At 38.2% G+C, this 144,179-nt stretch overlaps 1 protein-coding gene across 1 annotated transcript; it reads right to left on the reverse strand.

Annotated features, from left to right (window-relative positions):
- Positions 1-3,317: 3,317 nt before the first annotated feature.
- Positions 3,318-108,538, reverse strand: LOC134537327 (kinesin-like protein Klp61F). Its single transcript, XM_063377644.1, has 27 exons — positions 108,362-108,538; positions 103,859-104,000; positions 103,263-103,415; positions 97,285-97,442; positions 94,028-94,150; positions 91,603-91,797; positions 91,403-91,548; positions 91,073-91,297; positions 90,921-90,974; positions 90,500-90,822; positions 90,282-90,423; positions 90,123-90,176; positions 89,806-90,024; positions 89,500-89,700; positions 89,378-89,453; positions 84,492-84,684; positions 80,256-80,438; positions 60,765-60,994; positions 56,626-56,765; positions 56,427-56,542; positions 54,855-55,034; positions 51,738-51,905; positions 49,635-49,883; positions 43,078-43,477; positions 39,272-39,411; positions 37,733-37,879; positions 3,318-5,483 (listed from the first exon to the last, which is right to left on the reverse strand). Exons 1-27 carry the CDS (start codon positions 108,436-108,438, stop codon positions 5,367-5,369), a joined length of 4,551 nt encoding a protein of 1,516 aa, XP_063233714.1. The 5' UTR covers positions 108,439-108,538; the 3' UTR covers positions 3,318-5,366.
- Positions 108,539-144,179: the final 35,641 nt, after the last annotated feature.

Genomic DNA, 144,179 nt, shown 5'->3' on the forward strand with positions numbered 1-144,179 from the left:
TGCTCAAACCAAACTTGTATAACCTCATAAAGAAGCACAAACCTTCGCAAGTGCAGTACTCGGCAGACAGACTATTGGTAAATAGTGGCCACACATTACTTCGTCTGCCCCCTTATTATCCGGATTTGAATCAGATAGAAAGCATATGGGCTAAAGTTAAAGGAGAAGTCGCTTCAAGAAATGTTACTTGCAATTTGGCAAATGTAAAAAAACTTTGCGAGGAGATATTCAACCGAATGGGTCCAGAAGATTGGATACCGATTTGCAATCATGTCAAGACACTCGAGAACGAATACTGGGATAAGGATGTGCGTTTCGACATTGAAATTGATAAAGTGATTGTTCAGTTATGTGATGCAAACAGTGACAGCAGTGACGTTTACACATCAGACTCTTCGGATGGAACAGTCAGTGGCGTTGAAGAACTGAGATAGTTCTTGGAACGTCAGTGGTAAGTGGTCAATGTTTTCTGCTTTTATCTACCTGCTGTGCAAGGTCGCCGTATCTGCTTATCCCCCTCCTCATCCACCCGACCCCCCCACACATGTTGCAGTCAACACTCCTCACGTGTGACGTAGCTCAAGCTCGGAGTTATATTGCGCCTAGTGTACATAACTCAATAGTGTTCTGCCAATTATGTTTTCATTTTCATTTAAATTTATTCTTTAAATCGCTCCTGAAGTAGTCCAGCAGTGATCAATGGAAATTGTCAATATTAAACTGTAATTTTGACGATGAAATTTTTTTTTCTTACTTTTATAGGTGCAGAAACCTATTCGTACACTCGTTTCTTGAACTATACTTAAGTTTAACATTTTTTTTTTTTTTTAAATAATTCTGGCTTGGAATAAAAATAAATGCATTTAAAATGACATAACTCAGTAAAAAAAGTTTATTAAAAATATTAGGGATGGGTTGAGTACACATTTTTATCGATTCCGATACCAGTACCGATTCCTAAATTTCGATTCTCGATTCCGAGTCATTCCAGTTTTCGATTCCTGGTAATTCTGGTCACATAATTAAAACTACTTAAGAATTGAATGCATTACATAATGATAATAACATGTATAAAGGATAATTATAGACTTAGGATTAAATGTTGAGGTTTTTTTTTTTTTTTTTTTTTTTCAATTACCAGTGAAGAAGCATTTTCACATAAAGTTTGTCTGCTAATAAGTACTAGGCTGTGCACAAAGTAGTTCAACATTTAGACAAGGTTCTTTAACAGGCGATAACGCCGATAACATAACATCTTTGTTCAAAATGGGTTCAAAGGTAGCACTACTTTTTTCTGTGGTACCTTTTGACTTAGTTGGTGACAGTGCTGTAAACAAAAGTTTGTTTTTCTTCAAAGACTATTTTTTCTGGTAGTAATGTGTGCCGGGATTTCAAATGCTTCATTAAATTGGTTGTAGATTTATAAGTACCGCTCCGTGAAATTTGCGCACTACCATTATTACAAATTGCATATTTGTCATTTTCACTATTGATGCGAAAATGTTCCCAAACTTTAGACATGTTAATACAATATCAGAACATTCGCATCGTAATTTGAAACGACAGTCGGCGAACATTTTTTTACTAACAAACTAGCAAAACACTTGAAAATAGTTTTAGCAAAACAATATTTGTGCCAAATAAATAGCATAAATGCGAAACAATTCACAGTAACCTCAATAGCACGACGGTGAATTACGGCGTAATTCACCGTCGTGCTATTGAGGTTACTGTGAATTGTTTCGCATTTATGCTATTTATTTGGCACAAATATTGTTTTGCTAAAACTATTTTCAAGTGTTTTTCTAGTAATTATTACAATTTTCCTTTGCAAGAAATAAACACGAGCCTCTGTTGGCGGTATGGCCAGAGAATTCTTTATTATCGATTGTTGCTTTCATTATACAATTTGTCCCGTACGCAACGAATCGATACGTTTCGACTTGACTTTATATTTTATGGCCACCAGAGATTTTGTGGAGGCCATCATCCTTGAATGGCTCACAACTAAACTGGTGACGACACGTGATGTGATCTCGTTTCATAACCGTCACTTTCTTCACAAAAAACAATGGACTTTTCTTAACTGCAAATAAAATTAATAACTCTTTTTACAATTTATTTACGTCTAATACATGAGTGAGGAATAATGTTCTTCGATCGTGGAGTTTTAATTAGAGGTTAAACATGCCTGGTAACATTGTTTTTATTTATTTTTATTCGTATAAAATTAATATTTAATAATAATGAGCATTATTAGGAATTTTATGCGCATACGGCAGGTAAGATATATTAAAATAAGTAAGTAAAGTTCAGACGAAAATATATTACTACTGTATTTTCTTAACTTAACCGATTCCTAACCTACCTTGCCCTTTTTTAGTACCCGATACTGAGTACCCAAATTTTTTAATAATCGGTGGTATCGAGGAATCGGAGAATCGAATCGACCCATCCCTAAAAAATATCCTAGGTATATTATGTCTTAAAAAGAAGCTTAAAAAATAAATATGTACAGTTAAATTAGTTTTGTCGTAATATTTTCCATGCACAAATCGCCTTAATAACACTGAAAACAATAAATTGTTTGTATTGTTCTGTCCTCAAAGTTTTTTATTGTATGCTAACTTAGAAATGCATTGGCTTAATGTTTTTTAGTCTTTAAAGAGGCTATCAAAGCAAATTAAAAGGTTTAGTATAGTTTTCAAGCTACAGTAAACACACCAACCTATTAAAAATGTAATATTATTAAGAAAAAAATAAATTCAAAATAATAGAGAACACTTAATAAAACTAAAATTTACTATATTAATCTAGTAATTACTTCAAGAAATCTACATACACCCTCTTTTAAAACAAAGGAATAAAAAAAAAAGTTACAATAATGGAAATAAATAAAATAATGGTGAACTTTCAAAGAATTAAAATATTAAATTGTCCATCAAACTTATTGCCTAAATTGAATTCAGTTTGTTTGCACAGTCAACAGTAAATTACTGCTACACTTCTGATGCCATTTTTTACACCATTTGCTCTATTTGGCCAGAATAATTATACTTTACAAGTGTCAACAAGCATTTAGTTTGACCAGCCAATAGTAAAATACATCTACACATCCATACACCACTAATAATAATAATAATAAAAGGATTCCCCTTCAAATAATCCAGTTTACCTAAAAGAGAAAGTTACTAGTCATTATGCTAGATGGCTTCAGATGCAGTGAACTTACACTCCAAAGCACTGCACAAAAAAATGCACAATATTTTATAATGCCAAAAATTATTACGGAAAATGTTAAATCAATCATACAAATATTCTGTGGAATTTTCACTTTTAATTGTTCTTTATACACCAGTCACCCTTACGTGTGAACAACTCAATTAACTGCAATTTTTAAAAACAAATTGAAACAAACATGGCGTCTTTCTGTTCTCACATCTCTGCTGAGGCACGTTATAGAGTTGCACACATCTATGAACTACATACATCTATGGCACCTTCGACCGTTATGTTTTGATTGTAAAACGTACTTTGTTCACAGATGTGACGAGAACATTAAATATTTTCACGTGTAATTTATTTTATAGTTAGAGATGAATATTATTCCCAGAAGTCCAAAAAAATAATATATATGTGGATTGGACGTGAGTTGAGCCATTTCATGCTGCAGTTAAGTTGTAGTGAAGGACTATTTTCGTAAAGGGTTTTGCTGTACTGCCGGTACTGGTACCGACATTTTAGCTGCGGTTCTCGGCGCCGGTTAAAATGCTGAGAACCGTAGGAACCGAAAACTGGTACCGACCCATCCCTATAAAAAACCAAATTTTTTTAAATACTAAAAAAAAATCAGCATAAAATCTGAGACTCATATGCAGGTAAATACAGTAAGGCTTCAATGAAACAGTCCTAAGAGTGTTCAATGCAAGCTCGTAGAAGAATTTCCCTGTTCATAGATCTAAATTTCGAAGTATCTTGAGAAACTTCTTAACAGGGATTTATTCTAGAATGTTTTAAAAATCTATGGTCGAGTTTTGACCAATCAAGGACAAAGAACTTCATTTTTGAGTAGAGTCAAGCCTTAACTACTTGCTTCACTTGGCTAAAGATTTCTAGTCTTGGCCCACCTCTAACATGCACAAGTAGTGGGGTAAAAAATAAAGAAAGTTCTACGACCATGAACTACAACAGAAAAAATGGGTATGCTTTGGTATGGACATTAAAAAAGTGAAAATGATAGATAAAATGGAATACAAATTGATAGCCACTTCTAATCCATGAAAAAATGCTGTGACTAGAAAAACAAACATAAATAAAGTTCCTGATTTAAGCACAAATTCTACATGCTATGTGCGAATGAAATTCAGTTTTGGTGGGAACCATTAAAAACGAACATGGATCAATAACTTGAGGTTTAATATGTAAATATGAAGTAATTTCATTACTATTTTGCAAATAAAGATGTTTTGGAAAAAAAAAAAAAATTATTTATATTTTGTGAAAGGGATTAGAACTTTCTGCTATTTCACAGCTCATTACAATTTCCTGCTCCTAAAAATACAATCACATAAATCATTAACATACTTATTTTTGTCTGAGTAAATAACTGTGGTTCTTCATTTTACAAAATCCTAGGAATCAAATAAAAAATTGGAGAATCAAATCTTAAAATATGATAAATATATAATCAATTGTACAATATATATGATTTTTTACAATCCACTTTGCCCTCCTCACATTTTTTATGAACTTCATTTAATTTAACAAATAAAAAACAAAATTCAGTTATCTAAAAAGTTTTGTTTAAATGATGTTTAGTTTAATAAATAACAGGAATTTCACCCTGTAATTTCTATGGTAACAAAGGAAGACAGACAAAATTATCATAAATAACCACCGACATTGAATTTGTGACATAAATGGATAGTGAATAATAATAAAAAAACAGAAATATGAAAACAAATCAAACATTTGAAAATTTTTACTCGTATTGGGAAATGGTCGTGAAGCTGAAGATACATCACAATAAGACAATTCTTGAAGAGGTGACACTCCAACTCAGGAAAAAAAGCTTCTTGCTTGGAATGTGGGTTGCACATACGGTAAAGTTGTGGATAGTTGAAATAAAACTGCAATACTGCTCTAAATCCACAGGCTTCCTACGATAACAAGAGTTTTTTTTTGTGAAAATAATATTTACAGTATAAAATTAAAATTTGCTGCTTCTAAAATACCTAATCACAATAATAATAAAAATGGTAAATGAAATAATAATTTTGCGATGTTAATTTCTCCCTCAGTAGCGAAGTGAAACTCCAGTGGTGACAGGCAGTATAGTTGTCACAATGACTCTGCTCAAGTGAGTTTCAGTTCCTCGGGAACAGCACCTTCTTGCAGGGATCAGCGTTCCCGGAGGCCATCTTCACAGGCAACTTGGACACACACTGCGCTGCAGACCAGACAGCATTCTCCTTGTCCTCCGCCTGCAATACACACATCCACACACACACAGATCACAAATAGATAGTGATGGGATTTTCGATACTTAGATACCTCGATACCTTTGATACTTGACGGTATCGCAAAGTATCGAATATCGAAACTGTAAGTTCGATACATTTTTTCAATACCGGAATGCTTGTTCATTTGTATTGAATTAAGTTTTGAGTCGCCATCGTACAAAATACAACTACAGTAGAACCTCGATGATACGTTCCCGTTTCATACATTTTCCCGTGTCATACGCCAATTAATTTTGGTCCCGCCGAAAGTACTATATTTACAATGGTTTACTTTCCCGGAACATACACTTATAAAATCATTAATTTCCCATTTCATACGTTTTTACAAAGCGGAAAAGTCCTAAAATTCACAAATTTTTTGTTATATATATATTCATCCTGATAAACTACGTTTCAATTAATGATTTTATTTTGAAAAACGTTCATTGTTTACCTTTGCAAACGTAAGAAAATAACTTTATTGCACCATAGATATGGATAGTATCATTCGCTAGTAGCATCTATGGCCAGCACCATGCGAGACTAGTGGCGCAAACTAGCAATGATTATGAAAATGGTGCACGCGCTTTACCAAGCATGGATCTCATGTTTTGTGCATTCATTAATCTTTGAACAGTATATACCCGTTTGTTATTGTTTTCTTACGATCGGATTATTTTAATTTTACATGTCTCAAGTTAAAATTTTATTGAAAATTGTTCTGTTGCATAAAGTTGTTTGTAAAATGAAACAAACAAGCATAAATTTCTGATTTTCTTTTTACAATAGCCTAATTTTTTTATTTCTAATTTAGGCTTGGTGACTTTTCCCCCCCTTCAAGAAAGGACTTCAAACATTTTGTAAGGCCACTGTTTCTCATGTCAGCTTTACTTGATTATGGGCTGTAATTTACATTTCTGGTGGTTTTATTATATGTATGTATAATGATGAATTCATATTTTTCATTAATATAATGCAATTATTTACACATTATGTATTTAAGTTTAATCTGACATTGTGCTGGTATGATAGATTGAATTTATATATTTTAAAACTAATTTATGTTATTTGTAATAATTGTTACTTAATGGGAAAATATTTTTCCCTGGAGTATCGAAAGTATCGAACTGAAAAAACAATACAGAATCGAGTATAGAAAGTGTGGTATCGTCCCACCTCTACAAATAGATAACATTAACATTAAATAGTGTACATTAAAGCAGGTACATAATAGGCATCCTTAAAACTTACACTTAAATATCTTAGTAATTTTTAGCTAACTTTATCTATTTATTTATGTCTATCTAATTTCCCAGAACTCACTACACTTCACGTTTACTTTTTCTTTCAATATGTATTATATCTGAAAAAATATTTTAAGTGGGAATCTAATTCTTACTATACAAATTCAATTTCGTATTCGAGAATAATTTGATACGGTGGAAAATCTTTGTATCATCACTCGATTGAACGACAAACTCCTTAAAATGTCGAAATTGCTTGACTGGTTGGTTTACCTTGTTTTCTATACAATAATACACTCTATATAGCGTCACGCTTACTCTATTAAGCGACAACAATACGGCATCATAAATCATAAAGCAGTACTTCCTAAGTTACCGAAGTTGATAAGAACTGCAGCTGTGTACGTTGTTTGCTGTTTTGTTGCTGTATTCAGGGTGTCTACTAGATATAGTAAATGAAATTCCCTGATTTTTCCAGGTTTTCCAGGTCTAAAACTGAATTTTTCCAGGTTTTCTTTAACACAATTACGACATTCCACGAAACTGAAAAAACTGCATAACAATACATTGATGAGTTTCAAAGTATTTCAACTTACTTAAATTAGTAAAAATATTACCTTCTTCTAGACGTGGTCAAAGTGACTCAATTGATGGCAAATAAAACATGCTGCTACAAATATTTCACAAATTTACTTTTGCAAAAAACATTAGTAAAAGGAAGCTCCCGTCAAATTCGCAGTGACTCAACTTTTGCGTCTATAGCTAGAGCCAAGATTTTATGGTGTTATGAAAAAGGACTTTTCGTCATTAAGAATTGTGGATTTCGTCTTTATCGTCATAAAAAATTAAAACACATGTAATAACATGTACACACCTAGCAGAGCTGCCTTGATCAAATGCTTCAATAATTTGTGGTTAGAGACTTAAAATATGCACATTAAACAATACTATGTTGAGAGTACATAAAAAATTAACAACTAAAATATTCAGTATTCTTATGCAGGTAAGTACTGTTCCTGAGTTCAGGAGAGAGTCTAAATTAACTAAATTAGAAACTACAGTTAAACTTTTGTTCTATAAATGCAATATAATTAAGCTCAGGAAAAAGCCACCATTGTCAGCAGTTCAGCATTCTCTGGTTTTAGAGATCTTCTTCTGTCACTTACAACTACAGAATACTTAGAAAAAGATCTTTCTGAGTCCACATTCGTTGCAGGTATCCATATTAACTTTAAAGCAGCAGCTGCAAATTCAGGATAATCCGCTTTCATTTTACATAGTATGTCCACCATGTCTATGTAGTTCACATGCGGTTTCATCTGCTCTTGGGAAACCAGGTTTTGGAGTATTATGTAGCCTGTCGCTACAGAGGTCTTCTGCACCTTGCAAAGGAAAGGTAGGTTCCCAATATGTTTCTGGAATTCTTTTTCCTCCACACGAATGTTTCCTACATTTTGAGGATTCATTAGAGCGCTGATTCCCAGAAATAGTTGACGAGATGGATCAGTGTTCACCAGATCAATCAGTTTTATAAGACTGAGTTTAGCTGTGTTCTTGAACTGCTCTTTAAGGGCTGCAGAGTTGACAGTTTTCATTTCAGCCAAAATGTCTTCAGTAGTAGGGGGACCATAAGGATACTGGACCAATGTAAACATAGAAATGTAAACACCGGCCCCAGTACCCCCATGGGCGCCGCCATCTTGTCACGTGGGCGCCGCCATTGTTGTTGACATTGGCTACCAGGGCGCGCCATCGTCTGCTGGAGGCCGCCATCGTAGTTCAGCCTTTAGTTACCGGAGCGCGCCACCGTCGCTCCGAAGATGGGAATTGAATACAAAAAAATCCTGGGCACTGGGTGGATTCGATCCCGGGGACGCACCAACATCGTGGTTAGGAGACGGACGCCTTGACCACTAGACCACCGGACCAGATGAAGTATGAGGAATTAAATAACGAAGATATGCTTTAAAGAAGCTATGTCTTTAAAATTCGAAAAAAAAAAAACATACGTCTATAACCCCAAGTATGCCTAACCGCCATTATGCCAAACCGTCATGTCTTAAAAAATGCAACCATACTAGCTATGCCTATAGACCCCACCACTCCACAATCGCCGCCATGTCTAAATTCCGAAAAATAAATATGTATATAAACCCACACCCACCCCCACCCCCAAGTATGTCTAAAAGAAACCCCCGCCATACTAGCTATGCCTAAACCGCTATGCTTAAAATACCTGCCATATTGTATGCTTAAACCGCCATGTTTAAATGTCAAAAGCCCCGCCACTCCACAACCGCCGCCATGTTGTATGCTTAAATCAATTGACGCCATGATGTATGCTTAAAGCAAACCCCCCACCATTATACTTAACCGCCATGTCTTAAAAAAATATGTCTATAAACCCCCCACCACTCCACAACCGTCATATCTAAATATGCTTAACCCGCCATGTTGCATTCGAAAATAAACGTCTACAACCCCCCACTCCGAGTATGCTTAATCGCCATATCTAAATTTCGAAAAGAAATAAAATATCACTATGCTTAAATTAAAAAAAAATACAATCATACTAGCTATGCCTAAACGGGTAACTTTCGAAAATAACCACCATGTTTAAAAGCCCCGCAATACCAGCTATGACTAAAACAAACATAACCTCAAAATCCCGCGCAGAGAGAGCGAGATGTTGCCTGCTGGAGCGTCACTCGTAAACTGCGCAATTATAATCCCCACATCATATTATAAGCGTAATAATGTCTTTAAAAACAACAGTGTGTGTGCAACACGCCAAGTAATAAGCATAGTTACTATTACGTCGAGTAAAATAAGCATAGTTAAAATATATAATATTGCGTAATCATATTTAAATTATTAATAATATTTTTACAGGCCAATGAGTTAGCACCTTAGCGTTAAGTAATAAACATATTTAAAATTAATAATATTAATAAAATTATTACAAACATTGTGTAGTAACTGGCTCTCGGCCAATGTGTTAAACATTAAAAACACCGTGCTGGAAGCGTGCGCTGGCGACCAGGAATGTGTTTACCACAGAGGAGCAAGGTCAAGTCATCGCTGCGTACAGGAAAGGAGCAAGCACAAGGAATATACAGAGGTGGAAATAAAATCCCCACGTCATATTATAAGCATAATATAGGCGCCATGTTGTATGCTTAAAAACCCGCCATACCTATGCCGCCATGATGTAAGCTTAAAACACACACACACCCAAGTATGCCTAAAAGAAACCCCAGCCATAAGAGCTATGCCTAAACCGCCAAAATTAAATTTCCAATAGTCATATTTAAATTTGGAAAATAACCCGCCATGTGTAAATATCGAAAAGCAAATACCGCAACCCCACCACCTAGCGTATGTTTAAAACAAACACCACCATAAAAGCTATGACGAAATACCTGAGAGAATCATAACCCCAAAAAAGCGCCATACTAGCTATGTCTACCCCACCCCCACCACCACCAGTATGCTTAAAACAAACACCACCATAATAGCTATGACTAAATACCTGGGAGCAACATAACCTCAAAAAAGGCACCATAACAGCTATGTCTACCACACCCCCACCACCAGTATGCTTAAAACAAACACCACCATACCAGCTATGACTAAAGAAACATAACCTCAAAAATCCCGCGCAGAGAGAGCAAGAAGTTGTCCGCTGGAGCGTCACTCATAAACTGCGCAATTATAACCCCACACACAATAGTATAAGCATAATAATGTCTTTAAAAAAATGCTTTAAGTAATAAGCATAATTAAAATATATAATATTAGGATAGCATAGTTAGGACCCCTGCAGTGAACACGTAGCGTTAAGTAAGTAAAAATAAAATATAGCTGCGGCAATATCGTCAGAAACAAATTACGTATGTTACCGAGGTAATAAAAAAAAATAGCAAATAAGCATACATAAAATAAAAACTCACCGGAACGCACCCCACCCACCCCGGCGATATGTAACAAATAAAAACGCAGACGAAAAGATATACTAAAAAATAGTAACACCTATGTGCGCCGTGTAGAGTGCAATCCACACACCGCCATCTTTAATGTCACAGAGGAGAGCGAGAAACGTAACGTAAAAAACGCGTGAAGTAATAAGCATATTTAAATTTTATAATATTTTTACAGGCCAATGTGTTAAGCATTATAAACGCCGTGCTGGAAGCGTGCGCCGGCGACCAGGAATGTATTAAGAAACCCCTGCAGTTAACACGAAGCGTTAAGTAATTAAAAATAAAATGTAGCTGCGGCACGATCGATAAAAACAAACTACGTATGTCACCGAGGTAATAAAAAAAATAGCAAATAAGCATACATAAAAAAAACTCACCGGTACGCATCCCGCCCACCCCGGCGACTTGTAACAAATAAATATAAATAAACGTCGAACAAACGACCGTGTAGCCTGTTCGCGCACCGCAAATAAGCATACATAAAGGAAAAACTCACCGGAATGCACCCACTCCAACACGGCGACGTGTAATTAAAAATAAAAACGCAGACGAAAAGATATATTAAAAATAGTAACACCTATATACGCCGTGTAGACAACCGACAGCGAATAACGATAAGTAAATTTATAAAATATATTACAAAGCGGGAGCGCACGTCTGTACTCCGTAGACGCACTCGGAAAACTGTTTTCAAATTCCCGGTGCGACGAAAAGAAAGTTTTGTTTGTCGACCCTGGCCCGCCGCGTGCTATAGTAGCTTGCAGGAGAGCCTAAGCGTGGAACACAATAAAAAAACGTACAGCCCAGTAATACATGAAACTGCCGAATGCATGTGACAAAAAAATTACCATAAATAACAAAAAAAAAAACATTTAAAACATAACAAAAACAATCAAAATACACTCACAAACGCAATACAGCGCAATGCAGTGAAAACTCCCATGAAATAATAAAATCGCTTATTGAGACAGCATGATGCAAAGAGTAAAAATCCCTATACGTAAAATAAAACAAACGCGAAACTTTAAAAAAATCTATCTACGAGAACAATATTATAAAACTACCACACTCTCCAACACACCAAATGACATGGCCCGATAAATGACAACACAAATAAATATCAATAACCATAAATACCTACATAATCAAAATATATTATTAAGCAACCGAAAAATACACCACAGCCCACATAAGGCCTCGCGAACGAACGGCACAACACCAGAGACAAAACATGCTATTCCCATTTGTTAAAAAGACGCACATACGAGTCTTTAGTGCTAGCCCAGCTAGTATGCATTCATTAATAAATAAAATCGGTTATAGTATTATGTGTAGGCAATAAATAGGAAGTACAAAGCGATATAGCCACAAGACGTTATTAAAAATATAGTAATAAAGTGTATGTATAGCCAGTAAATAATATATATGTAAGTAAAACGTGTTATACCCTAAACTAAATACCTGCAGGTTTATACAGTCAAACTTTGTAGGAATATAAACATAAGTCGTTTTAACGGTCTGTGTAATACAAATGCTTATCATCAGCTCTGAGTAATTTGTCCTTCATATAAGTAAACTTAGCATGTTATTCTAATAAATTATGTATCATTATAAAATAGTTATACCATCGTTACAAAATAATCATACAAACAAACATTAACAGCTATCCATCCTTCCCTTTCACTCATGACATAGTGTGTGGTGTTCTAAATAAGGAGTGAAAGAATATCATATGAGTCATGTTGTAAATGCTTATAAGATTATTGTTAACTTTCCATCAAGGCTAGATAAAAAACAATCTCTATATATGGTAGATGAATAAACAGAGACCAACTATAGACTTCATACTAGTAAATAATAATTAAGGACATATCGGGGCAAATAAAACAAAATAACCTATATAAATACACCCAATAAGCATAGGAAGCTCTGGCGTTAATAACAAAACGTTAAATAAAAGGTTACTGGTTCAGGTAAGAATATATATTCTACTACTATGCATTCCATTAAGCATAAGAAGCACTATAATCCCATCCCGACGAAACCAGAATAGAACACACCAGTAATGTTTGTGAAAGAACACACGATGATATTCATATTAATAACCACTTAGCCAAAATCGTTTGCAGAATAACAGACATAGCAATTCCATGTCTCAAACACCACATCGCTTCGGCGATAGTCCAGAAAACACAAAAATTATATCTGCCTTCCCCAAGAGACCGCCACAGTCGCCTCGGCGAACCTCGTGAGGTCACCAGTAAGTAACTATCACTTGCCGGAGGGCAGACGGTAATAACACACACGCAGCCGCCCCCGAAAACAAGCCTCCAACAAGAAAAAAATAATATATCAAAATATCTAAAACAACAAGGATGCCTTGCAAACTATTAATTACACCACCCATGCCTTTAAACTAAGTAACGTGAACGACGAAGCCCGACAACGACTTTCAAGTGACAAGGAGTAAAGAAGGAAATAATAATTAAATGTGGTGTACGAATACTCATTGCCCACCAACTATATACTACCTACTAGTGCTAATCCATGTATTGCCAGACATAATATATCTTTACATTAAAATAAACATAGTGTCAGGATAATACTAATAATAAGTATTGAAGTAACTGAAGCGTGTACACAAACAAAACTGTATAATTCTCATCATAAACGTTCCTTGAAATTCTACCATCACATATATAATCCTTTAATATTATCATAATATAGTTACCAAAAATAACAAGTCAACTCGAAAAAACCAAAACAACCCCTACAGGCATATTGCAACCTACATCGAAACGATCATAAGACTCAAACCCAGACACTTCATAAACCCACAGAGATGGTCAGGAGAAATTACATTTCATATACTACAGATGCTGTACTAAAAAGACACATGTATGCCAATAAGAACAGGTGTAACCGCCATAACTGAAAGTATTATATAAAAGAAACAATACAATAAATATCACAGCCTCAAAAAAACATAAGACAGGAGAATGAACCAAAAGAGAAATTTCAAAAGTCTAAACTGAACAGAAAATTAGGTAAATATTGACGTATACACATGAGAGTACAATTAAGTATAAATATATATTTAAAAAAATACACTACCTAGAGTTAAAAAAAAAAACGCATTCAGAAAGATCAGACATCGCTTCCCCAACACAAAATGTTCGATGGTAATAGTCACAATCCCTAATAACATACATGTGAAATAGAAAGAGTTAAAGACACAGACTTTAAAAAGAGAATCACTCGTTAAAGACGTGTAAAAGTTAAAGTACTAAGCTAAATGAATATAATGAAGCGTGCGACAAAACACGTTTCCTATACTAAATGTCACATCCCAAATAAATTAAATTCATTATTTAAAAGAAAAAGGTTATTTTTTTGTTCACCTAACCGAAATCTAAGTTTAAAAACCCATATAGAAGAGAGATTCCGCATTATAATTAAGTATATTGAAAGGAATTGCAAACTCTTGTTCGCACAAATCATTTGAATTATGTATGTTCGCACACAAGTTGAGAAAAAATGGATTAGTGTAAGAAATTTGATGTTTGCTCAAGTGCTATGTAGTGACAAGAAACGATAAATACGGAATTATGTATATTTAGATACCAACCATACAATTATAACAATTTAAATACGAAACATATAAAAAAATCCTCGGGTATGTCGTATATCCAGAACCATACTGTCACCACTAGTTGCCTGTACACATAATGAAGTAATAATAATAAAACATCCAGTGGTTACAAACATAAATATTACAAAAATATGCACTTAACAATGACTTAGGTTATCCAGAAGCATATAGATATAAATATACAATTAAAAAGCAAACCAAATTACCAATAAAATGGAATCACTTCAAAAAAGTAAACAAAGTTAAGACATTTCAAACACAGAAAGGTGAAAAAAACGCAAATAGATCAGTAAGATGAAGCTTCAAAGACCAATTCCCTCGCGGATGAAGGATGATAATCATTGCAGTAGCACACATTGTCCCACATATGTATCGAAACACAAGGTTAGATCGTAACACACACACACACACACACACGACTTCCAGGATGTTTCCACCATCATGTTTGGAACCTTTATACTTATTTTAAATCTAAATTTACATTGATTAACAACGAGAACTGTAATATATAAACAACAGCACCGATAGTAGCTAAACACAACACACTTAATAGAATATTCTCCATCACTTTCACAAACCCATATAAAGACCTTAAACTCTGCCGGCCACCGCAGCCCAGCACGAGTTGCCAGACGTGTCCTTCACAGACAGAAGGGGTTGCCATTGCGCAACCAATATGTAATTATTGTAAAAGACGCATCTAAAAAAAAATCAAACATGTACGTTAAACCAGGCTAGCAATCTCATAGTTTAAGTGAAAACAGGCCGGAAGACAACATAGTAACATAACATTAGCTATTCCTAAACCTTAAATACATACAATGTAAGAAATCGCACTAGCCAACTTAACACTCATATTCCACAAAACATAAGTTCACCGAGATACAATGACACACGAATATATGCATGAATGATAGATAAATACTATACAAGACACAAAGTTCAAAACATATTTATCAAAGTACCCTTTCAATACTAACCCAATGAAGCAGAAAATTCCATTGCATACCAAGCATTGTATATGAAAGTAAGCACATATCACAATTGAACTAGAAAAAATAAATATAAAAAAAAGCTAGCGAACACACAGACAAATATTCATCATAGCACCATTGGGTGGAAAGAAGATAGTACCATCAATTTCATCTCTACAGCCACATGCATTAAGAAAATATATATATTTATTAACCTCACAGGAATCTTTTAGTGTATAATCGTTGTGTAGCAAAATTAGGAGGGTAAAATTACAATGTATTTAAAAAATAAATCTAATTACAACTATTAAAAAGTATGTGCGCTAACTCACAATTGTAAAACCATTAATGAAAAACCTACAAAACCTCTCTCTTCATATCTCTCCCTCTTTCTCTCTCTCTCTCTTTCTCTCTCTCTCTCTCTTTATCTCTCTCTCTTTATCTCTCTTATTCGCTCTATATACTGGTTGCGAAATTCCACGATTGATACAATTAACTTAGAGATAACCCCCACACCGATGCATTGTAACGTCAACTACATTCCGCTTTTGAGAGGGAAACGAGAGCAACTCGAGAACACTCGCAGGCTCACAGCAACGTCCGCCACATTTACACACAGAACTAACCACTCGTACCCACCGGATGGGATACGAACCCCGAGCAAAAGGCAAATACCTCCGCTTAAACACAATAACAAGTGATCTAAATATAGAACGATAGTGCTAACGCGAGCAAACACATTGGTTAAAAACTTTTTAGAGTAATGGAAGCAATACGCTCTTCAATTCTGTGTGTTAACTCTGGAAAATCATTACGTAGCGGCGGCAATATTTTACAACATCTTTTATAAAGAACCCTAAAGGAAAAAAAATCTCAAAGTAAACGATGAAAACAAAAAAAAAACGTAGTATTTGTCGGTCGATGGTAGTGAAATAATGTGAGATAAACCATTAAAATAATGTTAAATAAATATATTAATATTTACTATAAAATGAATCCACGTATAACCATAAGTTTTTGATAATAAATCAACAAATCAACATAGATTTAAATTAATTAAAAAGTTTTAATAATAAATTCTTAAATAAATTTATTTCCTTTAACAAATTAACATATAGGTTGCGGCCGCAAAATTTTTTTTAAGAATATTGTTATGAATTAATTTTTTTAATAATTAAATTTATGTTTATTTATACATTTATGTTTATTTGTTGAAAATTATCAAAAACTAATGGTTAAAAGCAGAGTCCTTTTATAATAAAAAAATGAATATATTTTAAAATTTATTATTAAACTATTTTTTTTAATTAATTGAACCCAATATGTTAATTTTTTAAAGGAAATAAATTTGTTTTAAGAATTTATTATTACAACTACTTTGTAGATAATTGCTTCCTGATGATGGCGACTGCAATGTCGACCGAAACGTTGGTGAAATTCACATTAAACTATTTTTTTTTAATTAATTGAAACCTATATGTTAATTTGTTAAAGGAAATAAATTTATTTAAGAATTTATTATTAAAACTTTTTAATTAATTTAAATCTATGTTGATTTGTTGATTTATTATCAAAAACTTATGGTTATACGTGGATTCATTTTATAGTAAATATTAATATATTTATTTAACATTATTTTAATGGTTTATCTCACATTATTTCACTACCATCGACCGACAAATACTACGTTTTTTTTTTGTTTTCATCGTTTACTTTGAGATTTTTTTCCCTTTAGGGTTCTTTATAAAAGATGTTGTAAAATATTGCCGCCGCTACGTAATGATTTTCCAGAGTTAACACACAGAATTGAAGAGCGTATTGCTTCCATTACTCTAAAAAGTTTTTAACCAATGTGTTTGCTCGCGTTAGCACTATCGTTCTATATTTAGATCACTTGTTATTGTGTTTAAGCGGAGGTATTTGCCTTTTGCTCGGGGTTCGTATCCCATCCGGTGGGTACGAGTGGTTAGTTCTGTGTGTAAATGTGGCGGACGTTGCTGTGAGCCTGCGAGTGTTCTCGAGTTGCTCTCGTTTCCCTCTCAAAAGCGGAATGTAGTTGACGTTACAATGCATCGGTGTGGGGGTTATCTCTAAGTTAATTGTATCAATCGTGGAATTTCGCAACCAGTATATAGAGCGAATAAGAGAGATAAAGAGAGAGAGATAAAGAGAGAGAGAGAGAGAAAGAGAGAGAGAGAGAAAGAGGGAGAGATATGAAGAGAGAGGTTTTGTAGGTTTTTCATTAATGGTTTTACAATTGTGAGTTAGCGCACATACTTTTTAATAGTTGTAATTAGATTTATTTTTTAAATACATTGTAATTTTACCCTCCTAATTTTGCTACACAACGATTATACACTAAAAGATTCCTGTGAGGTTAATAAATATATATATTTTCTTAATGCATGTGGCTGTAGAGATGAAATTGATGGTACTATCTTCTTTCCACCCAATGGTGCTATGATGAATATTTGTCTGTGTGTTCGCTAGCTTTTTTTTATATTTATTTTTTCTAGTTCAATTGTGATATGTGCTTACTTTCATATACAATGCTTGGTATGCAATGGAATTTTCTGCTTCATTGGGTTAGTATTGAAAGGGTACTTTGATAAATATGTTTTGAACTTTGTGTCTTGTATAGTATTTATCTATCATTCATGCATATATTCGTGTGTCATTGTATCTCGGTGAACTTATGTTTTGTGGAATATGAGTGTTAAGTTGGCTAGTGCGATTTCTTACATTGTATGTATTTAAGGTTTAGGAATAGCTAATGTTATGTTACTATGTTGTCTTCCGGCCTGTTTTCACTTAAACTATGAGATTGCTAGCCTGGTTTAACGTACATGTTTGATTTTTTTTTAGATGCGTCTTTTACAATAATTACATATTGGTTGCGCAATGGCAACCCATTCTGTCTGTGAAGGACACGTCTGGCAACTCGTGCTGGGCTGCGGTGGCCGGCAGAGTTTAAGGTCTTTATATGGGTTTGTGAAAGTGATGGAGAATATTCTATTAAGTGTGTTGTGTTTAGCTACTATCGGTGCTGTTGTTTATATATTACAGTTCTCGTTGTTAATCAATGTAAATTTAGATTTAAAATAAGTATAAAGGTTCCAAACATGATGGTGGAAACATCCTGGAAGTCGTGTGTGTGTGTGTGTGTGTGTTACGATCTAACCTTGTGTTTCGATACATATGTGGGACAATGTGTGCTACTGCAATGATTATCATCCTTCATCCGCGAGGGAATTGGTCTTTGAAGCTTCATCTTACTGATCTATTTGCGTTTTTTTCACCTTTCTGTGTTTGAAATGTCTGAACTTTGTTTACTTTTTTGAAGTGATTCCATTTTATTGGTAATTTGGTTTGCTTTTTAATTGTATATTTATATCTATATGCTTCTGGATAACCTAAGTCATTGTTAAGTGCATATTTTTGTAATATTTATGTTTGTAACCACTGGATGTTTTATTATTATTACTTCATTATGTGTACAGGCAACTAGTGGTGACAGTATGGTTCTGGATATACGACATACCCGAGGATTTTTTTATATGTTTCGTATTTAAATTGTTATAATTGTATGGTTGGTATCTAAATATACATAATTCCGTATTTATCGTTTCTTGTCACTACATAGCACTTGAGCAAACATCAAATTTCTTACACTAATCCATTTTTTCTCAACTTGTGTGCGAACATACATAATTCAAATGATTTGTGCGAACAAGAGTTTGCAATTCCTTTCAATATACTTAATTATAATGCGGAATCTCTCTTCTATATGGGTTTTTAAACTTAGATTTCGGTTAGGTGAACAAAAAAATAACCTTTTTCTTTTAAATAATGAATTTAATTTATTTGGGATGTGACATTTAGTATAGGAAACGTGTTTTGTCGCACGCTTCATTATATTCATTTAGCTTAGTACTTTAACTTTTACACGTCTTTAACGAGTGATTCTCTTTTTAAAGTCTGTGTCTTTAACTCTTTCTATTTCACATGTATGTTATTAGGGATTGTGACTATTACCATCGAACATTTTGTGTTGGGGAAGCGATGTCTGATCTTTCTGAATGCGTTTTTTTTTAAATATATATTTATACTTAATTGTACTCTCATGTGTATACGTCAATATTTACCTAATTTTCTGTTCAGTTTAGACTTTTGAAATTTCTCTTTTGGTTCATTCTCCTGTCTTATGTTTTTTTGAGGCTGTGATATTTATTGTATTGTTTCTTTTATATAATACTTTCAGTTATGGCGGTTACACCTGTTCTTATTGGCATACATGTGTCTTTTTAGTACAGCATCTGTAGTATATGAAATGTAATTTCTCCTGACCATCTCTGTGGGTTTATGAAGTGTCTGGGTTTGAGTCTTATGATTGTTTCGATGTAGGTTGCAATATGCCTGTAGGGGTTGTTTTGGTTTTTTCGAGTTGACTTGTTATTTTTGGTAACTATATTATGATAATATTAAAGGATTATATATGTGATGGTAGAATTTCAAGGAACGTTTATGATGAGAATTATACAGTTTTGTTTGTGTACACGCTTCAGTTACTTCAATACTTATTATTAGTATTATCCTGACACTATGTTTATTTTAATGTAAAGATATATTATGTCTGGCAATACATGGATTAGCACTAGTAGGTAGTATATAGTTGGTGGGCAATGAGTATTCGTACACCACATTTAATTATTATTTCCTTCTTTACTCCTTGTCACTTGAAAGTCGTTGTCGGGCTTCGTCGTTCACGTTACTTAGTTTAAAGGCATGGGTGGTGTAATTAATAGTTTGCAAGGCATCCTTGTTGTTTTAGATATTTTGATATATTATTTTTTTCTTGTTGGAGGCTTGTTTTCGGGGGCGGCTGCGTGTGTGTTATTACCGTCTGCCCTCCGGCAAGTGATAGTTACTTACTGGTGACCTCACGAGGTTCGCCGAGGCGACTGTGGCGGTCTCTTGGGGAAGGCAGATATAATTTTTGTGTTTTCTGGACTATCGCCGAAGCGATGTGGTGTTTGAGACATGGAATTGCTATGTCTGTTATTCTGCAAACGATTTTGGCTAAGTGGTTATTAATATGAATATCATCGTGTGTTCTTTCACAAACATTACTGGTGTGTTCTATTCTGGTTTCGTCGGGATGGGATTATAGTGCTTCTTATGCTTAATGGAATGCATAGTAGTAGAATATATATTCTTACCTGAACCAGTAACCTTTTATTTAACGTTTTGTTATTAACGCCAGAGCTTCCTATGCTTATTGGGTGTATTTATATAGGTTATTTTGTTTTATTTGCCCCGATATGTCCTTAATTATTATTTACTAGTATGAAGTCTATAGTTGGTCTCTGTTTATTCATCTACCATATATAGAGATTGTTTTTTATCTAGCCTTGATGGAAAGTTAACAATAATCTTATAAGCATTTACAACATGACTCATATGATATTCTTTCACTCCTTATTTAGAACACCACACACTATGTCATGAGTGAAAGGGAAGGATGGATAGCTGTTAATGTTTGTTTGTATGATTATTTTGTAACGATGGTATAACTATTTTATAATGATACATAATTTATTAGAATAACATGCTAAGTTTACTTATATGAAGGACAAATTACTCAGAGCTGATGATAAGCATTTGTATTACACAGACCGTTAAAACGACTTATGTTTATATTCCTACAAAGTTTGACTGTATAAACCTGCAGGTATTTAGTTTAGGGTATAACACGTTTTACTTACATATATATTATTTACTGGCTATACATACACTTTATTACTATATTTTTAATAACGTCTTGTGGCTATATCGCTTTGTACTTCCTATTTATTGCCTACACATAATACTATAACCGATTTTATTTATTAATGAATGCATACTAGCTGGGCTAGCACTAAAGACTCGTATGTGCGTCTTTTTAACAAATGGGAATAGCATGTTTTGTCTCTGGTGTTGTGCCGTTCGTTCGCGAGGCCTTATGTGGGCTGTGGTGTATTTTTCGGTTGCTTAATAATATATTTTGATTATGTAGGTATTTATGGTTATTGATATTTATTTGTGTTGTCATTTATCGGGCCATGTCATTTGGTGTGTTGGAGAGTGTGGTAGTTTTATAATATTGTTCTCGTAGATAGATTTTTTTAAAGTTTCGCGTTTGTTTTATTTTACGTATAGGGATTTTTACTCTTTGCATCATGCTGTCTCAATAAGCGATTTTATTATTTCATGGGAGTTTTCACTGCATTGCGCTGTATTGCGTTTGTGAGTGTATTTTGATTGTTTTTGTTATGTTTTAAATGTTTTTTTTTGTTATTTATGGTAATTTTTTTGTCACATGCATTCGGCAGTTTCATGTATTACTGGGCTGTACGTTTTTTTATTGTGTTCCACGCTTAGGCTCTCCTGCAAGCTACTATAGCACGCGGCGGGCCAGGGTCGACAAACAAAACTTTCTTTTCGTCGCACCGGGAATTTGAAAACAGTTTTCCGAGTGCGTCTACGGAGTACAGACGTGCGCTCCCGCTTTGTAATATATTTTATAAATTTACTTATCGTTATTCGCTGTCGGTTGTCTACACGGCGTATATAGGTGTTACTATTTTTAATATATCTTTTCGTCTGCGTTTTTATTTTTAATTACACGTCGCCGTGTTGGAGTGGGTGCATTCCGGTGAGTTTTTCCTTTATGTATGCTTATTTGCGGTGCGCGAACAGGCTACACGGTCGTTTGTTCGACGTTTATTTATATTTATTTGTTACAAGTCGCCGGGGTGGGCGGGATGCGTACCGGTGAGTTTTTTTTATGTATGCTTATTTGCTATTTTTTTTATTACCTCGGTGACATACGTAGTTTGTTTTTATCGATCGTGCCGCAGCTACATTTTATTTTTAATTACTTAACGCTTCGTGTTAACTGCAGGGGTTTCTTAATACATTCCTGGTCGCCGGCGCACGCTTCCAGCACGGCGTTTATAATGCTTAACACATTGGCCTGTAAAAATATTATAAAATTTAAATATGCTTATTACTTCACGCGTTTTTTACGTTACGTTTCTCGCTCTCCTCTGTGACATTAAAGATGGCGGTGTGTGGATTGCACTCTACACGGCGTACATAGGTGTTACTATTTTTTAGTATATCTTTTCGTCTGCGTTTTTATTTGTTACATATCGCCGGGGTGGGTGGGGTGCGTTCCGGTGAGTTTTTATTTTATGTATGCTTATTTGCTATTTTTTTTTATTACCTCGGTAACATACGTAATTTGTTTCTGACGATATTGCCGCAGCTATATTTTATTTTTACTTACTTAACGCTACGTGTTCACTGCAGGGGTCCTAACTATGCTATCCTAATATTATATATTTTAATTATGCTTATTACTTAAAGCATTTTTTTAAAGACATTATTATGCTTATACTATTGTGTGTGGGGTTATAATTGCGCAGTTTATGAGTGACGCTCCAGCGGACAACTTCTTGCTCTCTCTGCGCGGGATTTTTGAGGTTATGTTTCTTTAGTCATAGCTGGTATGGTGGTGTTTGTTTTAAGCATACTGGTGGTGGGGGTGTGGTAGACATAGCTGTTATGGTGCCTTTTTTGAGGTTATGTTGCTCCCAGGTATTTAGTCATAGCTATTATGGTGGTGTTTGTTTTAAGCATACTGGTGGTGGTGGGGGTGGGGTAGACATAGCTAGTATGGCGCTTTTTTGGGGTTATGATTCTCTCAGGTATTTCGTCATAGCTTTTATGGTGGTGTTTGTTTTAAACATACGCTAGGTGGTGGGGTTGCGGTATTTGCTTTTCGATATTTACACATGGCGGGTTATTTTCCAAATTTAAATATGACTATTGGAAATTTAATTTTGGCGGTTTAGGCATAGCTCTTATGGCTGGGGTTTCTTTTAGGCATACTTGGGTGTGTGTGTGTTTTAAGCTTACATCATGGCGGCATAGGTATGGCGGGTTTTTAAGCATACAACATGGCGCCTATATTATGCTTATAATATGACGTGGGGATTTTATTTCCACCTCTGTATATTCCTTGTGCTTGCTCCTTTCCTGTACGCAGCGATGACTTGACCTTGCTCCTCTGTGGTAAACACATTCCTGGTCGCCAGCGCACGCTTCCAGCACGGTGTTTTTAATGTTTAACACATTGGCCGAGAGCCAGTTACTACACAATGTTTGTAATAATTTTATTAATATTATTAATTTTAAATATGTTTATTACTTAACGCTAAGGTGCTAACTCATTGGCCTGTAAAAATATTATTAATAATTTAAATATGATTACGCAATATTATATATTTTAACTATGCTTATTTTACTCGACGTAATATAACTATGCTTATTACTTGGCGTGTTGCACACACACTGTTGTTTTTAAAGACATTATTATGCTTATAATATGATGTGGGGATTATAATTGCGCAGTTTACGAGTGACGCTCCAGCAGGCAACATCTCGCTCTCTCTGCGCGGGATTTTGAGGTTATGTTTGTTTTAGTCATAGCTGGTATTGCGGGGCTTTTAAACATGGTGGTTATTTTCGAAAGTTACCCGTTTAGGCATAGCTAGTATGATTGTATTTTTTTTTAATTTAAGCATAGTGATATTTTATTTCTTTTCGAAATTTAGATATGGCGATTAAGCATACTCGGAGTGGGGGGTTGTAGACGTTTATTTTCGAATGCAACATGGCGGGTTAAGCATATTTAGATATGACGGTTGTGGAGTGGTGGGGGGTTTATAGACATATTTTTTTAAGACATGGCGGTTAAGTATAATGGTGGGGGGTTTGCTTTAAGCATACATCATGGCGTCAATTGTTTTAAGCATACAACATGGCGGCGGTTGTGGAGTGGCGGGGCTTTTGACATTTAAACATGGCGGTTTAAGCATACAATATGGCAGGTATTTTAAGCATAGCGGTTTAGGCATAGCTAGTATGGCGGGGGTTTCTTTTAGACATACTTGGGGGTGGGGGTGGGTGTGGGTTTATATACATATTTATTTTTCGGAATTTAGACATGGCGGCGATTGTGGAGTGGTGGGGTTTATAGGCATAGCTAGTATGGTTGCATTTTTTAAGACATGACGGTTTGGCATAATGGCGGTTAGGCATACTTGGGGTTATAGACGTATGTTTTTTTTTTCGAATTTTAAAGACATAGCTTCTTTTAGGCATAGCTTCTTTAAAGCATATCTTCGTTATTTAATTCCTCATACTTCATCTGGTCCCGTGGTCTAGTGGTCAAGGCGTCCGTCTCCTAACCACGACGTTGGTGCGTCCCCGGGATCGAATCCACCCAGTGCCCAGGATTTTTTTGTATTCAATTCCCGCCTTCGGAGCGACGGTGGCGCGCTCCGGTAACTAAAGGCTGAACTACGATGGCAGCCTCCAGCAGACGATGGCGCGCCCTGGTAGCCAATGTCAACAACAATGGCGGCGCCCACGTGACAAGATGGCGGCGCCCATGGGGGTACTGGGGCCGGTGTTTACATTTCTATGTTTACATTGGTCCAGTATCCTTATGGTCCCCCTACTGTCTTCAACATTTTCAGGAAATATTCCCTTAGCCAAGACATCAAGAGTAGTTTGCAGTTTACTCAATTTTGTGCACAACTGATGAGCAGTAGGATACTTTGTTCCTTCAAGAAAATTAATTAGCTCTACAAATGTGTTACAGTTTTGAGCCACAAATGTAAGCGTGGCCTCAAGACATTGTAACTCTTCCTTCTGGAGTCCCTTGATATATTTAACACCAGAGTTATCTTCGCTAAGCTGCTCAAAGAATTTCACAATGTCGTGCAGATGGAGTGCGAGGTATGATACAGATTCAAACCATGTGTTCCAACGTGTAACAACTGGCATGGGGAATAACTTGACCAGAGCCTTGTTTTCTCCATGTTTCTGGAGAAGAAATTGAAGGTATGCATGCCTCCTCTTTCTGGTGTTAAGAAAGGCCATCTTTACCTTACAAACGAAGAGGTTCAGTTCTTCCAAGTTGTTTTGCCAGATCTGCCCAACAATGTTTACTTTATGGGCCCAACATTGTATGTGGTACATGTGGTCACCAAATACACCTTCAAGGGTGCCAGCAGATTTTGTCATGTACCTGGCACTATCTGTAACATACGCAATTATGTTTTCTTCCTTGACTTCATATTTGGAGCATACATCAATCACTGCCCGAGAACAACAAACAGCATTTGCTGCATCAAGGACACAAGAAGCCCCTAAGATAACATCTTGTTCAGCACCTGGTTTCAGAATTTTAAACAAGATGTTGAAAACACAATTATTACTCTTGTCAGTGGTTTCATCTGCGAGTATGACCACATCTTGCCCCAAGAGCTGCTGCTTGATTTCCACTTCTTTTTTCTCTCTAAGTAGGGGAATGTACTTTTTCCTCATCCAATCCGCTGTTGGAAGATCACCAGCACCACTTACATGCTTCTGCATCCATGCAGTCAGCTTGCTGTTGTCAAGTTTCTCAAGAGGAATACCTGCAGCTACAAAGGCTTCAACAGTTTCGAGAACAAAATCTTCCTTTTGTTTTTTTGCGCATATTTGCGCCACTCCTGCTTCTGGGATAGACAGCTGTCGTTTCAAAGTGCATGGGGATCGTTTACCTTTTACATGTTTGTCGCTAATTATGTGCTTGTTTACCGTGTCCTTACGTTCATGCTCCAAACGGCAATTACAATATTTACAGAAAAGTATTTTTCCGTCACTGACATATAATCCCTCATTCTTAAACTCGTCAGCACGTGATGCTGCAGTAGCTTTATTTTTCGGCATGATTAAGAAATTTAGCTTTCATTTATGCACGTAATTTGTAAACAAAGCCCGGAGGTACCAAAAACTAGTATTTACTGAAGTTGTAGCGAAAAAATAAACCGCGGGAAGCCTACTTTTTACAGGCGAGAGAGCCATATACTCAACCCGAAGTAAAAGGTTAGGTTATGTCAGGTCAGTGAAATAAATGTTTTTATTTATTTTCCGGGAGGGTTGGGTAGGTAAGCGTTATTTAAAATATTTAATGACCGTAAAATAAATAAATCCTTGCAATATGGTACTTTTTCATTAGCGATCGGAAAACTTCGATTATGTTACGATTTTGGCTCTCTCGCCTGTGAAGTGTGAAATGAAAATGAAGGCTTCACGGTAAACTGCTTATTCAACAAGCACACAAAATTGTGTTACAGTGAAATTTCATAAAATATCAAGTGATCATTAAATATCAATGTTCGCTTTTATTTTATTTTCATACGCATTTATTTAAAAAATGCAGTTTTTGTTCACGTGTATTTTTCAAAGGATACAGCAAACAAGGCGCTGAGATTTTTCACGTTGTTGTGTTTGTTAACTTGTTAATTTTAGTTTACGATCGTTAGTTGTAAATATTGCGTGATCTCTAGTGGCTAGATGCGTTTAAAAACCCTAACCTAACTCCGATAACGATCTTTTTTTTGTTCGTGATATCGTCAATTTTTGTGATATCTTGTAATTTTTTTAAGATGAATAATTAACGCATTAAATAACCACCACACTGCAGTTGGATGACGACCATTTCTTCTACAAACAGATACGGAATTTTTGTCAATCAACCAATAGTCGGTAGTTAACGATTTAAATCAATATTGAGGTGTTTATTTGTGGTTAGAAAACATTTCGCATTTTTCGCGGTTTGGGATGAATTTCGCGTAAAAATTCGCGATTTCGCATAAAACCATATAATCTTGGCTCTATCTATAGCACTTGCTTCAGAACAAGCCAAATCCAACATTCGAGCCTTCTTAAACTGCAATGCCTTGATCTCCTCTTCAACTCTCCTTTTTTTCTGCCTTCTTCTTGTCTGTAGTTTCCTTTTCTTTTTGTTTTGTTTGCAGGGCTTCCTTACGCCTACAACTAGCATTTCTTATATACTGTAACATGGACTTGATGATATCAACATGCTCTACACCTCCAGAACGTTGAACAAAGACATACACTTGTCTTTGTGCAATCAATGTTTCTTCCTGCAAGTTTTCAGTCAGCAGATTAGAATTCACTGAAAATCCTCTTTCCAATGATGCATTTCCATCATCATCATCACAAACTTTAGAAGGCCTGTTTTGGCAACTACTGTATGTGCCTTAAGAATGAGCATCCACAAGTGATCAAGGCGAGAAAAAGACGAGAGCAGTGCTTCAGAATCTTGCGAGGAACATACCAACTGATATGATCACTCAATATTATCAGCTTCTTGTCCTGATAGCCACCTGTTTCGAAGACAACATTATAAACTGTACTTCACACGCTGTTTCCTCACACCCGAATTTAAAGCCATAGACGGACATAAGCAGGAAATTCATTTGGTAAGTTTGTACTTTAGGGGACTTTTGTCTTGAAGTTCTTTTACCATAACCTTTGGACAAGTCCTAACATCATTTTTCAGTAACAGGACAGACTTTTCTGGTACTTTCTCTTTCTTGATGGCATGGCGTACTGCATAACCCAACTCGATATTGTTAGCAGTCAATAGATTTTCCTGGTTATCTACATCCAATCAAGATACATTGCATTTTTCCCTAAAGCTCTTCAGTACCTCTGGTTTCACAAACTTTCATGCCAAAGCTAATAAAATGTCTAACAGTGAATCATTCAGAAAAGGTGCCATGGGTGCTTCACTTTGGAACATTGTAAGAAACAATTCCAGCTCTGATGCCAAAGAGTGGAAGAATGTAAATTTTACTTCTAGAAGATTATCTTCAAGAGCACTTTTCACTACATTGAAAGACAGATGAAATATAAACTTCACTAACAAATTTCTTTGGAACATTGTAAGAAACAATTCCAGCTCTGATGCCAAAGAGTGGAAAAATGTAAATTTTACTTCTAGAAGATTATCTTCAAGAGCACTTTCCACTACCTACATTGAAAGACATTGAAATAGAAACTTCACTAACAAATTTCTTTAGGTGGGGTAACGTTTTCATGGCACGCTCAGCAACTGCAGTAGTTTCTAACCATCTGATTGCACAAAATTTCTTGGGAAAAAGCTCTGATCTAGTTATTCTAATGTAATCTGTCCTCCTTGCAGGTACATGCTTAAACAAATAGTAACTGTGCCTCAAAAAACTAACAACGTCCCATTGTGTAGCAGAAATTCCAGTTTTGAAAGCACCATGGACCGTATGAAGCCCACAGCTACCAATTTCTAGCAAAGATGGCGAATCTTCACCAAAAGTGTCTGTGATATGTATTTTCAAAGCTAACAATAATGCCCAGTTTACGTCGAAGGCATCCATAGATACTTAAAATTAAATGCACCTGTCGGTATAATCCGAACGTGGGAAGTACATGCTGCAGTACATCACGTCAGCAGAACAACAGACCATCTTGAACCAGTTTGTATCACGTGATTTGAAGCCACTTCCGAATCCGATGGAAAATAAAAGAAAATGGACGTGGGAACTGTTTGTTATTTGCCATTCAAAAATAAAAATGGGAGGGGATACACATGATGCTACGTCAATGCAAGCTGATCAATAAACAAAAAACGTATTGCCAACTACAACCTACCAAACAAAAATTCCCTGATTTTTGAAAAAATTCCCTGATTTTTCCCTGATTACAATTTTCCCTGATTTTTCCAGGTTTTCCAGGGTCAGTAGACACCCTGTGTATTATCTAGCACGTGTTTACTTCGACTGACGTACCGGAGGATCTAAGAAATTTTGTATTTTGTTTTTGTATGATGAAATCGCAAATGTTTACCTCGGCCACTAGACTTTTGTGAAGTTGATACACGTTATCATTATCGCAGTTGCTTACAGACTTTCTAACTGTAAACATGGTTAGTAAAGGAAAATCTTTGCGTATTGACGAAAAAGTTTTATTAATACGCTCAGTAGAGGTGGGAGAAAAGATCGGTGATGTTGGAAGATGCTTTGGACTTAGCCGCTCTGCCGTGTCTACAATATGGAAAAACAAAGAAAAAATTCTGCAAGCAGAGGAGGATGGAAAATCTGCTAAGAAATTAAAGAAACCTCAATACGAAGATCTGGATCAAGTGACGCTATCATAGTTGTAAAATGTGTACTATATTAGTAAATATGTACATATTATTATAGAATAGTAAAATGATATTAGGGATGGGGCGACCGAATCCAATATCCGCCGAATCCGCCGAATCCTAGGGATTCGAAGATTCGGCGGGTCTGATATAGGATTCGTCAAAGGATTCGGTTTTTTACTATTTACAGGGAAAAAAATATAGTAAAACTCGCTTACAAGGTCCCGCATGGTAGGTTTTTCCGTATAAAGCGTTTAAATTGCCTGAGGTCTCATCATTTACGCCGTTAAATGTGTGATATAAAGTCCGTTAAATTTTTTTCTGAAACTTCCTTTCTCAAATAATGGCGCACGTAAATATGAAGAAAAGACAAATGAACAACAACATACGAAGAAATATGGATGATGTACCATAACTACAGTACAAACCCAATAGTTATTTTAAGATAATTACCATAATAAGAACTAAAGATTCTTTGTAGAATACCATAATTACTACAGAAGCATGATAGCTACCATATTTGCACTATAGTTACCGTAACAACCGAGATGTATATTTACCGTGATAGTAATGTATTATTTATTTATGACATATTAAATTAAAGAACATTGTTGGAAAAAAAAAAAAAAAAAAAAAAGGATGTTAAACTTTGATATGTACGGTTGGCACATGTTGCTAAGAAATAATGCGATCTGAAAGAATGCAGTACTACTACGAAAAGTGAAAATGGTACTCGTGGATTTTTAGGTTATGGCAGTCTCTTTCGTTTTTCAGTAATATCGGCCGAAAATTAACAAGCGTACTGTATCGGAAGTCGGCAGAAATGCCGATTCAACTAAATATTGGCAAAATCGGCTTCTTCAATACAGCTCTACATTTAATGACATGAGTAAACATATTTCAGACTTCAGGATATTGAAAAAGACTAATTTCCATGTAGGTTTATGTGTGTATGTTTTTTTTTTGCAAGTGTAAATTTAATGAAGTAAAATGCTTTTATTTTTATTACTTTCAATTGATTAAACTTTAATGACCAGTTACAGATATTTATGACACTAATTTTGAGGTTAAGCAATTTTACTAAAGCATTCCAGCCAAGCAGGTTGCCAGCGAGAGACGCTTCTCTTCTGCTGGAAACACTATCTCCAATCGTAGAGCTAATTTAACTCCTGAACGTGCAGAACAAATTATTGTTCTGCATGATAGATTAAAGAACAGAATTTAATAAGACTCTGTGGCAATCTCTCTCAGAATTATTGTGCTGAAAAGTGGAAATGTTGAAACAATGTGAATGTACTTTTCAAACAACATGATTTTTGGTGTTAGGTTTGTTGAAGCTCAGTAAGGTCTCCAGAAAAATTGACAAGGATGAAATTTTCCCAAAGATATGTTACACTTACACAAACATATACTTGGTTATGTTAGTTGGATGATATCAGTTACTAATGAACCAATGGAAACAGGTAAGATTCAATGGAAAAAAATGTTATTTTTTTCTAGCAGTGCAAAATGTAAACACACTGTAAATAGTTACACAAAATTAATAAGCCCACTTCATTTTAATACTTTATTCAAACATTATACTAAGTTTAAGATAAAAATAATTTCCCAAAAGTGTAACTGTACCACAAAAGCTCGAGCTCGGCTCGAAGTAAAATTCTTAGGCTCGCAGACCTCTAGCTTATTTGTAGAAAAAATCCTAACCGCTAATCTGTACTAAAACTGAAATTTCTCAAGAAAAATTTTTTGTCTTTATATACACTTAGGCTATACCAGAAATGTACCAAACTACAAGGGACTTATAGTGCAAGCAGAATACATCTCACTTACATTAGATATGTGGACATCATCTGTTAAAAGATTCGGGTTTGGGTTCGAGATTCGGCAATTCCAGTCGAGGATTTGAGTTAGGATTCGGATTCGAGGAAATCAGGATTCGCCCCATCCCTAAATGATATCTTTTATCTCTCTCCATTTGACGACCACTCTCTATAACGCCGAAAAATGCTCAGTCCGTTAAGTGTCATTATATAGAGTTTACATTGTATTTGTATTCAATTCAAACCAAACAAATTGATATTCGCAGACTACATGATATATGCTCTTATATAGATTTATCATCTAGGAAATTGGACGGTAAAAATCATTTAAAACCAGAAGAACTTTATTAAAATTACTATCAATATTTTCTCATTATTTAAATCACTAAACCATGTAGCATTGCACAATGAGGATTCGTTATATACATATATATTTTTTTTTGGGTTATAAGAATATTGATTAAGAATAACATTGATATGAAGGATAATAATTATTTAATATATAGATAAGTAGGGACCCTAGAAAATGGGAAATAAAACTGAATCATATTGGTGTAAAAATTTGGTGAGATACATTAAATTAAAATTGAAATTGGCAAACAAGGATTGTTTTGCTTCAAATTTTTTTAAATTTTAATATTAAACTTAAAATGCACTCAGTTGGCAAACACTAAAAAGTTTTTAGTGTTTCTAGTTTTCTTCTTGGTCTTATCTCCTTTACAGCAACCCTGTGTTCCCCTAGCCTGTTCTATTCCATCTGTTTCTAACCAAATGTTGGTTTTTTTTAAAAATTGTGTTGTAATATTACTATGTTTGCAATAAAAATACTGAACCACAGTACCTTGAACATATTTATTTAACCAGGTCCTCATGTTTGGGTCATCTGCTTTTTCCAAAGGTATGTTTGCCCCCACCATCATTTCAACAAAGTCAATTATAAATTGTTGTTTGTTTACAACTATGTTTTTAGAAGTTTGCAAAGCAGCTTCTATAGACGTCTGTTTTGCAGTACCGGTAGTCGACGTTGATGCAGCACATAATTTTTTTTTATGAGTTGCATTAGAAACGTGTTTTAGGCATGTGTCTCGACGCATCCAGTCCACACGAACGTTGCAAAACTTACACATTATTATCTTATCCTTAACATCAAATGTATAAAATCCTTCCTGCTTCATCTCTCGTTCTCGATTGAAAACCGTAACTATTTTCGGCATCTTAACACAAAAATAAGCACTACTAACTAGATGCTTGGAAATTAATACCGAGTAACCGAGACGTTATAAAAAAGAAACACTACTGCAAGCTGCACCGTAAAAACATTTATGCCGTAGTGGCACGCACACGAAAAAATATTGTGTTCGGCCAGAATGAAACTATTATGTAAGAGTAAATATTGTGTTCGCTTCTGTGCGCTAGAATTGTTGAGAACTAATACCAACTACACGAAAATTGTGTTCGTAACGCTGCTACATAGCGGCAACGTAAATATACACGTTTGCCGCCATGTTGGAACTACAATCGATTTCGTTACGCGATATCAATACAATCGATAGTAAGATTATTTACAGTATCCGACCAATGTAAACATTCTTGGTAACGGAAATTACGTGGATTTCGCGCAAAGTTTCGTGTTTTGTGAAAAAATAGCAGATTTCGTGAAAACGGTGAAATAGTGCCCAATTTCGCGGTATTTCCTGTATTTCGTGGTTCACCATTTTCTGGGGTCCCTATAGATAAGGATAATTGTTCAGAACTGTTAAGAATTGTTATTAATTACTTTGGTTAAATTTCATGGAAAGCCTTAAAATACTTATTTCCTTGAGATACTTGTTTCTGAATTCTGTACTCTGATTGGTCAGTTGGCCCATGGGGTTGCCTCCCTTGTTTTCACCTTTACAAGGGAAGGTAGTCTCATCGAACAAGTCACTTGTTGCTCGATCGTTTCCGAACACGGTCGCGTCGACGGCAAGTCACAAGACATCATGGAAAGTTACTAAGAGATAATTTAACGCCTAGGGGCTGGGGCCAGGCCGTATTTTTTTACCCTAAGTTCATTTTTTTTTCGGACTAATTAACTAGAAATTTAGGCCCTAGGCGTCGGCATCGGTCCGACTTCGTGGGATTACGGTCCGCCATAGACGGTACCTTGAGTTATGTAGTTAACCAAGGGACATTACTAAAGTATATATTTTTTTTGGCGAGTGACAAGACTCCTCGACCGTCAACGGCAAGATGTATGGTGTTGTGGTATGTATTTGGACCTCATCCTATCCAAATTCAAAGGAATCGTAAAAATTTGTATAAGAAAAGACAAAAAACTGTGCAAGTAACTAAGTTTTCTAACTAAATTCATTTGTAAAATTGTGTACTGAGGCCATGTAATGATGACAAAAAACATTTTTTTTTGAAAAGAAATAAACAAAGGTAATTTAATAAACTCTTTTTATTTCCAAATAACGTAGAACGCAACCACCGTAATGAAATATCCCTAAAGAACATTGTTTGTCTTTGTTTGTCTTTTGTTACGTTTCTCTAGCCGGGCCACACATACAACGGAACAACCATACAATTTGCCTTGACTTCTAAGGCGTTCACAACTATTGAGCTTTTCAGAATCTAATAGGAGTAATATGTATAAGTGATACATAGTTATATTTTACTTATTCACTTGCACAAGTGACTAACTTGTTGAAAACATACCGCGTTTTCTCGCATAATTGTTGCACATTTTATTCTAAAATCAAATTTGAAAAGAAGGGGTGCTACGATTATGAGGAAATTTTTTTTGTTAGATAAAGTTATTCATTAAAACTAGGGATGGGGCGACCGAATCCAATATCCGCCGAATCCGCCGAATCCTAGGGATTCGAAGGTTCGGCGGGTCTGATATAGGATTCGTCAAAGGATTCGGTTTTTTACTATTTACGGGGAAAAAATACAGTAAAACTCGCTTACGAGGTCCCGCATGGTAGGTTTTTCCGTATAAAGCGTTTAAATTGCCCGAGGTCTCATCATTTACACCATTAAATGTGTGATATAATGTCCGTTAAAATTTTTTCTGAAACTTCCTGTCTCAAATAATGGCCCACGTAAATATGAAGAAAAGACAAATGAACAACATACAAAGAAATATGGATGATGTACCATAACTACAGTACAAACCCAATAGTTATTTTAAAATAATTACCATAAAAAGAACTAAAGATTCTTTGTAGATACCATAATTACTACAGAAGCATGATAGCTACCATATTTGCACTATAGTTACCGTAACAACTGAGATGTATATTTACCGTGATAGTAATGTATTATTTATTTATGACATATTAAATTAAAGAACATTGTTGGGAAAAAAAGGATGTTAAACTTTGATATGTACGGATGGCACATGTTGCTAAGAAATAATGCGATCTGAAAGAATGCAGTACTACTACGAAAAGTGAAAATGGTACTCGTGGATTTTTAGGTTATGGCAGTCTCTTTCGTTTTTCAGTAATATCGGCCGAAAATTAACGAGCGTACTGTATCGGAAGTCGGCAGAAATGCCGATTCAACTAAATATTGGCAAAATCGGCTTCTTCAATACAGCTCTACATTTAATGACATGAGTAAACATTTTTCAGACTTCAGGATATTGAAAAAGACTTTAATTTCCATGTAGGTTTATTGTGTGTATATTTTTTTGCAAGTGTAAATTGAATGAAGTAAAATGCTTTTATTTTTATTACTTTCAATTGATTAAACTGACCAGTTACAGATATTTATGACACTAATTTTGAGGTTAAGCAATTTTACTAAAGCATTCCAGCCAAGCAGGTTGCCAGCGAGAGACGCTTCTCTTCTGCTGGAAACACTATCACCAATCATAGAGCTAATTTAACTCCCGAACGTGCAGAACAAATTATTGTTCTACATGATAGATTAAAGAACAGAATTTAATACTCTGTGACAATTTCTCTCAGAATTATTGTGCTGAAAAGTGGAAATGTTGAAACAACATGATTTTTGGTGCTAAGTTTGTTGAAGCTCAGTAAGGACTCCAGAAAAATTGACAAAGATGAAATTTTTCCAAAGATATGTTACATTTACACAAACATATACTTGGTTATGTTAGTTGGATGATATCAGTTACTAATAAACCAATGGAAACGGTTAAGATTCAATGGAAAAAAATGTTATTTTTTTTATGGCAGTGCAAAATGTAAACACACTCTGTAAATAGTTACCCAAAATTAATAAGCCCACTTCATTTTAATACTTTATTCAAACATTATACTAAGTTTAAGATAAAAATAATTTCCCAAAAGTGTAACTGTACACAAAAGCTCGAGCTAGGCTCGCAGACCTCTAGCTTATTTATAGAAAAAATCCTAACCGCTAATCTGTACTAAAACTGAAATTTCTCAAGAAAATTTTTTTGTCTTTATATACACTTATACCAGAAATGTACCAAACTACATGTGATAAAGTCAAGGGACTTTTAGTGCAAGCAGAATACATCTCACTTACATTAGATATGTGGACATCATCTATTAAAAGATTCGGGTTTGGGTTCGAGATTCGGCAATTCCAGTCAAGGATTTGAGTTAGGATTCGGATTCGAGGAAATCAGGATTCGCCCCATCCCTAATTAAAACAAAACTCATTCATGGAAAGTACGTTTATTAAAAAAGTGAAGTATAAACGAGCATGCCAACAATTTAAATTAATAAGAAGTCATGTAACATAACCCTTTCTTCAACTTTAAATAGAAAAACAATATCTGTGATTCGAATGCGTAGTTACCTTGGCACTTGACAGAGAGCACGCGTTGTATGCACTCAGTGAGATATCGATATTCGGCTACGTGTGCGCGCACTATACGGAAAGCAACACAACCAAAGAGCGTGCGTTGCATGCACTCGGCGAGATATAGATACTCGGCTGCGTGTGCGCGCTCTATACGGGAAGCAACATAACCAAACAATGATTGCAACGAGCGCTGGCTACATTTTTGTAAGCGGTACACTGCGGCGACGCAGATGAACAGATGAAGGTTATAACGTTTAAAGTCTTTAAAAGAAAATTTACACCTAAGACAACTTCGTATTACCGTTAATTAAATAAGAGGTAATGTCCGAATAAATATTAGATTTCTATTTTAAAATACATCGTTTTATACGGAAAAAAAACCCATACAAAGCACTTGGAATCTAATTTCGGGACCAAAAACATGCAACGTTTATGCGAGAGGTTTTTTTTAAATACAAATTTTGACGCCCTAAAATATGGGTGCGACTATTATGTGATAAAAGAGGGTATATTAAATTCAATTTTAATGCTAATGCTAACTCAACAAATACCAGGAACATAAAATTATCCTCTGAAATCTCTGCAATTACTCAAACTTTACTCTATTTTTAAGAACTCTACTAAACTCAACTAAACATTTGTGAAATATGGACTAGAATCAACAGTATTATTACTGAACTCAGCCTTACTCAACTCAATAATTTGCAGACTTATCCATCTCTGATACAAAAAACTTCACATGGGAAAGAAAAGAAAAAAACACCCCACCACACACCCCAACCGACTTGAAACACTTTTTTATCTGCAGTTGGGTCGGAATGATGTTTAGAAAATGTAAAAGCAAGTTTATTAATTTTTCTAGGTTAAGTTCGCTATACGAATGAAATAATTTTCTTAAACATATCTTTTTTGTTTTTCACTCTTCAATAGAAAACACCCCCTCCCACCAAAATTTAAATACCCACATTTGAAGATGCTTTTTCACACACTAGAACAGAAGATTAGCTCGTCGCTCCAAAAATCTCCTACTTGCAGCTCTAAAGCCCAAATCCTGCGGCCACACTAACTCACGGTACTGCTGAGAACAAAACATACCTTGGGGCGACAGCCGAGACCCACCAAGGCAAGGCTTAATGCCAAAGCTGGTGGTCGAAACATTTCAAAATATTTCACCAAAAGAAGGTTGCTAGGTGGCTGGGATCAGTAAATAGCTGGATGTACATTTTGGAAGTTTTATAATTATATAAAATAAAACTGAAATAAAAAATGTGTAAATGGCAGGAGATACAAAGTTTCACAATAAAGTATTTTCATAATAGTCGTACGTGATTATATTTTTGTTGAAAAAATGTAGAATACTTATTAAAATAAATTTAAAAAATACTGTTGAGTCTCATCTGGCAGAGAACCATGAATTCAACATTCGAGCCTAGTCGAGCTGAAGCTATTTGCTAGACTAGACTAGACTCGACTGAGCCTCCGCACATCAAGGAATAATCTATGTACAGTTTTTCTTTAAAATCTTTCACATAAACACAATTTTAAAATATAAAGTTTTTCCTTTACACAGAAGACTATATTCTTTCTTTTAAGCTTGAGTTTTCACAGTCACTTGGTTGACCACATGTATGTTGACAACTACTAGGTCATGTACGAACTCCAAGTAGTCTTCAGCACGTACCATCATGTCAGAGACGTCAACATCGCTCCCAGTCACGGCCGCCGTGGACGATGTTTCACTCTGGGAAGAAGTCTCACCATCATTCGGGGAGGATGTGGATGGCAGCACTTGAGACTTGTTCCCCTCACTTGGCAACACTTGCTCTTCCTGAAACAATCAGCCAGCCAATAACTACACAACTGTTACCATAAAGCAACAAAAACTTTATAGAAGGTTCTTCCAGTGGAAACCTTAATTTACAGGGCTGCGGTTTTCCCAAATAGTAGATGATTATTATTATTACTACTTCTTTTCAGCAGATACTTAGAGGTTCAAACAAATTTTTATACACATTATGCTGAGGTTAGGACGGTCATGATTAGTTATGATTTTCCGCAAGACATAAATCAGAAAACTTTCTAATATGCTAGACAAAGTTTGTAACCTAATTTTACAATATTATTATTTTATTCAGAGATCTCTGCCATAGTAATTCTCTTTCATCTTTATGTCTAAGTAAATGAGCAGACACTATGCCATTTGTATGATTTTATTTTAATGCCTTTTGGCTGTCATTTCACACACTTGCCAGTTCTATGTTACATTATACCCACTAAAAAGTCACACTTTAGATAATGTTATTGTGTATTTGCAGATCAGAAAAAGGTAACAGTTAAGAAACTGGTATTTTTGAACGAAAAAAATAGTAAAAAAAATAATGACTAAATGCCCGTGTGAAATGTGTGTGTAAAAAAAAGGGCTCTGCCCCCATCAAACCAACTTTTAACTGCTATGTTTTTGCTTTAGTCAGGACAATGTTAAATATTTTAGTAATATCCTGCGTAATAAATAAGACAAACAATAATATGTAAATTAGAAGATTGGCTGGGACAGATGACCACTTGCACACACTGATAAGCAGCTGTGCCGAGGCACAGCATGCGGGTTACCAAGTCGTGGACGGTTGCCTGTAGGCATGCTCTGCCGGGAGCGAAAAACCTTGGCAAGCAATTACACCACGCGAGAATCGGGGCCAGGTGTTTCACACGTTGCACGTCAATTGGCTGGCCGGACACCAGGGCAGTGACGAAACCACGAGGACCATTTGTGAAGCTTTCTAATGGCCAGACCTTAATCAGTACGTACGGAATAACATGCAACATTGCAGTCACTGTCAGCGTCACACGAAGCGGCGCCCTGACGGCACAAAACTACAGCTACCACGGCGACCCTTAGAGCAGTTTCACACGGTTGCCTTAGAAAGAAAGAGCATTTAAAACTGAGTAAAATGACACCACTCCCATCTCTCTTGCTCAATTAGGAGAAAAGCTATGGTGATTTCAAAATAAGTTGGTTAAGTTTTTTTTGGCGGATATTGGGAAAATTTATATAGTTGTAATTTCGAAATAGTTTGAGAAATTAGAAAAAAAGAGAAAGAAAAACAAAATTCATTTTTCTTAATCTCCATGAGGACAACCTTCACAACGTATTTCATAAAATTCTAAAGTGGTCACTTACCAACACTGTGTGACATGTCAAGAGGATAATGGAGGGTCTCACCTCACAAGTGGAATCGAGGAAGTCCGGGCTGGACTGCAGGTTGTTCCTGGTGGCTCGGAACTGTTCCAGGATGCTGTCGTGTGGCGAAGTGGCCTCCAGGGCCTTGGGGTACTCGTACTCCTTGCGCTCCGGAGTGTTTCCTGCGAGCATTCAACTCTGCTCAGGGCACGCCGGCACAGGGGCTCAACACTTCTCTACGATGCCTTCCCGCCAAACCTACCAACTTAAATATTTCGAGGATTGAAACATATTACTACTAACTACATTTACATTGCTTCAGCAAGGAATGTAAATACATTACATACTGTTAACAACTTGCAAGCACAATTAATACAAATAACCAAGTCATATCGTAAATGTATACCAATATTTAATCACTTTTCATTTTTTATTACAAGAAAATAACTATTTTTTTTAACAGATAATTTAAGGAAATGGTGTGAGCACAGAATTCATATAAAATTTGGTTTTGCATGCTTTAAAATGCTGGCTTACCCATGATTATGGCTAACCATTATTGGATAATTATCTGCATGAAAGGCTAAGCTGTTTTAAAAAAAGACACATTGCTTCATTTAGCTGCTTAAGAAGATTACAATAAAGCCCTGTTGTTAAGACCACATTTATTACAACCCCTTCAAGAAGATGAAGTAGTAGTAGTAGTAGTAGTAGTAGTAGTAGTAGTAGTAGTAGTAGTAGTAGTAGGAGGAGGAGGAGGAGGAGGAGGAGGAGGAGGAGAAGCAGAAGAAGAAAAAGGCATATGCGAACATTAAAATTTTCAAACATGAAATTACTCATATTCGACCTTGAATACCAACAATTAGAAATAAAAAAATATTTGTTGAACGTAACATTTATTTTAGGAACTTTAAAAAAAAATGTTTTGCAAGTGTTCATTAAATGTACATTACACAGAATTTTTGAGCAAGATTGAAGGTCTGGAGTGCAACACGGTAGTAAACATGACCTTGTCAAAGATCACAGAACAGTTTTTTCAAGTGTCACTAAAGTATGAAAGTTATAATGGAAAAATATTGTAATTACAATAATAAATCATTTAAGGCATTCCCCACACAATATAGTCAAATATTTCGGTCTTGCTATTTTCTCTGAAAGATATACATAATTTTTTTCCTTTTAAGATTTTTCCCAAAACCTCAGTTTCCTGTACGAACAGATATTTTTATTTAAGTTGAAATCCATTGTTTGTTAGAATATTACAATTTACTTATTCAATTAACAGCAATAAAATTTTTTAATATGTAAATACTCTTTAAAACACATTTTCAAACGTAATAATATTTATCTGTTCCATCACTGCTGTGTAGAATTTATGAAAATTAAAATGCAGCCAAGCGCTAGTTGGCATCATATATGTTTGGTTATGTTAAAGTCTGTATAGAATGCATGCATGCAGCCCGACATCAATAACTCACAGATAGCTACAACGCACGCACTCTGTCTTGTGCCAAGTAAAGTACATTTGATAGCCCGCCTCTCACTCTTTTGTGGTTAGTGTGTCTCCTAGGATGAAAGTTATCGGTACACTACATTGTTCCACCTCACATTTTATTGACGGTTTTTTGTTATTAACATGATAAAAACTATGTTTTTTTAATGACTAATTAATTTTAATTGTTGGGAATGCTTTTGTACACTCCTTTTTAATAAAACATGGTGGCCACTCACAGCCACTAAAAATATTCCCTGATTTTTCCCTGATTTCCCTGATTAAAAATTCAAAATTTCCCTGATATTTACAATTACAAAAAAACATACTTTTGATGAAAAAATATAATATTATAGAAAGAGATCACTCATATTTTAGCACCCTGCTGTATTTTCTTCATTATATACATACGGATGTTCGTTAAATAACAAATACATTTTAAATATGTCACTTTACATTATAGCGTCCCGTTCAATGACCTGCAGTCTGTGTTTTGTTTTATGTAATGGGGTATTTCAGTGTCGAGCGCTCAATAATTTTTTCACGCAACTTTTGATAACTGTTCTTTAATTCATTTTTGAAGTGTAACATTTCTAGTTGTGAAATATTCTTAGTCTTAGTACTCTCAACAAGGGATAACAGTACAGTGCAAATTTTACCTTGTGTTTGATTTAAAAATGAAACAACTAATGGATAAATCTTCACTGCATTACAATCAGTACTCCCATCTATAGCTAAAGCAAATGGTCCACTTACTAAAGATTCAACAGTTTCAATTTAGTTTCACCAGCTATATACTCCACTAAGGAAGATGTTTTTGCTCTCGCACAGCTGTATTTATGTGCAATTTTTGAGTCCGGAAACATAACTCTATACAAATTACCCGAATGATCGGCTACTGCTATCGGTAAATTGTGTTCTACCAAAAAACTTGTAAACAATAACTCTGCGTTTGTTACTTTCGTTTCTTCAGATGTAGCGAAAAACGACGATATCGATTTATTGCTCGTCACGGCTTTAAAATGTTCTGCATGTTTCTTTGATTCAATATGCCGTCCTCAGTCATCCCTTCCACCATGCGCAATCGAAAAGTCACACGTGCATACATTACAAAAAGCGCGGCGTTCCTAAACATTTGAAGATGACAAGCATGGCCATTCTTTTATATAATTTGGTCGAAAGTTCTGAAGAATAACGTTCTTTTTTTTTTTGCCCCAGATACACATTGTTCTGTCACACGCTTCATTTCTACAACCGGCACTGAAGAACACAACACTATCGAACAACATAAACAGGTTTCACGTCTGTACACACGACAAAAACACTTTGATGAAAAAAATGGCTTTCAATAAAGTAAATAACACAAGACAGGTTAGCCAAAGTACCGTACAAAAATTATCGTGATGTAAGTAGCTAACAAACGAAAAGACCGAGAATATGTACTAGTTGTATCGTACAACGGACGTAATACCGTACCATTTCTATTACAAAACACAACAATTAATCTACTTATTTCGACAGTACATGCGCACATTTATCAGTTCCGTTATCTGCGCAACCACGTGATGTATTCGAACTGCGTTCACGAAACACGCACACCAGAAACGGAATTTTTTTCAGTTACCCAGCAGCACAAAGCCTCGTTTCCGTAATAAACCAGCGATGTTCCGTAATTCCGTAATATTGTGTTAAATCCGTAATAATTACGGAAAATCCGTAATGGTTGGCAGCTCTGCGGAAATATACATGACACAAAAAATTCCCGGTTATTAAAAAAATTCCCTGACATTTCCCTGATAATTCCCGGTCAACGTGATTTCCCTGATAAATCCCGGTTTTCCCGGTTTTCCCGGTGAGTGGCCACCCTGTAAAACTAATTTCCATACAACAGTTTCGTAATGAAAAAATTAACTTCAATAAAAATGCTTTTCTCGCATGAAAATCACACCCCTAATACTCAAACTTAATTTTAGCATAACACTTTATTACCAAAAAAAGCTTTGTTAACGTGTATATAAACTTCGAACTAATATCTTAAATATTACTTCCCACTGTCTCAACCTTCTCATATGTTAATTTTGATGACAACAATAACAACAACAACAACAACAACAAAAACCCTGATTAAAAAATGTGTATGTTACCTATGGTCTGTTTCACGTAAAACTTTAAAGAAAAAAGCTTCATAAAAAATGTGTTCTTCTCAGAGTTTCAAAACATTGACTTGTTTGTGGCTAAAATAAACATGAATGAAAGAAATCACTATTTCATTATTTACACAGGAAGCCTTTGATTATGCCACCGTAACACAAAAGAAAGTGCCAACCCACAATAGTAAACAAGGGGCGATCCTCACCGGAGGGCTGGTATTCGACGTGGTCCTCGGCTATGCTGGAGACCTGCGCGGCGGCCCACTGCAGGCCGGCGGTGGCGCGGGCGGGCCAGGCAGCCAGCGGCACGGCGCTGCACTCCACCTGCTGCAGCAGGCCGAGGGAGCCCGCGCGGGTCTGCTCCTGCAGCTGCTCCACCTGCGCCGCGACGCTCCGCGCCAGGGCTGCCGTGGCCTCGCAGGCCCGGCCGGACACGCCCTCTGCCTCCCTCAGGTCGGCGCTCAGCGCTGCGCTCACGGCGCCCACGCTAGTACGCGTCTGCTTGGCACGGCGCGCCCACGCTGCTGTGCCGGCCCCCGCCAGCCCTGCCGCGTGGCCATGCGCCACAGCCTGGCCCGCGCTCACCTCCTCCGTGACCGCCCTCGCCTGCGCACACCACACCATCACCTCCATCACCTCCGCCGACTGCTGCCGGCAACGATAACACACCAATGCCTGAACACATTTGACAAACCGTCTTCAAGATGTTCACTTTTTTAAAATAACTAACTCAGAATTATATATAATAATTTAACATTTGAAAAGCTGCATGCACCATCATGATTGCACGTAAATCTGAGCATCATAAACCTAACTCCCAAGAATTTCGCAACACTGTTTTTTTTACTAAGGATGGGCGTGTTGATCCTTCAGTGCTTTTGATTCCATAGATCCTGCCTGGAATCAGAACCGTCAATCAGCCAAGCTGTGAGGAGGAATCGTACCATATAAGGAATCATATATACAGTAGAACCCCTGTCATACACTTTTCAACGGAGGGCACAAAAATGGTGTATGATGCGGGAAAGTGTATGAAAAGGGAATGGCAATAATAAAAAATTTTTAAGTCTAGCATACCAGCACAATGTCAGATTAAACTTAAATACATAATGTGTAAATAATTGCATTATATTAATGAAAGATATGAATTCATCATTATATATACATGTAATAAAACCACCAGAAATGTAAAATACAGTCCATAATCAAGTAAAGCAGTCCTTTCTTGGAGGGGGAAAGATCACCAAGCCTAAATTAGAAATAACAAAAATTAGGCTATTGTAAAAAGAAAATAAGAAAATTTTGCTTGTTTGTTTCATTTTACAAACAACTTTATGCAACAGAACAAATTTCAATAAAATTTTAACTTGAGAAACGTAATAATAAACAGTCCGATCGTAAGAAAACAATAACAAACGGGTATATTCAGTTCAAAGATTAATGAATACACAAAATATGTATGAGATCCGTGCCTTGGTAAAGCGCGTGCACCATTTTCATAATCATTGCTAGTTTGCGCCACTAGTCTCGCTTGGTGCTGGCCATAGATGCTAGTAGCGAGGTGCACAGTCTTCCTGATAATATCCATATCTATGGTGCGATAAAGTTATTTTCTTACGTTTGCAAAGGTAAACAATGAAAGTTTTTCAAAATAAAAGCATTAAAACATATTTTGTCAGGAGGAATATAACAAAAAAATTTGTGAATTTTAGGACTTTTCCGCCTTGTAAAAACGTATGAAACGGGAAATTATTGATTTTATAAGTGTATGTTCCGGGAAAGTAAACCATTGTAAATATAGTACTTTCGGCGGGACCAAAATTAATCGGCGTATGACACGGGAAAATGTATGAAACGGGAACGTATCATCGAGGTTCTACTGTATTTAGAAGTGTGGTGACCGTTTGAATGTATGGTAGATTCACATAAACCAAGTGATTATTGCTACAATTGCCACATTTTCCAGCCAGTAGGCTGACAATGTTTCCGCAACTCTCTTAGGACTTGGGGGAGCGTTCAAGTATTACGTAACGAATTTGGTGGGAAAGGGGGGTGGTGGTGGGGGGGGTGTGTGTTTGAACTACGCGTTACGTCACATTGTTTTTGTTTTTAACCCTTTAACGCATTTTTCAAAACTTTTTTTTCTCAAAATTTCAAATGGCATGATAGCTTAATTTTTTTTACCTTCACAAAATTACTTCTGCTTGCTTTACAGGATTAGTGAATAATGTTTTTTTTTAACTCCAAACGTAAAGCTATATATACAGTATTCACTCGCGTAATGTCCGCCCTCGCATAATGTCCGCACCCTTTATTTATATATCCTTAAAAGAAAAAATTAAAAATTCGCATAATGTCCGCACCAGTCGTCTACGGCGGGCAAGACAACTTTGGCCACCCCTAAAGGACGCAGTATGAATGGAAAGTTGACGGCTCTGTAAACAAAGCCGTGACCTTGAGCTGTCCTTTCTCTCCTGTTCTGAAAGGGTGGGGAAATTCGTTGAACTGAACAAAGCACGGTCAAAGGCCCCGCCCGCGTATAAGCCCCCCCTTGTTTTGTAAACATTTTTGAATAAAATTTAAAAACGTGTTTTTCTGGGTTTATCTGAGGGTAGGGCAGCTTGGCATGCATCAAACAACAAGCCATGTATTGTGAGCGGTGGGAGGTGATTTTGTAAGTGTCCGTTCTCAGTAGGACCGTCGTGAGGCATGCCAGACGTAAGCAGTTAGTCCTACCTCAAACGACATAAAGATAAAGAAAGCTGGACTCGCGCACTGCCGCTGTGTTGATGTGGAGTGTTGTCGGTGATGAAGAGGGGAAGTGAAGGAGGAAGGGAAGTGGGTCAAGGATTCTAACACTCCTTCGTCTGGTTGGCTGGCTAGCTGGCAGGAGGGAGGTTAAGCCACGCCTCTGCCTCTCTCCCTCCTTGTCATAGCACTGCCTCTCCCCCCTGCGGAGTCGTTGCCTCTCTCTTCCTCTTGCCGCGTTGCTGCCTCCCCCGCCATCCTCATTAGAACAAAGACGCACGACTTGAATAGAACACAAAATTTTGTATTTTTGTATTTTTCCTCGCATAATGTCCGCACCCCATTTTTTAGGCAAAAAATGTGGTCAAATTACTGCGGACATTACGCGAGCGATTACGGTATATATTTATTTATCAACAGCTGTGATAGTTTTTCTCGTCACTCCAGTAAAGTAGTTAAAACAAAAAAATACCGCTATTCGGATGGCTTCGTTATACTTCGGTTGTCAACGTAGACTCCTATCGCCATATTAGAAATTAGTGGTGCACCGATGCGGATACCGATGAATCGTAATCAGCGATTATTGGTACTTTCCGATTAATCGTAATCGACGATTATCTTAACAATTACTTTGCTGATTATCTACGTCCCGGCGTAATTAAGTAGGTTTTTACCGTGTAATATTTTGTTACTCATTTTCGGATGAAATACGGTAATATTTGCTTATATTACAAAATTCATCTAACTCCGTCATATGATAACAGATATTTCATTAAGTTTAATAAATCTCATTGTCTCGAACAATAAAAAATACATTTTTCCTACACGTTTAGTTACGTTTCGTCTTTTGTTCTAATTTTTGTTTAGTGGCCTTGTACATTACCTATAGCCAGAGAGGTAAAATAGATGGCACGCAATCAAAATACCACAAGCAGTTGCAGTGGATTCTATGACAATCGATCTTTTCGAGTCGTAGTAGCGGTTAAAAATCGTGGTCCCGATACCTTCTACAGTTTATCACTGCGTTTTACAAACTCGTTATGGGCATCTTTGGTAACATTATCCGTTGTGTTATTTATATGTGACGTGAAAAGTGAAAACGTATTTATAATTTGAATTATTCAGTCAACATAATAAAAATCACATGTGCTAGAATTGGTTTTGAGTAATTTTTTTTATAATTATAGTGAGATGGCGAGTACGGAGAAAAAAAGTGAAGTGTGGAAACATTTTTCTATAAACTCAAGTGAAAAAAATAAAGCAACATGTTTACATTGTTAAACGGTAATTTCTCGATGCAACCTTATGTGATAGTCGATAATAATGCTAGTTTTGCGCAACAAAAGCTTACCCATTGTAAATTACAATTATTAGACTGTAGTTCAAGTTGTTTACAATAACAAATATAAATATAAGTTAAGTTAATTTCACTTTGCAATGACTTAATAGTGTATTTTATATACTTTTATTATAACTGTATTCTCAATTTTACCTAATCTTGTTATTAAATTCACATGGGAATACAATTTTTGTGTGCATTATTACACTCAAAGAAATTTGTTCATTATAATCGGTAACTGAATCAGTATCTGCCGATTATTGCTCTCATAATCGGTAAAGTCATATCGGTGCACCACTATTAGAAATTATATAGGTATTAATATTCAAAATACACTGTTTTCTATGTGTGAGATTTTCTCTCATCACAACAATAATTTTGTGGTCCGAAAGACGATTGGTCAGAGAGTTAATAAAAAAACTAGTGAATTAAAATCTCCCAAGTTGGCAGCCCTTTTCGTTTATTTTTTACGGGGGATTCCCGATTGAATAGTTCACATTTTGTTCTCCCAAGATGGCAACCCTTTTCGTTTGTGCTCCAAGCACTCGACCGACTGTATGAAAATTGACAACTACGATGTTTCGGCGGAATATAGAAACCCTGAAGATAGTTTACAGGATCCAGCAGAACCTAGTATGGCGTGGTATAGCGCTCACGTCCGTGAATCGCAATATTTCTTGCAAGTTATTAAATGCGCGGATGAATCCTGCTGTTCCCGCTTGAGGAGTGCATTAAAATCTGTCTTTCCAGAAACTTTCCTGCCGCCAACCTGCCCAATCCTTCAAACCGCAAACAAGCTCGTGGTACCTAGTCAGATAGACAAAGGATAATGTAAAATTTCGCCACTTCTTGTGAGGTTGTCTGTTGATCTGTCGCCTCCTCTAGAAGGGTTTAGCAGATGCCTTACGATTTCTTTTGCCCATCAGTACAATCCGACCTAAAGAATCGAGTATGTTCAACCTGTGGGATTTATTTTACATCCCACAAGAGTGTGCAAATGCACAATCGTTTCATGCATGGCAAGACTGCCCAAGACCTTCGTGAAAGTCGAGCATGGCCACAGCGACTTGCTGCAAGAAGGGCAAATGAGCTTCTCTGCATTGTGCGTCGCTGTGAAACATCGTCTGAGGATGCCGATTGGCTCGACGAAGACGAAGTTGATGCAAGCGGGTTAATAATTCCGGAACCCTCTTCGTCTGCTCTCCGGATGCCAGTAATGAAAGAATCTGAGTGGCTGGCAAACCCACAGACAGAGGAGCAGTAAAGCTCCAAATGAATTTTTTTTTTTACAATCTACTTATTTTAATTATGGCTAATTTTATTTTAAATGTTTTTCGTTTTCGTTCGATCGTATTCTTAAATAAGATTATATTTTGACAAATATACTTTATTTCAGTTAGTTTTATGTTTGTAATTGCATTGCCAAAGGTAAAAATAATTATTAGAAATAAAATTTGTTATTTGATTTTAATAGCTTTATTAGTAAAACGCTAAAATTGAAGAATGCATGAGAAGAACAATGGCGGATAAAGCAAAACGTGTGTGAGGACAGGGCCAAGTCAGGAAAACGACGTAATTAAACGAATGATTGCTAAATGTATGATTGAGTAGTAAAAATTTATTAGGACAAAAAAACATTAGAAAGCTCTTGCTTTTAAAAACAAGACATTTCAAATGTTAATAAATAACATTAACGCGATTAAAACAATATTTTAGTGACTATTCCAGTACGCTACGCCACATAATTGTGACTTTCAGGTAAAAATGGTCACTTGGGGTTACGTAACGTTTTACTATGGAGGAGGGGGGGGGGGGGAAATGTTACAGAAAAACGTTACGACACGTTACATGGGGGGGGGAGAGGGGGAGGGGGGGGGGGGGGGGGTCGTCAAAAATATCAAAAAATTGCGTTACGTAATACTTGAATGCTCCCTTGCGCAAAAGATGTGGTAAATTATATGAAGTTAAGATCACAACCGAAACCACCTACAATTTGTAACTCTGTACTAACCAAAATTAGATTTTTGTCCCTTCTGGGAAAATATTATAACCTCATTTCAATACAATAACTTTATTTAATAAATACAATATTAATGTAACTTTTCTTTCTAATGTAAACAATAAATTCACATCAAACGTTGACGAGAAATGACACCATGTTGAAGTAAATAATTTTAAAGCAGGATGACCTATCGTGTTGTTCATATACATTTTAGCTTTATTTTTAAAAAATATTTCTTATACTAAAGCTAATTTCTTATTATATTTTTGATACTATTACGTAATTATTTTCAGCATAAAAGAAGTTAGTTTAAATTGGAATAACGTGTATCATACATAATCTCATTAAATTAAATGCCTAAGATTTACTATTTTTGCATATCATGTTGGTGCCCATGCGTAAAGATTTTTTTGCGCAAAATACACTTACAGAAACAATAAACAAAGCTCACCATCCTAACAAATTAATTACCAAAAAAATTACAAAAGAGGGTAAAATTATAAAATACCTGCCCTTGAAATTTTTTTGATGATTAGTATTCATACAAATATTTTACGCCCAGGAGGCCCAAGTCGCTCGCCTGCGACAGTACTGCAGCCTGCTCCCTCTCCCGCTTCACTTAACCTTACTTCAAAACACTGAACGGTAACGTGAATAGAGGAACCCCCACGAACCTGCTGGAGCGCGCCCCGCAGGTCGGCCAGTAGCTGCCGGTTGCAAGCCTTCATGTCCGTCCAGAGGCGACCGTCGGACTCCCGCTGGAGGTCCAGGTGGTCTGAGAGGCACCGGTCGGCATCCGCGCAGCCCTGGGCCTCGCGCCGACGCTCAGCCGAGGCCTGCGCGAGGACGCGGTGGTACTCCTGCCCCCGCGCTGCGCAGCCGTGCAGGGCCGCCCTCATCTCGCCCGTCCGTGCCAGCAGCTCCTGAGGTGGTCACATGGCACGTTGCCTCCGCACACGCCCGCCAGTCCCACTCGCGTCCTTTACAAAGGTAACTAGGCAAACACCAGTTTCCTTTGTCACCTACTGAAATACAACACTATCTTATTTCTTTTGGAGTCTAAGACCATAAGCAGCCATCATGGTGCAGAAGAAACACCCAAAGTCATTCTTGAAAAACAGAACACTAATCAAAACAGCTGTAATCAAGACATTTTCCATATGTTGTTTTTCAACAACGGATGTGTGCTCGTAAACTACCATTTTAATAAAGGCACCACTCGAGTTATAACGAATTTACAGTGTTAATTTTATGTCTTAATACCTCTAGAGAACATTTAAAAAAAGTCTGAATTGTATATTTAAAGAATAAACATTTTAAAATAAATTACAATGTAAAAACATCATGGGTTGCATTGTTTATGTAACAGGCCTTGGAGTGGCCAAAAATTTTCTTATTAGGCAGGTAACAATATTAGAGTTACAAAATAATTTATTAATATAAAAAAAAAGAGTTCAATTCTATTAAGATAAAGGAAGCATAAAGTTAACATTTTCTATTAACAAGGAAGGTTAATATTTGTCCTGTAAAATTAATTCCCGACTCTAGTGTTTACTAAATGCATGTCTGCCATTAATCACTAACCACCTGACTTGCTAATAATTGCCCCGAAATCTTTAGCACTGCTGCTAACTTGCAGGTTGCTTTACATTTAGGCAAGGGAGATATTTCTGAGTAATATAAACCACTGCTGTTTTTAAGTTAATGGGGCTTGAGAACACAGGCAATGAACAAAGGAAATAGAGCTGAGCTGAGCTGATCAGGGAACTTGTCGATTATAGAGATATTGATCATTGTTTCAAAAAAAAGTAAAACACAATGGAGTGTGTTGGTTTCTTGCCTTCATAGTATCTTTAAAAAATAACGAGCCATGCAAATCATAGTTTGAACATATCAATTTGGTAATAGGTATTAAAAAATATAATCAACACAATATCAAATTCGAGAAAGTTAAAAGTTTAAAATCAACTTTTTAAGTCAATACATGGTTTGTCACTACTGACAAACATACAAACACAACTGTGAATATTTCCTTAAATCAAAATATTAAAAGTAATAAAATTTTCATACAAACTTAATGAAATAAGAAAAAAACTATAGAATTATAAAAATTTAAATATCAGCAGCTTATTGTAATTTTTTTTTTACAGCGATGCATGGAATAATGATAAGTTAATTTTGTATATTACAGTTTACTTATTTAATTAACAGAATTGTCTGCCAGTGGACAGCAGCATGTCTGCCTCCAGCAAGCCTCCTGCAACAGGACACACCGTGTTGGTCGAATGAATATTAGATTTCCACTTTAAAATATATTGTTTTATATGGAAAGCTACCTACACAAAGCGCTCGGAATCTAATGGCTGGGACCAAAAATATTGTACAATGTTTATGCCAGAATTCTTTCTCTCCAAACTTTGATGCCCTAAAATAACGGTGCGATAATCACGGGATTAAACACGGTAGTTTTACTTAATACGCACTTTACAAGTTAGTACCTATACCAGGATAAACTGTTGTTTACAAACAAAGTTGCTTTGAAACTTAAGTTTAAGAGTAATGTACATCTTCAATACAACTTCGAAATTATGAAGCTTTGAAAACCACATATACCACTGTATTTCTAAAAAGGATTATCCGAGTTTAAGATGTGCCTCACTTTTAACAGAGATAAAACTGAGATGGCTTGAAAGGGACATGTACCCATAAATGTAAACTGCAGGATAAATCAAAATAAATGACATACAATGAATATCGATACAAACTTCAACACTTACAGCTTTGGACTGACGTTGGCGTTCATTCAGGTCGTGAATCAACACCCACATCCTCTGTTTCTCCAAATGCCTCTTCTCGAACTCCTCCAGAAACTCCTTTTGCAAACGCAGGGCAGACTCGTTTTGACTGTTCCAGGATTCAGCCATCCACGTGGTTTCCTTCTGGTTCTGAGACATACAGGCAAACATCACTCTTAATTAGGGGTGCGCAACACTTAGCACATTAACTGCAGAGCGTCGTAAATGTGAACCACGGAATTGTGTCTAATTGTACCATGCGTCATGTCTGCAATGATCGTGCACAATTGCATTTGTTGACTCATCAAATTCGCAAGGTAGAATCCCGCCGATGCGACCCCCCTCTGATGCGTCCATTCCGTTTATACGACCGTTTTTTGAGAAACCGTGAAAAATTTGAGTAGAATCGGCTGAAAAACAAATCTGTTACACTTTGTTGGGCGCTATGTGTTCATGTTTATCGTGGCGAGCGCTGTACTGTAAGCAGGCAGGCATACAAAAGACGGCTAAAAATAGATACCACCCCTCTAGACTGTCCACGGTAAACTGCGCGCATCACCTGATAGCATCTACGCGCGCGTCTATTGCCGTCCCGGTCCCGTGCCTTTGTCTTGCGACTGGTTAGTGTGATGTGATCTTGCCAGCTGCATCTCAGGTGTCACTGGCCACACAAAGCTGTGTTCACTGTGTTAACGACGTCGCCAGGTGTTTGGTTCTCGGCTATTTTTCTATATCATCACTGACTTCACACATACGCAGATAAACAAAAAAAATTGTGTGGAATTATGCTATACACCTCGGACTCGCATATCCCGAACAATGGGTTCTGATAAATACTCGCGCTAAGTTAACTCGCGTCACGCGAGTTCGGCTATGCTAGCCGGCTGGTGGTTATTTTCGTTCAAAACTTGTGTGGATCAGGTAGAAAACATTCGGCTATAAACGAAAGATATAAGAACAATGCTATCCTGAAATGCTGTGACATGTTTTTGGAGTAGATAATAACAACGACGGACCGACAGGATGCGCTCCCGCTCTTGCCGTCAGCGATGTTTATTTTGACAGCTCAAGCAATTATCTTTTCCACGTCCCTTCACAGCGTAAATAATAATAAAAAAAATAAATAAAAATAATAATAAAAAAAACTGAATGCAGATGGAAAAGTAACTATGCAGGCAGTAAAATAAATATATTTACGGCCCTGCTAAATTTTTATATTCAATAAAATTCGAGGTATTAGTGATTTTTCAGCAGAAACTGCTGTGTGACTAATAAACAAATTGTATCATAATAACTTATAAAGTATTTATTAACGGCGAAGGACAGTCATATAAGCCTATTAAAATATTTATTTTACCGAGAACGGACTATACAACCTGGCTTTTGTCGCACGCGGTGTGGGAGGGGAGGAGGTTGCTGACAGTTTCTCACGCAGAAGGTTGAAATAAGGGAGGGAATGTGTTGAAATGTTAGTCGGAAAAGGGGGATGGGGGTTTTTACATGGTTTGTGGCTCTGGGAGGGATGAGCCTTGAAGAATTACCAGGGGATGGAGAGGTAAGCGTCACGTCACGTATGACGTCAAGCCGCCGCTACCGTCAGCTACCGTCAGCCTGGCCGGACGAGTTTCTTACGCTCTCGCAGAAGCTACCTACCACAGCGGCCTTTTCGTGCGGGCGGGTAAGATAACATGTCAGCTGAGACGGCTTTTCGTGCGATAGTGGACGCGCCGAGCTCGGCTAGACACTGCCCGAGCGGCATTCACGTGTATGTATCCGACGATGCGGTGACACCCCTAATTCTCTATTGCGACCATTCCGTTTATAAGTCCGTTTTTCCGGAAACCGTGAGGGGTCGCATCAGCGGGATTCTACTGTATCAATCTACGGTGCTGCGGCAATAGCTGATTTTTGAACCTATAAATTCCAGCAATCTTCGTTTCAATTACTGGTTAGCAATGGAAACAAACACATTTTGAAATTGAGTTATTTTTGTCAGTTTCACTACGACGGCGTCAGATTGCAGTGATAACACTTCTTCAGATCGAAACAAAAAACACACCAAAATTCAAATTGTCAATTGATTTGTTTGCAAACAAATTTTGCTCCACACACACACTTGAGGGCATGATTCCCTGGAGGTTGAGTTTTCATGCGAAACAAACCCGACAAGAATAGCATAAAACTCATTTTGTGCGAGGGACAATTATTACAATAATGTAGGTCTAAGTCAAAAGCTCTTGGGTGTCAACACACACACATACGGAACACTTAGTCGGAACCGTGGTGCACCCAAAGATCGTGTAGCTATGCCAACAATTTGAAAAAGGGAGAAGTTGTGAACTTATCTCAACCATGCACACAGTTGCTATTGTTGATGTCAACCCAAGAAAACACAAAGCTGGCTCTTCTAGTGATGTATAGTGTAGGAAACTAGAGATTGTAGTAAGTTTTTTCAAAGTAGAGGTTGTTTGGTTAAAATATTATCTATTTCGTTTTAGATGTTTGGCATTAGAAAATAAGAAAATGAACTAAACATAAAAAAAAATTGGTTGTCTGCAAAGTCGGTTTACGGACGATAGTTTAACGTGACAACATCATAAAACTTTGATGAAATGATTGCATACTTTTATGAATAAAATTAAATAATTTTTATTCAATTATCACTATTTTGTATGGATACCAAGATGGAGTGAAATGAAATCTACAATTTAATTGATAAATTTACTTTTATTTGCACTCATTAATTCAAATATGTTTATTACTTTGACGATGATAGGAAAAGTAGGAAACGAATGGGAGTGTTTCAAGTTTAATGTGCCTCGAAAAAGTCAAATCTATGGTTGTTCCAATCGAGTGGAAGAGAGATAGATGCGGCGCTATCGTACAATGAGCGTTATGGGACACACCGTAATGGGACAATGTGCATCACTTTCGTGCGTGCAGCCGGCGTTCGATTTATTAGACGTTGTCACGTCAATAAGTTACAAAAATACTAATAATAAAATTGCTTCATTGGAACACAACAACAGTGATCACAAAAAATTTGTCGAGCCACATACATTAAGTATCACACGGGCAGTGTCAGGCACAGCACACTACCTTGGACTGGAGGAGCGCGAGCGCGTCGAGCCCAGACACGCTGCAGGACTGCAGCCGTGCGCAGACATGCTGCACTAAGGGCAGCACAACGTGCTGGTAGTCTCGCAGCACGGCGTCGAGATCCGCCGTGTCCAGCACCGTCTTCTCCGCCCTCTCCACCAGTGTGTTGGCATCGGTGGCCTGATGAGACAACACGAATGAACTTGAAGCACCACAACACTGCCAGACACGCAACTAGTCAAAATATTTTCTTCTCATGCTCAATTCAATATATTTCTGCCCTCACTTTAACAAAATGGTATTTTATTTCTACAGAAAACTCTCCTGGTCAAGGGGAGCAATGCTGTTGATTATTCAAATTCAAAATCACACAAACCGAGTGGATGAATTTTTAGATTTGCCTCTCCTCCAGCTGAATGCTAGCCAGCAAGTCGCATCACTCGCTGTGACTGGCTAGGCGGCTGGACAAACGAGCACAATGGTGCCGTTCAGAGTGCTTTACATGCGCTGCTGAGATATTTTAACCAAAATTTTTTTAATCACAAGTGATGTTAAACACATTAAAAACCAACACAGGAAAGTTATTTATACTCATACTTAACAACAAATTGCAATTATAATTTTTAATTACTCAAAGTTATAGATTCACATAAGAATTGAACATTTTAAAACTAAAAATCGGCATATGTGCGACCCGTACGCCGGTAAATTATTTATTTCTTTATGAGATTATTACTTGTGTTTTAGAATAAAATAAACTTGTTGATAGGTGATTCCAAAAGTACATAATATGTTTAAAGCTGAACTGTTGGGGCAAAGAAACATCACACCAATACAACACAATAGGTGAGACTGTTGTATGCACCTGATGCCACTGCCACATGTCTGCCACCATATCTCTAACATTAATTTATGCGCGCCTTATCTAGAAAGGTAATTGTTCTCAACCATCCCTTTCCAGACTTGTCGAGGCACTGTCTTGAAAGGTAACTGCTGCTGACCATCCATTTATGTAAAAGACCCCCATCTGTCTATACATGCCTTTCTGTGGCATTGTGCAGCAGATGTGACAAAGACTGCCAGATTGTCGAAAGCACTTCCACCTCACATTCTGTTTTGATTTGTCTCTATCTTATTTGGCATCTTACAAGTTATTTGTGTTCATTAGGCACAATAAATTAGTCCGCACCTCTTCACTAGTCATTTACTTTGTGCATGCTCTAGCAGGAAACCCAGCCTCATTAATCCTCTGAAAGAGACTGCCATGCATCTCACACGTCCTTCGAGCACCCCGTGCCTCGGGCGAGCGTTCCAAGACTTGAATGCCTTGGGGTGAGGTGCCACTGAAACCCCTCGCCGCACCCCTTCCTCAAGAGTGAAACTCCAAAATAAAGGGGGAAGGTGTTCCCAAACATATTGATTTGTGTTCAAAAAAAGTAATCTACAGTAGAATATAAACATGGACTACACATTTTGTTCAGGGAATATTCTACGACCCAACCATGCCTAAAATACAGACAAATAGGGAACTGTAAAAAAACAAAAGTCATTATAGTAATTGTGGTATCTCACCATTTTTTGAACGATAGCCTGGACGTGATTGACAGCCTCGCCGTGAGAAGAGGCCATAGCTTGCAGTTTGTTGCGCATGGAGGCAGAGACCGGCATGTCTGCCTCCAGCAAGCCTCCTGCAAACAGGACACACCATGTTGGGACGGGAGAGACTGCGTGCCGGCACTGCTGCACGGTTGCGACTGCCGGATGCACTCACCCACTCTCTCTCTCACGCTCGCAGCGCTGGCCAAGAACGAGCTAACCAACTCCCCCACCTCCGCGGCCATCCGCTGCATCTCTCGGGAGAACTGCTCGCCCAGTTGCTTCATCTGGCTCTCGTTCTTGCTGCTGATGTCCCTGCAACGGCACCCACCCACTCACCACCTGCATGCCGAGCTACTGCAACCTGCAGTCAGCCAATCCCACAGACATCTCCCTGTCTCTCATCATGTTCCTTGACGAAACTTACAAATCATTGATAATATGAATTTTTTGAAACTACATGAAATCAATAGCATCAACTATGGATCCAAATCTCTTCCTTGGCAGCCTAGTAAATGGAGGGGGGAAAAGCTGAATTTGGTGTGTTGTTAGAGCACAATCAGAGAGTTTACTCTCCCAGTGGGAAGAGCGTTATAGCACAAGGACTGACACGGGAAGGGGGGGGGGGGGGGGGGGGGGGGAGCGGAGCAATGATCAGGGGTTGCTAAACATAGTTCTCAGTAGTGGTGCACCGATGCGGATACCGATGAATCGTAATCGGCGATTATGGGTACTTACTGATTAATCGTAATCGGCGATTATCTTAACGATTACTCTAACGATTATCTACGTCCCGGCGTAATTAAGTAGGTTTTTACCGTGTAATATTTCGTTACACATTTTAGGACGAAATACGGTAATATTTGTATATATTACAAAATTCATCTAACTCCGTCATATCAAGATTACAGATATTTCGTTAAGTTTAATTAATCTCATTGCCTCCAACAATAAAAAATCCATTTTTCCTACACGTTTATTTACGTTTCGTCCTTTGTTCTGTCTTTTGTTTAGTGGCCTTGTACATTACCTATAGCCAGAGACGTAAAATAGATGGCACGCAATCAAAATACCACAAGCAGTTGCAGTGTATTCTATGACAATCGATCTTTTCGAGTCGTAGTAGCGGTTCAAAATCGTGGTCCAGATACTTTTCAGAGTTTATCACTGCGTTTTACAAACTCGTTATGGGCGTCTTTGGTAACATTATCCGTTGTTGTGTTATTTGTATGTGACGTGAAAAGTGAAAAAGTACAGTACAACCCTGTTATAACATTCTCCAAGGGACCAACATAAAAAAATGTTATAAGCAGGAAATCATCTTCACTTTGTAAAAATTACGCGTGGATTGATTAAATTAAAAAGTTTAGGTAAAACAACACAAAATACAGGAGTATTACACTAAGTACAGCAATAGAGTGGAAAATTGGTTAATTTTATTTATAGGTAATACCTAATACCTAATAATATGCTAAAGAAAAAAAAATGTTTTGTACGATACAGTTCAGAGTCGAAACAGAAATATTCAACTCTTTTGCAATCACAACACGCGTTTTGTTGGGGTTCCTGTCCACTTGGTTAATAAACTGAATTTTTTCAGCTACAGAATATATTTTCGCTTATATTTATCGGCCATCATAACCGTACAAAAACCTGAATAAAATTTCAATACGGCGTATTTTAATTAAATACGACCGTGACTACAATAAGTAAAAAAAAAATTAACGGTAAAGGTTAACCACAAACAAAAGCCGTGAATATATCCATAGAACAGTTAACCATTTCAAGGTGTTAAACCTTTGAAACAAAAACCAGCACCATAGACTACAGTAGCACTGTTTCCGACCATGTATCAGTGCACAAAATGCGCATCATAAGTATAAAGGAACAAGTCATAGGCTAACAAGCGTGAACAGGACGCCATATTGATAGTCGATCCGGTGCAAGTTATGGAGTGCGTGTGTACCACGTCTATGGTGAACTACTCAAATGTAAACATCTGATGTTTGTATATGCGTGCTGTATTTTCTAGCTATGGTTTCGCTCTAAATTATGACTTTGAAGGAAGGGATACTGCAAATTGTGGCAGTTATCAAAGAAAATTTGAACGTTAAAGGCGGGAATGTAGAAATGTGCGGAAACATTTTTATATAAACTCAAGTGAACGAAATATAGCAACATGTTTACATTGTTAAACGGTAATTTCTCGATGCAACCTTATGTGATAGTAGATAATAATGCTAGTTTTCCGCAACAAAAACTTACCCATTGTAAATTACAATTATTAGACTGTAGTTCAAGTTGTTTACAATAACAAATATAAATAGAAGTTAATTTAATTTACTCTTTGCAATGACTTAATAGTGTATTTTATATATTTTTATACTGTTATTATAACTGTATTCTCAATTTTACCTACTCTTGTAATTAAATTCACATGGGAATAAAAAATTTTGTGTGCATTATTACACTTAAAAAAATTATTTCATTATAATCGGTAACTGAATCGGTATCTGCCGATTATTGCTCTCATAATCGGTAATCGGTAAAGCCATATCGGTTCACCACTAGTTCTCAGCAACAGGTAGTTGCTCTACAAGTGTCATGTGTGTATTTTAGTGACTCATGGTGAGGAGCTAGTGCTACTATCAGCATCCACTTCGTCATCTGCTAATGACATCACAGTTGGTTCGGCTTGTTGAAGGTAGGTGTGTCTGATGTTATTTTTGATAAAAATCCAATTGCGATGGCTCATGACCGAACCAAGGAATGCAAGCACGTTTGTGCTTGCAAGCGAAAACCTTAGCCACCATGCAATTGGTTCAGTTAAGAATGCATGTTTAATATAAAGATATAAAGTATTTATTCTGTAAACTACTAAAGCAAAAGGGCACCACATAGTAAATTTCAAAAAAACATACTGGTAAACATCCATGTTAAGTAGCAGCTATTGCTGCTAGTGTGTGCCAGGCTATAGTATTAGTGACATCTGATGGTGGTGCAATGTTTTAATCCTTAATGAACTACTAAAGGTTGCCACATTTAAATTAGAAAACGTAACAGGTAAAGAGAGCTACATTTAAATTTCAAAATGAAATTTGAATGCTGCTTGGAGGCATTCAATTAAATGCAATACATACATGCACAGGGTACATATTAGAATATTCCCCAACAGCCACGTTGGATTCAGTAACCAATATGTTCTGTACACATAGTGCAGAAGCATTCCTTTGTGTGTGTAAGACACATGCACGTGCCTGATAGCAAATGTTCCAAAATCGTAATTCAATCTCTCTTTAAAGTATGTAGTATTTGAATTAGTGCTAACTGTGGCCTATAAACATACATTTTTTACTATTCACTATAACTTGCAGTAAAAAACATATTCCGATAGTGGTACCTCTTGGTTATAGGTATAATATCAGCGATATGCAGAAACCTCCCTCTATCTTTTAGGCTCCCTAAAATATACAAAAGGTATATATAGCCTTTAACTATCCTCCATAAACCATCCTTCAACCTCACTTATTGAATGCATCATAAATTTTAAGTAAAGGAAGCTGTAAGGACTAGGTCAAACGCCAGATTCGAGCCTCAAGGCCTCTTATCAAGGTAGCGGACAAATTTTTGAAATATCCAGTTGGTTAATAAAACTTCTACGTTAATTTAGAGGAATTTGACTTGTGCTGATTGTAATGTCAATAATAAAAATTTATCATAATGACCAAGTAGGAAGAATTTTGTAGTGTATTTTAGCATTTTAAACATTCTAATGTCAGACTACTACAGCATCTAGCCCAGACATTTGTCTACTGTTCCGTGACAACGGGAACGAAAACTTCCAACAAAATTAATCGATAAAATTGAAGCAGCGCCTAGCACCGACGTGTGCTTAGGCGACCATCTTGAGTAGACTGTCTATTTTTTTTCCTTCAGTGTCTGGAGCACAGCTATGAGAAAGGCTTCCGCAACGCAGCACACACAGCCAGAAAAATAGCCTATATACTTAGACATGCCCAAGCTCAAACAACAACAAATGTCAAGATATACACAATATAAAGTTACCGAACATCTACATTTGAAGTTTCGTCACAATCAAGATTTAATAAACAGTAAAACAGTTAAATAATTTTGTAAACTATTATTCTATAATATAACATTGTGGAATAATTTTAGCTACAGAAGGGAGTTTATGGTGTAACAAATAGCGTCTTGGCATTTTATATTTTAATTAATAGGTGTACAGCGGAAGCTCTGTACTACGAGAGCTTGTAACAACAGAACAGTGTCACCAGATGCTGGAGCAGCACGGACCTGGTGCGGTGGAGCTTGGCGTGCAGGGCGCGCAGGTGGCCGGTGGTCTCCTCCACGGTCCCCAGCAGCTCGCCCGCCTGGCCCAGCAGGGAGTCCCGGGTGCGGCGGTGGCGGTCCAGCAGGAGCTGAGTCTCGTCGCGGCACGCCAGCTGGGCACGCAGCCGGCCCCGGGTGTCCCTCAGCTGCGCCTGCACGTCCTCCAGGTGCAGCGACAGGTCCTCCAGCAGCCTCTGTGCACACCGCCACCCCGGCCCACGCAGCTCAGCGATCCGCACTCACATTCTGCTATCAACTACTTATACGTGTCAGAGTTACTAACCAGCCCTATCTCAACTGCCACACGAAATAAATACAGTAGAATCCCACTAATGCGACCCCTCACGGTTTCCGGAAAAACGGACTTATAAACGGAATGGTCGCAATAGAGAATCCTGGCCAATTTTTATCCCCCCCCCATATATATATCCAAATACATAAAATACTTGCGCTAAATGAATACGTGTCATGCGAGTTCAGCTATACTAGCCGGCTGGTGGTTATTTTCGTTCAATACGTGGCGAAGGAACTTGTGTGGATCAGGTAGAAAACATTCGGGTATAAACAAAAGATATAAGAACAATGCTATCCCGAAATGCTGTGACATGTTTTTGGAATAGATAATCACAGCGACAGACCGGTAGGATGCACTCCCGCGCTTGCCGTCAGAGATGTTTATTTTGACAGCTCAAGCAATTATCTTTTCCACGTCCCTTCACAGCGTAAAAAAAAAAAAAAAAGTTGGAATGCTGATGGAACTATGCAGTAAAATAAATATATTTACAGCCCCCCAAGATAAACGTGAACACATAGTGCCCAACAAAGTGTAACAGACTTGTTTTTCAGCCGATTTTACTCAAATTTTCGACTTTCTCTGCTTAAATTTTTCACGGTTTCTCAAAAAACGGTCGTATAAACGGAATGGACGCATCAGAGGGGGGTCCCATCGGCGGGATTCTACTGTATCCAGTATTATTTTACATGTGATTTAAAACAATGATACTCCTAGCAAAATTATGTGTAAAATATTTAATGCTGGGCCCTGTACTAGATGCAATTACTTAAATAAGATCCACAAACTGTTTACTCTCAAAATAATCCCTAAAATTATTGACCTGTGAATATCATATTCCAAAATAACAATTACAACACTGTCAGATTAATAATGATAGTAAAATTATGTGATGATTAGTATTATATCAATCACAATACGCAGGAATACAAATAAATTCTGAGATATATAGACTATGAAGCAAAACAGTTAAATTCAGGTCACAAACACAAGCCTAGAAATTAGCAAAAAATGCTTTTATAACATCGCTGAACTAAAATAAATTTGACCCAGCGGCCACTAATAACAAAAATCTCATGAATAACTAGGGTTTAAATATGTAACTACACTAGAGTCCCGTTATAGCGAGGTGTCACGGTTCCGGGTTTGAACCTCGCTATAACCGTGTCCTCGCTATAACCGAATTGGACAAATTTTGGCCCCCAAAAATTAAATTAACTGAAAATAGCATAAAAATTGTGTTTAAACCTGTATAATTGGAAAATAACAGGTTATATTAACGAAATCTTAATTTCTGTGAGCAGATGTGTGAATTCTCTTTAAAACGATACCCCATAAGTACGGATGCGATCACCGATTGCGTCAAAATAACCAAAATACCCTACCACGCCATGTAAGTATAGCATCTCAGCCCGCGGCCGACGCAGCATTGTCCTGCTATCTATTGTCGACCCGGGCAGTCTGCTGGCGGCCATGTTGGTTAGGGATGTTGCTAACAGGTGGTGCTAGTGTAGCGCGACGATTTAATTCCTTACAAAAAAGCATGAGTGCGGCTGCGGTAACGCACGTACGCCTCAAACGAAATAGTCGCTGGAAAACTATACTTTTTTTCATTTAAAGAAACCTGTCAACTTTTTTAGAAAATAAATTTGGGATTAAACTCAAACCATCATCACCCCTTTCCAGACTTGCCAACTTTTGAAACCCTCAATTAGTAAAATACATAAAAAATTATATAACACGCGTAAACTGCTCGCGGCAATTGAAAAATTAATAAAATTTCATGATATCACATTTTTTCTAGTAATAAAAATTATGTAATCGTTTTAACATACATTAACATTGCATTATTTACCATTATGGAAACATTTTTGCTTAGTATCACATCAAAGAAAAAACTTCATTCCTTGTGGTACCCTACAAATCAACAGAGTGTACCTTTGTTACAATATACACTGATATCAGTTAACTTCCAGTAGAATCTCCCTGGAGTACTGGTAATGAAAGCAACCTCGACACTATCATTTTCAAACTTGCATCACAAAATGTTACTACTAGTGGATATAATTTGCATTCAGAGTCATTGCTGCCGTCGGTCACGACTGAAAATGCCACAGTTTGTAAATTACAAACAATTTTATAGTTGCATCTGTTGCCATTTCTTTCACAATAGCCGTCGACTTTGTTCTTGCGCAACCAAATTTTTTTGCTACTTCAGAATTTGAAAATATTTTTCTGAATAACGGGCCGGCGTGATCCGAAACATTTAAAGGAATATTATGTTCAACCAAAAAGTTTGTAAACATACATTCTGCACGTATTACAGCATTGTCTGTGCTGTTATTTTTAGCGAACTCACCATTAACCTTTGAACTGACTGCGACACTTTTAACATTTGCGAGATGTTTTGAACAGTTCACGTGGAGATTGATGTCATATCTTCCGCCGTGCCCAATTTTGATGTCGCATCTACACACTGAAAAAAATGTGAACTGTGTTCCCTTGCTTGATTTAAGAATACACGTGTATGTATCACGTGTATGTATCACCAAATGCCTGAGAATAATGCGTATCACGTTTCGGGGGCATTTTCTTCTTCACTTTATTCCACTTCCGTTAATTGTGCACACAACACATTTTTATTAAAAACATGCAATAAATGTGTTTCCTAACCTGTAATAAACAAAATCAAAATTGGCTCAACTTTAACTGAAGAATAACAACATACATTTATGCACACCATCTTGCCAAACTAAAAATGCTATTTAAACTGGTTCGTGATTGGTTGTAAGCGCATGCATGTACCTCGGGCGGCCAATAAGGAAAGATATACAATCGAACAACAAATTACGTGGTTCGCTGGCCTTCGACCAATAATATAACTCAATTACCGCACTCGTTTCCACAGCAACAGCTTTCACAAACCATACAATAAAACTTTTAAGGCAGACGGAAAATACATGTTTTAATAAACGTCTCGTACTTAAAATTCGTAAAAAATGCAGACATCCTCGTACAATCGTAAAACGGACGTGATTTTCGTACATTTTACGAAAAAATCGTAAAGGTTGGCAAGTCTGCCTTTCCCTGACAGATACCCCAACAACTGACCGAAACAAAAGTTACTCTCCTAGCGATTCGTAAATAAATACGGTAGTGCCTACTAGAGGTGTATAAGTAACGAAAAAATGTGTACCCGTATGTATTCGTTACTATAACAATTAGTACTCGTTACTATCGTTACGTTTCTCGTTACTTCTGATACCGCATAACATGCTATGCTATGCTATGTTGCAGCAACGAATCCAGTCGTATTGAGTACGCGTACAGTATGCAGTCGAGTAAATAATAATAAATATATTATAAACAATTAACAATATTTGATAATTAATAGTTTTTGTTAACCAAGAAACAATTAAATCTCATTAGAGCGGCTTTTTAATATTATCTCTTTTAAGATAACAATAAAATAACGTGAAAATACGCGATTATAAAAACACAAACATATTTCTAATTTGTAAAAAATACTTTCTTACGTTGTTTCTGTTCCAATCTCAAACTTTGTCTACACACGGCAGACGGCACAGATAACTAACGGAAGTTTGATAAAAGAAAGGATGGGATTCTATTTTTAAAGCCACGCCCTTAGGTGGCGACTGCACGGCTGAAGAATGTGACAGGCGTCAACGGCAAGATGTCTAGTGGCGAGCGAGAGGGGTGGAGATAAAGCAGACAAATAACAAAAGCGCGCTTCAAGCGATCACGCCGTAAATTCCTCAAAAATACCTTGTTATAGCCGCGTTCTCGCTATTACCGTGCTCGCTATAACGAGATTCTACTGTATCAGCTCATTCTCACCAATTTGGAAATACAGTCAAACCTCTATCTATCGTTTTTCAGGGGACCAACAAAAAAATTCAGTAGATGCGGACATTCAATAGAAGTGGACTTCACTCTAAGAATTTTTAAAAAATATTTCAACCTCAAAATTAGTGTCAGAAATATATCAGTCACTTGTTATTAAAGTTAAATCAGCTGAAAAATAAATAAAAATGGAAGTATTTTACTTAATTCAATTTACACTTGCAAAAAAAAAAAAAAAAAAAAACACGCACAATAAATCTACATGGAAATTAAAGTCTTTTTCAATATCCTGAAGTAGGGCTGGGCCGATACCACTTTTCACCGATTCCACCGATAGCGATTCTTATGGGCCGATACTGCCGATACTCGATGCCGATACTAACCAAAGAAATGTTTGTGTTATGAAAGGATATTTTACTTATAAAGTATTTTTTTAATTTCATATTATGACAGAGTACCATCAAACGCTGAAAACACTTACTAACATGCATCTTACAATAATTATTAAACACAAACAAATACTTTTTTTTCAGCCCACATGTTTAAGCATTGCCCCACCTCGTGATATTTTTACATGGCAGAAAGTGCATGTAGCCTTGGTATCTACATTTGATTGAAGAGTGAAGTATTTCCAAACTTCACTTCTCTTCCTAGCCATATCACCACACTCAGAAAAATCTTAAAAATATCACTTTAGGTTTAGATTTTAACAATTCAAGCTAATGTAAATACTAAATTTTAAACAAACACAACAACATAACATCAGCAAAGCCATAGATATATAAATAACATGGAGATGGGGCAAGCTACTCAGACGTTCTTCAGTAACTGTTTCTATGATCGCGAGTGCTGTAAATGTGATCGCGAGTGCAATTTACTTTATCGCGAGCACTGGTAAAGGTAACGTGAGGCTGTCTTTGCTCCACAGTTGGCAATGAATATTTTTTTATATTTATTTATTCAGTTTTTGTTCAGTAGATCCCATATGGAGTTAAGGGCTCCGGGATATAGAACAAGTCAAGTCAATTTTATACAGATAATACATATATACATACTGCATAAGTACAATTATTAAGCATTATAGAGTACATTGGTACATAAGAAATGGTATAAACTCAAGTTTAGGACTTAATACATTTATAGTATGCACGTCTCTATGGTTCTCGGGGTCCATTGTATTTTTAAAATAATCAAAACGACCGGTTTTCTTTAAAACAGTAGCGCTGTGGGAAGGAAACTTAGGGTAATAGTCAATAGTGCATAAATTACAAAACTAGGCAATTATTTTAAAAATTAGTTTTGACCTACAAAAAAACCAGTTGCGTGAAATACCATTCCTTAGTGATTTTTTTTCTAACAAAAACAATATAACACAGTTTAAGAACTTGGACTGAGGTATCGGCGCGAAGTATCGGTAAATATTTTACAGATGCTGCCGATGCCGATACTCTGAATATCGGCCGATACTTAAGAATCGGAATCGGCATCGGCCCAGCCCTATCCTGAAGTCTGAAATATGTTTACTCATGTCATCAAATGTAGAGCTGTACTGAAGAAGCCGATTTTGCCAATATTTAGTTGAATCGGCATTTCTGCCGACTTCCGATACGCTTGTTAATTTTCGGCCGATATTACTGAAAAACGAGAGAGACTGCCATAACCTAAAAATCCACGATTACCCTTTTCGCTTTTCGTAGTAGTACTGCATTTTTTCAGATGGCATTACTTCTTCGCAACATGTGCCAAACGTACATATAAAAATTTAACATCCTATTTTTCAATAATGTTCTTTATTTTTAATATTTCATAAATAAATACATTACCGTCACAGTAAATATACATCTCGGTTGTTATGGTAACTGTAGTGCAAATGTGGTAGCTATCGTGCTTCTGTAGTAATTATGGTATCGACAAAGAATCTTTAGTTCTTTTTATGGTAATTATCTTAGGATAACAATTGGGTTTGTACTGTAGTTATGGTACATCATCCATATTTCTTCGTAAATTGTTGTTCATTTGTCTTTTCTTCATATTTACGTGCTCCATTACTTGGCTGCAGATTTAAGTTGATTTTTACTACTGTATACTATCGTTACTGTTTTTATGACGGTTTATTTCTAAGAAATGGTTATTTCTGCAAAATCTTTATGGTTAAACGATTATCTATTATAATTTATAGTGACGGGACCACATATTTTGTACGATCAATGCAGACAAAACGATAACTCGAACATCGGTACAAGCGGACTTTTTAAACCTTAGTTGTATGGCAATTTTGCCGGGACCGTAGAAAGTATACGATAAACACGGACAATCGATACATGCGAGTTCGATAGATAGAGGTTTGACTGTACACCATTAAAATAAATAATGTGTTTAGTAAAATAAAATGCAATGGATTTCACTGTCTTTTGCAGTTTGTAAAAATTTTCTGAATCAATATGTAAAGTAGCAGATTGCAGAAAATAAGGCAAATAGGAACTGAAAAGAAAGGTTGGTTGTTTGGTTGGTTAGGTTAAGTTAGTTTAGCTGCATACATATTTAAAAAAATAATATTTCATAATTTCAATATCTTAAAAAAACATTTTCTTATAATTATTGTAGCTGACCCATCACTTTAGTATTATTTGTCTAATTTTCCAAAAGTTGTTACACATATTTTTTTGGGATTCTATTTCTTATTCTAACTATTCGAACTCAGTTGTGCAGCTCTTTTCCCTCACGCACACACTTGCTATGTTGATATATGTATAGGCCCCACTTGGAGTGCCAAATAGATATGTGGGGGAACTTTCTTAGTTGTTTAGGCCCCGCTAGGGTAGCCAATTAAATATGTAGAGCTACTTTCGTGCTGCTTAGTAGGCTCCACACACACACTTAAACGTTGGGCTGAATAAAACTGTGTAATAAATTAGATTTCTTAAATTGTGTGACTCTTCACTGGTAATGTTGACATAAGGTAAGTCACAGTTAGGTGTTATTTGATTGATATGGAACATACATAAATACACACTGGAGTAGGTGGAATTACAAATAACACAACACAACACTGTGAATAATAAATATAGAATTATTTTATTTCCAATGTAAAAACGATTTAAAAGATTTCAATCTTATTAATATATTTAATTATTATTCATATCCAAAACAACAACCTAACTTAACGGTGACATCATAGTAATTCAATAAAAGTTCAATTACCAGGAGTTATGTTGCGCACATTTAAATATTTTCAAAAGTCTTAATTCGGGTTCGTTGACACTACACAGTTTTTAATTAATGTTTTTTTTTTAGGGAACTTAAATCAATTTACCTCGGCTAGATAGGTTCAAAATCATCGGCAGAGCTCAGAGCCTCTCATCTATAGGACCACTGAGTCTGTTAATTAATGTGTAAATTCGTAAAATTTATGTCCAAGTATTATTTAAATCCTCTATAAAGTCAATTTAATTCATGAAATCAATGTTTATAATAAGTTTCGGCGACGATGTGACGTAAAAACGGGAGTTTCGTGATTCGTGCATAAGATTAGGGCACAAAAAATCTGGGCACTTTTATTACTCACGTTAATCACTCCTATGATATTTATCTTTTTAGATAAATCCTATTTAAATGTTCTGAACTCCCTAATGGTTCATAATTATCATCCACTATCCGGGATGCCTGATGCTAGATAGCTAATTTTCAGGATTTAAATTCGCCGACGTCACGAAGTTGCCGCTCATTCAGCTGGCCATTGTAGAACTCTCTTTCTTACTAGTTTCCTCAAAATAACCAGTAAGACTCACTTTTAAATGGTGGCCCGTGATTGGCCAAAAGGACCGTTTCAGTTACCTAATTTCTTACCGAAAACGTAAACTCCGAACGCAACAATTGCGCGGATAACAAAATTTCACTTAAAATTCAAATACATAAATATTAAAATTAATAATTTACATAATAAAATTACGGCGTTAATTTTACCGTTTACAGTTTTCAAGTCCATTAGTCCTTAGAGGGGTATCAACAATACCTCGTTCAAATAGTCCGGTAAAAATCCAAAGAATCACTTTTCCATAGACATACATAACCAAATATTGCCGTTTCTGAAAATAAATGATATTATACATAGAGCAAACAAAAATAAAATAAATCGTAAATAATAATAAATAATTAAACTGTCAAAACAAACATGTTGCAGTACAGATTTTGCCGCCCTTGTCAATTACATTGAACAGTGCTCTTTGACCTGTTCAAAACGGTGCAATGTGATTGGCACTTCTCTTTCTCCGTCGCACAATACACAACACTCTTCGTTGCCTAGCAACGCGCGCACCAAACGACAAACAAAAAAAACAACTTGAGAGAGACTACCTCTCCTCGATTCGTTTTTTACCGTTGCGCGCCTGAAAATCGCGCCTTTTTAAACACTTTTTATCGGGTCGTCGCTGCTAACAGACCTGCGCGAAGAAGTTCACGGATTTTGCAGTGCAAAATCTTCGAAGGCTGGAACTGCTGCTGCTCTCCGACAGCTTCTGCCTTGAGCCGCTCCTGTTGAGAAGGACTCGGGAGGACTTACTTACTGTGAGTATGATTCACTAAAGGGATTCGAAGGGGTGCAATGTACACGTGAGTCAACAATAGGACGTTCTCCAGGTCACGTCACGGCAATGGGTCAACGTCCATCTGCGGTGATGACTGCATCCTTGCTGCGACTCCTCCTTCCTGCAGCGGACAGCGGCGTCGAGACGGCGCCTGTCCTCAAAACGACCAACAAACCTGGCCTGGTTCACCACGCGTCGACGGGGTCTGGCGTGGGGCGATGATGCTGTACCAGACAGCACGGCATCTGGCACTGCAGCTGACGTCATCAACTGCTGATGTGGCGGCGTCCAGCCGCCCTGCCTCACGACTACGCGCGAGACGGCGTCGTGGCGTCTGCGGTGCTGATTGCGTGGGGCGAGGTCACCACTTCCCACAAGGAAGCACTCGTCTATTCCCATCACTGTTAGGTACACAATCGTTGCGAACCGCACTACGTCTAGCTCACTCTGGTGTAACCTTCGCACCTGACTTAAGTATAGGTGTCCGGGTCTTAATCGATACCTTAATCACTATGTGCGTACTTGTACTCTTGCAAATACAAGTGTCTGCAGGCAATACAACTTGTGTACTTGCCGCGGAACACTATGACGTCACCGTTAAAACAAAAATATCTTAAATTAACCTTAAAATTCCTAGCTTAACATATAACATTCTCATTATTAACATCATTGTTAGAAAAAAAAATAAATAAATACTATTAATTATTAAATCTCAATTCTTGCATAACAATGCCTGGTTATCAATATCCATTAAATTCAATATTAGTACTTTGCTTGCTACTAACATATCACATTGTTAGTTCGTACTTGATTAGTATGCATCACAGTGCATTTGCTTGTTTGTGTTCTCATTTCATGAGATTTCATACATTTCACCACAACATTTCATTATAGCGTATCATTATTGAATATCAAACATCACATGTTTTGCTTTTCATTATAACATATTGATAGCTAACATAATTTATATTCATTACTCAATGTTTGTAACTTACATGTTTACATTTCATTATTAAAAATATTTGCATTTAACTATAGCATATTTAGCTTGCAATTTACATTTGCATTTCATCACACTTGTTAACATTTCATCCAAGAATATATATCATATCATGTACATACTGACAATTAATAGTTCATTGTTATGTTTACATAGTACATACTAGCAATTGATCATATAATATAACATTTATATATAACTATATATATATAATAACATTTACATAACATACCATTAACCTTTCATTATGTTTACAAGTTATACAATCAAAATTTCATAGCATTTTTACACATTGTTTACATTATCTTCTCCTATACAGAGAAGTCGTTGGTTTACACAATTACCAACTTAGTAACTTTTTCAATTTCAGTCTGCTGTGCTCAGCTCAACAGCTGTAGAGGCTTTATCTTCCTCCTCTCATCTTCCATTACTGTGTTTTCATCCCGTAGCGGTCTCGCTGGGTTGAATAATGTTCACATTTCATCTCATCTTGGTTACTATCAGTAACACATGAGTCTTGTAATCTACTGAGGCTCCTGGCTTCAGTGTAGCTAAGGTTCCTTTTACAAATCAGCTGTTTCACAAACATGCTGTATCAGGATAGCTTTCAACATAGGGTATCACATGTTCAATATCTTTTTCATTTCTTTTTAAGAAAATTTTCTTGCTTCTTCAATTTTATAACTTCTGTTAGGCGAAGTTGCTTGTGGACACTTGTTTGCCGGAGTATCTTCACTTCTCGTGACAAAGGGCTTAGATCCTGAGTTTTTCAGATCCACATTCTTCGCTATTCTTCACATCATTCGAAGAATATTATTCAAGCAACTATGACAGTGATGCGAGTGAATAGTGTTGAGACGACGTAATTTTCTCGTATAGGGGCTTCTCCCAATAAATTCTTAAAAATCATCGATTTCAAATTTCAGTGTTTTCATTTCATAAAATATCAATGCCTTGACATCCAAAGTTTAATAAACTAAATATTTCAGCTAAATCTGATTGGATTTGTATGCGAAATGAGTGCATACTTTTCTAACCTGCATTCTGGGTAGAATGCAATCCTAAAGATCATTCTTTTCCCTAAATTCATCCCAGAAATGGTAATAAAATAGTGAAGTTTTAAAATCTTAGTGAGTTCTTCTATAAATATTAGAAAATTTAGTGATTTTCTATTTTTCATCATCAACATAACGACGCCTATTGGATTACTCAGCATCATCATTAAATCAAGGTAACCTGCATAATATTACTCTGCTTGTAGTTGCAAAGGGTTATGTGCTTTTAGAGATGCTTTGCATGCCAGTGTTTATATATGTCTACACAGCAGGATGGGGTATCATACCACCTAGTTACATCGACACTAAATAAGCTTAATTTCTTCTCGTTTGTTAGTACACAGTACATACAGCTTCACATAGGTATAGGCTAGTCTAATGTTGCATATATATGTCTTAGTGACATTTGAGTTCATACTCATACGAGGAATTGTGCAAGCCAACTGATACATAAATACAATACACATTGTACACAGGTAGCTTCACAGGCTACAATAACATCTGTATGGGTGGCATTTCACTTCACCTCAAATACAGCAATATAGCGGGAATTACACTTCCGCATAACCACAGGGTAAATATCTGCATAGGTGGCATTTTACTTCACCTTTACACAGAAACAAGCGGGAATTACACCTCCGCTTAACATTACAAATTACAGTGGCTGCACTACGCCTCACATGGCGTACTAGATCACATAATCACAGTGACATACACTTACTCCTCTGTACAGTTCAGACCCTTGGTCTGAAACTTACACTTAGACTGCTCTCAGCTGTTTATGGTACTACACCTTGTACCATCACGAGGCATTCACAGCTTAGGTCGGTACTGCTTACATAGTAGTAGGGCTCTTGTATTCCCTTAACTGCGTTATATTATAACGGCCTACTGGTCGGCCTGTTGCTGGCTCTGCTAGTGCATAGCAATTCTCTTGTACTATGTCTGTGATGACATAAGGACCTTCAAATAACAAAAACAATTTCTTGGTTACATGTTCCCAGGCCTTGCTTACCGGAGTTGTTTTCTTCAGTACCTGGTCTCCAATTTTAAATTTTGCTAATTTTGATGCTGGTTTCCTCTTGCGTCTGATGTCAGCTTCTGCTGTCAACTTCCTCTTCACTAGAGCTTCTACCTCTTCTCCTGTAGGTAGTTTTTCCTCTTCATTAGGGGTGTGTTCACATCGGGGTAAATATTTCGGGTTGATCGCCACCGATCTATTCAGGCTCATGGCTTCTCCAGGGGTAACTCCAATAGAACCATGTACAGTATGGTTAATAACGCACTCTACATATGGCAACTTATCTCGCCATGATTGCTGCGAGTTATGGCATAGCGTACGTAAAAGACTCCCTATTGACTTCATGAGTCTTTCCACAGGGTTACTTTGTGGATGCCGTACACTGATGGTTGTAGGTATTGCACCTAATTTCCTGACTCCTGTTTGCCACAAATCACTGGTAAACTGGGTACCTCTGTCTGACAATACCACTTTAGGTAAACCAATTTCTTCAACGAAAGTTTTTAATTTTTGCATAACTGCTTTTGCAGTTGGGTTCACAATTGCATATAATTTGGTGAATTTTGTGAAAACATCTTGCATCACAAAAACATACTTAACACCTCCCTTTGACTGTGGTAGGGGGCCAAATAAATCAACTGATAATAATTCCAATGGTGCTGTTGGAATGATTGGCTGCAATTCTCCATGCAGGTGTTGTCCAGGTGGTTTCACCTTCTGACATAGGTCACAGGCACTTGTGACCTTACTTACATAGCGTGACATGTTAGGCCAATACACTTGCCTCTTTAATGCTTCAATGAGCTTCTTGCTCCCTACATGTCCCAAGGCTACATGTAGTTCCCAGGTGATTGGTTGCCTCAAATCAGCTGGTATCACTGGTTTCCAGTGATCTTCGAAAATGCCTCTCTTCCTTGACTGGGCAAACAAAACATTTTCTGCTGACAAACAGAAATGTTGGTGAATTTTATTATCAGCTGACTGCTTCTGCAGCTGGTTGATGGTGTTTTTGCAGTACTCATCTGCCTGTTGTTTACATTTTATATCCTTCAGGATATCTCGGAGTTTAGGGTTGGTTTTAAATATTTCTGTGGATACTGGTGCCACTAAAAATTCCTTCTGTCGTTTTGATGTAGATGGTGAACTTTCTTGCAGTTCATGCAGGCGACTTAGGTAATCTGCAGTGGTGTTGGCAGATCCCTTGATATGATGTATATGAATATCATATTCCTGCAGTAGCAAAAACCATCTCGTAAGGCGGCTACCAAATAACTTGCCTGCCTTAAGGCATGTTAACGCCTGGTGATCTGTTAACAATTTCACTGTTTCTCCAAGTAGCAGATCCCTGTACTTCTGGAGTGCCCATATGATGGCCAGAGCCTCTCGCTCTGTAACAGTGTAATTTCTCTCGGCTTGGTTGAGAGTACGACTAGCCATTGCTACAGTCTTTTCAATTCCATTTTCCTCCTGTGCAAGCTTACATCCTAGGGCTGTGTCAGAGGCATCTGTGTATAACAGAAATTCCTTCCCTTGGGTTGGATGGTAGATGACGTGTTCAGTCAGGAACAAGTTTTTCAAGCTGATGAAGGCTTGCTCGTGCTCTTCACTCCACATCCATGCCTGACCTTTCTTCAATAGGCTGAACAGCGGAACTGCACACTGTGCAACTTGGTTGGAGTATATCCTGTAAAACCCAATTATTCCAAGAAACGCTCTTAGCTGTTTCACGTTCCTCGGTGTAGGAAACTCTTGGATGTTCTGCAGCTTGTCTGGGGCTGTCTTAATGCCTTCAGGTGTGAGGATGTGTCCTAAAAAGGGTAATTCCTCTCTGCAGAAAACAGATTTTCTAATTTTCACAGTCATGCCTGCCTCTTGCAATTTGTGCAGTACAGTGGCAACATGCTGCATGTGCTCTTCAAAATTTGATGATGTTATTAATATGTCATCGACATACGCCCTTGCAAATCCCTGACACTCGGGTCCTAAGGTTGCGTCTAGACATCTCGTAAAGTCAGCCACTGCGTTACACAGTCCAAACGGCATAACTGTAAATACATACTGCTGATTCCTGAACAGAAATGATGTATATTGGCAGGAATTAGGCTCTAATGGTATCTGCCAATAGCCTGACGACAGATCCATGGTTGTGAGATACTTCACACCTTGATACAATCTTAAAATTTCTGCCGTTTGTATAGGACTTTCCCTGTCCTTGACTGTAATTTTGTTGAGCTCCCTAGCATCGAGACACAGTCTTACTGTCCCGTCTCGTTTACTCACACAAACTATGGGGTTAGCATAGGGGCTTGCTTCTCTCCTGATTACATTCCAATCAATCATAAGTTGTAGGTAGGCTGTGGCTTCCTGAACGTACTTCACCGGAATGGGATAGCATTTGCGGTGGTACGGTGCCTCCTCATTTATTTTAATTTTCGCTTGGTAGAATCTGTTTCTGCCTGGCTTGTCAGAAAATACTGACTGAAAATTGGCCAGTACACCAAACAGTTGTTGCAGCTGACTGGGTGATACACTCTTCACCTCCTGTAGTGACTGTCTTATGTCTTCAAGTGATGCCTGAAGTTGCTCACTTGCTTGTGCATTGTATATGTGCCTGTGCATAGGTTCACTGTACAATATTCCCACAAAACTTTCCCTCACATGCCACTTGCCTGTGAGTGTGACTGGAGTTTCACAGTCATTTGAATGAATTTTACATAGTTTAAAATCTATCACTACACCAAATTGTGATAGAAAGTCGGTGCCTATTATTAGCGGTTTGGCTAGGCCTTTCACAACTAGTGCAGTCATGTCTTTTGGTCTGCCTAGGCCGTGTACTGTTATCAGTACCTGTCTGTTTACAATAGGGCTTGCCCTTGATGTCACTCCAATTATCTTGAGTGCTGGTACTGGTATCTTGGGTAGTATGATGCCCTGATGCTCGAGGTAGTTCACCAACTCCTCACTGATACACGTGACTTCAGCGCCACTGTCAATTAATGCATCCACGTTGCATTCTTCAATTTTTAATGTCACATGTGGACAAACTGTACAAACTTGATGAACCCTATTTTCATCATTTTCATTATAGAGAAAGTCCCTTTCACTTTCTCTTAGCATAACAGTGCATATAAATTTATCGTAGCTGATGCAGCTGTAAATTGGAGTTTTGTCGTTATGTACCCCTGAGCCTGAATAGTGGGTTTCTGTTCGGGGCGATCCAACTGAAACCCGTTCTAGTTTAACGTGCCCTGGTTGGCACGTCCACCTGGAACACGTTGTTGTTGTTCGTTGTGGTTCCAATTACTGGGTCCTGCGACGCTGGACACTGCAGCCTTGAACTCGGCTGCTACCGGGTTCACTTCCCCTCTCTGGTAGTATGCAGCTTGATGTCCTGGATGCTGCGCCTGGAATGGTGGTGGAAATGTCGCGTTCTGGTAGCGTTGCTTGTTTCCAGAGAACTGGCTATTATGGGCTTGGCCGCCATGATTCTCTGTCGTCTGGGGGGAATAATGGTGGGGTGGCATTCGGGTTTCTTCGTGCCGGCCCTGGTATCGAGGTTCCTCCGTCTTGCGGTACTTCCTCGCGTACTCTCTCTCGTCTTCAGACGAGGATCTTGGGCGTCGGTCACGGGACTCCCTGGGAGGCCGTACTTCAGGCGAGTAGGAGCGGCGGCGGTTGTCGTTGCGGTCGTCCTTCCTCTTGCGCTGGTACATCTCTTCGTCGCTATGATAGTTCCTCGTATTTGACCACCAGGTCTTCCTCTTGTTGTAGGGGCCTTTGCGTTGGCTCATAGCGTACCGGCCATATGAGCTTTGCTCTCTGCCCTTGGGTTGCCACGTCATAGTGTGGACAGCTGCCTGACGGTTGTCCCTTGGCTTGTTGTCCCTGTTTTGCCAATAGTTATTCAGGGGTGGCTGGCGGTTCTGCTGGGGTACCCTCTCGTGGTCCTCCTTGGGTGCTGGCGTCCTGTCCATTTTCTCCAGCTTGTCGTAGTTCAGGAGCCTCTCTCTGAACTCTGTGACGTCTCGGTACGTCAGGCCGGACAACTGCTTTTGGTAGCGCAGCGGCAACTGAGTGAGTATTGCCGCTACGAACTCCTCGTCCGTCATGGGCAAGTCGAGGTATCTAGTTTTCTCAAACATTGTTGAGAGGTGGGCTTCCAGCGTTGTGCCCTTCCTGGGGTCATACCTCTCAGTATGGAGCTGGGCACGCAGATTGCTCTGAATGCACAGACTCCAATACTGCTGGCGGAACATGGCCTGGAAGTGATTGTAGCTACTGGTGGTTGCACTCAGCATTTCCCACCAGTAGAAAGCCTGCCCTTTCAACGCACTGTTGAGGCATTTTAGTACCTCAGCCTCGCTGAGATTGAACGTGGCCGCATATTCCTCAAAGCGCTTCAAGAACCGTATAGGGTTCTCGGTAACCCTTCCTGAAAACGTGGGCATGGCCTCTGCCCAATGCTTGGCCGGGTGGTGGATCAGAGTAGCAGGGTCCATACTCGACGTGTTTACAAACGTCCTGCTACTTGGCCGATGAGTGATGGGGGTGACACGTGACGGTTCCTGGGGCAGGTGCTCAGTGTAGCACTCGGTGCCGCCCTGTTGCTTGCTTGTGGTGGGCAGTGTTGGAACAGTAGGTCCATGGCACTCGCTTGCCTGGGCCTGGCCTATACTACCAGCTGATGCAGCTGTAGGGCTCGGTTGGACAGATAGATTTTCAAACCTGTCCCTCAGCGTAGCTGTGGCCACCTCAATGTCACCAAGCCTACTCTCCAGGTGCTGGATGTGCTCACGCACCTCTTCCCTGGCGTTGGCCTGTCCTCGATGCTCGTTGGCCATCATGTTCCTCAGGGACGTGACGTGGGATTCCAACCCATCTACCCTGCTGTTGTATTGGGAGACCTGTTCGGCTATCTGCTGAATCTCCTCATGTTGTTGCAAGAGTCTAACCTCGATGCTGTGCTCGAGATTCCTTAGGCTGGCATTGTTCTGTTCCATGGCAGCATTGGTCTGTTCCAATCCAGCCCTCAACTCAGCCGTGAGATTGATGTTATTTTGCTCTAGTTTTTCAGTGAGAGCAGTGTTGTTTTGCTCTAGTTTTTCAGTGAGAACGGTGTTGTTTTTTTCCAATTTAGAGTCGTTCTGCTTCATCTGAGCATTTGTCTGCAGCAAGATCTGCATCAGTGACTCTAGTGTCACTGGTGGTGGAGTAGGAGTGCTATCCTGGGGTGCAATTGTGTGTAGGACAGTGTCATTTATGTTTTCCTGCTCCATGATTAGGGGAGATGTGAGCCGCCCTAACCTTTCCTCACAGGTGACTACAGGCGAATTCCCTGCAGATGATGAAGGATTCGACTCACTGCTTGAGGTTTGTGCAGTAGCATACTCCTCCCCTACACTTCGTGATCTTTCTCTAAGAAAGTATTTGTTTTGTTCGTCGGCCATAGTGGTGTGCAAGGAAGTAATTGAAAAAAATAATGCGTTACACAAATAGTGCACTTGCACACAGTACTCGGATGGTACAGAATTTACACAAAAAAATTGTTGAGGTGTCCCTTAACCTCAAAATCGGCCCCACCGTATGGGCTCCAAATAAATATGTGCAGCTCTTTTCCCTCACGCACACACTTGCTATGTTGATATATGTATAGGCCCCACTTGGAGTGCCAAATAGATATGTGGGGGAACTTTCTTAGTTGTTTAGGCCCCGCTAGGGTAGCCAATTAAATATGTAGAGCTACTTTCGTGCTGCTTAGTAGGCTCCACACACACACTTAAACGTTGGGCTGAATAAAACTGTGTAATAAATTAGATTTCTTAAATTGTGTGACTCTTCACTGGTAATGTTGACATAAGGTAAGTCACAGTTAGGTGTTATTTGATTGATATGGAACATACATAAATACACACTGGAGTAGGTGGAATTACAAATAACACAACACAACACTGTGAATAATAAATATAGAATTATTTTATTTCCAATGTAAAAACGATTTAAAAGATTTCAATCTTATTAATATATTTAATTATTATTCATATCCAAAACAACAACCTAACTTAACGGTGACATCATAGTAATTCAATAAAAGTTCAATTACCAGGAGTTATGTTGCGCACATTTAAATATTTTCAAAAGTCTTAATTCGGGTTCGTTGACACTACACAGTTTTTAATTAATGTTTTTTTTTTAGGGAACTTAAATCAATTTACCTCGGCTAGATAGGTTCAAAATCATCGGCAGAGCTCAGAGCCTCTCATCTATAGGACCACTGAGTCTGTTAATTAATGTGTAAATTCGTAAAATTTATGTCCAAGTATTATTTAAATCCTCTATAAAGTCAATTTAATTCATGAAATCAATGTTTATAATAAGTTTCGGCGACGATGTGACGTAAAAACGGGAGTTTCGTGATTCGTGCATAAGATTAGGGCACAAAAAATCTGGGCACTTTTATTACTCACGTTAATCACTCCTATGATATTTATCTTTTTAGATAAATCCTATTTAAATGTTCTGAACTCCCTAATGGTTCATAATTATCATCCACTATCCGGGATGCCTGATGCTAGATAGCTAATTTTCAGGATTTAAATTCGCCGACGTCACGAAGTTGCCGCTCATTCAGCTGGCCATTGTAGAACTCTCTTTCTTACTAGTTTCCTCAAAATAACCAGTAAGACTCACTTTTAAATGGTGGCCCGTGATTGGCCAAAAGGACCGTTTCAGTTACCTAATTTCTTACCGAAAACGTAAACTCCGAACGCAACAATTGCGCGGATAACAAAATTTCACTTAAAATTCAAATACATAAATATTAAAATTAATAATTTACATAATAAAATTACGGCGTTAATTTTACCGTTTACAGTTTTCAAGTCCATTAGTCCTTAGAGGGGTATCAACAATACCTCGTTCAAATAGTCCGGTAAAAATCCAAAGAATCACTTTTCCATAGACATACATAACCAAATATTGCCGTTTCTGAAAATAAATGATATTATACATAGAGCAAACAAAAATAAAATAAATCGTAAATAATAATAAATAATTAAACTGTCAAAACAAACATGTTGCAGTACACAGTGTTCATACTTGCAATTAATCTGATATTCGTATTCATATTTGATTCAAACTAAAAAACTGATATTTGCACAGCCCTACCCAACAGTAAACCACTCAAATTTATGCTATAAAATTAGGCTAGAGTCAAGTACTTTAAACTTGACTCAACATTTCGAGTACTCATGCACCGCTAATAAAAATCACACTAGTTGTTTGGACTTTGTGTGCAATTTAGTGTATAGTGTTTGAAACATTTGAATTTTGAACTTCCCCCGCTGCTTGCTAGCAGCACCAAGTTTTTCAAGTTGGCTGCCTGCCAAGGCAGGTAGCCCTGCAGCTTCCGGCAACGAAGCAACAGTTGTTGTTGAACCATCATGGCGGTAAGTTGTGCTATTGTGCACGCTTGCTGCCAATCGAGTTGTTCGCGAGTGAATCGTTATTAATTGTTTCGTTTTATATGGATTTTACAGTCTCGTACGTCTCTAGACAGAACACTAGTGAAAATGCCTGGTGCCTATAGTTAGCATAGCTACCACCTCAAAAGTGCAATCAGAGTAAACTTGTACAGAACACACCTGCTTCTCGTGGATCTGATCAGTGAAGGCCCGGATCGATGCCAGCTTTTCAGAAATCTCTCGGTTCAGCCTATCTGTATCGGAAATCATTTGCGAGTAGTCTTCATTGACGAGGTACACTCCCTGCCTCGTGCGGCATGCCTCAAGGTCACGTTTCAGGCGCTCTATCTCCTCAGCATACATCTGAAACCACAGATATAGATTGTTGGGGGCAGACAGGAATAATGCCAAAATATCATTAGCATAATCTCATTTGGCTAAACCAACAACTTTAAAGTGACCAGATCAAAAGAACTTGTGCGGACCTTAACGTCACTGGCAGAGACAAGACGTGTGTAAAGGGTAGAGGGTTAGTCATGCAGCTTTTTGATAGCAGAAAACACCAGTTGTGCACCATTTTTGGCTAGTCCAAGTTACACACTACGATTTACACTATGACTTCAACTGCTGGATTTAAATAATAACTTGATTCAGGTAAGCCATTGTGAGGACTAGCACAATAAATAATATAAATATTGAGACACATTTCAGTGAACAAAAAATAAGAGCTACAAACTTACATTATCTTCAACAATAATGAAAACATATCTTCTACATGTTGTAAATAGTGTAACAGCAAAAAAATTAATTTTAATGAGGGTTCAGCAGAGAACCAGGAAGAAAGTAGAACCGACACATCACTATCTTCCACCAAGCTCTTTTAAGAGGCCGTGTCACAAATTTGCGCTCCTATCTATATCAATGTTATTTTAAAAGGCAGTTTTTCTCAAAGTCTATAAGAGGTAGGGGCCGGAAATTTTGCCTACTGAAAGTATACAATACATTTAACATAACCGCTTTTTTCAAATTTAGTTATCATATCATATATTATTTCTGTGATGAAAATAATATTATCAATATTTTGATTTGTCCAGATACATTGAAATTTTGCTTATATTTATAATTATTTAGCAAAAACTGAAAACGCCATTGAAATGTATTGCACATTACCTTCCGATCAGTGTCTTCATGATCATGATGGGTTTATAAACCTGGGTGTAATCAAGTCTTTAACAATTACATGACAACATTTATACTTAATAATTTGGAGATATGCCTTTTCTATCCTCAGCCCCTGAGCTTTTACTATCTGGTCTGGCGACGGACCTGACACTCTTCAACCACCCCAGGGGTCTCCGATTGCACATCTTATCAAAAAAAAAAAAAAAAAAAAAAAAGCTGTTCGTTCATTTGTTTTTGTGTTCGAGCGAAGGTTTACTTCTCCATAAGTGCCACAGACTTCACACATTTATGCCAAGGGAATATTCCGCTGATGTGACGCTATACGAATGTATTATTCGCGACCATACAACTTTTTTGTTTGTCATCGGGAAAATGACGCCGCAGTTTGATTTTTTGTGGTGATATAAAATAAATTTTCTTGCTAGGGAATGTTCATTTTGAATTGAGCATTTTTAAATGTCAGCGTAGAATATGCTTATCTGCCCATTTTGTTTCTTTCCATAATAATGAGTAAAGTTAACATTGTCATAGACATTTTATTATATTCGTTTGCCGTCCAAGTACAAATGTCACACTATATCGCACGTAATTCTATTTTTTACTAATTTGTTAGTTGTCATTTTATTTAAGTTATAAATAACAGTAATAAAAATTATTACTTAATAGTCCAGAATAGAGATTGAGTTATTATTCATTTAATAGGAGTTTAAAATATGGTACTACATACATATTTATATTATCTTGTTGTCTTCTTTGTAACTTTACTGGAAGAATGGCATTTGGTATGTATGTTAACTCACAATGAAAATACTTCAGAAGTACTCAATTAACAGTGAACAACCTAGGGCCTATACTAATTTCATTATGTTCATGAAATATAATTGATATTACTAATAATGAACTGTATGTGTTTTGCGTAGAGATATCGTACGAACTGTATGTGGTACAGACCAACATTAGCTAAGACTCTGTAAATAAGTAATTTCAGTTAATGTGTAGATAATATTAAAAGTTAGAAATAATGATATATATATAAAACAATGCAGAGTAATCAGCATAAAAATAGAAGTTGTTTTTACGTAGCGCCTACTGGAATGTATATTTTGTGTTGAATTATGTGGTATGATTAGTATTCTCTTATTGTAAGATGTGTTTTGTTAAAATCTTATAAAACATCACTTACTGTTGAAGGATTTTAATTTTTTTTGTGATGATCTTACTTAAACAAGTTTTAATTATATTACACATGTATATTTTAAAAGCATTTTAATGTATACTTATAGAATTGTAATAGGCTTTATACGGACTCTCACGATGCATGTGAGCATCTATAATTAATAGAGACCGGAAAAATTCGCGGATTCATTCGGCGATAGGCTAGAAGTCAAATACATATACCTTTTAGATGATTTTGCTATTGGCTTACTGTTCATCTGGACGAATCTCAACCAATTATAAAACACCAACCAAAGAAGGATCGAATCACAGACAAACAAGCTGAGACGACTAACAAGTCAGCAGCAAATGAACTGCCGTTATTTGCCCGAGTGTACAAGGGAATGTGCAGTCTATTCTGAAGGCCGTCGAAACCGCGAATTTTTCCGGTCCCTAATCTACATCAATATTATGGCCGTTTCACAAGATCAAATATTTATTGAATTCAATCTGTTGCATTCATTATACATGATTTTCGATATGTACATTGAATTCAATACAAATTGAAGATGTTACTCAACTAAGCTTATTCTTATTAACTTATAAGTATTTTGTTTGTTCAGTACATAAAAGTAAAAGATTCGTTATTATTTAAATAATGAGCATCTTTAAGCAATAACGTTTTCAAAATATTTACATAAACATAATGGAATATATTTTTTAAATACTTTATATCTACGATCACATCAACGGCAGTATTATGTAATCAATGAGGTAATGAAATATCCTGAAAGGATATTTTCTTCTCTGTAAAGTAAATTTGTAATGCAGCCCTCTTAATGTTAGTCTTGTGAGTTATTTCGTCTTCTAATATGCTACAGCAATGTATAAAATTAAGTTTTGTTAGTGTTTTAGTATGTTCGTATTCATAAAGGTAGGCCACATATCGTATTAAGATAAATAGTAATATTTGTAAATTTAAATTCTTTGAAACAACGTCGATAAGAGGTTCACCTACCTCTGTTAAACTGTATGATGGTGCATTGTAAAAAATTAGGTAGTCTGACTTAAGTGAGATTGTATTTAGATTGTGTGTGATGCATATGCAATATCTAAGCATATGCATTTATGTTATTATCCTTTTAAAACGTTACATGATGAATTTCGTATACTTTTTAATGTCAACTAACATTATTTTTCACGGACTATTACATCCAGATAAAGAATAATTACCACATGTTTGAAGATTAATTGTATTCCGATACGTTTAAAGTATTAAAATTTTTAGTTTTAGTTTTAGATACGACTCATACTACATTTGTTAAAGTGAGGTTTCTTGATTCTGAATCCCTGCATCTGCAATTTCCTAGTGAGCCGCCGGTCAGATTGTCATCCTCTCAGATTGTCGAGGAACCAGATACATTTTTCGTCGAGTAAACTCGAGCTTTCAACCTTCCCACTAATCCTGTGATAAGGGTATAGTAGCTTTATCACGCGCTGCGGCTACAGTTCCTTCGGTTGAAAAAGCCACTAAATCTCACTGTTAAAAGAGAGAACTTCTAGAGCAGAATATTGGAAATAAACATTTACTGACACGGCCTCTTAAATATGTTAGAATAGACAAAATTCCTGATGGGTTTCATAAATTCACGAGTTTCTTACTGATTTCCCAGCACCAAAAAATTCGTGGCTAATTCAAGGTTTCCCGATTTTCAATATCAGTTGGTCACCCTAAGAGGTAATAAAAAAAAACTGCTTAATTAATCACTTGGGATTTTTTGTTTTCAAATTTTGTTAATTCCTTTAATTAACATTTAATCCTGAGATCATAATTCTTTTAAAAGCCTAATTAAGTTAACAGGCCTAATGAACACTAGCTAGCAGTTATGACATCACAATATTAATGCAGATTGCTTTTCTTTATAAATGAAGGTTACAACACTTGTAATTAGCGAATTTTTTTTTTTTTTTTGGTTAATCACAAATGCGAAAAGTGCACGACTAATTATGCCACACAAAGATTAAAAATAATTTCACAGGGGAAACGTGTGCTTGAAGAGCGCAAGTGAAGACGCTCACCTTAATGAGAGACTGCTTGGTGACCTTGGGGTTGAGCTCCGGCCGGACGGTGATGCTCCTGGCGCGGTGCACGTACTCCAAGGTGCCGATGGTGTCGTCCAGGTGTGGGGCCGCGGGGGAGATGCAGCCGATGATGGAAGCCCTGGACCGGCCGCAGAGCGCGTCGCGCAGCAGTCGGGTCAGCTTGGACTCCCTGCAACACAACACCTTCCAACCTCATCCCTGATTGCGTTCACAGCTGTGCTGGCTCATGGTAGCTTAAACCAAACATTATTTTTCTCCTTTCAGCCAACAGTGACTACAACAGCATAAAGTAGACCTCGCTATTATTAGCACGAGATGACCAAAAATACCAGAGAAGAGGTAAGAATTTTAATATTTTAAATTAAAACTTCTAATACTATCAATATTACTTTGATTCCATAAATTCAAGAACTTATTAAAACTTGTTTTGGAAACATCTCACATTGGGGCAAAACTCTTAACACATGCAACATCATTTCAGGAAAAATCCAAAATAAAAAATTTTGCAGCTAAGGGTTTTTTTTTTTAAAAAAAAAAGTAGCAACTGTAAATACACACCAGTTTTATGCTTTTAGTGCATCATGTGTAAATCAAAATGAGAGTATCTTGATGAAATAAGTAGTAAGAAATATTTTAATTTCGTGTTCAATAAATAATACACCAATTTTGGGAAGAAACACACAGGGTGTCTACCAGATCTAGTAAATTAAATTCCCTGATTTTTCCAGGTTTTCCAGGTCTAAAACTGAATTTTTCCAGGGTTTCTTTAACACAATTACGACATTCCACGAAAATGAAAAAACTGCATAACAGTACATTGACGGGTTTCAAAGTATTTAAACTCACTTAAATTAGTAAATAAAAAACCTTCCAGATGTGGCCAAAGTGACTCAATTGATGGCAAATAAAACATGCTGCTACAAATATTTCACACACTTACTTTTGCAAAAACATTAGTAGAAGGAAGCTCCCATCAATTTTGCAGTAACTCAACTTTTGCGTCTATTGCACTTGCTTCAGAACGAGCCAAATCCCACATTCGAGGCTTCTTCAACTGCAATGCCATGATCTCCTCTTCAAATATTCTTTTTTCTGCCTTCTCTTGTCTGTAGCTTCCTTTTATTTTTGTTTTGTTTGCAGGGCTTCCTTATGTCTACAATTAGCATTTCTTACATACTGTAACATGGACTTGGTGATATCAACATGCTCTACACCTCCAGAATGTTGAACAAAAGTCGTACACTTGTCTTTGTGCAATCAGTGTTTTTTCCTGCAAGTTTTCAGTCAGCAGATTAGAATTCACTAAAAATCCTCTTTCCAATGATGCATTTCCATGGGAAAGTACCAACATTATCCTCACAAACTTTAGAAGGCCTGTTTTGGCAGCTACTGTATTGTGCCCCTTGTGTAGTTAAAGAAACTTTATCTATGGTTTTGAAAATACTGGAAGCTGCATCAAGTGGGCGAAACAGTAACAACTGTATACTCAGAGGACACAAGGGAGCAACCAAAAATATTAGTTAGTTCTCACAAAGGGAACTAGGAAGGAGGATCGCATTTGAAGTGAAAAACAAATATGTTTGCTTAAAATTTACCCTTTTTATTGTTAGTTAAGATCTGCATTATATAATTTTGATATTCTTTGAAATTACAAAATTACCATTATTGGAATCAATAATTAATTATTTTAAAGGGGGCCCGGGCCATTTGAAGTCATTAGTTACAATTTTATGATACATTTCATAAATGAGACTATGAAAATAACCATAATAGTTTTAACATTAATACAATTGATAGTTATAACTTCACTCGAGTCTTGAAACATTTCTTGACTCAAGTCTTGAACCCCACTGGAACCAAAAGGGAATCCAGTGGTCAAGAATAGTAAACTATTTAAAATAGGGCAAAAGGATAACGGGGAGGCAACAATTGTCAAACAGGACGTTGACTTTACCACTTACCGATCTGGGGTTGAAGTGAAGTGAAGTTAAGTGAAGTCACTCCCCGAAGGGAGGCGGCGCGAGTAATCGCGATGAACCATCGCGAAACATAATGCGAAATTACTACTTGGCTACTAATGGCAAAAGCCAACCAGAAGAATAAAAAAAAATGTTAGGGAACACTCCCGAACTTGAGAGATCACATCTCTTAAATAGATTGCGGCGGTGAATACGTAAACGGCGCGGGCAATGCAGCTCCGGCACGAGATGCTATCGCGGTGACCGCCGAAGGAAGAATCGCCCGCTCTTCCGGGTGACATGAAGTTAAGTTCGAGCGAGATGCCCGGAGTCTTAGGGAGTAGGAGAAGTGGCCTCTGATTGGCTAGAATAACCCCGGCGGAGTACTTGCTCCGCCCTCCAAAAAAAAAAAGATATGAAGAGGGCTCATTGACTAACTTAAAGGGGCCTCAGAAGTGCAAAGCAGAGCGCTCTGTTGGGGACAACAGGAACTGACTCTGTGTTGGTACACAAGGTATCCCGAGGGGGGGGGGGGGGGGGGGGGGGGGGGGGTGTCTAGCGAAAGGTAGTACCATATGGAGCCCTCTTGGTGCGAGCTCTATCGGGGAGGAAAGGAACTTAGGATTAAGTATGGTCACGGCCGCTAGAGAGATCGCTCCGACGTCTAAGAGAAGGTAATTTAGTTCGCAGTGCCGTCGGGAGATGGAGCAAGCTGTCCATTCGCCGCCCTGGGGTCTGTTATAGAGACCCCAGGAGGGAGGGAGGGAGTTTGTCCATATGGAAGGATCTGGAATGGATAGAGGGGAAAAGAGAAAGGGGGGTAGTGCTGCGTAGTGGGAAAGGCCGCCTACAGGACTCCCGAGGCGTGTCGGGACCGACTGTAACCTGTGCCGGCGAACCTGACCAAAGTTGCTTCGGTCAACTGTAGCTTGAGCTACGGGTGTGCCTAGGAGGGCTGACGGAAGCACAGATAGCATGTGGCAGGACGTGCCCAGAGCACTGAAGGGGAGCGAAATTTCACTCGCATACGTGCCGAGGAGCGGGGAGACATGAGACGATGCTTAATCAGGACTTGAGTGGTGTGGGAGCCCGTGGATGAAACGGCCGGAGACAAAATTAAGTAGGAGAGTACAATACTGGGATAAAATTTTGATAGGCTGTAACAGGCTACAGAAAAAATACTTAAAATATTTATTTGAATTATACTAAGCCTAAAGTTGAGCCAGGAGACTATGACAATTTATGGCTCAGTATGTGCCTTAATAATGAGCATCCACAAGTGATCAAGGCGCCCATCTTCTCAAGAAAAAGACGAGAACAGTGCTTCAGAATCTTGCGAGGAACATATACACTCATATGATCGCTCAATGTTATCAGCTTCTTGTCCTGATAGCCACCTGTTTAGAAGACAACATTCTAAACTGTACTTCACACACTGTTTCCTCACACCCGAATTTAAAGCCACAGACGAACATAAGCAGGAAATTCCCTTGGTAAGTTTGTACTTCAGGGAACTTGTCTTGAAGTTTTTTTTACCATAACCTTTAGACAAATCCTAACAACATTTTTCAGTAACAGGAAAGACTTTTCTGGTACTTTCTCTTTCTTGATAGCATGGCGTACTGCATAACCCAACTTCATATTGTTAGCAGTCAATAGATTTTCCTGGTTATCTACATCCAATCGAGATACATTGCGTTTCTCCCTAAAGCTCTTCAGTACCTCTGGGTCCACAAACTTTCCTGCCAAAGCTAATAAAATGTCTACCAGTGAATCATAGAGAAAAGGTGCCATGGGTGCTTCACTTTAGAACATTGTGAGAAACAATTCCAGCTCTGATGCCAAAGCGTGGAAGAATGTCAATTTTACTTCTAGATTATCTTCAAGAGCACTTTTCACTACACTGAAAGAGACAGATGAAATATAAACTTCAATAACAAATTTCTTTAGGTGGGGTAACGTTTTCATGGCACGCTCAGTAACTGCATTATTCTATCTGATTGCACAAAATTTCTTGGGAAAAAGCTCTGATCCAGTTATTCTAATGTAATCTGCCCCCCTTGCAGGTACATGCTTAAACAAATAGTAACTGTACCTCAAAAAACTAACAACATCCCATTGTGTAGCAGAAATTTTAGTTTTGAAAGCACCATGGACCATATAAAGCCCACAGCTACCAATTTCTAGCAATGATGGTGAATCTTCACCAAAAGTGTCTGTGATATGTATTTTCAAAATAAACAAAAATGCCCAGTTTACGTTGGGGCCATCCATAGATACCTGCAGAATATTTCCAATGTGAACAGAGAAGAGAGCTCCCAAAAATGCTTGCAGTAAACACTGAGATGTGGTATGCCCCAAGAACACTGATGTTAAGCTGAAACAACTTAGTCTTATCCGAGCGCGGGAATTACATGCCGCAGCATGTCACTTCAGCAGGATAACAGACCAGCTTGAACCAGTTTGTATCACGTGATTTGACGCCACTTCCGAATACGATGGTAAACAAAAGAAAATGGATGTGGGAACTGTTTGTTATTTGCCATTCAAAAATAAACAGGAGGGGATATACACTTGATGCTACGTCAATGCGAGCTGATCAATAAACAAAAAACATATTGCCAACTACAACCTACCAAAATAAAATTCCCTGATTTTTAAAAAAATTCCCTGATTACAATACGTATTCCCTGATTTTTCCAGGTTTTCCAGGGTCGGTAGACACTGAACACAATGTATAAAAGAAACAATAATACCGTAATCTCCTGTTTAAAAATCAAAAATTACCTAAAAATAAAATCATAAAATCTTGTCATTAATGACAGACAGCATACGGGACGTGCGGGGCACGCTCCACCAGCGCGGTGAGGACACGGCCCAGGTTCAGCAGGGAGTTGTTGGTACCTGTACGGGACGTGCGGGGCACGCTCCACCAGCGCGGTGAGGACACGGCCAAGGTTCAGCAGGGAGTTGTTGGTACCTGTACGGGACGTGGGGGGCACGCTCCACCAGCGCGGTGAGGACACGGCCCAGGTTCAGCAGGGAGTTGTTGGGACGGGCCTGGTTTGTTGGTACCTGTACGGGACGTGGGGGGCACGCTCCACCAGCGCGGTGAGGACACGGTCCAGGTTCAGCAGGGAGTTGTTGGTACCTGTACGGGACGTGGGAGGCACGCTCCACCAGCGCGGTGAGGACACGGCCCAGGTTCAGCAGGGAGTTGTTGGTACCTGTACGGGACGTGCGGGGCACGCTCCACCAGCGCGGCGAGGACACGGCCCAGGTTCAGCAGGGAGTTGTTGGTACCTGTACGGGACGTGGGAGGCACGCTCCACCAGCGCGGTGAGGACACGTCCCAGGTTCAGCAGGGAGTTGTTGGTACCTGTACGGGACGTGGGAGGCACGGTCCACCAGCGCGGTGAGGACACGGCCCAGGTTCAGCAGGGAGTTGTTGGGACGGGCCTGGTTTGTTGGTACCTGTACGGGACGTGGGGGGGAACGCTCCACCAGCGCGGTGAGGACACGGTCCAGGTTCAGCAGGGAGTTGTTGGTACCTGTACGGGACGTGGGAGGCACGCTCCACCAGCGCGGTGAGGACACGGCCCAGGTTCAGCAGGGAGTTGTTGGTACCTGTACGGGACGTGCGGGGCACGCTCCACCAGCGCGGCGAGGACACGGCCCAGGTTCAGCAGGGAGTTGTTGGTACCTGTACGGGACGTGGGAGGCACGCTCCACCAGCGCGGTGAGGACACGTCCCAGGTTCAGCAGGGAGTTGTTGGTACCTGTACGGGACGTGGGAGGCACGCTCCACCAGCGCGGTGAGGACACGTCCCAGGTTCAGCAGGGAGTTGTTGGTACCTGTACGGGACGTGGGAGGCACGGTCCACCAGCGCGGTGAGGACACGGCCCAGGTTCAGCAGGGAGTTGTTGGGACTGGCCTGGTTTGTTGGTACCTGTACGGGACGTGGGGGGCACGCTCCACCAGCGCGGTGAGGACACGGTCCAGGTTCAGCAGGGAGTTGTTGGTACCTGTACGGGACGTGGGAGGCACGCTCCACCAGCGCGGTGAGGACACGTCCCAGGTTCAGCAGGGAGTTGTTGGTACCTGTACGGGACGTGGGAGGCACGGTCCACCAGCGCGGTGAGGACACGGCCCAGGTTCAGCAGGGAGTTGTTGGGACGGGCCTGGTTTGTTGGTACCTGTACGGGACGTGGGGGGCACGCTCCACCAGCGCGGTGAGGACACGGTCCAGGTTCAGCAGGGAGTTGTTGGTACCTGTACGGGACGTGGGAGGCACGCTCCACCAGCGCGGTGAGGACACGGCCCAGGTTCAGCAGGGAGTTGTTGGTACCTGTACGGGACGTGCGGGGCACGCTCCACCAGCGCGGCGAGGACACGGCCCAGGTTCAGCAGGGAGTTGTTGGTACCTGTACGGGACGTGGGAGGCACGCTCCACCAGCGCGGTGAGGACACGTCCCAGGTTCAGCAGGGAGTTGTTGGTACCTGTACGGGACGTGGGAGGCACGCTCCACCAGCGCGGTGAGGACACGTCCCAGGTTCAGCAGGGAGTTGTTGGTACCTGTACGGGACGTGGGAGGCACGCTCCACCAGCGCGGTGAGGACACGTCCCAGGTTCAGCAGGGAGTTGTTGGGACGGGCCTGGTTTGTTGGTACCTGTACGGGACGTGCGGGGCACGCTCCACCAGCGCGGTGAGGACACGGCCCAGGTTCAGCAGGGAGTTGTTGGTACCTGTACGGGGCGTGCGGGGCACGCTCCACCAGCGCGGCGAGGACACGGCCCAGGTTCAGCAGGGAGTTGTTGTTACCTGTACGGGACGTGCGGGGCACGCTCCACCAGCGCGGTGAGGACACGGCCCAGGTTCAGCAGGGAGTTGTTGGTACCTGTACGGGACGTGCGGGGCACGCTCCACCAGCGCGGTGAGGACACGGCCCAGGTTCAGCAGGGAGTTGTTGGTACCTGTACGGGACGTGCGGGGCACGCTCCACCAGCGCGGTGAGGACACGGCCCAGGTTCAGCAGGGAGTTGTTGGTACCTGTACGGGACGTGCGGGGCACGCTCCACCAGCGCGGTGAGGACACGGCCCAGGTTCAGCAGGGAGTTTTTTGGTACCTGTACGGGACGTGCGGGGCACGCTCCACCAGCGCGGTGAGGACACGGCCCAGGTTCAGCAGGGAGTTGTTGGGGCCGGCCTGGTCGCTGGCCGCGAGGTCCACCAGGCACAGCTTGGCCGTGCGCACCAGCTCGTCCCCCTCCACGGAGTTCTCCTTCACGTGCACCGTGGCCGTGAAGATTGTGTGCGAGCGGCTGCAACACGACCACGGCTCCCAGCGACTATCCCTCCAGTCCCAACTCTCCTGAAAAACATTTCCTGCGTGGGATGCTTACCTATAGTGTTTAGTAGAGTAGGGTCTAGCGAGATATCTCATTTCCATTTCCAGGGTAAGACAAAGAAAAAACTTTAAGTTGAATCAAATAATTAATCAGTATCATTTACACAAATTTATTGGGAAGAATTACTATGAGGTAATATAGGATTAAAAATTATTTTAATACTGTTTTCACTAAAAAATCTTAGGACAACCCTAATAATTACCTGAGCACATATAGGCCTATCCTTACCTGAGTACAGATGTCACTATTCATTACAGTAGAACCCGTTTATAGTGAACCCGCCTATAATGAATTCCCGTTTATTGTGAATTTCCGTCTCGGTCCCGGCAAAATGATGTGAGGTTATGTATTAATTTATTGGATATAGCGCACAACTTTTGTCAATGTTGATACGTTTTCCCGTGTACCACGAACTAATTTTGCCTACATAATGCACATTTATCTCAAATATTTTCATATAATTACAAGTATTTTCACAAAACGTCTATTCTGGATCACAGTAACGTTTTTCCCGGCAATATGCTACTCGATTGTCCACTGTTCATATTATAAACAAGTCGTAATCGAGTGGCCTCGGTAGGCTACGTGTAGCCAGAAATGGTGATCAGTTTGGTGAAAATAAAAAATAGTTTTCCCTGCATAGTTAAAGAATGGTCGAACGCGTGTACGTTTAATAAGTTATCAAAATTAAACATAAATTACCGCCACACAAATACGTATGTACATTATAGCAACAAATTCAATATTTTTCGTCTCATTTTTATCGTTCACGTTTCGGACATTTTGATCGAGTAAGGTTCGTAAGACTACCACTAGATAGAACTCTGTGGACTAAATTTTTCCATAGAAAGTAAGAAATTTTCGTTCCAGCTTTAGCAACTGCGATATTAAATGATACGTAGTGATCTTTGATGCGCCAGACTCGTTATTTTTCGTTTATTTACTTTTGACGGTAAAAAGAATTTTGTGTTATTAAGCTGCAAATGTGCTTCAATAAGAAATACGTACATAAAAAAGGGTGAAAAACGCGTTAAAAAACGTAAGGCATTATCTGTGCGAGATAAACTGGACATTATTAAAAAGGTAGACTCCAACCCCACTGTCCCGCACGTGTTAATATCAAAGGAACTGGGAATTGCAACATCCACATTAAATACAATATTAAACAAGCTGAACAATCTTCTTTCTCAAGCTGCGAATACGTCACAGAGTATTTAACGCCTGAAAAAAGGAAAATACGCCGATGTCAAAGAACCATTAATAGAAAGTTTGTACACGTGTAGTGTATTAAAAATATCTGCATTTGCTCATAAAACTGTTGCTTTGAGTATTTTCATTCGTTCTTTTCTTGGCTAAGGCCTATGTGTAGTTAAGATTATGCTTTTGAGTATGTATTGCCAATATAAAAGTTTTCCCAGATATAAAGTTTCCCCTCTATAGTGAACATAAAAACTACTCCCTTCAGATTCATTATAACAGGGTTCTACTGTAATTTAAATTCCTCTTTCCCTCCTTCTCTTTATATTTTCCTCTTCCACTCTTGCTTTTATATTTCCCCCTCTCTTTATTCTCCCACCCCTCAACACACACACTATCTCACCCATTCTCTCAATCCTACATGCACTCCAGTGTATGATAATATTGTCTTGTGTATCACAACCATGTCGGTTCAAGAGGCAGTCAAAAGTGGCAATATCTTTGTTGTGTTTTTTAACAGTTCTTTTTTCCTGTAGCTGACAGCCAATCAAACGAATGGTCCTAAGGAATGAGAGAGAGAGAGAGAGAGAGAGTGAGTACAAAATAGCAGCGTAGCAGAGCATACGGAGACTTTCCAACAAAATTCAAATGGATAGATATAAAAAAAATAGGATACAAACTTTTTTTGGTCATAATTAAATATGCAACAATTTCTATTCCTGAATTAATTTTTTTACAATGCATTATTTCAGATACCGTTGAGAAGAAAAGTTGTGGAAATATAAAATGAGAGTCCATCTGTGTAGGAATTCACAAAAAAAAAATAAAAATTTTTAAAATCACATTTTAACTTAAGAGCATTACAAACTGCAATTTTTTTCTTCACTGTCTCCCTGCACGTATGTGTGGGCTAGCTAGAAAAACAAGCGGCAACGGCCGTGCCTACCTGGATGAGCTCCGTGCCGCGCACTTGAGCAGCACGTTGTGCAGGTCCCTGCGCGTGTGCAGCACCTCCTCCTCCAGGCCGTGTACAAACACGGCCCCCTTTCTGTTGCAGTCCTCGTACAGCCTGCGCACAACCACCCCGACACGCTCACTTATCCTCCGCACAACACAACACAAGTACAGTACCAGTACCTGCAAGCCCTCGCCGCAATCAGACATGGGTTTTCAAAACAATTCACCACTGCCCGTGTTTAGTTTATTCTAATATTCATACAAAAATTTAGTAGAAACAAAAAATGTTAATAAAAAATTTATATTTTTTACACAAAAAATACATATTAAAATGTCATTACTAATAATTTTTTTCTAAAAACTGAAGATTACTTAATTCCAACAAATAAAAACTGAAAGGCACATACATAAGCCACATATCCTATTGTTAGAGCCAAGATTATACGGTTTTATTTTTTTTGGGAAATTTCGCCCTAAAGATTTTGAGATTTCGTCTTTATCGTCGTAAAAATTAAGATTTTTTTTGGTATCGCCTTTATGATTTATTTAGGAGATTTAAGATCAATATTAGTAAATGTAATTGTAACCCCTTTTATTAATATTTACAATTTTTGCTCAAAGTAAATAAATATTAACGGCGTAGATTGTGTATTAGAGGAAAGTATAAAAACATTATGAACATAACTTAGGACCTCATAATTTTGGCATTATTCTTCCCATAATTGGTGAAGGTGCATTTATATACAGGTACCAGTATTTTATTTTGGTGAACATTATTCATGAATCATGATTCATGAGAAAGCAACCATAGTTAGAAGTTCAGCATTCTCAGGCAAAAGAGATCTTCTCCGGTCACTGACAATGACAGAATACTTTGAAAATGACCTTTCAGTGTCAACATTTGATGTTGGTATCCACATTAATTTGATTGCAGCTGCAGCAAACTCAGGAAAGAAACATTTCAGTTCACACAAGAGGTTCACTATGTCTACACTGGCTATGTGTGGTTTTTGTAGTTTACTTGTTTACAAGCTTTTGAAGGGCCATATAACCTGCTGCTATTGCAGTTCTTAACGCATGCGATGCGTGCTGCACTTCATCAAGATTTTAAAGTTTCGGGTGCTGCGGTACACTTATTTAGTCATAAATCGATAAATTGTTTCCTGGCTTTTAAATCAAGTTATAAAACACGCACGCGGAAAATTATTACACTCAACACAAGTGTGTTTGCGTCATGGTGGCTAACGGTGTCTATTTACAATCTTCACATAATGGCGGCACTGTTTAACGTGTGTATATAACCAAAAACAAACAAAAATTATTATCTGTGTAAAAACTATGAAGTATTAAAGTCTTCTGTTAGATTTATATATTGCAAAAGTGTGTTTGAAACGCCTACAAAGAAACGCCAAACAAGAATTTGTCATCTAACTGGCGATGTTATTGTTATGTACACTAGAGTCCCGTTATAGCGAGGTGTCACGGTTCCGGGTTTGATCCTCGCTATAACCGAATTGGACAAATTTTGGCCCCCAAAAAATAAAAATTAACCGAAAATAGCATAAAAATTGTGTTTAAACCTGTATAATTGGAAAATAACAGGTTATATTAACGAAATCTTAATTTCTGTGAGCAGATGTGTGAATTCTCTTTAAAACGATACCCCATAAGTACGGATGCGATCACCGATTGCGTCAAAATAACCAGAATACCCTGCCACGCCACGTAAGTATAGCATCTCAGCCCGCGGCCGACGCAGCATTGTCCTGCTATCTATTGCCGACGCGGGCTGTCTGCTGGCGGCCATGTTGGTTCGGGATGTAACAGGTGGTGCTAGTGTAGTGCGACGATTTAATTCCTTTAAATTGCAGAAGTGCGGCTGCGGCAACGCACGTACGCCTCAAACGAAATAGTCGCTGGAAAACTATACTTTTTCATTTAAAGAAACCTGTCAACTTTTTTAGAAAATAAATTTGGGATTAAACTCAAACCATCACCACCCCTTTCCCGGACAAATACCCCAACAACTGACCGAAACAAAAGTTACAAGAAAACTGTCCTAGCGATTCGGAAATAAATACGGTAGTGCCTACTAGATGTGTAAAAGTAACGAAAAAATGTGTACCCGTATGTATTTGTTACTATAACAATTAGTACTCGTTACTATCGTTACGTTACTTGTTACTTCTGATACCGCATAATTTGCTATGTTATGTTGCAGCAACGAATCCAGTCGTATTGCGTACGCGTGCAGTATGACATCGCGTAAATAATAATAAATAGAATATAAACAATTAATAGTTTTTGTTAACCAGAAACAATTAATAGTTATTAATAGTTTTTGTTAACCAGAAACAATTAAATCTCATTAGAGCGGCTTTTTAATATTATCTCTTTTAAGACAACAAAAAAAAAAACGTGAAAATATACGCGATTATAAAAACAAAAACATACATATTACTAATTTGTAAAAAATACTTTCTTACGTTGTTTCTGTTCCAATATCAAACTTTGTCTACACACGGCACAGATAACTAACGGAAGTTTGATAAAATAAAGAAAGGACGGGATTCTATTTTTAAAGCCACGCAATTAGGTGGCGACTGCACGGCTGAAGAATGTGACAGGCGTCAACGGCAAGATGTCTAGTGGTGAGCGAGAGGGGTGGAGATAAAGCAGACAAATAACAAAAGCGCGCTTCAAGTAATCACGCCGTAAATTCCTCAAAAATACCTCGTTATAGCTGTGTTCTCGCTATTACCGTGCTCGCTATAACGAGATTCTACTGTATTTCGTGTTCATATGGTACGTAATCTATTTTTCGCGTTTTGGTGGTGTTAAAACTCAATATCATTTTATTTTGCGTGGGCGAAAAAATCGTGGCTCTACTCATTGGACAAAATATAGCAACAGAGTTGTGTCAAATGTTTAGCAAGAAACAAGAACATAGTAAACTAAGTAGAAGTCTATTAGCAACATTAAATTTTTATTAACAAAGACTTTGATATTTAAATTTTTATTTTGAATAGTTTACACCTGCCTTACCAAATGCTATCAGAGAAGTGTGTCTGAGCTTCTCTTTGTTATATGAGTTGTTATTGTCGGTTGCCTGGAGGGGCTAATCAGGAATGTACGAACGATAGCCACTTACACTCAATCGCCATTTTTTTCTATCCTTTAAAGCTACAATCTGGAAACATTTGCACGTTGCATAAAGCCAATAATTCCTGCAAAGACACGAGGCACCTGAGCTTGGAGGAGTCACCGGAGCGAGACAGCAGGTCCGTCATGTCCTCGTTGCACAGCTCCAGCAGCGAGATGCGCAGCGTGAACTCAGCCTGCAGCAGGCGCAGCTCGTCGAACAGGTGCACCAACACACGGGGCACCAGGCCGCACTGCGGGTCCTGCAGCACACGGGCACGCGCTGCCAACTCGCCACGCGGCGCTCCACCATCCATTCCACTGGGTGGCCAACACAACAGGAAGAAGACCAGCTGGGGCAGTTGCCAGAGTCGAGACTGTGCTCTCTGGGACAAGTGGCCTTGCACCAGACCTCGTCTCGACAGCTCTGGCAGGAAACACGAGGCAGGCGAATCGCGAATATGCTGCCTTATAGCGTAACCACCGAGACCCCAAAGTGGTCTCAACCCAGCATAACCCCGTCTCCTGAGGGAAAATAATCGAAGACAGTATCTCGTACTTTTGGTACGCGCAAATATGGATGGTTCTACTTCTGAAAAATTGTGTAGTTGATGATGGATGTATTATTTTAATTCAAATTTTTTGGTTGGTTCAAAATCATTTCCAGTCCCTTCAAGGTTTGAATGAAAATAGTTCAACTACATTTAATATTTTGGATTGTAAATGAATAAAACATTTATGCATGAATATTTGCAAACTAAGTGTTTCCCTTTATTCCTGTATTACGACTTCAAACAAACAAGGTTCAAACCAATAGTGTGTCCTGAAAAGAAAAGCAAACAAAAAATACATTTGTGTACAGATTTAGGACACCCCAAATAGCAACTGCTGCCTAGTGTTCAATAATTTTAATAACCTTTAAGATTGTGATAGAATATATGTCTAAGCTGGCATAACAAATTATATGATTTCAATAGAATTTTTGATAACAGTGAAATTTATACTTTTTATTGTATTATCAAGATTTTTAGGATTATTTAAACACTTGCCAACCCGCATGAATAATCACACTATAAAATTTTTTTTTTTTTCAACAGCAAATAAGTTGCCACTGCTATGAAGCTAGTAAAAAAAATATTTTACACGATTTGACTGTATTTAATTTAGGATAACCATATTCCAGAAAGAAAAAAAAAAGGCAAAACAGTAATGCAATGAAACCTCTTTAATAAAAAATACTGTAAATATGACTCTTTAATACAAAGTTGTTATATTTAAATTTTGTGTGAATTGGCTTTGGAAATGATATCAAAATTGTGATTTACTTTACTAACTTTTAACAGATTAGTTAACACAAACCTGCTTATTAGTGATGGACGATACAGATAAAAACTAATACAGATCCAATTACACTCGTCCCTCGAAGTAAGACTAATTCATTCCAGGAAAACAGAGCGCTAATCAAAACAGTGCTAATCCAATAAGATCTTTCCATAAGAATGTATGTTAATCAAAATAATTTGTTTTAAAATCAGTTAAGTGTGCTTGCTGACAAACATTTTTTTCAAGACAATACTCCCATTAAAACAAATTTACACTACTAATATATGTATAAGCACATTTGAAGCATTTTTAAATATTGTTGAGTAAAATTTTGTAGAATTAACCATTCCTCAGATAAATTAGACCTTATACAATTCTGCCAAACATACCAAATGAGGAATGGTGTCCAAGGTATTATCTTGGCGGCCTGTATTCAAGGCAAGACATTTTTTTAACAAAATATAAAAAATACAGGTTTCTTACTTTCTCCTGAATTTTAAAATATGTTAAACTCAAACACACCTGGGACCAGACGGTAAACCCCTTGCTTGAATTGATATGGACTATGCCCTGTAATTATCTGTAGTAGATGCCTAATGGACTATGAACAGATTAATAGAAAAAAAATGGTGACATGAATGGTTATACTTTAATTTCTTCACGCGTATCGGTTTCTATTAACGAGGTTCGACCGTAATAAACATAACGTTAAGGGGCCCGCCTCGTCAGGGGTGTATGTGTGTTAGTGAGGCGGGATGATAAGCGCAACTCTCACTGGTTTTTCTAGCGTGGTATAGCCTCTAAGCGCTCTGAACTGGCGCGCAGTCTTCTCGTCGTCACAGGATAACTGAAATTTGAGCGGTGACGGTAACATTATATGGCCGAGAAATGAAGATAAAGGGGTAATGCAAGTCCAGGGTGGCCACACACATTCTCTAATGAAATTCCCTGACTTTTCCAGGTTTTCCCTGACCTGGTCTTAATTTTCCCTGACTCAGATTTTGCATTTAGGCTACTTCAAGTTTTAAAAATTAATCTGCACATTTTTTTAAATACTGCAAGTCTTCAATAGATGGTAATTGTTTTGTATTGCGTATTCATGTCCATTTCTCCCAGTATACGTTTAAGTAATTCATACAAAAATGGGGCCATTGGATTATCTGACTGAAATTTTGTCAAAAAAGGCTCTACTTCACTTGCTAGAGCCTGGAAAAATGTAAGCTTACAAATTATCAGATTATCTTTAACAGCTGAAGCCACAGTATTGAAACTCTTACATTTTGGAGTCAATTTTGGATAATTTTTCACAGCATCAAAATACTGAATCACCTTGGGTAGTATCTGAATTACTCTGGTCACCACTTTTCCATTTTCGACCCAACGGACACTACAGAACTTTCAATGGAAAAAGTTTGGAACCAGAAAAATGGATGAAATCTCCACGTCGAACAGGAACATCCCTGAATAATGAGTACAAAGCCCTTACAAATTCAATAATTTCCCATTCAGTTGCCTTTATTCCTGCTTTGAAAGCACCATGTACATTGTGTAATCCACAAGTACCAATATCCAAAATCAGAGGGGCATCAGTATCTTTAGTAGCTAAACTAACAGACAGAATCACGAAGGAACTTTATATTTACATTTAGGCCATCCATTGACACCTGAGAAATCTTGGCAAAGTCAATTTCTGACAAAGCTCGTGTGAATGCTTCCAACAACTTCTCAGACGTAGCATGATCAAGAAATTCTGAAGAAAATTTCTAGTTGAAACACGTTGCTCATTTTTATTCCAAAATCGCACAATGATATCCATTTGACCTAGCTGAGCCACTTTGTTCAGAGATTCATCAAACCCTACTACCAACTCCGAACATTCCATTACTTCCTTTTTAAGCTCAGAATGAAAATATAGAGCGAGCCCTTCCAAAATAACATAACCAATCTTGGTTCGCTGAAGCTGCATTTTCCTAGCTATCTCATAATCAGGAAACATTAACTGAAAAACGGACACATCGTTTGCTGCACAGCGTAGGGACTTGTGTGACATAACAGTCTCAAGACACCATATTATTTCAGCACGTGTTACATTTTCACCAAGAACAAATGCATTCATTCCATGTAACTCCTTATGTAATGGCACAGAAACATCAAAATTTTTCGTTAAATCATTTTCAGATATGCAGGCGAGATTTGCAGACGATGTTAACACAGGTAAAGAACTCGACAAGGAAGATGAAGCAGATTGTGAGCTATGAAACCCTTTTTCAGACTGCTCGGATTTTACTGAATTAGTTACAAACCTGTCCAAGTTAACGGAAGTTTTTCTACTTCTCGTAGCTTTCTTATGCTTTTCACCTTGCATGTGGCTTGTAATGGCACGTCTTTCCATGTTGCTTAATGAAATTGTTTTCTGACAAAACAAACACCTAGCTTCATTTTTGTTTAACTTTGACGGCATCAACCATGACGAAAATTCAACATCTCTTAGCCAATCCTCTTGAAAGCTTGTGTTCTTGCAAATAGGCGGCATATTCACAAATCAAATATAGACAAAGAAGTAACTAATGTATGTGTAACATCCTAAATAATAATAGAGTTCTCTTCTTGCAAATAGGCATTCATTATGTACAATAAACAAATGTCCCGTTTTCACTAAATTTACGTCTAATGCGTAATAAATAAATGCAGAAAGTACATTGCCACTGTGCACCTGGTCAAACAAGATAAATACACCGTTGCAAATATCTTGTTCACTTTAATGTCAGGTCCGTATTTACTGCGTATTCTGAAGCACTAGTCCCCATAAATATAAGGCTAAATTATTTAATGTGTTGGAAATAATCTTCACATAATATATATGCGTAGAATAACACTTGACAATAAATAAGTCACATCATTTATCTTTTTAAGCCTACCACCGAATACTTTAAATGAAGAAAATATTGCCACAGCGTAACAGAAGATAAGTGGTATCGTATTTAACGCCAGTCAGCTGGTTGGCTTGCCCGCCCAGGCGTGACCTTCAACACACGTGCGTGCGCCTATCAGCCTGCTGTCGCAAGTAGCTGGATCCTTTGTTATTACGTTTAAAATTAGACAAAATTTAAACACTTTTACGGTAACCCGTGGTGTAGAAATGGGGAAAAAAAAAAAAAAAAAAAAAAAAAAAACATTGTCGTGGAAAATCTTATGCATGACTGGAGAAAAAAATTGTGTTTTGAGTGATAGTGGTATTGTAATAAAAAGTTTAATTGATGTGAGAATTCGTAGCGTGTACTTCCTTAGTGATTTTCCGATGTATTTTTGAATCTAACAAGGAACTGATTTCAATCATCTGTGACCGAGATGTTAATGACGTCTTACTGTTGCAAACAAAACAACTGCAGTCGGTAGCCATTACTTTTATGGTGTTTCTTTCTGTCGCACCACGATAATCATGTTATAATTCAGAGTTGATTCATAAGTCAAATATTTACAACCCACTATATTCTGGTACACGTATTTACGATAGAATGTTTATGGCACTTCTACACAAAAAAGTTGCAATCGGTAGCCATTACATTAATGTTTTTTTTTCCGTTGTATCACAATTTAACATGTTATAATTCAGTTAATCCATAAAATATTTACCGCTCGCCATATTTAGATACATGTATTTATTTACGAGATGTTTTATGGTGCTGCTGTAAACATAACTGCAGTTGGTAATCAGTACATTCATGGTGTTTATTTCCTTAAAATCACGGCAAAAATTTATATTTTTTTTTACAGTGGCAATTTCGTGCTAGCTGGAATTACAGACGTGCTATTCTAGACTGGGGTATTAAAATTTACATCGCGGTAACTAAATTCGCGCAGTTTGATGAAAAAACAAAAGCAGCATTAATGTACAAATGGCTAGTGACTAGTTTAGTTTACAACAGTAGAGTGCCACGTATACGACCTTCTGCGACTACAAACTTTCTTCTCGTAGTAAGATTTTACTTTTCCTTATAATTTTTAATCAATTGAGGTTTTTTTTTTTCGAACCTCAAACCTTCGGTAATAATTGCATCTCTCGTAAAAAATATACTTTCAAACCCGTCCAAGATGTCAGTTGTTCATTTTGAAACCACAGGTTACCCAACATTAAATAATGACGGAACTAGTGTCATGCAGTGTTGCCGTGCGGCGTTGTCAAATTTTCAGAACACATTTTACAAAGGAAGAAAGAAAAGAAAAAAAAACGCAGATTATTGGAGTGTATACGAAAATACACAGAAATAATTGTGAAAATAGCACTACTAAATAATGTTGTTATAGCAAAAATCGCTGTTGAAATGCAGAAAACAACTCATCTAAAAAAATTCCCTGACCCATCAAAAAATTCCGACTTTTCCAGGTTTTCCCTGACCCGTTTTAAATTCCCCGACTTTTCCCGGTTTTCCCGGTCTGTGGTCACCCTGAAGTCCCTTTAAGTGGTTTCAAGAATCTGTACTGGTTGTTTTACGCCTAAAAATTACTCTGAAAACATGCGTTTTAGCCATTTTAACTCTTCTATAAATACTGTTTAAAAACTCAATCCGAAATCAAAAGTACTTTTTGTGAACTGTTAAATGCTTTTTGTATGCAGACCCCACTCGGATATCTTGAGTAGTTTGGAAATCGCGTTGTTCTTCCTGAAGCTCTGCGCACTGTGTGTGTGCCCGGGTGGGCGGAGCCCCTAAGCACGGCTGCTGGGCGCAAGCAGCAACGAGGGAGCGAGGTCCCGCGCTCACCTGGTCCCAGGAGACGTCCGGGTCGAGGCTGCGCCCCCCGGCCACGGTGTAGCTCTTGCCCGAGCCAGACTGGCCGTAGGCAAACACCGTGTAGTTGTAGCCCTTGAGGATGTCTGCGACGGCGGGCCGCACCACGTGGTTGTACACCTCCAGCTGCGACAGACCAGCACGCCGCCATCACCCAGGCTGCAGCCGACAGCAGGAACTTACACAAGTCTAGCCAGCGTGTGAGTGAGGAGTGAAGGGCAAGCTGGAAGAGAGGAAAAGTTGGGGAAGGAAATAATATGTTATCGGTGGAGAGCAGCCAGTGAGTTTGAAAAATCTTGTTGACTATGTAGTACTTAACGAGTGATACGTAGATACACGCAGCAACGCTTCCTTAAAATCTATCAGCACAGATTTAAAAAATATAGATTAAAATACTTAAAAATTAATCATAAGCAATAACTAAACTGATATCATTAAGGGTGTTCAGGCACAATAATGCAAATTTAATTTACGTACGCTATACACAACAGAGATATAATCCTATCCAACACTTCTATTAGTGTGTTCACTATGAAAAATATCAAGCAGCCACAAAAACAGAAATCCACCTGAGTGGAGTTCTGATCGAAGACTCTGTCGAAGCAGAACGTCTTGATGACTTTGAGTTCCTGGCGGTCCTTGATGGTCACTTCATTACTAGTGCAGTGCACCACGTGGGGTGTGCGGCTTCTGTCGTGCGTGCCCAGCGACCTGGAACAATACAAGCCCCGAGTTGGCACGCACCGGACACAGAAGTCCCTACGCGGCGCCCCCAGCGGCCGGTAACGACACAGGCCATGAGTTGGTTCACACGAGGTGCACGCCTTACACAAACATTTACGTTGCGTGTACCGCAGCTGGTACAACAAGAATGCTCATCTACGTGGTATCTTGTAATGACGTGGTAGATACCTACTGTAATTTTTAATGAGAAGAGTTTTTCTAAAATAATGGTCAAAAACTTGGAAAAATAATATTTTTTTACATCTACTACAGTCAGTTTTTACCTTTAAAGCATTTTATATTTATATTTTTTATAGTATTGTATAATCAATGCCATCAATGCCATAATAGAGTTCATGAAAGACTTTCACGAGTTTGACAGTCGTCTCTTTGAAAAAAGAATAAAGCCAGTTATAATTGGTACCTACTTAATTGTATTAAATATATTAGGTATTTGGATAAACGTACATAATTGTTTTTACTGGTTTTATAAATCCTATTTAAAAATTAATTTTCTTGTCTAAAAGTGATAAGAATGATTTATTATTAACGATTTGGTAAAATAAGTATATGATTCTTCAACCATGAACATTCTAGAATATGAAGGTTATTCAAATTTCACACTGTGATATTTATGGTCAGTTTTTGTCAGCTGGCTTTAGCATGCATGTGCATGGGAAAATACTATTTTTGTTTGTGAATGAAACATTAGTAAGGGTGTGTTTCATAATGGTTAAACAAATTAGTTGTTTAGTGCATTTTGTGATTGTAGCCAAGAGCCTACTAATTATTTTGCAGGGCAAGTAAGCCGCCTTAAATTTAAAAAATAGGTATGCTGGCAAGAACTATTTATTGGCGCTGCCAAGTTTGCGTACAAACACTATATCATACAGATGTCGCAGGCAATGATGCGAGCGACTTGACCTGGTCATGTTGAATGCCAACAAGAACTGGCACTTGTATCCTCGCAGGCCTGAAAATACCCCCGAGGGGATTCATAATCCCGTTGGCAACCGGGCTAACGGAACTCCTAAAGGGCACGCTGCATTCATCGCCCAAGGTTCCCGCCCATGTGGGGTAGAGGCCGCGTCGAGACAGTGAGGAAAAAGCATTTTCAGAACACTGACCATTGTTTGGACGTTGCCATGCCCCTGATCAAACATGTACCTGATTTAGACTTTACCGCAGAACAAGTATCAGGTGTGACAGTGATGATTCTGGTATGCACCTAACATTTGCTTTAGTTTGCATGTATGGCGAGAAAAGGCAAAGAAACAGCAAGCAACATGTACCACAGATTCAAGCCAACAAGATCATGCAAATAAGGATCCAGGGGTAAATTTGGACACACGAAACACCAACTGTGCAGAACTTAGCTCTATCCTGCCGTCCGGGACTGAGTTTTTGGGACAACAACAGCCTAAGCCATTACACTCAATTACCATCAAAGTTTTAATTTTTTTTACAAGAGAACGAGCAGTCATAAAGTTAAAGCAGTTACAAGGTGACCTAAATACATCTGTTTACTATAAATAAAAATTACATTTACTGTGTAAACCAACGTACAGGTTGTCCCAGGGCCTCTGAAAGCCACCAAAGTGTTGTTTTTTGTTGCGTATTTCACAAAAATGATTTTTTCTAATTAATTATTTCTTCCTTATTAAAAGTATTGTAATGACGCAGTGTTTGCAATCTTAAATTCACTTGCGTATTGCAAGGAGAAGAGTAGTTTAAAGTTAATTTTTAACACGGACAATGAATTTAATAATATTGAGTTGTATAGCAAGCTAAATATTTAACTCAAATTTTTCAGCCAAGTGAGCAAAAAAATTTATTATTCCTGGGTCTATCGTTACCATTGGCCAAAGGCTCCGAAAGGCAACAAAAAAACAACACTTTGGTAGCTTTCAGAGGCCCTGGAACAACCTGTACGTTGGTTTACACAGTAAATGTAATTTTTATTTATAGTAAACAGATGTATTTAGGTCACCTTGTAACTGCTTTAACGTTATGACTGCTCATTCTCATGTAAAAAAATTAAAACTTGGATGGTAATTGCCGTATTTGCATGTAATGACTTAGGCTGTTGTTGTCCCAAGCACTCAGTCCCGGGCGGCCAGATAGTCGCAGGATAGAGCTAAGTTCCGCTCAGTAAACACCAGCCATATCAAACACAGAATAATATATGATCGCTGCAATCAAAGGATTCCCTGGAAAGACAGCAAAATTCAGTTTGTCTACTACTTCAGCGCACAGCACGTATTTCTCACAGAAAATGGAATGTTAACAATTCAATTCAAATTTTGGGCTCCCATTAGACTCTTTGTTACAACGTGACTCGAAATAGTACATACTTCAAATGTAATGTAACCAAACATAATATTTGTAATACAATTACTATTGTAATAAAATAAACATGAAATATAAGCATTAACAATTCCTTACAATTGCAATAGTCATTATTTAAACAAATTTCATTATATCACCTACATTGACTAACGGTCTCCAAAAAAATTGTTAAAAAACCCACACAGGTAAACAATGAAAGTTGGCTATTGCGTGAATAGAGGTAGTTTAATGTAAGCTGTAAACTGTTATTTTTTCACAAACCAGTAGGAATTAAGATACCTTCCTTTCAGGGTAAATTCAGAAACTTTTCTAGTATATGGAAAACATACATTTCTATTTATCACGGGTAAACAATGAATGGCGTTGACAGCATAAAAGTATAGGTATTGTAATGTAGGACATAAAAAAATAAATTTTTTCACGGACTAGTTGAAAATACGAAACCATCCCATCGGAGTACCTTTAGGGATGTTAGTAGTGCGTGAAAACAATATTTTCTGATTATTTTGCAATACGTTCTAAAAAGCCGCGAGGTTCGATAATTCCTTCTGTAATGCTCTTGAAATCCATCATTTCCCCCCCCCCCCCCCCCCCCTTCCTATTAATAAGGCACCAATCTAGGAAAATACTACATCCGAAATGTCAGCAATGCAATTGCGGTAACCAACACATCTAAAACATTTTATTATTTTAAAAATAATTTTGGTAAATATGTAGTCGCGGTATATGCGAAAAAAAATGCTAAAATTCCGAAAATACTTTTATTCTACGCTCTTTCACTTCCTCTTTTCAAATCAACCGGCGGAGATAAGAAATTCCAAATACTTTAGGAGATATCGAATTTTTAAATTTTCATCACAATACCTGTATTCATGCTGCGATCACCATTGTTTCTGGTTTACGAGTATCTATTATGTTTCTTATTGGACAATTTTGTCACGTGACAGTTCCGTGATTGGCCAGTATTCAAATGAACCAATACGTGATTATTTATTTATTTATTAATGTTCCGTCGGAGGTATTGCGACGTAGGTGAAAGACTACATCATTTCCTTCTAATGGCAAAGGAAATGTACTCGCCTCCAACTTAGGTGTGTTTTTAACGTTTCTAATTTTAAAGTCTTATTTTTTATTTGAATATTGTTGCGCAAGTAATAAGTAACAAAAAAAAATTACGTGAGTTGTTAATGTTCATCATTTGTCCGGGTTTGTTAGGTCAGGTCAGTTACATTATAAATACTTTAAAACTAAAGAACCATTGAAATTAAATCATATTTTTAATGTACACTTAATTTGAAAGTATTAATAATGTAACTGACCTGACCTAATCGACCATTTTATTTATTACGCATTCACGAACACACAGCAAAATAACAAAAATGGCCTCGGTCTAATGGTTGCACAGGTGTATTGCAAAATTAAAAAATTCTATATCTCCTAAAGTATTTGGAATTTCTTATCTCCGCCGGTTTTAATGAAAAGAGGAAGTGAAAGAGCATATAATAAAAGTAATTTCAGAATTTTAGAATTTTTTTCCGCAAATACCGCTACTTTACATTTTCAAAATTTAAAAATTCGATATCTCCTAAAGTAACTTATTTGGAATTTCTTATCTCCGCCGGTTGATTTGAAAAGAGGAAGTGAAAGAGCATAGAATAAAAGTATTTTCGGATTTTTAGAATTTTTTTTTCGCATATACCGCTACTCTACATATTTACCATAATTTTTATCACCCCCCTCCCCTTTATCACAAAAGTTAGTACACATACTAAAATAAAAAAAACAACTGTTTTGCAAGATAGCTTGATCATAAACCATTTTCGTGAATTCTACATAAAAAGGACATTAACAATTCTTAACGACTACCACCGATATTTTTGTTTTAAAATAAACTTTTAACGGCCCTAATTATGTCACAAGCAGTTTTGAAAGAAAAAAAAATGTAATTTAGTGTTGAATGTTTTAGCGGGAATGACCACACAATATGTACTTGAACTTACCTCACTCTCACAAATACTTGCACATGATGCGTCTTTTCTTTGACACGTGCTGGTTTAGATTTTGTAGCGGAATTCATTTTCGTATATAAAAACTTTAACCGGTACACGTAGTTCAATTCCACCAAACACGACACTAATAAACACGACGGTTGATTTCAAACACCACACCGACTTCACACAATTTCAAATTTCTTTGTAATAACCAGTTTCCGAAATAAAACCAAAGATCTCAAAGTGGAATAGAAGGTACTTTACAGTTCACAAACCAAAGCAAATATTTATCATGTTTTCAAAAATGTAACAGTAAGAATTTTTTGTTTGTAATTACAAACATGTTCTTTATTATAAAAGACGGCATGCATTAAAAAAATTTCAGATAAAAATATAAAATCTTTAATCATAGAAATATTATATAGAGTAATTTTCAGAACTGTAATCGACACTTGGGACACTGACGCCGACCGCCAATGCTCCTCTATGTCGCATAGACCGCTATGCCTCATCAACGTCTCGCAAAAGCGTGTGCAGCGAACGCGCTCGTGCGCGCAACAAAGTGTAGTGCGTGCGACGAGGCGAACACCACGCAACGAGTGCTGCACCGGCGGAAGGATCCGGCCGGGTGTGGCATGTCCCTCCGCCGCACTACAACAAATTATTTTAATTATGTTTTCCACAGGTTTTATTAAACATTATTTTCCATTAATTAATAATTAAGTCTTTGCAAAATCATGTTTCACTGTGCGATTTGTCCCGAACCTGGCCGGTTCAGTTTCCCGCGAAATTCACACGTTTCCGCGGGAGGGCTGCCGGGGGAGGGGGGTCGCGCGCGGCGACACAGTCAGTGTCCTTCCGGGAGCTCGAGAGGCCGGCAGCCTGCGCGCAACGCGGAACCTTCAACCTTTGCATTCACCGACATGTAGTTTTTCAATAGTGTAGTTTCTCTTAAACCTTTTACGTACAGTTCCGCGGTCGGCCTACATTTACCATGAGGTACTTAACTTAATTCATCAGTGCTCCGAGATGAGTGTTCTACGTCATACGTAAGTACTGTGGGGAGATTATGTGGATTTACGTCGGCGCTTCACGCCCAACCTAGCCTACCGGCTACCTAGTTTTGGCCCGCACGGGGCAGCCAGCAGGCGACGCGTGCCATCAAACTTTATAACGAGTCAGTCCCTGGGACACACCTAGGCACCACGTAGAGTCGCCGGAGACACGGGCCTACGTGTTGCTAGCCCAGTTTAATTAGAGTTAGGTCATAGAGTAGTGTATTGTGCGTCAGAAATCATGTGCCATATCAGAGTGTATTTTTTGTAACTATCGCATCACGGGTACAAGTTCGCCCCTCACGCGCATAACAAACGTGAGCCGCCACTGAGGAAGTGAGCTGCGCGTGTGACTAGTCGCGTCGGGCAAACAGTTACGGCCAGAACGGGCAGCACCATGTATTGGGCTGTGCTGTATTAAATTCACCAATTATCTTCAGAAGTTTTGTGTTATTATTCAGGCGTCCCGAGCGGCCATAACAGCTCGGGGGGCCCTACTGCGTTGACCCCTACCTCTAGCCACAAGGCCGAACCTTCCCTGAGATCTCGAACTGAACAAAAATCACGTCTAAATAAGCGGAGGTAGTGGGGACGGCGTCAACACCTATATTTTACGCTGTCAGAATAATTGCTAAATTCTGACAGAGTTTTGCTAAAAACATATTCTTAAACACTCGCTAGCTGAATTATGTATCAGAATAACGTTACTTATTGTGTAATTATTTTGCCCACCTATTTCGCTGGCGGAACCACATTTCCGATAAAGATTTGAGAGATTGTTGTTCTTTGGAACATCAATTTTATTAAAATGGACGCCTGTATGGTTCTGAAATACTTTAAAAACGCGTGGATGGTTGGTTTTGTTAGTTTAGTTACATTTAAATATTGTAAAATAGTATTAATGACAAGTTATATTATGTTAGCTACATTTAAAAAACAGCAATAATGTATAAACCTCGTTATATTATTTGATGTATATTCAAAATAAAAATACGCAATATGGTTCTGTACACAGGCTTATCATCGAGTTGTAAATTATTTTATTGAAATTTAATTTATTCTTACACGAAACAACATTTTTTTATTAAAATTCATGTGCAATGGATTTAAGAATATGTTCAATTTACTGTAAGTTATTTAAAAATTGCAACACGAGTGCCACTTCAACATTTCAAAATTCGTGTGTTCGTGACGGGAAATGGAATGGAATTGAACTACAATTTAAAGTCTAAGAATATTATATTTGGTTCTGTGATTGGCAATGTCAGTTTTTTTTTTTAATATTAGGCACCGTAACGAAAATTATATTTACAATTTTTCTTTAATTAACATTTTGCCTACTGTAGATAAAAAGTATGGAAATTTGTGCTGTGTATAAATATGATACTGATTTGTGTGTTTTGTGATAAGCAGGTACTATTACATAGTTTCTTTACAACATAATTTGTTTTTCAAGCTAAATTGAAATAAAATGTGTCATGTTTTGCCTAGTGTGGCAGGCTTACATTGGCTATGCACATTTATTCGCAAAAAGTACATTTATTACAGGATTGAAATGCAATTTAAATAAGTCCATTTATATATGAATTGCGCTCAATTACAATTGATTGTGAAAATAAAGGTTATTCTTTTCACCTCTTCCTATCTTGCAAACCTAGCGAAAATTCCTGCCATTCAGAAAATGAAGTTGTAAACATACACCAATAAAAACCCACACAATTATTATTAAATAAATAATGACAAAAAGATAGTTGCTGAAAGATTTTTTTTATATAAATACACAATTTGTATCACTCCAAACAATACCAAAAATTCTCCTTGAAATAATTGCCAAGAAATTGTCCATAAAAGTTATCATTTTGTAATGACTTGCAGTGGTTATAAACATCTTAATGTAGACATTCATAAATGATTTGCTGAAACAAGAAACACCACATAATTTTTTTTTTATCTAAAATAACCACAAAAATATACTATTTGAAGGCAATTGAGCAGAAACTATAAACAAAACAAAAATTGTGTCAGTAGTATGTAAATGGCCATACTGGCACAGGCTTCAGGCTATGGTGCCTGTGGTGCCGACCACCATTTTATATTCTGATGTCACGGCGGCCATATTGGATGAGAGTGACGACCTTTGACCTTGACCTTTGACCTTCAAATTAGCCAAAGTTACCCAATAATCCTCAAAATTCGCCAAAATTTCCAGTTTAAAAAAAATCCATCGAAAATTCTCAAAAAATTTGAAAAATTAAAAATGTGTCTTTTCGAGGAAAACTTTTTCGTTTTCTTCCTCAAAAATTCAAAAATTTGGATTTCGAAAAACCTCAAAATACTTTCGCCTTAGAAAGAACACAAATTCCTAAAAGCAGCTATATAAGTCTTAAGAGCTAGCCGCTCTAAGCCACAGATATCATCTAGGAGTATGACATCACCGTTGCAATTTCCGTTATGGCACCATCTTGAAAATCTTTATTAATATCGGATTTTAATGAAAAAAAAATTTAAAATTTATATAAAAAATTCAATTAAAATTTTTTTAATAAAAATATTTTAAAAAGCATATTGTTACGATTTACCACGTGTTCGTAAAGGATAGCCCAATTAAAGATTTTTATCACACACAGTTTTATTTAATGCCACTATTTACATCACTAGCTAATAATATAAAAATGCCAATTAATCAATTTCACTAAAAAAAAAGTTGCCTCCTCCAGTCACTTGCTACTCACAATTCACACGCCTCGTGGTCCTCCGTCGCAGGACTCCGTCGCCGCACTCCGCCGCCGCTGTCGCACTTCCCCTTCGCCGAGATCCCACTCGACGCCTCGCTCGGAACTTCGCTACACCCGTGACACTATCGCCCGGAACTGAACTCTCAGCCCTGGAACCTTCGTCCAGGGACTTCGCCACTCTATCGCCCGGAAACTCCGCCACGGGAAAACTCCTAACTTCACTCTGAACTCCACTGACTCCTGACGTCCTCGGGCCTATATATAGGCCCCGGCGCAGTTCCAGAACACACGAGCGCGGCCGAGGCCTGTCGTTTCACTCTGCGCCGACACGACGGTAGAAATCTATCGAAACACGTGTCGGCGGCTCGCGCAACTCAACAGCTGGCAGGTTTCGGATGTCAATCTAACAGTGGAAGCGGAGGGCTGGAGGGAGATAAAGCGGCGACCCAGGTGCGCACGGAACATCTCATGTTACGGCGCGCACCTGCGCGTGACGCGGCCTTGCTAAGTTCATAACAATACATTTACGACATGGAACTCGGAGTCCTCAGTTCGAACCTGGTGAGGATAAAAAAAAATAAAAATGGAGACTAATCCTTTCATCATGGTGGCTGCTGGCAGACTGACCCCCACCAATTTTTTCATACCATATATCATCAGTTAGTATGACATCACATCCGCCATCTTGAAAATCCGTAATTTTAAATCTATAAAATCAGGAAAAATTGTAAAAATTATAAAAAAATATATTAATTAAATTTTAATAAAAATCTATAAAAACACCGTTGCACTTTTCGTTACTGCCGCCATCTTAGAAATACGTTATTTTTATGCTAGAAATTTGGAAAAAAATTTCAAATAAATTATAATACCATTTTATTAATCACATAAAAAAAAATATTTAAAAACACACACCTTGATATCATCAGTTCGAACCCGCTAAGAGTAAAAATAAAATAAAAATGTTGTAGATCCTTCTTCCATGAAAGCCACCTGCCGACTGACCCATCAATACCAAGGTATATATATCATCAGCTGGTATGATGTCATATCCGCCATCTTGTATTCGTCTGCTAGAGGCTACCATCTTGTTTTCGGGCTCCTAGAGTGCGCTGATGCCATGTTAGTGTAATTTTTACCCGCTAGATTGCAGTAATCATTTATTATTACCGTGGCACCCATCTTCTTGAAATTTGGATGCCATCTTGGAATTGTGTAATTATTTAGCTAGAAATTCGGGAAAAATTCCAAAATTCATCAAAAAACTCACACATGTATGTGCTGATTGATTCGATCAATATCCGTTCCTGGTTCGATCTCTGAACGAAGCTAAAAATAATTTTAATTAAAATACCAGAAAAGTTTCAGGTTCGAGGAATTAAACACCGCAAGTTATTTTACAAACATAATATTTATTACATAATTTCTATTTTACTACAGGAACATTTGCGATAGTTATCAATTTTTTAATAATTTAGGCCTGCATAGGCGTGAAATGACTAATTCTTAGATCTAATCGGCTTATACTAGACAGAGACCAACCAGATCCTTTACAGACATAGTCCTCCTCTTCTTGACAGAGTTTCTGGATACCGTGTTTAACAGTTCGCTTCACATCGTTAGAACTGTAAATCACTGCAGCCGATGTCTTGAATACACATTTCTTCACTCTGTCATCGAACGGATATGGCTTTCAATATATACAGTCCAATCACAAGTTATATTTCAAAGGTCCGTTTGTTGCTACATCATCAGTAAGCTGATTGGTTATGTTCTGTCTAATACCGTCAAGAAAATTGCAAATGTCTTTTGACTCACTAATCGTATTTAGAAAGATAGTAGTCCTTCAATGTTCCACAAAATGCAGACTGCGCCAAGTAGAAGCCATTATCATTCACCTTTAGAGCACCGATAACAGTCTTAGGTTTAGTTTCATGTCCATACGACATATCAATCGGTTTCTGCTCGTCTGTTTTTTTTGCCTGTACGCTCACGAGTCTTCAACCTAAACCGAGGAATCGAAATTTCTGCAGATAGTTCATCAGTAGGCACACTGACTTTACCGTTGCATTTTTTCGCATGTCGTCGCAAACTATCAATACGAGTAAACCATTCATGGCACTCATCGCAGCGAAACGTCATGCGAAACTTCATGCGAGAAGGATTATTTTTGCATTTACTCCATTCATGTCTCCATGCATCATGGGAAAATGCGATATCGCAGTAGCTGCAAGGATACCGTGCTGATGAAGACGATGCACGTGCGTTTTCATATTATATTTTCTGGCAAACTGCTTATGGCATTTTTCACAAACAATCATTTTACGATATAGGTTCTTGGCACATTCGCTCTTTTCGTGTCGTCGAGCATTGCTGTCGTTTGAGAAAATCTTGTCGCAGTAACAGCACCGATGTTCGTTAGTTGTCGAATCAGCAGCCATTGAAGTCTCCATCGAGGGCGAAACGTCGTTCATCGTGGTTTCCTGCGCAGCCAGCTCTGTAGTCATTAAGCTCTCATCTGTTGGTGGTACCACGACTGATGAAGTCTCCTCTAATGTTGACATCGTCGTTGCCAACAGGATCTGCACCTTCTTCGTCGTCGTTGATGTCAGGGTTCCCATAGACGATGGTACAACATCCATTAAGTTCGTCGTTAAAGACGGTACAGATACCATCGATTCGCAAGAACAATTAATTACGCGACTTATGCACCAGATGAAACAAACTAGGTGATCCTTACAACGTCGTCGTCAGTAACAAACTGAATGGTTTGCTGTATAGGACACGCTTATATACATGCACCCAATGGAATAATACGCTAGTCAAATCAAGAACCATTTACTATAATGCACGAGTCAAAACGTCATTTAAAAAAGAGGATCATATGATCGAAAAAATTCGATGAGGTGTGATACGTTCTCGTCTCATGAATTCGATCTCACCAATATACGCTAGGCTCCAAGAGCTTCAATTCGTGCCATTATATCAGTAGTATGTGAATGACGGTCTGGAAACAGACTTCAGGCTGTGGATTGTGATTGTCAGTACGCCATCTTGAATTGTGACGCCATTCGGCCATCTTGGATGACCTTGACCATTGACCTTGACATTGACCTTTGACCTTCAAAACGTGTCAAAATATGCCAAAATTTTCCAATATTTACCCAAAATTTCTCAAAATTTGCCAAAATTTCCATTTTTTTGGAAAAACATTCCGCCAAAAAATCTTAAAAAATTTGATAATTCAAAACTTAGGATTAAGAAAAACCTCAAAAGTCTTTTTGCCTTATAAAAAACACAATGTCCTATAAACGGCTTATCATACATGTCTAAAGCCTCTGATAAGCCATTTATAGGAATAAGGATACCATGACCGCCATCATGATTTTGATGTCACTGTTGCAATTTCTGTTACAGTCGCCATCTTGAAAATCTTTATTTATTATCCGATTTTAATGAAAAAAATAAAAATAAATTAATTAAAAATGTTTAATAAAAACATTTAAAAACATACATTTACGACATGAAGCTCAGAGTCCTCGGTTAGAACCCGGCGAGGGCAAAAAAAATAAAAATGGCGACCGATCCTTCCTCCAAGAAAGCCACTGGCAGACTGACCCCCACCACTTTTTTGAAAGTATATATTTTGTCACCTAGTATGACGTCATGTCCATCTTGAAAATCCGTAATTTTAATGACAGAGATTCATGAAAATTTCCAAAATTCATTAAATAAATTTGTAATCAATATACTGATTTATTAGATCGATTCCAGTCCTTGGTTCGAAATCAGTAAGAGCAAAAAATAAAAAAAAAAACAACAGATCCTTCCTCCACAGAAGTCACCTACTTTTGACCTCGACCTTGAACTTTGATCTTGACCTTGAACTTTGACCTTGAACTTTGCCCTACAACTTGTACTTTGACCTTGAAATTTGACCTTGACCTTAACCATCATGGATTCGTCATTTTGTGTTCAGTACATGCTACCAGGAGCTACCACCTGCTAGAGGACATTGCCACCATCTTGTTTTTTTCTGCTGGAGATCACCATCTTGTGTGTGTACTCGTCTTATAGAGTGCATTACCATCATGCTAGTTTTATTATAACCCGCTAGAGAGCAGTAATAATTTATTATTACTGAAGTGCCCGCCATCTTGAAATTTGGGCGCCATCTTGGAATCGTGTAATTATTTAGCTAGAAATGCAGGATGAATTCCAGAATTCACCAAAAAAAATTTACAATCAATTTACAAATTGATTCGATCAGTTCCTGTAATTGGTTCGATACTTGAACAGTGACAAGTGTAACTAAATATTAAATAAATTTTATATTTGGTTTCCATTACCTTTCGTAGAGTTTATTAACTATACAAAAACAAATTAAGTCAATATACCTGACCAACGAATTAAATATGTTATCGATAAGCCTAACATGAAAGTCTAGTTTTTGATACTTCGAATATCCTTTAAAATGTTCATGTACAAAGCCATCCATACATATACACCAAGCGTCTTCGGACCGCAGACCGGGTCATGAACAATATCAGATGTATAGGCTAGTCATTTACGGACCTCATGACCTTCTTCGTCGTTAGCTAATTACAGTCAATTAGACCATCGTGAAATTTTTTATACATACTAAAGGACCAAGTGACCTTGAAAAATATTTTTGTAACACCAAGAGGTTTTGAACTAGTAAATATTCAGTCACTGCAGATTTTACTATGCGCAATCAACAAAAAGAAAGCACCATCAACAAAAATATACAACATTTGGAAGCACAAACAAAAAGGCAGCACATTTAAGAAGCACAATAAAAAAGGCAGCACATTTGGAAGCACAATCAAAAAAGGCAGCAAATTTGGAAGCACCATCAACAAAAAGGAAGCACATTTCGAAAGCACAATCAAAAAAGGCAGCACATTTGGAAGCACCATCAATAAAAAGGCAGCACATTTTGGAAGCACAAACAAAAAGCCAGCACATTTTGGAAGAACAATCAAAAAGGGAGTACATTTTGGAAGCACTATCAAAAAAGACAGCACATTTTGGAAGCACAATCAAAAAGCCAGCACATTTTGGAAAGCACCATCTACAAAAAGGCAGCACATTTTGGAAGCTCAATCAACAAAAAGGCAGCACATTTTGGAAGCACCATCATCAAAAAGGAAGCACATTTGGAATTACGAGAACTAAGTCTTAGTTAGAAATCAGAATACAAGAAATAAAAACATTACATTTTTACTTTCAATATTTAATTTATTTCTCAACATTATACAAATGCAAGTAAAACAAGCCATAATTGTATATAGTCAGCTTTCCTCAGTTCTTTGAGTATGAAGGATATTTCTTTGATGCACGAATAGTTTCCTGCACAAAGCGAGCCATGTAGAAGTCTTAGCCGGTCAACCAATATGTTTGTATCTTTCCATGATGTGTAATCAATCTCTTCTACCACCATCTTACTTGCTTGTTTATTATAAATACTTTTAATATCACAATCGTCCCAGTGATCATAATTAGCATTATCAGATTTATTTATTATAACATGTCGTTTCCATCGTTTCGGTCTCAGGACACCACCACATTCTTCGATCTTGTCAGCTTTAGGTGCTTCATTACAGTCTATGCCTTTGTCAACAGCCTCAGAGTCACTGTAACAATCACCGTAGAAGGCATCGTCTTTACCCAGATTACCGTAAGAACTCGATATCGAAGATGTCGAAGTGTCTTCAAGGTTTTCATGCTTCCGTTTTAGGAGTCCATCATTTTTACAAAGTAGGAAATATTTTCTTGAATTCGGATGGAATGTATTCTCACTTTTCACGTTAAGGTTTCTTCCATGGTCTTCATTCTTCCATAAATCATCAACGTCCTTCAATTTAAGTTCTTTGTCGAGATCGGAAGAACCACGAACATAATCTCTCCCAAGACAAGGACAATTATTGTCGTAATGCAGATCACTCTTCCTTAGTCTAGTAGATCCATCGTTGTCCTCTAGCTTGTATGCAGGCTTGGCGTTACAAGTTCTGTCATGTCTTTTTAAGCTCTCTCTCCGCGTAAACGAACACAACTTATATTGCGTAGTGGATTTTTAACACAGTCATTCTTCTCGTGTTATCTTCCATTCTTTCTCAAGATAAATTCTTTACTGCAAAACTTACACCTGTGTCCTTTCGATACAGCGACAGACACCGAATCAGGATTCATATTAGTTACTGAGACTAATGCCAGATGCAAACTGAGTGTTTTAAATTCGATCCATTAATTAAATAGAAATTGTTTAATATTTAATCAGCGAGAATCAAGTTACCTCATACAAAATAACTTGTTACAAGTAGTCCCGATTATTAGCATGAGATGTCGCCACGTATTGAGTTGAGTCATAATTTATTTAGTTCTTTTATGTGGGATGCGGGATGCTCACTAATGATCGCATAGGTCTCATGGTACCTATATTATTTGACTGAGTAATGGTTTTTTTTAAATTCCACCTGGTAAAAAAAATTGCATTTGCTGATTTAGTAGCAGAAATTAACGAATTAAATGTAACTCCAAATAAAATGTCATGACTCATTAAGTAAAAAATCTTACATGCTTAGATCGGTTTCTCAGAAGCAACCAGTAGCACACGGAGAAAACCATCATAATATTGACAAGAATAATCGGGAGTACATGGAGAAAACCATCAAAATATTGACAAGAATAATCGGGAGCACACGGAGAAAACCGACACACACATTTCTTTGATATAAAAAATATCACAAAAGAAAAAAAAATTGATAAAAAATTACAAAAAATTCTGACAGATTGTGCTAGAACGCTATCCTTGTTCAACAAATGAAGAGAGAGACGCCACCTTCGTTAGCATCATCATCATCTCCATGTCGCTGGCAGGTGACCGCATCGATGAGGGCCGTCGGAGCCCATCGACGTCACATTCGTCCGACACGTTTTGGGCATCGTTCGCTGAGGGACCGTGGCAGCCGCGTCTCAAATGAGGACGTCTCAGCCGTCGTGGGCGACAAAGTCTGGGTTGGTACCTGATAGAAGATGTCCTCTGGGCGAACCACGTTGACGATCTCCGGGGCAGCTGTCGCGTTACCTGGATAAACCCAGTACCTGTTGTTTTATTTCTTCATCAATTTTTTTGCTAAAAGTAGGTTTATTTCCTAGCTGTGCTGCTTTTGAAATTTTGGTTTTATTCTTTCCAAGTGAGTTAACACAGGTATACTATATTGCCCGGAGGTTTATGGAAGATTCTTTCCATCTTCGGTAACAGCATTAATTGCTGCCTCCATTGCTGTAGAGGTCCATTTGGCCTTTTACAAAAACCGTGGCCTTTTTATCACCATCTGGAAATAACACATATATAAGCCTTTGGGTTGGATTTCACCTTGGGGTGATGCCGTACACGTTGTACAGCATTGGCCGGAGTCGACTTAAATTTAATATGGCATCATTACATAACCAAACATAAGAAACAAGTGTTACCAATACCTCATTTTAATGTTATAAATACTAGGATTACGATGCAAGAGTTAAAAGGATTGTATATGTTATAGGACCTCATTTACCTCTTAAGTAGTCAACAGCAAGAATTAGAAGGAAATTATCGAAAAACGTAAAAATATTGACGAAAACAACAGACGCTAACTATCGCTCAGATTTCACTCCAAAGGAGTTTAGCACGGCTTCCACTAGATAGCAGCACGAACCGGAGCACTCTAGTGTCTTTATAGACAACAAACTGAAATCACCTGTATGGCATTAACTCAATGTACGGCCGTACCCTGCTCTCCTCTATAGCATTAAAGTGTGTGGCGACATATATGCTAGTGCTTCCTAGGTAATTTTGAGTTCAAAACGAGTCCTATTTAAAGTGAAGTCCTATTTTAGTGAAAACATGTTTCACATTGTTTTAGAATGTATATGAAAAACAAATTGATAGTATCACAAAACAGTTTTCTAAAATGAAGTATTCAATTTAACTTCCTACGCCAGTATGATTATGCTTACATAATGTACCTATAGTCTTAAAGTGAGTTTTCCTTTTACGCTGCGTCTATCGGTACCGTAAAACCCAAATTCAAGTGAAATTTAATATTTTATCTACAGACCTGCTTTTATTACGTCGGATTAGTTATGGGTCAGCTTACGAAAAAAACAACTAAACATGGATAACGTATATACGTAATTGCTCTGGTATTCGTTCCCCCAAACACTGACTGCAGATCTGACTTGAGTTGCGCCATGGAGGTAGGAGAACGTGCATGGTTACCGCTAACACTGAGCAACTCCAGCGACCTCAGAGACGCGTGGCTGTGCATTGTCACTGTATCTCCAGATACGACACCGTGCTCGTCGCTCGGCTGGATGGCGAGTGGCAGTTCCGGGGCTGCTGTCTGTGTGGCGGCGACAGCAGGTCCTGTACAGGTCCACTGCAGGTGAGCGCGCCTTCCATCGCTGACGAGCATCAGTCGCTTTGTATTGTGAGTCATTACTCAGGGTCTCCAACACCAGTACCTGCTTTCGAACTAGATCAAGTCCTTTTCATAGATTTCTAACGTTTTAGTGCATTAACCCACAAGTCAAGTACTTTTTTTAAAATTAAAAATGCTTTAGGAAAGCAAAGATTTTCTTAACGTTAGTCAAAGTTGTTCTGTGCCTCCCTCTCTCATCAGCAGTAACTCAAAGAACATTTTCAGCAGTTACATGAAAAATAAAGTAAATTTAGTAACTAATGATTGATTTAGCAACCGGTGCATAGAAATAAAATAACACTTTCTGTTTTTCTTCATGAGTTAGAAAAATATGAATGTATAAGTATAAAATTAAATAATTGACTTTTTATTGTATAATAATGTAACTCCAATTTAAAGAATAATATTTAATACTAAATTTTAGATAGTAAAACAAAAACCTTGTCAAGTGTAATAATTACATTTCTTACATTTGCTCTATTTGAAACTGCAAGCGGAGGGCAAAAAAACTTTGTCTTTTCAACACATTATTCGAGTTTTTTCCTTCTTTTTTTCCTTTTAATATCTGTTGATAGATCAGTGGCTTAACATTTTGAGTCCATTTATAAGAGTGGATCCAAAGAGTGTAAAACAATACCTTTGTGTCAGCCAAAGAACCCAATAAAGTGGATAGATTATGTATTGTAGAAGTGGAGGGAAGAGAACCAACTGCAAATCTGAAGTATCTGCCGGAGAAGGGGGAGAAGGGTCACCCGGTTTCAAGTTTTCCTCGTGGGGTTAGCCGACTCGAGTCATCTCTGGATAGGGTGCATTTATGTTGTATAATTCCCATAATTTGTCCTGAAAGCATCACACAACTGGAATTTATACAGAAAGATTTCCATTTAATAAAACATAGTTTTTATGTTAACGTTTATCTACCCCTTATTCATAGTCACGCTTTTGAAAGCACAAGAGGGGTTGCTAATTACAGGGGGGGCCAATGGACTCGTGTATCTAGTCATTCCTCTAACAACACATTAAAAAAACTCAAACACATCCATTTTCAATTCCAAAATATTAAGTAAAAAAAAATGTTTTATTTTAGATATTTCTTGTTAAAAAAAGTTAGCGTAAATTCAGTAGTGTTAAAGTTAGGTAAATTGACTAAACATGTCTGCTTTCTTGTAAAATGTATGCATGTATGTGAGACTGAGCTTATTATTGTCATAAACATTTTCACTCATATTTCCTTTTTGGTTTGCTATGAGATAAGAAATCAATGCAGTAATTTAATATTTAAAATATCCTGCATCTTAGAAAAATCTACATGATTTGATAAAAAAAAATTATTAAAAAAATTAAAGTGTGATTTGTAACTTCATCATTGTAAGGTTTGTCTCGATTACCAGAGTAGCTTTCTGGCCCAACCCAAACGTTTTCTAATGTTAACTTAAAAAACTTTAGACAGCACTACCGACTGTGACTAGAACTAATTGCAATCATAAATCAAATCATCAGATCGCAAGCGAGAAGTAAAAAAAAAAAAAATGTTTCCAAAATTATACTACAAGCAGTTCTGGAAGCTTGTATCCATAGTGTATAAGAAATGTCGGAAGAAGTATGCTTGTGCGTCATCCATGCTGGTAGTTCCCCCTGTTTCTTGGTGGCCAGGGTCACGCCTAAGTCCTGGCCCTGTGCCATGCTGGGGAATTGGAAAGAAAGTAAAATACACGGAGAGTGAGTGTGGTTTGAATTAGCTGCAAAATAGTAAACGTGGCCTTTACATCACGTTGTTAGGCAATAAGCATAACGCGACGGGTGACGGGGACTGCAGATAAAATATGCTACGATCCAATTAGCACTTAGACAGCAAATCGGTGTTCATAACTTTTAAATCATGAAAGCTTTTGCCAATCACGAGCTTTAGGTGAAGAACACAATCGCATTAGTATCTGCCTCAGATTAATAACAGATTCTTCACTTTTCGCTGAATTGTGTAAAATGTCTAAAACGAGCTGATCCCCTTAACAATTTTTTTTCCATGCTGTTGGAAATTATTATTATTTTGTGAAAAAAAAGAAGCATTATTGTTGTTGACAATATAAGAATCATAGCAACTATTAGGAGCATATTTTGCATTGTTACTGTATCTGCAGATACACGTCAGCGAAAGCCGGTCAGAAAAATTAATCGCGGTGAAACAACGTCATACTGCAGGCATGTGTTTTCCAATCAAGGGACGAAGGAGAATGCCACCATATCGTAGTAAGTACAAGACGTACCTGGGCCATGGTAGAATTGAAATCATTGTTTAATATCGAGCAGGGGTTAACAGGAATGAGGGAGGGTGCATCCACGTGTAACAAAAAGTTATGTGTTAGGTTTCAAAAAGGCGTTTTTATTTCGAAATTGTTAAAAATTTGCTATTCGGTTTGCATTGTGAACGCTACGCTTCGCTTATTACAATTCAGTAAATCGCGAAATGATTTGCAATCTTTGAACAGTTCGCTTTAAAACTCGATATTTCTTACATGTGAAAGAATTGTATAATTAAATTTTATCAAACTAATTTTTAACTAAATAACTTACAAGAAGGTTACATAAATTTACCAAAAAAAACTAACAATTGGTCACAAATATTTTAATAAATATTAAAATTCATTTAGGTATTAACAAAATGTTTAGATATCTTATGCATTTTTATTTAACTTTAATTTGTGCAGCATTCTGATAATCTAAATGTTATGGATAAAATAACAAATAAAATAATATACTTTTCGTTCTCTGCAGTTAGCCAGCATAATATTAAGTAGCATATAAGACTGTTACTTAAATTTAGAAATACGATGAAGTATTCCAAATTTTTACGCTTTCATTTAAGTAGCGGCATTTAAGGTTCGGTCACACACTCTATACTGATTATATTTCTTCTTTTCTTCAGGATTATTTTTGTTTGTCTATTTATATAATTTGAAGTCAATAGTACTCATAAATTTGTGTTTCTGCGCCATATATTTTCAACAGTTATTTAATAAGTGCAATATAATAGGTGCATTAAGGCGCGCAAGTATTCATAATTTGTGCACTTAGGCTACTGTTTACAGCCATTGTATTACAAATAGAGAATATATATCGAAGATGTGTGTGGCAGAAGAAAATGTGCACAAGTGGTATCATATTCAATTTAAAAAAAGCCATTAAATAATAAAAATAATGAACAAAAAAAATTAAATCTCTCCATAGCGTGTGAGAACTAGCCCTAACATGTTCTATTTGAAGAATGTTTCACAAACACGTAGCACATATATAATTTTTTTTGTTTATAGTTACATCAAACATAAGGCATTATTGTATCGTCTCACAAGTTCACCAAACTAAGGAGCATGCACGTGGAAGGGATGGAGAGAAGAATCTAAATGAGTTTCAACGGTGAATAGAGGGTTTGCGTCGCACGGGTTTGCGTAGGGATGCAAGGCGAAGGGACATTAAAAGATTACAATGAGCTCAGAATCTTTTCGGATATCGACGTAGCGCTTACAAGTTCGAGTTATCCCTGTATGTCGTGACGGAACCCGCAAATGTCACCATTAACGAGCTGTAGACAAATAGAGCAGTCAGTCAGTGAGACTACACCCATGGTCGTAGCCAGGATAACAATTATATAAATTATTTTTATGAGTAAGATTTCTTTGTAATTGATTTTTAAAACAATTTTTGTTTGTCACACCAAAATGTTAGAAAATATTAGACATTTATAACTACAACGTTTACACTTTGAAATATAAGTAATAATGTTACTTGATAAAGAAAACTGAACATTTTATAATTGGTTTATATATATATCAGTCCGGCCCGCAGAGTCTGGGCGCCTCGTCTCTCAGATAAGCGAACAATGGTGCAGCGTGTCCGAGGTTGCGCGCGAATACAGCACTTCACAAATATCTGATAACAGATTTGTAAATCTTTATATCGGATACATTTTTCTTCCATTTGTTTACTTCAACACAACTGCATGTTTAATATTCTGCAATTTTTAAAGAAAAATAGATTCACTGTCAATGTATTGGATCTCACATAGATTTAATTATTAAATTTCCACAATATTGGTGTTTATTGTAACACACATGGTAGTTATTCAAGAAAAATGTTGTCGCTGAATGCTGTTCACAAACGTATGTCGCAAGTTCTAAATCAGAAATATATTAAAAACAAGTTTATTTCAAAGAATGGATCCAAAACGGAGTTTCGTAATTTTGTGATTAACTAAGTTATTCTTCACTTTTTATTTCCTTGTGTGGTTGGAACAGGGCCTGAGTGCGTGTGCGTGTTACAGTGCGGGCCGTGTACTCGAGGGGTTCAGGTAATGGAATGGAGTCCATGTGCGGGGAGGGACAGGGAGCGGTGGACTGGTGGCTCCTCCCAGCGGCAACTGCAGGTACTGCCGCCGCGCCAGTAGCGTGTTCCAGTGCGGGCCGTGTACTCGAGGGGTTCAGGTAATGGAATGGAGTCCATGTGCGGGGAGGGACAGGGAGCCGCTGACCGGTGGCTCCTCCGAGCGGCAACTGCAGGTACTGCCGCCGCGCCAGTAGCGTGTTCCAGTGCGGGCCGTGTACTCGAGGGGTTCAGGTAATGATGGAGTCCATGTGTGGGGAGGGACAGGGAGCCGCTGACCGGTGGCTCCTCCGAGCGGCAACTGCAGGTACTGCCGCCGCGCCAGTAGCGTGTTCCAGTGCGGGCCGTGTACTCGAGGGGTTCAGGTAATGGAATGGAGTCCATGTGCGGGGAGGGACAGGGAGCGGTGGACTGGTGGCTCCTCCCAGCGGCAACTGCAGGTACTGCCGCCGCGCCAGTAGCGTGTTCCAGTGCGGGCCGTGTACTCGAGGGGTTCAGGTAATGGAATGGAGTCCATGTGCGGGGAGGGACAGGGAGCGGTGGACTGGTGGCTCCTCCCAGCGGCAACTGCAGGTACTGCCGCCGCGCCAGTAGCGTGTTCCAGTGCGGGCCGTGTCCTCCAGGGGTTCAGGTAATGGTGGAGTCCATGTGTGGGAGTAACAGGGAGCGGCTGACCGGTGGCTCCTCCCAGCCGCAACTGCAGGTACTGCCGCCGCGCCAGTAGTGTTTTCCAGTGCGGGCCGTGTACTCGAGGGGTTCAGGTAATGGTGGAGTCCATGTGTGGGAGTAACAGGGAGCGGCTGACTGGTGGCTCCTCCCAGCCGCAACTGCAGGTACTGCCGCCGCGCCAGTAGTGTTTTCCAGTGCGGGCCGTGTACTCGAGGGGTTCAGGTAATGATGGAGTCCATGTGCGGGGAGGGACAGAGAGCGGCTGACTGGTGGCTCCTCCCAGCGGCAACTGCAGGTACTGCCGCCGCGCCAGTAGCGTGTTCCAGTGCGGGCTCTGTCCTCGAGGGGTTCAGGTAATGGAGTCCATGTATGGGGAGAGACAGGGAGCGGCTGACCAGTGGCTCCTCCCAGCGGCAACTGCAGGTACTGCCGCCGCGCCGGTAGCGTGTTCCAGTGCGGACCGTGTCACGAGGGGTTCAGGTAATGATGGATTCCATGAGCGGGGAGGGACAGGGAGTGGCTGACCGGTGGCTCCTGCCAGCGGCAACGGCAGGTACTGACGCCGAGCCGGTAGCGTGTTCTTCCTCTGTGAGTGTGTTCACCGCTGCAGCAGCACTGCAGGGTCATCCTAGAAGTGCTGACGCCCCGCATATTTATCTAGCACCTTGAGAGCATTGCGCTTAGAGACGATACCACGCTAGAAATACCAGCGAGCGTTGGGCTTATCGACCCGCCTCACTATCACAACCTCACCCTGACCCATCTTTACTTTAAAGTTGGTTGGAGGAACCTGGGCCAGCAATGAACGCGGTTGTAATCAGCCAACAAGGCGTGTCAGGATAATGTTTCTGACAGTTGTGTCTAGACTGAAGCTGAATAACTACGAGTTAGTCGTGGGTCCATTCATTCTACTAACCAACATCCAACCACAAAGAGTGAATTTAGTGAAGTTTAAACATTTTATAATGTAAATGTACAAGTTTTTCATATTTGATATTTAAAATAGAGATTGTCACTAATATCTCAGGGAATAGTAGACTTTTAGAACATCAAAATTCACATAAATAATTTTAAGTAAAGATTAGCTTTATAATAGAAAAGTTACAAATCTATTACATAATCTGGATTTTATTTAATTGCCTTTCATACTTGGTTCTTATGTCAGTTTTTTGAAGATTTCGCCTAAACCAAACCTAAAAATATATTTGCAAAGTAGAATAAAATATAGATTACCGGAGAGCAATTATTCATGGTGCTTTGGTGTATGAGGCAACTAGGGCTATAATTGGAAGGAAAATTATTATACACTACTTAGGATTATAACAATTTTTTCTTCAATTATCTCTCTGTGAACTTAATTAGCTAATTTGATTAATATATTGTTATTTTTGTCTCTTTGCATGTGTTTCTATTCTATTAAATCATGAACAGGAGAGTCCGGAACCCCAACCCTATTCTCAAATTAATGTCAATGTAAAATCACAATAATACAAAGTGCAGATGCGCCACTTTTTTCGATGATTTAATTTTTTGCCTACAACACACTAGGTAAGATAGCTGTGCCATCTGAAGCAGTGTTTCTGCCTCTCACACTGAAGGTCATCCGTGAAGCAAGCCAGTGTAGATAATATTAATATTTTAATAGTGCATTTTCACCGCATTTGTTTGCGAAATAGTTACTAGGCAAACACTAGGTTATAAAAGGCGTATCATCTTCTGAACTAATCTTGCTCTCTCTTTAACTTACGTAAATTCCTGCAGCAGTCAATTTAGGATAAACTGGATACTCTAATAGTGCACATCCCATTTTTTTGCCTATTTCTTTACTTGTAGTACACCAGGATTGATGAGCCGTCGCATAAACTAAGGAAATCTTTCTGCTATTTCTTCAGACTTCGATTCCAGTAAAAATCGATTTAAGATAATACGACCCATCTAATACTTCAGTGAGACCACATCTATAGCTGATATCTTCCTCGCTGCACTCTTGATTATATAAGCCGTAGCACCTACTAGAGTAGTCGTGTTGCTACTCCCGAAGACTTCGAAACCTGAGGAATCTACTGTAAATAAGACTGGCGGGAGTGGGCCTGACCCTGCGGGGAAGGTGATTGTCGCTTGAGGTGTCGGAGCTGTTGCCGGCTCTAGTATCCGAGACATGATCCAACAGGTTCACGGAATGGGTGCATGGAAGCGAATACATAGCCTCTCCGCACCAATGGCAATCCTCTGCCTCCTCGTGGCACCGCTGTTGAGGGACGTGTGGTGGCTATGCCGAGATGGGTACTCGGCCTGGTCATGGCTGCGTCTCTAACTAAAGAGGACTCTGCCGGGCGTAACCCTGCCTCACCGCATCCTCAATTGCCTGGATGGGACCAGAAATGGTGAATGGGCTGAATCTGCGGGCAACAGCAGATGCGATTGAAACCTTTCTGGGGGGTTGGACTGCCGAGCCCCGGTGTCTGGGTACCCGAAGGACTGAGAACGCCGTTGGCATGCCAGGGGCACCCGGGCCTAATAGGCTGTAAACCGTCTACGCCCCGTCCCCCGGTCGGGGGAGGTACCGAGGTCAATCCGAGGTCCCTCCAGGTCTCTGGCATGGCCTAACGGTTAGTTCTAGCCACGGCTTTCGTGATCGCCGTCGGAGGAGTCCGGGCACGTCCGGGCCTTAATCGGCTGTAAGCCCGCCGGACCGAGGTACGGCGGGTCGGAGGATCGTCCGAGGAGACGAGGTCGATCCAGTGGAGTGGCTCCGAAACACGGCTGGTCGGCTAGCTGCTGGCGAACAGTCTATTCCCAATATAGACACCGAAGTTGGTAGTAGTACGGGAAGTATCCATGAAAGTGAAAGGGTCCCTTTGAGGTTTCCTCTAAGGCCTTGGATCTGATTGGGTAGTTCTCGTACGTACAGGTGTTGCTCCGATCGTTTGGAGCAGATTCTGAGGGTTCCCTAGCCCTGTGACGAGTCGACGTTGTGAGCGACGACACAGCTCCGGTACTAGCCTGGACAGCTAGGAGAGGATTAATAGTCCTCCACCGGACCACGGGTTCACTGGGTGATTGAGGGGTCCCAGTGTGATGTGGTAGATCGGGGTAGGCGCCAGTAGTGCTGATGTCATAGGGCTAAGGACACAGCCAACTGTCTGGTTAGCTGAGTGAGGCGGGGGGCCGAGGTGGTGACTATGCTGGGACGGGTAGCCTCAGCCTCTGGTTATAGCCGAAGCTCTAACACCTTTCCCGATTGCGTATACGGCGTATTCCGTATCCTCGCCCATGGGGGCCCCAGGCCAAAAAGGGCTGGGTTAAAAAACCAAAAGAGGTGGTAATCCCCATTTGATTGTGCAGTCAAGCTGCATATTTCTGAACTTCTCCCGCAGTATACTAGATGAGCCATAGCATCTACTGGGGTAGTCGTGTTGCTACTCCCGAAGACACAATACCTGTAGCAGTCTGTTGTAGATAATATGGCCCATTTAATAGTGCAGTCAGGCCACATGTGTCGCTGATCTCTTCCTCCGCTGCCCACTAGGTTAGAAGAGCCATCTCATCTACTAAAAACGTTTTTTAATTCCTTTGTTGAAGTCGATCCCTGCATGTACTTCACAGTAGATAAGACAACACATCTAACAGTCAGCCTCCTCCACCCATCAGTCGTAGATCTCTTATCCGCAGCAATTTAGGTTAGAAGAGCCTTAACATCTATTGAAGGCGACTTACTGTCACTCATTCTCGCCTAAAATTTCTCGCACAAGGTGAAAGTATTAAATTATTTTGTATTTCTCCGGTTCTATTCGTGTTTTTGATTATTTTAGTTCACCAGTTAAGAATAGCGTTAACTACTTAGTCTGTCTCGCTAGATCTCTGTCTGTCTTCGACCCTACATTTGCAGGGATTATTTCAAGTTAAGATAATATGTTAGTTATTTGTAATAATACTACTGACATGACTTAAAACTAAGATTTAGTTAACAATTTTTTTTATTTTTACTTATTAACTATACAAATTGAATAAAGGACTAAAATGTGCTGTAGTGTATTTTTGCTTGTGTATAATTGAGTGATTATGTGAAAAAGGTATGTCTTTCTGATTGCTCATTTAGAGTAATATTCTTTAATTTATTTTTATTTTTAGTTATTTTCAGACTTGTATAATATTTATATAATTTGTGGTTACCCGAAATAATATTTAATGTTTTAAAATTTAATTTAAATGTTTTGTTTGTTGTATTTGTTTGAGTGTCACTGAGGCAGTTGTAGAGCAGGCTCTGACGGCGGCAGACAGAAGACACACGAGATCACAGGCACTGACCCAGAAGCTGCAGTGAGAGCAAGGCCGTCAGAGACTGTACAGAGACGCCTTTCCAGCGAGAGACGACCTGAAGAACTTCCAGTCAAGTGGAAGAAACCCATTATTTGTACTCAGTGCTTCCAAGAGAAGATGTTGTTAAGATACATTTAATCTTGGCTCGTTAAATGTATCTTATCAAGGTCTTCTTTATTGTAAACATGGATGAATAGGCCTCACGGGGAAACTCACCATGTATAAAAAAAAGAGTTAACGAATTGAGCGCTGTACCTCCTGAGAAAGCACTATGAAAAATCTTTCGTACTTTAACATGGATTGTCCTTGAAACCCATTTGCCAGAGATATCACGTGAAAAATTGCATAGTAGAGCTTTATACAATTTGCAGATTTACAAGTGACTTCGGTGCCAACTGGGTTTCAGAATTTTCCTCGTATGAAGTAAAAATTTTTCAACAGTTCGTTCTTTAAGGTGATTTGGAAACCAGTGCAAATAATGATGTACACATAATTGGGAAGATGAGTAAATTACATTATTACGATTTATGTATAAAAGCATCTATGCCACAAATTAAATCCGGGTGAGATTTTACCGTGCCTAATGGATTGGACTATTAACACAGAATTTTAAGGGTGCGCATATATTTTTAGGTCATTATATTATGTTCACGTTAAACACGATTAAACATACTTTTTGTTTGGTTACATTATGACAAATTTAATGTATGTATATTGTATGTATAATATACATACTGCATACACTTTACAAATTTAACTACCAAAGTTACTTTTTAAAGGTTTCAGCATCAAACAAACTAGCGAAATAATAAAACATTAAAAAATAGTTTTAGTAAAATTCTGCTAGCTAATTAATAACATAGTCTAATTTTATTTTTCAAAGTTGTTATTTAATTTTTCTTATAAGTGAAAATTCTTAAAAATATATTAATGTTTGTACAATTTTAAGACATGTTTCTGAATGATATTCAAATCTATTAAATTAGCCAGTATCAATGTCTTTAAACATATTTAAAAAAATATGATTCATTTTCATAATACTTTTTATTCTCCTGGTTTTAAGCCCCAAAAGTATTAAAATGTTAAATTAATAGCTAACCATGCAGAAAGTTTTCAATATTAATTATTCTCGTTTAGTGAAAGTGAAGGCACTCAGATGGTCAGCATGTTTAACAGTATTTAATGTAAAATAGGAAAAAAAAGACATGAAACTGAACACGCATATTTGAATATTATAATAGTCGTGACTAACATTTCTGCAGATGATAATAAAATCCTGAAAGGAAAGAGCAATAAGTTGACGTTCACTTTACTCTTGAACCTATATTATAGGTAACTAAAAAATAGGACAATGGCACAATGGTGTTTTCAAAGGATGGGATGTGATTCGACAGCCAGGTCTGCGACCGGGTGGTTATCAGTGAAGGGGATATGTTTAGAGTGAGCAGTACAGTTACAAGTGTAGCTACATACTGTTGCGAGGCTGCTAGAGACGAAGCCGGCCAGTCATCCAGCCCGGCATGCCAGTCTGTGGGGTTCCTAAGGAAACACCACCCCTCACTTGGACACGATGACGCCCGTCTCTCCCAATAGTATTACAAGTACGAAGAACTTCAATTAGCGGCCGCTTTTTGACAATCAAACACAACCCCTCTCATTTACTTCCCCAGCACCTTCCTATGGAGTCCGGGTAACACTGTCTCTCCGGTGAGATATGGCCAGTACCCAGAACCTCGTCGCTTGACATGACGTAACTAGGACACCATTGCTCTCGCAACTTTGACCGTTTAGTTCGGGAACTTTGATGACAGCACCCTTCAGAGGTCCTAAAAAACATTACCATGGCGGGACCTGAGAAGAACCATTCGAAAATATTTTATTATTGCTCTTGATATCAATTTAAAGAAAACCGAGGAGATATATTAGGCTGAGATTTTCAGGAGGTGTATAGAAAGAATGTCCATATGTCGATATGTGATCAAATTATAAGAAATGTTTGTAATGTTTAACAGAAAAATTAATTCAAATGCTATAATTTACTACAAAACTTCATTCACAGAATTGCTTCAAATAAGGAAATGTTTACACGAGAACATAGGGTATGGTTTGCTTAGTTAAATGGTATATTCAAAACATACTGTCGCCGCGGAAAATCACTTGGAATTCTGTTACCATGAAAGGCCTTGTTTCGCTTCTCTGGCTCTTCAGATTGACCCTGCCTAGCCGAGCTCAGCGCGTGGTAGTGTCGCGCCCAGCAGGCCTGCTTCTGAACAGGGGAGCGGAAACAATCTTGTGGACTGGTGGCAGCGGTGGGTAGTGACATTAAGAAGAGGGGGAAGGGGAAAGTAGAAAGGGAAGTCAGAAAATGCACTGCATTATGTACTACGAGACCCACAGAAACAAACTAAATACGCAACACGACAAGAGGAATTGCTAGAGTAATTAGTTCTACCGAGGTCAATGCAGAACAGACTACAACGAAAAGAACTATTCTACCAGTGTCAACTGACCCTATACTAACACCACACCACCCTGCTAGGAAATGGCTACACTTTCTCCCAACATATTTAGGAAAGATCACTGAAAACCCGAAGCTATTCCTTAAACGATTCGAAGATAGCCGTAAAACATTTAATCTGTCAGATGCAGAAAAACTAAAATGTGTCAGCCACTGTAATATAAAAACTGCGTATTTTTGGTGGGATCTACTCCAAAACACCTTTACAGAGTACGATTCTCTCCAGAAATTATTTCTTCAACAATTTTGGAGCACCCGAATGCAAAGAAATCTCAGAATACAGCTGCATGCTCAGAAATTTGAAAATCAGAATTTTGAAAATTTGAATTACACTCAAGTTAGATGTACGATCAAACCCACTATATAGACTATACCATGGAAGATGATAAATTAATTTCTATCATTCTGTCACAGTTACCAGTCAAATACCAACTTCAACTGACAGGATAGCAATACAGTGGAATAGTTGACTTCAAGAAGCATCTTCTCACCTAAGACAGACTCGTGAAGCTTGACCGTACTAGCTCGAACAAAGAAACTAACTACCGAATGAACACTAATCAGTCCATTCCATTATACCAGAACTGGCGTAATAAAAAACACTACTATGCGAGCGGGCAGAAACTTCCGCAAGTGAACACACTAAATTTACACTACCCTAAAAACTACTAGTACAAAAAAATGACTGGTCGCAGGCTTAACAACAACTACAGGAACGATCAAAGGGACAACAGGAAAGGAAAACAATGAGTTGGCATTGGGTATAACCAACAGCGGATGTATCAACAACAGGAAAGGGCAGTTTGGTTTCATCCGAAACAATTCGATATGGAAAATTCAGGAAATCAGAATTAACATAATGCGAACACAGCTTTTCATCAGTATCGCATCGAAACACAAACTTTTGTACTATCACAAAATGAGATAATTTTTAAAATGTAGGCCACGATACAGAATAAGGAGGAAATGCGACACTTTTTTATTCCACCAAGTAACGAAATGTTAATACAAAATGGCTGACTGCACAGGCAAATGGATGTTCAAATTTAATCCAAACAGGGAAACTCATGTATACAATTCTATCAAATATTAATAATGATTCAACAACATGACTGTGAATTAAAATTCAAAGATGCGCCCAAAACACGGAAAACTAGTTAGGGAGAGCAAAATCCAGCTCCGTATGTCAATCCGTAATAACAATCTGGCAGGAGCTCATTTTTATTTAAAAAAAAAAAACACTATACTATATTGTTAGCCAAATAGTGGTAACGAAACGTATAAATCAAAAAGAATGAGCGTGAATTTTTAACGAGTGAACCAGGTGAAGAGGCAAGAGTTCGAAAAAGGTATGTCCGGAGATTACGCTTATCGTGAATGGAGTTAAAATACCCATACTTTTGGATAGCGGTGCAGGGATTTTATGCAACAGTGATGATTACGTTTCGCTGATCAAAAGTACAGGAATAAAACTACCATTAATACTTACACCATCTTAAAAAAATTGGAAGTAACATCGAGGGCTAACCCCATTATTAATAGACAAACTCTGCTGGAAATTGAAAGTTTACGAAACATGAAATATGTACCCATGTTAATTTTGAAAGGTTTAGCCAAGCTAACTATTTTAGGTGCTCAGACTGTTTGCTTGATCAGACAACACTGCGACACTGTATTGTCTGTCATCACAGCTGTTGCCGGCCTCGTGGTCCGTGCGCCAGAGCCAAGCATCGAACCAAGGACCCGTGATGAGTCCCAGCCCACTGCCTCTTGTTCATGTGTGGATGTTTGTGAGAAGGATGATACTGGGTTACTTCTATGGTGGTGTTAAAAATTTGTTTCTTTGGCGGGATCGCGTGAGGTGACCCGAACCCACGTGCTGCTGAGGACAATGTGAAAAATAAAGATAGAAGTCACTTCTTTTCCTAGAGCCATGTGCAACCGATGTAGGTGATTGCTTGTGGACATGAGTGAGATGACACACTGAGCAGTAATACGGCTCCCGGGAGCTCCCTCCGCAAGAGGCTATCACTCGAGCCCTGGCGGGAAACGACGATAGTCGCCCCCTAACAACCAGTTATGCCCAAAACCCCCAATGCGGACAAAAATGTCCAAGTGCCCGCCCTTGCTTAGTATATATTTTATACTCTTCCAACTCTTCTTCCTGAGCCATCCTTCTATTCCCGTAGCCAACCCGCATGTAATTAATGCATGAAATTTGCATCCCGCATGTAAGTGCCCAGGGTTTTCCCTGTGTCTATGCAGGTTTTACCTGAGCCCAACTCATCTAGTTTTTAACCTAGAATAGTCAGTGAGGGGAGTTAGTCATGGCTAAAACTATGCCATGGCTGGCCAATCCCCTCATAGCACACGATGCATGCTTCCTCTCCTGCATGGTTCATAACCTGCATGCTTAGAGCGTATGGGCTTCGGCCTGAGACGCACTTAGAGTCTTCCCTACCCAGACCCCTCCCAAATACACTTAGTTATTAGTTAGGTTAGGGAAAAAAAACGCTGCAGGAGACTGCTTGCCATGTGCTCTGGCTCGCTGCTTTCGCGCACAGTCACACGGCCGGGGTTCCCGATACGAGAGAGAGAGAGAGAGAGAGAGAGAGAGAGAGAGAGAGAGAGAGAGCTAACTTCACTGTCCCGCCCCACCCTGCACTCGTTGCTGACAATGCCAGAGTCGCGTGACCCCAGCTATTCCGGTCTCGCCTTGGAGCCCCGGAGAGAACTCGTGGCTGTCGCACTGCGGGCGGGACGGATGCATCATCTTACGCGTTAGGGACAAAGTTAGCCCAAATGGACGGTAAAGTAATGGTGGCTCCAGGAAGACCTCTCGAACAGGGCTCAAACACACAGGAGGATGCAGTTAATAATCATGACATTACACTTGGGATATTCACAAAATATATGGTCTCAAATACTGAAATTTAGTATTTTCGTACAAATTTTGATTCCAAGAAGAGTTTAGCACATTTACGAAAGTATTTAAGCTAACATTAATATGCCCTACAAAGAAATAAGAAGTGAAATTTGGGCTCGGAAGGGGCTATCGCCCCCTGCGCCCTTCCTCTGGAGCCGCGCTTGCGGTAAAGTGATAGAAAGAACAGTAGCAGTAGTACAGTTTGGGGGCTCCGGAAACTGGCGCGTGGTGTGTGGTGTAGATGTCCGCCATATTGGATTGTGACGTCACGGCGGTCATCTTGGACGAGCGTAACGGGACACAGCGTAATGGGACACATCGTAATGGGACGTAACGTAACGGGACAAGTAGATCACGGCGGCCATCTTGGATCCGCCATATTGGATGACGTCATTGTGTTCTAGAAAATTCCGGCATTGTGTTGTCCACCATATTGGATGATGACGTCACCGTTGCAATTTCCGTTACGGCCGCCATCTTTAACTTTTTTATTTATTATCCGATTTTAATGAAATTTTTTTTAAAAAATTATAAAACAAATTAAATAATAAAATTTTAATAAATTATTTATAAAAATCATACATTAACGACACGGAGTTCGGAGTCCTCGGTTCGAACCCGACGAGGTCAAAAAAAAAATTAAAAATGGCGACCAATCCTTCCCTCACAGTGGATGCTGGCATACTGACTCCCACCACTTTTTTCAAAGCATATATATCGTCACCTAGTATGACGTCATGTACGCCATCTTGAAATTTGGACGCCATCTTGAAAATCTTTATTTATTATCCGATTTTAATGAAAAAAATTCCAAAATTCATCAAAAAATTAGCGTATTTGAATTCTGTTTGATTATATCGATGTACGTCCTTGGTTCGATTCCCGGCGAGAGTAAACACTTGATCCTTCCTCCATGAAAGCTACCTAGACTGATCTACCACCAACAATACAAAGGTATATATCGTCAACTGGTATGACAAAATGTCCGCCATCTTGTCTTCATCCGCTGGAGACCACCATCTTGTTTTCGTCTGCTAGAGTGTGCCGATACCATGTAGTATAATTATCTGGTCACCATACTTTTGTCCTCAACTGTTGACATTGAAAATTGACCTTGACCTTGAACCTTGACCTTGAAATTTGACCTTGACCTTGAAATTTAACTTTGTCCTTGTCGTCCATCATGGATCCGACATTTTATGTTCAGTACATGCTACCAGGAGCCACCACCTGCTGGAGTACGCCATATTGTGTGTGTACTTGTATTATAGAGTACATTTCCATCTTGATAATTTTATTCTAACCCGCTACAGTGCAGTAATCATTTATTATGGAGGTGCCCCCCGCCATCTTGAAATTCGGCCGTCATCTTGAAATCATGTAATAATGTAGCTAGAAAAGCGGGAAAAAATCCAAAATCCATTAAATAAATTATTAATCCATATAATGATTGATTGGATCGACTAAGGTCCTTGGTTCGATCCTTGGTCGATACAAAACAACTTTAATTTAAAAAAAAAAAATACTAAAAAAGTGTTAGGTTTGAGAAAATAAAAACACCACAAGTTCTTTTAAAAAAATTTTATTACATAAATTCAATACACTACTACAAGTACAAAAAAACACTGACAAATTACCAAAGCCTTTTGGATTCCTCGATTCAGTCTTCTTATTGTACGGACTAAGCCTTTTACATGACTTTAAATGTCTATCCGATCCGTTCATCACCACAGCCAGAGACGGACTGAAGTTCATAGCACTTATATATAGTCTCATTAGCCGGTACAACACATGAGTCAAATCAATAACCATGTTCATTATACGTCTCGGAACATTTTTTATAATGACGATGTAAGCTATCGAGACGTGAAATTAGTTTATTGCACCTATTGCACTGAAATTGTATTCTTTGAACATTATTAGAACAACCGCTTCTTTCATGTCTGCGAGCATTTGAGGTGATAGTAAATGATGCACCTCAGTATTTGCACTGATGCGAAGTACGCTCTTCATTAATTGAAGTATTCAATGCTGATGAAACTTCAGCTGATGGTGGAACAGCACATATCGAAGTCTCCTCCAGTGTTGTCAGAGGCGTTGCCAACGGGATCTGCTCCAACATCGTCGGCGCCGACGTCATGGTTCCCGTAGTCGATGGTACATCCTCCATCGAGTACGACGTTAAAGTCGGTAAAGATGCCATCGAAGTCTCAAGAACAGGCAATTACGCGACTTATGCACCAGAAGAAACAAACTAGGTGATCCGTACACCGTCGACGGCAGTAACAAACTGAGCGTCCTGCTGTCTAGGACTCGTTTATATACATTAACCGGTTTGAATAATACGCTAGTCAAATCAAGAACAATTTACTAAAATACTAGAGTCAAAACAACATTAAAAAAATAGAAGCACCATCAACAAAAAAGGAAGCACATTTGGAAGAACCTTCAAAAATGGAAAAACAATAGGAAGCACCGACTACGAAAAAACAGTACATTTGGAAGCACCGACTACGAAAAGGCAGCACATTTGGAAGCACCAACTACGAAAAGGCAGCACATTTGGAAGCACCGACTACGAAAAGGCAGCACATTTGGCAGCACCGACAACGAAAAGGCAGCACATTTGGAAGCACCGACTACGAAAAGGCAGCACATTTGACAGCACCGACAACGAAAAGGCAGCACATTTGGAAGCACCGACTACGTAAAGGCAGCACATTTGGCAGCACCGACAGCGAAAAGGCAGCACATTTGGCAGCACCGACAACGAAAAGGCAGCACATTTGGAAGCACCGACTACGAAAAGGCAGCACATTTTGAAGCACCGAAAACGAAAAGGCAGCACATTTGGAAGCACCATCATCGAAAAGGCAGCACATTTAGAAGCTCCATCAACAAAAAAAAAAAAGGCAAAAAGGAAGCACAAGTTACGAGATCTAAGTCTTAGTTAGAAATCAGAATACAAGAAATAAAAACATTAAATTCTTATAATTTAAATTATTTATTTATTTTATTGCTTTACATTATAAAAATGCAAGTAAAACAAGCCATTATTGTATGTAGCCAGCATTCCTCAGTTCCTTGAGTATGAAGGATATTTCTTTGATGCACGAATAGTTTCCTGCACAAAGCGAACCATGTAGAAGTCTTAGCCGGTCAACCAATATGTTTGGATCTTTCCATTATGTGTAATCGTTCTCTTCTACCACCATCTTCCTTGCACCTTTATAAATATTATGATCTCTGGTGTCTTCCGTTTTACCACCAACCTCAGGGTAACTTTCATGTTTGAGACGGTGATCATCACAAGCTTGATCAGATTTATTAAATATATCACGTCGTTTCCACCGTTTTTGTCTCAGGACACCGCCACATTCTTCGATCTTGACAGCTTTAGGTGCTTCATCATAGTCTATGTCTTTGTCAACAGCCTCAGAGTCACTGTAACAATCACCGTAGAAGGAATCGTCTTCACCCAATTTACCGTAATAATTCGATGTAGATGATGTTGAAGTGTCTTCATCGTCTTCATGCTTCCTTTTTAGGAGTCCATCATTTTTACAAAGTAGGAAAGATCTACTTGAATTCGGCTGGAATATATTCTCACTTTTCACGTTAAGGATTCTTCCATTGTCTTCATTCTTCCGTAAATCATCAACCTCCTTCAATTTAAGTTCTTTGTCGAGATCGGAAGAGCCAAGAAAATTATTGTCGTAATGCATATCACTCTTCCTTAGGCTAGTAGATTCATCGTTGTCCTCTAGCTTGTACGCAGGCTTGGCGCTGCAAGTTCTGCCATGTCTTTTTAGGCTCTCTCTCCGCGTAAACGACTTGCTACATCGAACACAACTTATCATATTGCGCAGTGGATTTTTAACACAGTCATTCTTCTCGTGTTGTCTTTTATTCTTTCTCAAGATAAATTCTTTGCTGCAAAACTTACACCTATGTTCTTTCGATACAGCTACAGATCCCAAATCGGAATTCATATTAGTTACTGAGACTAATGCCAGATACCAATTGAGTGTTTTTAATTAGATCCATTACTTAAATAGAAATTTTTTCATATTTCATCAGCGAGAATTAATATATCTCATGCAAAAGTACTTTATGCATGTAGTTCTGCTTTACAACAACAGATGTCGCCACATGTTGCTTGCAGGTAAATAATATTTAGTTCTTTTATGTGGGATGTGGGATGCTCACTAACGATCGCAAAAGAAGGATGGCTTCGCTAGACTCCAAGGAGAAGGAAGTCCGTCCTTCCTGTTAGCGCTTCTTAGATTTATCAGAGATTGTTATTATTTTACTGAGAAATGATATTTTTTTTTAATTTCCACCTTATAAAAATATTACAAGTGTTGATTAAGTTGCAGAAATTCACTAATTAAATATAACCTTAAATAAATTAACATGACTCATTAAATAAAAAAATCCTCCATGAAGAGAACAATTGCTCATCTGTAACCAGAAGCACCTGCAGAAAACCATCAAAATTTTGACAAGTATAATCAGGAGCACACGGAGAAAACCATCAAAATATTGACAAGTATAATCAGGAGCACACGGAGAAAACCATCAAAATATTGGCAAGAATAATCAGGAGCACACGGAGAAAACCGCCATAATATTGACAAGAATAATCGGAAGCACACGGAGAAAACCACCACAAGTTTTCTTTGTTATCATAAAATTACAGAAAGAAAAAAATTAATAAAAAAAACACAAAAATTCAAAAACTGATTATGCTAGCTTGTGAACTTGTCATTGTTGAGCAAAGATAGAGTTCTAGTCCAAGCCAGAATCAGTTTTTGAATTTGTTGTGTTTTTTTTATTAATTTTTTTTTCCTGTAATTTTATGATAACAAAGAAAACTTGTGGCGGTTTTCTCCGTGTGCTTCCGATTATTCTTGTCAATATTATGGCGGTTTTCTCCGTGTGCTCCTGATTATTCTTGCCAATATTTTGATGGTTTTCTCCGTGTGCTCCTGATTATACTTGTCAATATTTTGATGGTTTTCTCCGTGTGCTCCTGATTATACTTGTCAAAATTTTGATGGTTTTCTGCAGGTGCTTCTGGTTACAGATGAGCAATTGATCTCTTCATGGAGGATTTTTTTATTTAATGAGTCATGTTAATTTATTTAAGGTTATATTTAATTAGTGAATTTCTGCAACTTAATCAACACTTGTAATATTTTTATAAGGTGGAAATTAAAAAAAAAATCATTTCTCAGTAATATAATAACAATCTCTGATAAATCTAAGAAGCGCTAACAGGAAGGACGGACTTCCTTCTCCTTGGAGTCTAGCGAAGCCATCCTTCTTTTGCGATCGTTAGTGAGCATCCCGCATCCCGCATAAAAGAACTAAATATTATTTACCTGCAAGCAACATGTGGCGACATCTGTTGTTGTAAAGCAGAACTACATGCATAAAGTACTTTTGCATGAGATATATTAATTCTCGCTGATGAAATATGAAAAAATTTATATTTAAGTAATGGATCTAATTAAAAACACTCAATTGGTATCTGGCATTAGTCTCAGTAACTAATATGAATTCCGATTTGGGATCTGTAGCTGTATCGAAAGAACATAGGTGTAAGTTTTGCAGCAAAGAGTTTATCTTGAGAAAGAATAAAAGACAACACGAGAAGAATGACTGTGTTAAAAATCCACTGCGCAATATGATAAGTTGTGTTCGATGTAGCAAGTCGTTTACGCGGAGAGAGAGCCTAAAAAGACATGGCAGAACTTGCAGCGCCAAGCCTGCGTACAAGCTAGAGGACAACGATGAATCTACTAGCCTAAGGAAGAGTGATCTGCATTACGACAATAATTTTCTTGGCTCTTCCGATCTCGACAAAGAACTTAAATTGAAGGAGGTTGATGATTTACGGAAGAATGAAGACAATGGAAGAATCCTTAACGTGAAAAGTGAGAATATATTCCAGCCGAATTCAAGTAGATCTTTCCTACTTTGTAAAAATGATGGACTCCTAAAAAGGAAGCATGAAGACGATGAAGACACTTCAACATCATCTACATCGAATTATTACGGTAAATTGGGTGAAGACGATTCCTTCTACGGTGATTGTTACAGTGACTCTGAGGCTGTTGACAAAGACATAGACTATGATGAAGCACCTAAAGCTGTCAAGATCGAAGAATGTGGCGGTGTCCTGAGACAGAAACGGTGGAAACGACGTGATATATTTAATAAATCTGATCAAGCTTGTGATGATCACCGTCTCAAACATGAAAGTTACCCTGAGGTTGGTGGTAAAACGGAAGACACCAGAGATCATCTATATATATAAAAATTTAGCTTCCGTATGTATTTGGCCGCAAAACTCGGAAAGTATACGATGGTTTGGATTGAAATTTTTACAGAACATTGCATCTTAACAGAAGAGTGTTTATATGAAATAAAAGTTTGGGAAAATCCACCGGAAAAGTCGGAGAAAAAAGTTTCTATAACTAAATATCATGGTCATCCAACTTAGATGTGACCACGCTCGACGATGCTGTACCATATTGTCGAAGTTCAAGCACATCAGGCTACTCGACCATTGTGCCTTGACGACTATAATTTACACAAAAATTATATATATATATATATTTCAAGAAAGAATAAAAAACTTTATTTAATTTGAAAGTATATTCTTTCGACTCTATTGATAAAAATACGTTTAAATTAAAAAATACATTTCGTACAATACATTTGAAAATTAAATAATTCTTATCTTATAGCTTATATCTTATATATTGCTATTATAATTTGTTATAATCACGTACGTTGTTATGATAATTGTTGATATATCAAACCGGTTGTCATATCAACCCTGTTGTCATAGCAAAATGTGTTTGTTGATTTTTCCAACAATAATCTTTTAACACTTTTGTTTTGTTTTCTAATAAGCCAAATATTGATTAAGCACAAAATGTGTCACTGTGACCAGTTTATGTGTATGGTATCATTTATAAATGTTTAATTAAAGAATGGAATTGGTTGGATTTCATCTGTAAAGTGAGTAAACTTATGTTTTATAATGAAACACTATTTTCAGAATTTTGTATTCATATAGTTTTTTTATCTTGGAAATAATTTAACTTTATTTTTTCACTGGAAATATGAATTATGTAGGCTACTATCATTAAACCTTATGGTGCCAAAGTATGAAAAATCGTGTTTTCTGTGTTGTGCGAAAATTGTCAAGGCCGAAAAATCCTCTTAAAGTATATATATTAACTAAGACACGTTTTTCGACACTTAACCACATTCTATCGTTGTGAGTTGAGCTACCCTATTATTAGCTGCTTTTTCTCATAAAATATTGCAGAAGTTTTATGTTTCTGGGCATCGCACAGCATGTGACACTGGAAATGTGTTTTTCATATTTATTTGTTTACAATAAAAACTTCACATTTTAATTAATTTAATTACATGTTTTAAAAGTATACATTTGTTTATTTTGAGTTTATTTTGGTTAATTATAAATTTTTATTCGCTTTTAAAACTTATATTTTTTTATATATTTCTTAGTAATTTTATCAATGAAACAGTCAGTATAACTTTCATAGAAGGTTTTATATAAATTGACTTAATTTTTTTTCAATACATTCTGTGTAAACAATTATGAACGGAACAATAATTACAGAACTAATATTTCATTGTATTAAGAAAAAATTTAAGATTTAAAAAATAAAATCCATGAATATTATTTTATAACTACGTCCACTCCTCATTTTGTACATAAAAATATTAATTTTAATTACAATATTAAAAATATTAACTTAAAAATGGGATAAAAATTGTATATTTTTACTTAAGAAATGCCAAAAAATTAGAGTTTATTTATTAGCGTTAAAAATTATGAATATCTAATGAATGAGTTATAAAATAATTGTTATGGTTAATTTATATTGTCATTTTTTTCAGTTCATCACCGTTCGTGTGATGCCTCGCCCACGTTCAAACATTGGCGGCCATACTCGACGTGCAAACGCAGAGCGTCAGAGATTATCAAATCGCACTGATCAACAACGTTTAGAATATTGTCGCGGGTTGAAATTTTGCAGGGTTGTTGAAATCAAATTTAGGGACTTTACTGACGGGACTCTGGGCTGGCTGCTCTGTTCACTCGTCAGCGCAAGTGGCGTGACCATGTAATTGGGGCACGGGGCCGGCGCGGCGCGCTGCGGGCTTGCAGAATTTTGTTTGTTTGTTTGGCCGCGCGCTGGCGCAGCCACGGGCCGCAGTTACTGGGGCGCGCTGTCGTAACAAGCCGCGCGGTGTGGCCTGCACATTGGGGTAGAGGGGGGGTAGTCTTCCCAGATGTTCTAGTTAGTTGTTTAGTAAATTTGACTTCAATAACGAGCTTTTGTTATGGTAGGCGCGGCAGGGCGCGCGAATTTAAGCGCAAGTGAGTGGTGACTCGGGGCTCACTCAGGCGGAGGCTATGCGTCTCACCTGTGGTCACGAGTTGTTAGTTCGTTCGTGATGTAGGAATTCAGGCTCACTCAGGCGGAGGCTATGCGTCTCACCTGTGGTCACGAGTTGTTAGTTCGTTCGTGATGTAGGAATTCAAGCTTTCGGGCGGAAGCTATGGTCGACGCCAGAGGCCACGAGTCGTTTAATTTAAGTTAGGTCATAATGTAGTCGTCAAGCTTTCGGGCGGAGGCTATGGCCCTCGTCAGGGGTCACGCGTCATAGTTTTTAAAATGTAATGTTCGTTC

Source organism: Bacillus rossius, chromosome 12 (genome assembly GCF_032445375.1).
Source record: "Bacillus rossius redtenbacheri isolate Brsri chromosome 12, Brsri_v3, whole genome shotgun sequence".
In the NCBI taxonomy this organism is placed as follows: Eukaryota; Metazoa; Arthropoda; class Insecta; order Phasmatodea; family Bacillidae; genus Bacillus; species Bacillus rossius.

Excerpts from the sequence above, each read along its gene's own strand:
- LOC134537327 (XM_063377644.1), bottom strand. The coding sequence starts at position 108,438 with ATGAATTCCGCTACAAAATCTAAACCAGCACGTGTCAAAGAAAAGACG. Across the intron at positions 80,439-84,491 it reads CCAAGCAGTCTCTCATTAAG|ATGTATGCTGAGGAGATAGA; the intron begins GTGAGCGTCTTC and ends CTGTGGTTTCAG. Across the intron at positions 37,880-39,271 it reads TCCTCGATTCCACTTGTGAG|GAAGAGCAAGTGTTGCCAAG; the intron begins GTGAGACCCTCC and ends TGATTGTTTCAG.